Consider the following 136967-nt stretch of genomic DNA (forward strand, 5'->3'; position numbering starts at 1 on the left):
TCTGTGACTCATGGGAAGGTGTGTATCTGCAGGGCACAGGGTGAGCGGGGGATCTCTGTGACTCCTGGGAAGGTGTGCATCTGCAGGGCACAGGGTGAGCGGGGGATCTCTGTGACTCCTGGGAAGGTGTGTATCTGCAGGGCACAGGGTGAGCGGGGGATCTCTGTGACTCCTGGGAAGGTGTGCATCTGCAGGGCACAGGGTGAGCGGGGGATCTCTGTGACTCCTGGGTAGGTGTGCATCTGCAGGGCACAGGGTGAGCAGAGGATCTCTGTGACTCCTGGGAAGGTGTGCATCTGCAGGGCACAGGGTGAGCAGGGGATCTCTGTGACTCCTGGGAAGGTGTGCATCTGCAGGGCACAGGGTGAGCAGGGGATCTCTGTGACTCCTGGGAAGGTGTGCATCTGCAGGGCACAAGGTGAGCAGGGGATCTCTGTGACTCCTGGGAAGGTGTGCATCTGCAGGGCACAGGGTGAGCGGGGGATCTCTGTGACTCCTGGGAAGGTGTGCATCTGCAGGGCACAGGATGAGCGGGGGATCTCTGTGACTCCTGGGAAGGTGTGCATCTGCAGGGCACAGGGTGAGCAGGGGATCTCTGTGACTCCTGGGAAGGTGTGCATCTGCAGGGCACAGGGTGAGCAGGGGATCTCTGTGACTCCTGGGAAGGTGTGCATCTGCAGGGCACAGGGTGAGCAGGGGATCTCGGTGACTCCTGGGAAGGTGTGCATCTGCAGGGCACAGGGTGAGCGGGGGATCTCTGTGACTCCTGGGAAGGTGTGCATCTGCAGGACACAGGGTGAGCAGAGGATCTCTGTGACTCCTGGGAAGGTGTGCATCTGCAGGGCACAGGGTGAGCGGGGATCTCTGTGACTCCTGGGAAGGTGTGCATCTGCAGGGCACAGGGTGAGCAGGGGATCTCTGTGACTCCTGGGAAGGTGTGCATCTGCAGGGCACAGGGTGAGCAGGGGATCTCTGTGACTCCTGGGAAGGTGTGCATCTGCAGGGCACAGGGTGAGCGGGGGATCTCTGTGACTCCTGGGAAGGTGTGCATCTGCAGGGCACAGGGTGAGCAGGGGATCTCTGTGACTCCTGGGAAGGTGTGCATCTGCAGGGCACAGGGTGAGCAGGGGATCTCTGTGACTCCTGGGAAGGTGTGCATCTGCAGGGCACAGGGTGATCAGGGGATCTCTGTGACTCCTGGGAAGGTGTGCATCTGCAGGGCACAGGGTGAGCAGGGGATCTCTGTGACTCCTGGGAAGGTGTGCATCTGCAGGGCACAGGATGAGCGGGGGATCTCTGTGACTCCTGGGAAGGTGTGCATCTGCAGGGCACAGGGTGAGCAGGGGATCTCTGTGACTCCTGGGAAGGTGTGCATCTGCAGGGCACAGGGTGAGCGGGGGATCTCTGTGACTCATGGGAAGGTGTGTATCTGCAGGGCACAGGGTGAGCGGGGGATCTCTGTGACTCCTGGGAAGGTGTGCATCTGCAGGGCACAGGGTGAGCGGGGGATCTCTGTGACTCCTGGGAAGGTGTGTATCTGCAGGGCACAGGGTGAGCGGGGGATCTCTGTGACTCCTGGGAAGGTGTGCATCTGCAGGGCACAGGGTGAGCGGGGGATCTCTGTGACTCCTGGGTAGGTGTGCATCTGCAGGGCACAGGGTGAGCAGAGGATCTCTGTGACTCCTGGGAAGGTGTGCATCTGCAGGGCACAGGGTGAGCAGGGGATCTCTGTGACTCCTGGGAAGGTGTGCATCTGCAGGGCACAGGGTGAGCAGGGGATCTCTGTGACTCCTGGGAAGGTGTGCATCTGCAGGGCACAAGGTGAGCAGGGGATCTCTGTGACTCCTGGGAAGGTGTGCATCTGCAGGGCACAGGGTGAGCGGGGGATCTCTGTGACTCCTGGGAAGGTGTGCATCTGCAGGGCACAGGATGAGCGGGGGATCTCTGTGACTCCTGGGAAGGTGTACATCTGCAGGGCACAGGGTGAGCGGGGGATCTCTGTGACTCCTGGGAAGGTGTACATCTGCAGGGCACAGGGTGAGCGGGGGATCTCTGTGACTCCTGGGAAGGTGTACATCTGCAGGGCACAGGATGAGTAGGGGATCTCTGTGACTCCTGGGAAGGTGTGCATCTGCAGGGCACAAGGTGAGCGGGGATCTCTGTGACTCCTGGGAAGGTGTGCATCTGCAGGGCACAGGGTGAGCAGGGGATCTCTGTGACTCCTGGGAAGGTGTGCATCTGCAGGGCACAGGGTGAGCAGAGGATCTCTGTGACTCCTGGGAAGGTGTGCATCTGCAGGGCACAGGGTGAGCAGGGGATCTCTGTGACTCCTGGGAAGGTGTGCATCTGCAGGGCACAGGGTGAGCGGGGGATCTCTGTGACTCTTGGGAAGGTGTGCATCTGCAGGGCACAGGGTGAGCAGGGGATCTCTGTGACTCCTGGGAAGGTGTGCATCTGCAGGGCACAGGGTGAGCAGAGGATCTCTGTGACTCCTGGGAAGGTGTGCATCTGCAGGGCACAGGGTGAGCAGGGGATCTCTGTGACTCCTGGGAAGGTGTGCATCTGCAGGGCACAGGATGAGCGGGGGATCTCTGTGACTCCTGGGAAGGTGTGCATCTGCAGGGCACAGGGTGAGCGGGGGATCTCTGTGACTCCTGGGAAGGTGTGCATCTGCAGGGCACAGGGTGAGCAGGGGATCTCTGTGACTCCTGGGAAGGTGTGCATCTGCAGGGCACAGGGTGAGCGGGGGATCTCTGTGACTCCTGGGAAGGTGTGCATCTGCAGGGCACAGGGTGAGCGGGGGATCTCTGTGACTCCTGGGAAGGTGTGCATCTGCAGGGCACAGGGTGAGCGGGGATCTCTGTGACTCCTGGGAAGGTGTGCATCTGCAGGGCACAGGGTGAGCAGGGGATCTCTGTGACTTTGGGAAGGTGTGCATCTGCAGGGCACAGGGTGAGCGGGGGATCTCTGTGACTCCTGGGAAGGTGTGCATCTGCAGGGCACAGGGTGAGCAGGGGATCTCTGTGACTCCTGGGAAGGTGTGCATCTGCAGGGCACAGGATGAGCGGGGGATCTCTGTGACTCCTGGGAAGGTGTGCATCTGCAGGGCACAGGGTGAGCAGGGGATCTCTGTGACTCCTGGGAAGGTGTGCATCTGCAGGGCACAGGGTGAGCAGGGGATCTCGGTGACTCCTGGGAAGGTGTGCATCTGCAGGGCACAGGGTGAGCAGAGGATCTCTGTGACTCCTGGGAAGGTGTGCATCTGCAGGGCACAGGGTGAGCAGAGGATCTCTGTGACTCCTGGGAAGGTGTACATCTGCAGGGCACAGGGTGAGCAGAGGATCTCTGTGACTCCTGGGAAGGTGTGCATCTGCAGGGCACAGGGTGAGCGGGGGATCTCTGTGACTCCTGGGATGGTGTGCATCTGCAGGGCACAGGGTGAGCGGGGGATCTCTGTGACTCCTGGGAAGGTGTGCATCTGCAGGGCACAGGGTGAGCGGGGGATCTCTGTGACTCCTGGGAAGGTGTGCATCTGCAGGGCACAGGGTGAGCAGGGGATCTCTGTGACTCCTGGGAAGGTGTGCATCTGCAGGGCACAGGGTGAGCGGGGGATCTCTGTGACTCCTGGGAAGGTGTGCATCTGCAGGGCACAGGGTGAGCAGGGGATCTCTGTGACTTTGGGAAGGTGTACATCTGCAGGACACAGGGTGAGCAGGGGATCTCTGTGACTCCTGGGAAGGTGTGCATCTGCAGGGCACAGGGTGAGCAGGGGATCTCTGTGACTCCTGGGAAGGTGTGCATCTGCAGGGCACAGGGTGAGCAGGGGATCTCTGTGACTCCTGGGAAGGTGTACATCTGCAGGGCACAGGGTGAGCAGGGGATCTCTGTGACTCCTGGGAAGGTGTGCATCTGCAGGGCACAGGGTGAGCAGGGGATCTCTGTGACTCCTGGGAAGGTGTGCATCTGCAGGGCACAGGGTGAGCGGGGGATCTCTGTGACTCCTGGGAAGGTGTGCATCTGCAGGGCACAAGGTGAGCAGAGGATCTCTGTGACTCCTGGGAAGGTGTGCATCTGCAGGGCACAAGGTGAGCAGGGGATCTCTGTGACTTTGGGAAGGTGTACATCTGCAGGACACAGGGTGAGCAGGGGATCTCTGTGACTCCTGGGAAGGTGTGCATCTGCAGGGCACAGGGTGAGCGGGGAATCTCTGTGACTCCTGGGAAGGTGTGAATCTGCAGGGCACAGGGTGAGCAGGGGATCTCTGTGACTCCTGGGAAGGTGTGCATCTGCAGGGCACAGGGTGAGCGGGGGATCTCTGTGACTCCTGGGAAGGTGTGAATCTGCAGGGCACAGGGTGAGCAGGGGATCTCTGTGACTCCTGGGAAGGTGTGCATCTGCAGGGCACAAGGTGAGCGGGGGATCTCTGTGACTCCTGGGAAGGTGTGCATCTGCAGGGCACAGGGTGAGCAGGGGATCTCTGTGACTCCTGGGAAGGTGTGCATCTGCAGGGCACAGGATGAGCGGGGATCTCTGTGACTCCTGGGAAGGTGTGCATCTGCAGGGCACAGGGTGAGCGGGGGATCTCTGTGACTCCTGGGAAGGTGTGCATCTGCAGGGCACAGGGTGAGCAGAGGATCTCTGTGACTCCTGGGAAGGTGTGCATCTGCAGGGCACAGGGTGAGCAGGGGATCTCTGTGACTCCTGGGAAGGTGTACATCTGCAGGGCACAGGGTGAGCAGGGGATCTCTGTGACTCCTGGGAAGGTGTGCATCTGCAGGGCACAGGGTGAGCAGGGGATCTCTGTGACTCCTGGGAAGGTGTGCATCTGCAGGGCACAAGGTGAGCGGGGGATCTCTGTGACTCCTGGGAAGGTGTGCATCTGCAGGGCACAGGGTGAGCAGGGGATCTCTGTGACTCCTGGGAAGGTGTACATCTGCAGGGCACAGGGTGAGCGGGGGATCTCTGTGACTCCTGGGAAGGTGTGAATCTGCAGGGCACAGGGTGAGCAGGGGATCTCTGTGACTCCTGGGAAGGTGTGCATCTGCAGGGCACAGGGTGAGCGGGGGATCTCTGTGACTCCTGGGAAGGTGTGCATCTGCAGGGCACAGGGTGAGCAGGGGATCTCGGTGACTCCTGGGAAGGTGTGCACCTGCAGGGCACAGGGTGAGCAGAGGATCTCTGTGACTCCTGGGAAGGTGTGCATCTGCAGGGCACAGGGTGAGCAGGGGATCTCGGTGACTCCTGGGAAGGTGTGCACCTGCAGGGCACAGGGTGAGCAGGGGATCTCTGTGACTCCTGGGAAGGTGTGCATCTGCAGGACACAGGGTGAGCGGGGGATCTCTGTGACTCCTGGGAAGGTGTGCATCTGCAGGGCACAGGGTGAGCAGGGGATCTCTGTGACTCCTGGGAAGGTGTGCATCTGCAGGGCACAGGGTGAGCAGGGGATCTCTGTGACTCCTGGGAAGGTGTGCATCTGCAGGGCACAGGGTGAGCGGGGGATCTCTGTGACTCCTGGGAAGGTGTACATCTGCAGGGCACAGGGTGAGCAGGGGATCTCTGTGACTCCTGGGAAGGTGTGCATCTGCAGGGCACAGGGTGAGTGGGGGATCTCTGTGACTCCTGGGAAGGTGTGCATCTGCAGGGCACAGGGTGAGCGGGGGATCTCTGTGACTCCTGGGAAGGTGTGCATCTGCAGGGCACAGGGTGAGCAGGGGATCTCTGTGACTCCTGGGAAGGTGTGCATCTGCAGGGCACAGGGTGAGCAGGGGATCTCTGTGACTCCTGGGAAGGTGTGTATCTGCAGGGCACAGGATGAGCGGGGGATCTCTGTGACTCCTGGGAAGGTGTGCATCTGCAGGGCACAGGGTGAGCGGGGGATCTCTGTGACTCCTGGGAAGGTGTGCATCTGCAGTGCACAGGGTGAGCAGAGGATCTCTGTGACTCCTGGGAAGGTGTGCATCTGCAGGGCACAGGGTGAGCAGGGGATCTCTGTGACTCCTGGGAAGGTGTGCATCTGCAGGGCACAGGGTGAGCAGGGGATCTCTGTGACTCCTGGGAAGGTGTGCATCTGCAGGGCACAAGGTGAGCAGGGGATCTCTGTGACTCCTGGGAAGGTGTGCATCTGCAGGGCACAGGGTGAGCGGGGGATCTCTGTGACTCCTGGGAAGGTGTGCATCTGCAGGGCACAGGATGAGCGGGGGATCTCTGTGACTCCTGGGAAGGTGTACATCTGCAGGGCACAGGGTGAGCGGGGGATCTCTGTGACTCCTGGGAAGGTGTGCATCTGCAGGGCACAGGATGAGCGGGGGATCTCTGTGACTCCTGGGAAGGTGTACATCTGCAGGGCACAGGGTGAGCGGGGGATCTCTGTGACTCCTGGGAAGGTGTGCATCTGCAGGGCACAAGGTGAGCGGGGATCTCTGTGACTCCTGGGAAGGTGTGCATCTGCAGGGCACAGGGTGAGCAGAGGATCTCTGTGACTCCTGGGAAGGTGTGCATCTGCAGTGCACAGGGTGAGCAGGGGATCTCTGTGACTCCTGGGAAGGTGTGCATCTGCAGGGCACAGGGTGAGCGGGGGATCTCTGTGACTCCTGGGAAGGTGTGCATCTGCAGGGCACAGGGTGAGCAGGGGATCTCTGTGACTCCTGGGAAGGTGTGCATCTGCAGGGCACAGGGTGAGCGGGGGATCTCTGTGACTCTTGGGAAGGTGTGCATCTGCAGGGCACAGGGTGAGCAGGGGATCTCTGTGACTCCTGGGAAGGTGTGCATCTGCAGGGCACAGGGTGAGCAGGGGATCTCTGTGACTCCTGGGAAGGTGTGCATCTGCAGGGCACAGGGTGAGCAGGGGATCTCTGTGACTCCTGGGAAGGTGTGCATCTGCAGGGCACAGGGTGAGCGGGGGATCTCTGTGACTCTTGGGAAGGTGTGCATCTGCAGGGCACAGGGTGAGCAGGGGATCTCTGTGACTCCTGGGAAGGTGTGCATCTGCAGGGCACAGGGTGAGCAGAGGATCTCTGTGACTCCTGGGAAGGTGTGCATCTGCAGGGCACAGGGTGAGCAGGGGATCTCTGTGACTCCTGGGAAGGTGTGCATCTGCAGGGCACAGGGTGAGCGGGGGATCTCTGTGACTCCTGGGAAGGTGTGCATCTGCAGGGCACAGGGTGAGCAGGGGATCTCTGTGACTCCTGGGAAGGTGTGCATCTGCAGGGCACAGGATGAGCGGGGGATCTCTGTGACTCCTGGGAAGGTGTGCATCTGCAGGGCACAGGATGAGCGGGGGATCTCTGTGACTCCTGGGAAGGTGTGCATCTGCAGGGCACAGGGTGAGCGGGGGATCTCTGTGACTCCTGGGAAGGTGTGCATCTGCAGGGCACAGGGTGAGCAGGGGATCTCTGTGACTCCTGGGAAGGTGTGCATCTGCAGGGCACAGGGTGAGCAGGGGATCTCTGTGACTCCTGGGAAGGTGTGCATCTGCAGGGCACAGGGTGAGCAGGGGATCTCTGTGACTCCTGGGAAGGTGTGCATCTGCAGGGCACAGGGTGAGCAGGGGATCTCTGTGACTCCTGGGAAGGTGTGCATCTGCAGGGCACAGGGTGAGCAGGGGATCTCTGTGACTCCTGGGAAGGTGTGCATCTGCAGGGCACAGGGTGAGCGGGGGATCTCTGTGACTCCTGGGAAGGTGTGCATCTGCAGGGCACAAGGTGAGCAGAGGATCTCTGTGACTCCTGGGAAGGTGTGCATCTGCAGGACACAAGGTGAGCAGGGGATCTCTGTGACTTTGGGAAGGTGTACATCTGCAGGACACAGGGTGAGCAGGGGATCTCTGTGACTCCTGGGAAGGTGTGCATCTGCAGGGCACAGGGTGAGCGGGGGATCTCTGTGACTCCTGGGAAGGTGTGAATCTGCAGGGCACAGGGTGAGCAGGGGATCTCTGTGACTCCTGGGAAGGTGTGCATCTGCAGGGCACAGGGTGAGCGGGGGATCTCTGTGACTCCTGGGAAGGTGTGAATCTGCAGGGCACAGGGTGAGCAGGGGATCTCTGTGACTCCTGGGAAGGTGTGCATCTGCAGGGCACAAGGTGAGCGGGGGATCTCTGTGACTCCTGGGAAGGTGTGCATCTGCAGGGCACAGGGTGAGCAGGGGATCTCTGTGACTCCTGGGAAGGTGTGCATCTGCAGGGCACAGGATGAGCGGGGATCTCTGTGACTCCTGGGAAGGTGTGCATCTGCAGGGCACAGGGTGAGCGGGGGATCTCTGTGACTCCTGGGAAGGTGTGCATCTGCAGGGCACAGGGTGAGCGGGGGATCTCTGTGACTCCTGGGAAGGTGTGCATCTGCAGGGCACAGGGTGAGCAGGGGATCTCTATGACTCCTGGGAAGGTGTGCATCTGCAGGGCACAAGGTGAGCGGGGGATCTCTGTGACTCCTGGGAAGGTGTGCATCTGCAGGGCACAGGGTGAGCAGAGGATCTCTGTGACTCCTGGGAAGGTGTGCATCTGCAGGGCACAGGGTGAGCAGGGGATCTCTGTGACTCCTGGGAAGGTGTGCATCTGCAGGGCACAGGGTGAGTGGGGGATCTCTGTGACTCCTGGGAAGGTGTGCATCTGCAGGGCACAGGGTGAGCGGGGGATCTCTGTGACTCCTGGGAAGGTGTGCATCTGCAGGGCACAGGGTGAGCAGGGGATCTCTGTGACTCCTGGGAAGGTGTGCATCTGCAGGGCACAGGGTGAGCAGGGGATCTCTGTGACTCCTGGGAAGGTGTGCATCTGCAGGGCACAGGATGAGCGGGGGATCTCTGTGACTCCTGGGAAGGTGTGCATCTGCAGGGCACAGGGTGAGCGGGGGATCTCTGTGACTCCTGGGAAGGTGTGCATCTGCAGGGCACAGGGTGAGTGGGGGATCTCTGTGACTCCTGGGAAGGTGTGCATCTGCAGGGCACAGGGTGAGCGGGGGATCTCTGTGACTCCTGGGAAGGTGTGCATCTGCAGGGCACAGGGTGAGCGGGGGATCTCTGTGACTCCTGGGAAGGTGTGCATCTGCAGGGCACAGGGTGAGCAGGGGATCTCTGTGACTCCTGGGAAGGTGTGCATCTGCAGGGCACAGGGTGAGCAGGGGATCTCTGTGACTCCTGGGAAGGTGTGCATCTGCAGGGCACAGGGTGAGCAGGGGATCTCTGTGACTCCTGGGAAGGTGTGCATCTGCAGGGCACAGGGTGAGCAGGGGATCTCTGTGACTCCTGGGAAGGTGTGCATCTGCAGGGCACAGGATGAGCGGGGGATCTCTGTGACTCCTGGGAAGGTGTGCATCTGCAGGGCACAGGATGAGCGGGGGATCTCTGTGACTCCTGGGAAGGTGTGCATCTGCAGGGCACAGGGTGAGCAGGGGATCTCGGTGACTCCTGGGAAGGTGTGCACCTGCAGGGCACAGGGTGAGCAGGGGATCTCTGTGACTCCTGGGAAGGTGTGCATCTGCAGGGCACAGGGTGAGCGGGGATCTCTGTGACTCCTGGGAAGGTGTGCATCTGCAGGGCACAGGGTGAGCGGGGGATCTCTGTGACTCCTGGGAAGGTGTGCATCTGCAGGGCACAAGGTGAGCAGAGGATCTCTGTGACTCCTGGGAAGGTGTGCATCTGCAGGGCACAGGGTGAGCGGGGGATCTCTGTGACTCCTGGGAAGGTGTGCATCTGCAGGGCACAGGGTGAGCAGGGGATCTCTGTGACTCCTGTGAAGGTGTGCATCTGCAGGGCACAGGGTGAGCAGGGGATCTCTGTGACTCCTGGGAAGGTGTGCATCTGCAGGACACAAGGTGAGCGGGGATCTCTGTGACTCCTGGGAAGGTGTGCATCTGCAGGGCACAGGGTGAGCAGGGGATCTCTGTGACTCCTGGGAAGGTGTGCATCTGCAGGGCACAGGGTGAGCAGGGGATCTCTGTGACTCCTGGGAAGGTGTGCATCTGCAGGGCACAGGGTGAGCGGGGGATCTCTGTGACTCCTGGGAAGGTGTGAATCTGCAGGGCACAGGGTGAGCGGGGGATCTCTGTGACTTTGGGAAGGTGTGCATCTGCAGGGCACAGGGTGAGCGGGGGATCTCTGTGACTCCTGGGAAGGTGTACCTCTGCAGGGCACAGGATGAGCGGGGGATCTCTGTGACTCCTGGGAAGGTGTACATCTGCAGGGCACAGGGTGAGCGGGGGATCTCTGTGACTTTGGGAAGGTGTGCATCTGCAGGGCACAGGATGAGCGGGGGATCTCTGTGACTCCTGGGAAGGTGTGCATCTGCAGGGCACAGGGTGAGCGGGGGATCTCTGTGACTCCTGGGAAGGTGTGCATCTGCAGGGCACAGGATGAGCAGGGGATCTCTGTGACTCCTGGGAAGGTGTGCATCTGCAGGGCACAGGGTGAGCGGGGGATCTCTGTGACTCCTGGGAAGGTGTGCATCTGCAGGGCACAGGATGAGCGGGGGATCTCTGTGACTCCTGGGAAGGTGTGCATCTGCAGGGCACAGGGTGAGCGGGGGATCTCTATGACTCCTGGGAAGGTGTACATCTGCAGGGCACAGGGTGAGCGGGGGATCTCTGTGACTCCTGGGAAGGTGTACATCTGCAGGGCACAGGGTGAGCGGGGGATCTCTGTGACTTTGGGAAGGTGTGCATCTGCAGGGCACAGGGTGAGCAGGGGATCTCTGTGACTCCTGGGAAGGTGTGCATCTGCAGGGCACAGGGTGAGCAGGGGTTCTCTGTGACTCCTGGGAAGGTGTGCATCTGCAGGGCACAGGATGAGCGGGGGATCTCTGTGACTCCTGGGAAGGTGTGCATCTGCAGGGCACAGGGTGAGCAGGGGATCTCTGTGACTCCTGGGAAGGTGTGCATCTGCAGGGCACAGGGTGAGCGGGGGATCTCTGTGACTCCTGGGAAGGTGTGCATCTGCAGGGCACAGGGTGAGCGGGGGATCTCTGTGACTCCTGGGAAGGTGTACATCTGCAGGGCACAAGGTGAGCAGGGGATCTCTGTGACTCCTGGGAAGGTGTACATCTGCAGGGCACAAGGTGAGCGGGGATCTCTGTGACTCCTGGGAAGGTGTGCATCTGCAGGGCACAGGGTGAGTGGGGGATCTCTGTGACTCCTGGGAAGGTGTGCATCTGCAGGGCACAGGGTGAGCAGGGGATCTCTGTGACTCCTGGGAAGGTGTGCATCTGCAGGGCACAGGGTGAGCAGGGGATCTCTGTGACTCCTGGGAAGGTGTGCATCTGCAGGGCACAGGGTGAGCAGGGGATCTCTGTGACTCCTGGGAAGGTGTGCATCTGCAGGGCACAGGGTGAGCGGGGGATCTCTGTGACTCCTGGGAAGGTGTGCATCTGCAGGGCACAGGGTGAGCAGGGGATCTCTGTGACTCCTGGGAAGGTGTGCATCTGCAGGGCACAGGGTGAGCGGGGGATCTCTGTGACTCCTGGGAAGGTGTGCATCTGCAGGGCACAGGGTGAGCAGGGGATCTCTGTGACTCCTGGGAAGGTGTGAATCTGCAGGGCACAGGGTGATCAGGGGATCTCTGTGACCTCTTCTCAGTTTTGTTGTGAACCCAAAATACTCTGAATAATAATGTCCTTTAAAGCAAATAAATGCATGCTGGAGTCAGAAGAATGCATTTCTACAAAGTGTTGGGGAATGAAGGTGCCGGAGCAGCCCACTCAGATCCGGGGTCCGCTTTCCTGGTGGTCTTGCAGGGACCTTGGTGGTCCTCCTTTCTGTTGGGGCCCCATGTCCTGCTTGGTCTGTTGTTAGGGTCGCAGAGCTAGAGCTGTGCAGTGGGACCAGCAACAGGGGTCCAGGAGTGGCTAGGGGAAGTGCATAACCTGTGGCCAATCCAAAAGGAAGCCACCGCCCCTCTGCTCTGTTTGGAGACTCCAGCACTTTGGCAGAAGAGGAAGGAAGGTACTTAGGAGCTGGAGAGGATCTGAGTGCCACGCCCCCTTCCAGAGGGACAAGTGGCTTCTGCCTGGAAACAAAACATGACCCTTGTTCTAGGCAGCAAGGGTATTTCATGACTTCTTGTCAGACGAGATAATAAGGTTGGTATTTATTAATTATAATGCTGTGATATCTAACTCTAGATGAAAAATTGCATCCCATTAACGACTCCAAAGAGACCCAAAATAAGGCAGCTTCGTTAATCTGCCAGATGAGAGGAGGTCGAGGCTCCTCCATTGTCTGCCTCATTGTCATCTACCTGCCTGGGTTTTATCATCTCACAGCCAGGCTGAGTGGCCCTCACTGCCAGGCTGGTGCTGATCACTCTCTGTTTATCAGCTCAGGCTGCCTTCATCTCCCGTCCCACCCAGGAGCAGGAGTATTGTGAATTAGGGTTTCTGGTCACCCCTACAGAGGTGTTGTCTCCAGGTGGTTCTGCAGCGCTGCAGCCACAAGCCACGGGTGCAGGGACTGCTGTCCGCAGTGGGCTCGCTGGTCTTACTGCGGAAGGAACTGCTAAGGCCAAGCCAGAGAGCCTGCTCTCAGCTGCACGGCTGCCCGTGAGGCTGACCCCACATGTGCACTAACATTGCGGGGGGGGGGTTCGGGGTGCCCTTCCCTTTCTCGGGGACATTCTTACCACTCCCTGAGAACACGGGAAGTGTGAGCTCCAGGTCTTTCTCATGCTCATGTCACTATTAGTGGCTGACCCGCACCTGGCTCAGGGTTGGAGGAGATCCAAAGCCATGCCACGGCCAGGTGGGCACTGGGCCTGGTGTTCCTGCAGGACCCCTGCATCTCAAGACAAGAGGTTCTCCTTGCTCATTCCCCTGGTATCTTTCCACCAAGATGCCTGCAGAGTTCCTTGCTGGAAGAGTCTGTTCCCCGCCGCACGGCCCTGCCCTCACACCTGTCCCTCAGGGCTCTGGGGAATCTGAACAAAACAGCTCAATTTGAGCCTGATGTTCTCCACTGCTAAGGAGAGAGACTCCGGGAGCGGCCAACGCCAGGTCAGGCCCACAGGTCAGCAGTGGGAGACAGTGTCCCTCACCTGCACTCACCTCCCCTGGAGCCAGCCCAGGTGGGAATTAATTCACATTGGCAGTCCCTCTTCCCATGGGACTCTGGACAGGGTCCACCTAACATTGTAGAGTGGTGTGGCCCAGCAGTCTGCCTGGCGTGGCTCCGACCCCCGTCTGCCCTGTGAACCAGGATTCCCCAGATGATGAGATCGCATCGGGAACCCAGGCCAAGGACATTCTCTTGGGCCATCACTTGCCACATCGAGGGGCTCCAAGGACGTCTGCCTGTGTGTGACCCCCAAAGCTCATGTACCAGGCAGGTCACCGCAAGTCCACAGATGGCTGAACTTGGAGGCCAGGCCTTTGGGAGGTGGTGAGGTCAGGTGGGCCCTGAGGGTGGGCCCATGACAACTCTCACAGCTTTACAGGGAGGGGGACAGACATGAGCCAGCACACGGCGTACCAAAGTCCCAGGACCTGGCTGTGACTTGCTTTGCAGTCCCTTTAGGTCTTTGTACGCGGTGGTGGGCTTCCTGTGGCCAGCAAGTTCTGGACCCCAGGGAAGCCCCAAGTGAAGAAGAGCAGGGGACATCAGGTGAGAGCATGCGCCCTACTTGAACGCTGGCCAGGGCTGGGGGAGTGAAGCCACAAAGGGAGCCCAAGGCCACTGCACACTCTGCTGGGGTCCAGAGCAAACGGATCCGATTCTCCGCCCAGTGTCAAGTGCCATCTACGCTTTTCATACACTCCTCCAACGTCCTCCTCCAGTGTGCCTCTGTAAGATGCTCCCTTTGTTTATAAAATACGGTCATGTTTCCACGGGTAAGATCTAAATTAGACATTAAGCCAGTGAAAAATGAGACTATCATGAGTAAGCTTTCATCCCGTTCATCACTAACTAAACCTCACAGAGTCAATTAAAACAGAAAAGTAAAGATGGCAAAAGTTAATCATGTTTAGTCACCGTAAAATCCAACGCCTGCAGGCCCTGCTCTGCCCAGATGCCCAGGAGAGTCCTATAAAATCAAGAAGCAGAACAACGGCAGAGAAAATGTTGGAGGACGACAGGGACCGGGGTCCTGGTCAGGCCCTGCTGTGACAGCTCGCAGCCGTCCTGCGCTCGAGGGGGAATGTGAGTGCCCTGATTTATGGCTCTGACAAACGAGGGAACCTGCTGCCTTTCACACACTCCCTGACGGGGGTGCCAGAATCCACGCCCCACACCTGCTGTCCAGGTAGATCGCGCTTTCATGGCTGCACTGAGGCAGTCAGAGCCCTGCACCTCACCAGGTGTGTTTCCTCCTCCAGGTGCAAATCATGGGGCAATTCAGAAGCTCTATCTGCCTTCAAAATGGCCTGCTAGTTCCTGGAAACGGACATTGGCCAGCCCGTCCTTGTCACTGGGGTGAGCCTTCTGCCTTCGGCCCATCTTCACTCCCTAAGTGACGCCTTTGCACAAGGGACCAGCTGGCCTGTGCGTGGCCCCCGTGTCTGTTGCATGAGCGCCATCTAGTGGTCCCCCATGACCATGACCGCAGGCCAGGCCTTTAAAAACTTTAAAAGGCTGAAACTTCCAACTCCATGGGTCACATGCCAGGACAGAAAGAAACCAAGAGGACAGGTCCCAGGAAAGGACTGAGGCTGGGTCGGGGGCACACTGAGCCCTGGAGCGCCCCGGGGTGCACCAGGCTTACTGTGCTAGCTGCAGACCGCTGGGAGGCTCAGGCTGGAAGCCCTAAAGGAGAGCTTTTCTAACAAGCGAGCTGGGCATCGAGGCTGCACACAGGACGCAGATACTTGAAAAGACATTTCCTGGGCAGCCCCTCCTCTCAGCTTGACCGGCTCAGAAGTTCAGGGGTCCCCCACCTGTGACTGGCCGACATCCCGCTGACCCACCAAGGCCCACACGGTGCAGGGCGCAGCAACCAGGGGCCCATGGGCATTTCAGAGCTTGTGAGTCTGGCAGGCCAATGCACAGAGGGCGCCAGGCTGTGCAAAGCCACATGGCCGTGAGTGTGTCTGTGGGGACTCCTGCACCAAGTGCCAGGCTGGGTGTCACCGGCATTGGTGACTCTCTTCATACAGAACCCTGAGGGTTAACTGTGATTTGATTTGAACGGAGGTCATGTACTTATACATTTGACAAGTCTTATTGTAATTATTGCCTCTGATGTATCCAAAATTCCATTTTGAACTGCTGGGGGGGAAGCAATTTTGAAAGAAGTGAGACACAACCCCAACTTACCAACAGCCTTTTCTTTTTTCCCCCTGCCCTGGGGATAGAACCCAGGGCTTCGTGCACGCTGGGCCAGCACTGCACCACTGAGGGGCACCCAACTGCCCAGTGAACTGTAGAGACAGAAAGAGAATCTTCCTCGTGGCTCTAAGGCCACGTGCAAGTGGTGTGGGGGAGACCCTGACACCATGTGACACTTCACCAAGCTAGACAGGGACAGCCGCACAGGGCAGAGAGCAGACCTGGACCTGCGGTCACGGCCCTGACTTCTGACAAAGTTGCCAAAGACACAGGAGGAAGGCGGAATCGTCTCTTCCAAACGCGGCTGGAAACTGCGAGTGCACAGCCGAGGAGTGGAACTGGAGGCTCACCTCCACCGCAGGGAAAAGTGGCTCAACAGGGATCAGGGAGTGGGATGGAAGGCCCCACCTGGAAACACCAGGAGGCCTGCAGGGAGCGCCCCAGGACCTGTCTGCACAGATTTCGTGGATACACCCGAGACAGGCGGCAAACGTGAACAGGGATGGTGTCAGAAGAGGGGATGGAAAACCTAGTGAACCCCATGCAGGGCAAGAACTAATGCCCAGACACGCCAGGGCGCAACTCCACGGCACAATAGCTCAAAATGCCCCAGAATGGGCCCAGGGCCCAAATGAACACTTGTCAGAGAAACAGAGACGGCCCAAGGTCCTCACAGGGCTGCTCACTGCAACCGTCAGGGAAGGGCCAATCGACCCCAGGGGACTCACCCCACACCTGCTAGGAGGCGACTGTCACAAAGACACAGAGGGCAGGTAGAGGGCACGTGCCTAGTGGGGCCACCGAAGCTGCAGAGGCTCCTCAGAACACTGACGGGGGTCGCCACAGGATGCCGCGGCCCCACCACTGAGTATGATTCCCCAGGGCACGAAGCCCATGCAGCAGAGGCACCCGCACCCCCAGGGCACCCAGCACCACGCAGTGGCCACCCTGAGAGGACAGGCTGGTGTCACAAGGACAAGGTGGTGCCCACGATGGGAAGCCCAGCCTCCAAGGGGGGAGTGCTGCTCTTCGGGGTGACCTGGGGAACCTGCAGCCATCGTCCTCCGGAGCGAGCAGCTGAAGGACAAGGATGGGCGTCCCACGGTGGAGTGTCGAGCAGCGAGCCCCAGGAAGAGCGACCGTGTCCACCTGGGGCTGGCAGGGAGGGGCGGGGGCTGACCAAAGACAGGAGGCTACGACCCATGCAAGAGGAGCAACAGCCACACAAAAGTGCACCTTGCACTTCACGATACCAAGTCGAGTTTGCACTTCTCACCACTAAAGAGCAGCAAGTATGTGAAGCAACAGATACGTCGGTGGCTCCGGTGTGACAACTCCAGGTTGTAAACATGCATGAGAACATTGCACCATCCACATATGCAACTATTTTGTCAATTGAGATGAAATTTAAGAAATAAATTCGGTGGACAAAATGGGAGATTCCATAAAGAATGGCTTAAATTTAATGAAATCACAAAGAAGAATGATTAAAAGAAAGAAAGTGCTGGCGAAGAAAAGCTTTCTAAGCAATCAAGAGAGAAGTCGCCTGTGTTGACGTGGTGGGTGCTGCCTGAAGCCTGCCACATGGTGGGGCCATCTCGCCTGAGAGCACCGGGGGACGCTGGCCCCGGGGCCTGGTATCTGGGATTTAGGCTAAGAACTGAGCAGCGGGAGAAGTCCCTTTCCAGGCTCCTGGAGTGAGACGGCCCACGGCAGAGCTGCCTGGACCCGCACCTCCTGTGGCACTCATGGACCCTTCAGCAGGCAGCTGCTCGTGCACAAAGCCCCGGCGCCCCATTTCAAGGTCACAGGACCCAAGTTCACTCCAGCTACCACAGAGCCCTCCGAGGTGTCACCCTCCTCACAAGTGGCATCATTCACCCTGGGCTTCCGGGGGTAGGGATGGAGCCCAGGGCACTCTGCCACGCAGCTGTACCCAGCTCCTTTTGATTTTGATTTTGAGACAGGGTCTCTCTTACGTTGCTGAGGCTGGCCTTGAGTGGCCTTGAGTCGCTGTCTTCTCGCCTTCAAAATCATCAGTGGATTAAAGACAAACATCTTTTTGCAAAGTAAGGTGATGACATCACAGGGCTGATTCCCCTGGCCTGGACTCCCGCAGACGGGTGGTGAAGGACGATATTGACCACTGGCAAGACTGGGGTGTGGCCATGGTGCACAGCGCCAAGCCTGAGCTCCTTGGATTCGATGGCGGCACCACGGTGATGGGAGACCGCCCCACGTCCTCTGCTCTTAGGAAGCGTGGGCCACAGCGTTACCGACCAGAAGGCAGAGCACAGCTCGTGGGCAGAGAGCTCTCCTGGGGTCCTGGGAGAGCCGATTCTGTCCCGCCCAGAAGGGCTCTCTGCACTTCCCCAGCGGTTCCTTGCCTGGTGGCCCGTGCACAGCTCCTGGCTACCATGTGAGGCCCACAGAGAGGGAAACCAGAGAGGTCGGGCGGCCTGACCTCCCACCTCCTGACTCCAGCACCACTCTCGGCCACGGTCCCAGCCACACAGGAAGCTAGTGGACGGCCTAGACATCCTCCCCAGGTCCTTGGCTCTTCACACCGGCCTCTGAGGGGCAACTTGCCATGAGAGCAGTCTCCCCCCTCACATGTCCTCCTCTTACACCAGTGCAGTGGGGTGAAGGTGTGTGACAGACACCGGAGGACCCTCCACCTGTCTGGGTTTCTAACCCCACTCTCCAACCACAGGCCCTGGGAGAAGACTCCAGGGCTGGAGCAGAGACGGCACAAGATGACCCTGGTGTCGCATCGTACCAGAAGGTTGGGGCCACTCGGCAAACCAGGCCGGGGGCACACAGGCTACACTGAAAGGGCACGTGGCCGAGCTGGAGCAATGTGAAGGCAGGACAGAGGGTGGTGTGGACTCCGACCTGGCACACAGCACAGATCCCATGAATGAGCAAATGAGGGAGAGGAGGCGAGCCTTACTTGGGAGAGAATTTCAATTAGCACGTTCAGACACTCCCTCCAAGAAGGGGAGGGCTGGGCTCTCGGCCACAGTAGAGATGGGCAAGAGCAGAGGACACCACCTCAGCAAGTCGTGAAGGTTGACAGAGACGGGCGCCCGACAGGATGGAAGAACACCCCACACCCTGGAGTAGAGGACAAGCCACACCTGGCCCACTCCTCGGAAGAAGGGAAGAGAGGGGGTCACAGACCAGAGGAGGGAGGACAGGGGACAACCAAATGGAGCCGAGCCATGGGTGGGACTTGGGGACAAGAAGCAGTGGCACTCTTGGAGAAACAGAGGCATGCAGAGTTCCCTCTGGGGCTGAATGACAGCCACCACACTCCCAGCTCTCAGCTGTGCCAGAGCCTGGGAAAGCAGGAGGCGACCAGAGCCTGTCCCGGGGCTGCGGGGCCTCTGCCTTGTCTGTACAGCCTCAGGGTGGCTCGGGTCACTCAGAACAAAAGGCTGCTTCTTTAGGAAATGTTGAAGGTATAAGCCAAGGTGCTGGTGGAGAGATCAGTGGTCGGGGAAGCATGGGGGCTGACGGGTGCAGGCCCCAGGGCACTCATGCCATGGCACCTGCCCACCTGCTCCCGTGGGCTGGGTAGGTTAACGTGTCCCCAGGGTGCAGCACTGGAAGATGGAGCCCAGTGTGGCAGGGATGCGGCATTGAAGAGGCGGGGCTTAGCGGGAGGCACCAAGGCCACTGGTGTGCCCCCAAAGGGACCAGCACAGTCCTCGTAGGGCCCCAGCTCGTTCTCTCAAAGGAAGCTGTTAGGAAGGAGCCCCTCACTGGCTCTGGTTTCTGTTTGGTGGAGCGAGTCCCCTCTGTGCACCTCTGCTGCTGTGATGCCACCTACCGCGAGTCCTCACCACAGCCGGGATGACAGCCATCAGCAGATGCCCTGGAACCTCCAAAGTCAGCCAAGGCACCAGGCCTCAGGCACTGCATGACATTAACAGAAAACAGACCACCACCCCCCACAATGAACCAGGCGGAGAGTGACCCTAGTGAGCACGGTGGCCTGTGGTGACATGCATGTCTGTGCAAGCCCACACACGTGCACAACTCTGTGAAGGTTTAATTTGGCAGGAGGCTCTGCATGAATGGGTGCAGGGTGTAGGAAGAGTCTGTGTGCTTTCCTCTCAATTTTTCTGTGAACCTAAAACTGCTCCTGTAATTTTAAAGATGTGGTTTAAGGTACTCATTTCTTTATTCGCTTCTTTCCTAAAAACCACAATTGCTGAACAAAAAGACTACTGCAACTTGGAAAATAAGTGAAAGCTGGTCACAAAATAAAGGTCAAGTGCCGGACATTCTGCCTACGCCCACCCTCACCAAAGGTGCTCCCAGGACCGCTGGCCACCACTCAATGCAACAGCCACCCATCTGACAGAGAAGCAAAAATGACACCCCAAAATTCTTGCTGGCCCTGGTTCTGCAGCTATGGGACCTCCTGGCAGGCTGTGGCTTCCTGAGGACATGTGGGTTGCTAGTATCACCTTAGGGAAAGACAACCAAAACGGTGGTTCTGTGTTGGCCTGACACAGCGCGAGAGAAAAGACTCTTCATGTTGAAGCTTTCCTGCTATCAAGCAGACAGAAGGCCCGGCTGGGGCTCAGCGGGGGCTGGCACAGCACACGGCACCCCACACCTCTAGCCCCTCCCGCCCACCCCAGGCTGGGAACCCCTATTCAACGGTTGCCGAGGTGGATGCTGGGAGGAGCTTCCGTTTGGCCTGCAGGGGCGGCCAAAAGCACTTGCCTAGCACGCGTGAGGCTCTGGGTTCCACCCCCAGCACCACATAAAAAAAAACACCCCAAATAAAGCAAACAGAACTGAACCACTGGGTAGGGTCACTTCTGCCAGGGGATTTCAGCCTCTTTCCAAAAAAGAAAGGAAGTTTTCAAGGGAAGGAGAGCGCACACGTGAAGTCTTGGAACCTCTCAGGAGGCCCGAAGTCGGCTGGGTCTCTGCTCCCTCAGGGTGCCCTGGGTCTTTCCAGTGAGTGTCCTGTGGGTGGCCCTCCCTTCCCACTTAATGAGCTCTGAAACAGAGGGCAGGCAGCCGCCCAGGGTTGTGCTCTCCCGCGGAGGCATCTGGACCTGGTGCAACCAGGAAGCTTCTCCAGCCCCACACACAGGCTCACTCCTGGGGACCTGGGCGCTCAGGGCCCCTCTGCCCATGTCAGCGGTGGCTGCCCAGCCCCTCGGGAGGAGCTGTGAGATGGAGCCCTCCTGGAGGGGCGCCCACATACCTGGCTCTCCTCTGGACGAAGCCATGCCACTGCAGGGAAATCCTGACCTGGTCAAGTCAGGACATGGAGTCAGGAAGATTAGTTCAGAAACACAAGGTGACTTTTAAAGTTTTATTAGTCGAGAGCAAGAGAAAGCTGGCCAGGGAACAGTGGGACGTGAGAGCTCTGGGCCCAGCCGGCACCCACCTCCTGGGCCCCACCCACAACCAGGAGAACAGAGCTGTGTCTGTCCTCCACCAGCTCCCGGTCCTGGCCCCGCCAGCACAGAAGCCGTCCAGCCTTGGGAAAAGCCAATGAAGACAATCACCAAACGCCCAAACCAGAAACTAACGCGTGACCCGCTCTGGACGCACATGCAGCCCACTCAGGTGGCACTCGCTCGCACAGCACACAGCACCCCGCAACCTCTAGCCCCTCCGGCCCACCCCAGGCTGGGACCCTATTCAGCTGCTGCAGAGGTGGATGCTGGGATGAGCTTCGGTCTGGCCTGCTGGGGCGGCGGGACATCCGGGATCTTCTCCCCGTGCTTGTACACGCTGACGGTGACGTCGATCTTCTCTCCCCCATATTTGTTCTTGACGTTGATGCTGTACTTCCCTGAGTCCTCGGAGGTCACCCCCTTGATGGTCAGGCTGACGTACTTGGCCTGCTCCACCTTCACTGAGAAGTGTTCGCTGAGCTCCAGGCCCAGGTCGTTCTTGAACCAAACCACCTCAGGGTCCGGATTTCCAAACACCGTGCAGGTCAGATTCAGGGTCTTCAGGGGTCGCGGGGGGGGGGGAGGGGGAAAAGGGAGGTCAGGCCGTCTCCCGGTGCTCATGGTCATGGTCACAGTGACCAGTCTGCGAGCCTGTCCCACACCCGGGAGCAAGTCACCCTAGACCGCGTCAGAGAGCACCGCACCAGCCATGAGAGCCCTCCCTGCTCACTCAGAGAGCCCACTGGACACACTTCAGAGACCTCTCCCTGCTCACCTCAGAGACCTCTCCCTTCCCACAGCTCAGAGAGCCCCCCCTGCACGCCCTGGGATCCCCGCTACACGGCTCTGACAGCCCTTCCCGTTCTCAGTCCTGGAAGAGCAGGTAGGAGGAGGGCCCGCTTCATGGCAGCTCACCCAGAAACCAAAGGAGTGGTCTACTGAGCGCCAGCTGGGAGCCGGGCCTGGGTGGGTCAAGAATGTGTGGGCAGCCGAGCTCTGCATCTCATAGCAGGTGCCCCGACCGTTTCTCCAGGCCCTCTATTTCAGAAATGACTCCTTTACCAGTTCCTCTTCACACCCAGAGAGTACATGTTCTGACAGCTAGCAAGCTGGGGGCAGCACCTGCACTCTCAGTGCAGGTGTAAACACTCTCAGCCTCTGACAACGCAGCTGCTGACTTCTCCACTACATCTGTAGACAAGAGCCATTTCTATTCTGTCCCAGGGCTCTCTGGGCTTTCGTTAGCTGCTAAAGGGAAGGTCTGTAAATTTTTGCCTTTTGGCCTAATAAAATCCTCTCAAGTATCCATGTCCCTGTGACATTGAATTGGAATCACTGGAGCAACCAGAGAATTACCAATTAAATATCAATAATTCTACTGACAGGCAACAGATTAAATCTGCAATCAGAGGTTTTCATTACGTATTCCAGAATGAGAAGTGGAGTGGAGAACTTCTTTCGTGTGTTCATAAAAGCTGAGACTGCTGATGCAGAAGGGGCTTTCACCTTCATGGGGGGAGTGTGGGGGAGTGCCCACCTCCTCCTCGCTCAGCTACTCCTGAGTGGCCATGGACCAGGGGCGTCAGACTGCTGGGCCCTGAGGGATTAGGAAAGCTGGTGCCTGAGTGTCACCACCCTCTGTGTCTCAGAGGTGCCTCTGAGGATTCAGAATACTGAGCTTAGCTTTTGGTTTTGTTTTCAGTGCTGAGGATTGAACCCCGAGCCTCGCACACAGGGGGCAGGCACTGCACCCCTGAGTGGTGTTCAGGATCCAGGGCCACTCCATCCTCCTACACTGTAGGGATGGTCACAATGGCCAGAGAGAGACAGGATGGTGGGGGGAGATTGTGGTGACCTGCAGGCCTGGTGGTGACACGCCACACGCTCTCTGGAGCTCCCCTGCCTGCCCTGAGGATGGGGCCGTGCCCCCCTGCGTGGCCGCCCTCTGCCCTGATGGGGCCGCGCCCCCCTGCGTGGCCGCCCTCTGCCCCAGCTCTGCACGCTGCAGCCTGCTCTCACCTTGCCTTCCATTATGGTCACCACATCAGGCAGGCCTCCAATCACCTTGCCACGATCTGCAACAGGAAAGCCACTGTGTTGGGAAGGCACTGACAGCACGTCCCCTGGCACCACGTGGCACCCAGGTGGAAGTGAGAAGGGGCATGTGCTCCTCTGGGAGGGGACAGGGAAGAGAAGGGTACATGCACGGTGGAGAGGAACCACAGGCTACGGGCAGGCAGACCAGAATAGCAGACCCTGTTGAGGGGCAGGCGACAGGCTCCAGAGGAAATGTGGGATGTGTGTCCGAGGGTGACAGAAGAGTGCCAACCCATGACCCGGGAAGAGGAGAGGGGTTGTGGCATGGGGAGCAGGATTTTGCAAAGGCGGGTGGAAGACAGGAAGGAGAAAGGTCCAGGTTAAGAAAAGCGAATCTAGATGGAGGCTGGACATGCTTGAATGGGGGCAGGAACGCTGGCCGCTTATTGTCTGCACACCAAGTCAGTCACGGGAAACGTGCACCCTTTGCACCCAGGTCACGTGCTGCCCTGTTATCATCCCGCATGTACTTACTCTTCTCTGCAAAAGCCGCAGCCCTAACACCACGGGGAAGAGAGAGAGAAGAGACATGCTGCTGTCAAAACGCACCACACAGAAGCACAGGAAGAGAATGCCCCTGCTTCTCTGTGCAGTCTCCCTCAGGACCCCAAAGACACCAAACCCCACTGTGCGCAAGCCCTTCAGATGAAGAGGACTGGTGTCTGCATAGAACCTAGTGCATCTGGTTTCCTTTAAATCATCCCTAGACTGCCTGTAACTCCTAATGCCAAGTGGACCCTTGGTAAAGCGCACTTACGGTGAATTGTTTTAGGGATCATGATGAGAAAAAGTCTGTGCATGGTCGGCACACATGCAATCTCTTTCCAAGTGCTTTTTACCGCGGTTGGCTGAACCCAGGGATGTGGACCCTCTGCTCACGAAGGCCAGAGTTGACTTTTCTGATCTCTTCCTCTGCCTTTTCTGTGATGGGGAGCACCAGCCAGATACTGGGTCGCAGAGGGAAGGCCGCAGGCAGACCCACCAGATGGAGAAACATACTTTCTTTCACAAAATTCACCAGATCACATTGAAGACTTTTAAAGTGATTCTGAATTGGTGGGTTTGGGTTTATCTTACTTGTGCAGATGTGACACATCACTAGCAAGCGCTCATTTGAATCTCTAAGACTCAGACAGGCATGCGGAAACCCCCAATCATTTGTTTAAAGGTTGTTCTGTTTGATGTGTCACCATGATTTCAATGACTTCAGAAATTTTATCATTTAAAGTAAGCAGGGTCGTGACAACTCTGAAAAGCTAACTCATAATGTGTTTCTGGGTTAGAAGAATGCTGCCCTGCTACAGCGTGAACTACCTGAACAGCACATTCCCGGGGTCACCGGGGCGTCCATAGACCTTCCCTCACATAGCAAAATGCCCTGAGCCAGCCAGACCACGATCTGATATAAAAATAATCATGTATGAAGGTCTTACTTGAGTTGCTGGAACTCCGCAAAGGCTTCATCGAAGGCTGCAAGGAAACAGTGCACACGTGACTAACTGTGGAAGAGCTCACCTCCTGTCTGCAGATGTTCCACTACAGATTTGATCAGCAGAAATGATCAATGGCCAAACGAGTAATGCACTGCCCAGAAGAGATTTTCTCTGAATGAAGTCACACACTCAGGTGAAGGGTCAGCACATCTCCTCTGTTTATGATCTGAATGGATCACTGGGTACCAGGCATGGGTAGATAATGCACAGGTCTCTTACCTTGTCCAGAGAGGTCGAGTGAGCGATGATGGTTGTCTTTGCCATCAAAAATCTCAAAAGTGTATTTGCCTTTGTCCTTCTCCGTGGGCTCACAGATCTGCAGCCAGGCCATCTCCTCACTGCCTCCTATCCGCATGTGCTCGCTGGACGAGATCTTGGCATCTCTTTAAAGAAGCCACAGCAACACTTCGATTCAGTTTCCATGTCCGACGCAGAGTGCCGGGGGCAACACTATGTATGCTGGGGTGGGGTCTTGCTCACTGATGCCAATGGCCTGGAGATGTTCTGGCTACTACAGTTTCACCAAGAACATCAGTAACTCAAACCTGAGGCTTCCTGAAATTACACTGTACTTAATTTTAAAGATGCATTAGTATATAATATACACCTGTCACATGATAAACTTCAAAATACTTCATACAGCATGGCTGCTCCTCAGAAAGCTGCAAATGAAACTCTGATATGCCGCAGCAATTGCACTTATGGGAGTACACTCCAAAGACCTGGAAGGAGGGGTGCAGGCAGATACGTGTGCACCAAGCTCACAGCAGCACTGCACACACAGCCAGATGTGTGCAACCCATGTCCGCTGAGAGAAGGATAAGCCGAGGTGGTCTCTACAGATGGCGGGATTTACTCAGCCCTAAATGATTAAGGAGCTTCCGACCCTGGCACAGCCTGAGTGAACCCTGAGGACGCCAGCTGGGTGAAACGGCAGACACAGGGGACAGCCACATGGGGCCCCACTCAGAGGAGGCCCTGGGACAGAGGTAGGCTGGTGCATGCCAGGGGCTTGGGGAGGGCCAGGGAGCCGGTGTTCCGTGGGGACAGAGCTTCAGTCCACAAAGTGAAAGAGCTCCGAGGAGGAGAGCAGTGCCAGCTGGGCTCCGTGTCATCGTGCTGTCAGCTTACAAAGGGCCGAGGCGCTGAGCTCCCCTTTGTGGACCTACACAGGGTTTAACGCTTGACCAAGGACTAGGTGCCAGCCCTGCCTTCCAGCTTGACCCCTAGGCCACACTGTGAGGCCAGCCTGTTTGGACAGGCCTGCAGAGACCACCTCCCAGTCACTGGGAGTTAGGGGGTGAGGGAAAGATTCACAGAAGTCACAGTCCTGGGCACAGGGAAACAGACTCCAGGGCGACACACACACTAGGGCGCAGGTCTCTCTCCACCCACCAGCTTCAGGCAGAGGCCACAGTAACTTTGGCCAAGTAGGGGTTCTGCAGAGAGCCAGCCCTGGAGCTCATGGTGTGTCTTATCACCCTGGCGCAGCCCAGGATGGGGTTCAGGGGGCTGCAGGGGCCAGGCCCGGAGGCAGCTCCTGGGCTCCCACACTGATCTCAGGGAATGGGCTCCAGACAAGGAGGAGGCCTCTGACCTGTCACTTGCAGAAGTAACAGGGATGAGGTAGCACCAGCCTCACAGGGCTGATAGGAGCGCAGTGGACCAGGTCCACCGTCTGGCACAGAGTGGTCATTCAAGGCACAGTAGACATCTCCCCTTCTTTCATTAGTGCCCCATGCCAGGAAGGGTGGGAAAATCTCACGAGACAATCCCTGGGCAATCTCTCTGCAGATGGCAGGGTCTGCAGGTGGTCCACCAAAGCCTGACTAAGGACAGCCCAGGCCCCGTAGCCCTGCTCAGTGCTCTCTGTCTGCAGTTGTCACCTGATAGCTCTTTTAATAGCCAAGTAGAGCATCTACTTTTAATGGCCAAGCCTTGCATCTCAGTGATGGACTACAACCACAGAGCAGATGAACACACAGCTCAATGCTGTTTAACAGTCAAACGGTAAAATGTAGCTAAAAGCACATCCTTTCCAGTTTATATAACACCTTGAGGCCCAAAGGTTATACTTGGGTTATAAAACTGCTAAAGAAGTGCCAGTTTTATTGTACAACAAACCCTGTTTGGAGAAGAGCAAGCAGAAATAATGCCCCTTTAACAAGTCGGGAATACAGTGTCTCTGCCTCTCTGTGTATCTAGGGACTCTTCCCTGGATGCTGCACGGTGGTGGTCAGACCTGTGCACTGCGCCCGACTGTCTGGGATGAACACCCTCATGAGGGTCCCTGTCACTCTCAAATGCCTGGAGGAACTGCAGACTCCATTCAGTTCCCTGCTCCTCACTCACTAATTGTGTGGCCTTGAACAAGGGACATTTCTCTCACTAGGCCTGAACTTCCTCATCTCTAAAATGGGGCATCAATACCCAAGTCATCGGGCATCTGTGGGCACCACATGAAACCATGTGTCAGGTGTTGGGCACAAGTGCCACAAGCTAGGGCTGACATCGCACATCCACACGACTGTGTGTGCCCGTGCAGGTGTGTATGGGCGAGTGTGGTCTCCAAACCCCCAGACCCAGCACAGAGCATACCCCTCGGACAAGCCAGACAAGCTGAAGGGGCGTAGCCTCTCCAGGCTTGGACACCATGACCAGCCCCACCATGGCCAGATGCAGGGCACAGCTGCACCTGTGTACAGCTTTCCATGAATCACGCTGCCATAAAAGAGGAGGGCTGGGAGGCCGAGGCAGGAGGATTGCAAGTTCAAAGCCAGCCTCAGCAACTTAGCAAAGCCATAAGAAACTCAGCAAGACCCTGTCTCAAAATAAAAAATTTAAAAAAAAGGCTGGGAATGCAGCTCAGTGGTTAAGCACCTCTGGGTTCAATTTCTGATTAAAAAAAAAAAAAAACAGAAGGAAACAGAGAAGAGGTAATAGATCCTGGGTTCCAGGGGGTTTGATTCAGCTGGAGAGAGATTCATCGTCTTAACAAATAAGTCCCATAAACAAATACACCACAAAGCGTACCCGAGTGTTAGTCCCCTGCCTCCAATACACTTTTCTACCAAGATCCTCCACACGGATCTGTAAGGAGTCTGCCCGGTGCTGGCTGTCACGCCAGTTCCAAGCACGAGGCACCAAGCTCTGAGGGCCATGCTATTCCGTGTCTAAGCCCAGCATCCAATACAAGGCTGTAGCGTGCCAACTCTCAACAGAAAAACACAGGAACACGTAGCGCTTTAAAACTAGGAGTTGCTCATAGCTAGATCCACCTGGACAAAATAATACTGTTTAAAATTAATAATACTGTTTATGACCATGTTTGCCTTCTGAAATCCAAATTAGGCAAATGCAATGTCCAAAGGCACAGTATGGACACCCAGGACAGAGATGGGACACCCTGGAAGCACAGCCCATGGACCTTGCCCTCTGGCCTCTCTCGGGTTATGAGGGACAGCAAAGCAGCACTGGCTCCATCTGCCCCTCAGGTCCCCGCATCAGCAGCTGTGGGCTCTGGGGATGGTGATCCTGACACAGAAACCCTGGGACTTAGATGCCACCTGCCTGGTCTCGGGTACGAGCCTGCAGCTCAGATCTGAAGGGCCAGACCCCGGTGGCAGGGAGCCCTGTGCATGGCTGAGGGACAGCTCCAGGCAGTTGCTCTATCCGTGCCGGGCCCCGCCCAGGTAAGCGGGACAGAGGCCATGCTGCTCGTGTGGCGGGATAGCGGCCTCTGCATGATTTCAGTCTGGCATATTGGGCCCCGGGTTCCTAATGGAGCTGCTGGGGATGTGCACCCCGGCCTCCAGGTGCTGCTCCCTCTTCCCTCCCTGCTGGCTCCCAGTGAGGTGCCCCAGGAGCGGCCCGGTGCGTGGGGAGAATCTCACAACCGCGGGAGTCACTCCTTCTCCTTTGCAGGTCCTCCCCACAGCCAGACGGCCCCCACCCCAGCCCAGGGCTCCCGATGGCTCAGAACTGAAATCGGGAAGGTCCAGGCAACTCCATGGCACCCAGCCCCGTCCCGGCCGTGCGCCTGGGCTACGGCTGCTGCCTCGTACTCACTTGTGGTACCAGTTGACCTTCATTTCCTCTGTGAAGTACTTCATGAAGCACTGGAGCCGGATGCCCTCCGGGGTGCACAGGATCTTCAGTGGAGAGGCAGACGCCCCTGCAGACACAGAGCCACGCAGGTGTCGGGGAGCATCTACAGCGGCACACTGGATATTGTGTGTGGAATACTGTGGATATCTTAAAGATTCCACATATAAAGTCTCTCTGCTTGGCAGTGGTGAGAGAGGAGTAAGGCACTTGCCATAGGCTGTCACACACTGTTGTAACCACACTCTTTATCTTTGCTGATCACACAGCACACTTTTCTAGTGAGGGATGCCCTAAGTGTGTGCCAGCCCCCAGGTCCTATTCTCAGTGACACTCTCTACTTCAAACACACACCTCCCCAGGCACACCCGCTGCACTCGGCCGTGTCCATTCTGATCCTGACACTCCAGTGTGTCCACCAGCACCCCCATCCTCTCGTTGGAGTGTGGTGAACTATGCAGCCAAAGACTTTTGCTCCACATTCCCGTGTAATATTCATTCTCACATGAGCACTGGCCAGGCCAGGATGATTTGGAAAGCCCTTTGCTAAACACATTAGAGACTCGAGGCTTTGGAAGAGGATCGGCATCTGCCCCTAGCTGCTTCACTTCAGAGGACGAGCCAGAGGGCATAAACGTGCAGCGTGGAAAACACTCATTCATCGGCCTGCATCTTAGGTGTCGTGGAAGGTCAGCCAAGGAGTGACACTTGGCAGGAGTGACGGGGGTCAAGGAGATGGGGGCCTGGGGTCAGTCCTCCAGCACCAGGAGTTCCTGGGTGAGAGGACAGAAGAAAAATCTAAGCCTCACCCCTGGTGGCCCCCAGCTGCGTGCCCTACGTGCACGAGAAGCTTCCTGAGAGGGCGAGGAGAGGCTGCCTTCCACGGGCCTGGTCTACCTTCCCAGAGAGAAGAACACGGGTCCATGCACAACCAGGCAGGCTTGCTGGCAAAACTGGAGAGTCTCCTTACCCCACTGCCTGGGGAAAGCAGTGGGAACAGACAATCTCACAGGAATGCCAGAGACGGAGTGTGAGACTGCAGTGGACCCTGTGCTCAGCCGAGGGCTTCTGCTGGGGTCCTGACGGCAGCTGGCTGCCCACGCAGTTAGACCTTCTGACGCCTAGGTCTCAGTTACTCCATCAGAAGATACAGATTATGACCTCTCTAAAGAGCCTACAGTAGTGAAATCATATGATTGTCAGCATAAACCACTGTGTAAATATATTATTATTGAGTTATTAACCCATATTTTTCTCTCACAGTTTCCACGGGAAGGCAAATCAAGAGAGAGAATTTATTTGCAAATTTAAAATTAATCTAATGCCTGTGACACAAAGCCAGAGTTTTAAAATTTCATTATTGCTATTTATCATTCGAAATAAAGATGCTGATAACAAATTTGGATAAAGCAACTGTCCAGCTTAACCAAGGCATGTTGGAAGAGGTGATGAATTCTGATTTTAAAGCAAAACACAGACTCCAGAACCAACGTGGAAAAGCACTGAAGGGAGCATCATGGAGCTGCGTGCACTGTGGCCCACAAGCTCCGTCCCTGGAGGGGCGAATGCCACCTCAGGCAATAGACTTTAGCATGCAAAGTGACTGGAGAAGTAGAGGGCACTTGCTTACCACAGACCCGACTCATCGCCAGAATCATGTCCTCGTACACTGGAAGGGAGAAGGGAATGCACCGTGACCACGTGTCATCTCACAGAAAGCAGCCTTTCCAACATTGCATTAGACGCCAGAAACCAGGACGTTCATTTGAAAAATGAAGCATGAAAAAAGTAATATTCATCCGTAAAAGGCCCAAGTGGGCGATAAATCCTTCTAACCTAGTCTCTTTCAAAGTATGGGCAAGAACATTTCATTCAACACAAATCCAGCTGTAGGTTTAATGAACCTCTCCATCACAGCTGCCAGCATTTCAGCTCTGTTGGTGTTGGGATGAGCTGGCTTCCCGTGAAGGGTCCAGATGACATTTCCCCTAAGCTGCAGTAGAATCATACATTTCTCTAAAACACTTCAGCAGCTCTGAATGCAATGAATGTTTCCTTCTATGAGTTTCTGCTGCAGAAACAGTGTGTGTACCCGCTGAGAACACAGGACCATGCACATCTCAGCCAGCTCGTCCTGGGACAGGGCGATTCCTGGCAGGATGAAGGGTTCCTTTTACCTTTGCCAGCTATGTCAAGGGTGGACACGTCTTGACCTCTGTCATCTTTCAAGGTCGCCTTGTATTCACCATGGTCCTTCTTGGACAACTACAAATAGAGCACACCCCATATTTATGTACGATCAATATGTTTGGGGCACAAAATGTAGCAAATGCTAATCCATTTCCTTGCAAACTATGGAATTTCAGAACACACACTGGAAGACAATGCAGAATTCAGGAGTTACCAGAAAACCTAACTTGCTTGGGTTCTCTGATTTTACTGAGCATCAGTACCTTTGGTATGAGCAGCTCACAGATCCCCTTCTCCAGGTCAGGCATGGTCTCAGTCTCATACAGAACATCATCCTTGAGCCACTTGAAAACCGTTTCTCTCTTGGTGTTTGCAACCTACAAAACAGAAATCTTCAGTGTAGCACATGAATCACTCTGGCTTGTCGAAAGACTTTAGGAGTGTAAATTAAAGATCTTAAACACACACACACACACACACACACACACACCGTGCTCTCAGACAGAGGCCCATGGATAAACCTTCCCTCCTCTCAGGACCCTCAGGAGTGAGGCAAGTGCTCCACCACTGAGCTACACCCCGCCCTTATCACCTCTAATGACAATACTTTCCTAAATTCCCCCTTCACAGATGGGAAATCATTTTGGACCATGAAATCAGACCTTTTGGTTTATGTGAAGTGCCTCTAATCAGGACAAGTCATCAGTGGTGCATCTTATTTATAAACAGCTAGACTGTCCTTGGAGCGTGTGAAACTACCCAGTGGCTGCTCCCGGACAGTGTGACGCTCCAGGTGCTGCCGTGCAGAGTGGGATGCAGAAAGAGGACTCTCCCTCTCCTGAACGCCCCGCCGGCCTGTCTCTGGCTGAGAAGCTAGGCTGGGGGAGCCCAGGCAGGTGCTGTGCACACAGGCCCCAGGCTGCGGGCGGTGAAGAGCGCTCTCTGCACAGGGGAGCTGTGCTCTCCCACTCCAGGCTGGCCGTCTGCACCCCTAACCACGCGGACCAGGAGACAATAGCAGGGTTGGGAAGCACAGATACTTAGGACACATGCTTGGTGTGACCGAGCGGCCACGCAGCATGCTGAAGGCTTCCCACAGCAGCTGTGTGCACTGCCGTCACCAGCAGCAATGCCAAAATACAGTCCCCATAAAGCAGGGGTTCCGCCTGCCCAGTCACACTTGCCCCCAGTTTGGGAGCCTGCCTGGCACAGTGTCTGAGGAACACCTGGGGACAAGTACACAGGGGCCTGGGAGGCAGGACCTTCCTCTAAATCATCCTCCCCATATTTTGTCACATACATAAAGTTTAAAACAGCCATCTGCCACAGTATCGTTAGATGAAAACTCAGTGGAAGACTGGTCCACAGAATTTCAGAATTGACTTTACTCATGTAAAGTTGGTGCATTAAATTGCAAAAATACTCAAATCTCAAGCAATATTTATTTGGTTTCTCCGACATCTGAGTTTAAAGGTTGCTAAAGCCTTTAGTCAAGGATACAGAGTAATTTGAAATATCTGCAGAGAGTAATACACCACTTAGGTGACATCCGAGTCCCCAGGGAAGAACTCTTGTTTTTGCTGCTGCCCATGGGCTGTGCACGTCCCTGGGTTCCCAGTAGTCAGAAGAAAGAGAAGAGCCAGCATACAAGCACCTGCCCCCGTGTGTGCTAAGTGCTGACCACCTAGTGGACTGATGTCTAGAAGATGCACACCTTCCCACACATGGTGACCATTGAGAAAACTGCTGTTTACCAGCGTGAACAGCTTAGTGAATAGCTACCCTTGGCCATCCAGGGGCATCTTCCATTAACTACCTGAAACGCTTTCACTTGTTGAGGGAGCCCTGCTGAGGCAGCTCTCCTGCCACTTCTTTGCAAGTAAACTTCTTTCATAAGTGTTTCTGCACACCTGCAATCCCAGTGGCTCAGGAGGCAAGGCCCTGGGCAACTTAGTGAGACCCTGTCTCAAAATAAAAAGTAAAACTCTCTAGGGATGTGGCTCAGTGGTAAAACACCCCGAGTTCAATCCTGAGCACAAAAAGAAAAAGAAATATTTGTCTTTGAATATTCCTATTAAACATATTAGGGCAAGAAATTCACTACAAAATACTAAGTAATTTTTATAATAAATGTAGGATAACCTGAAGCATATTAAACGCCAAAGCTTTAGCCCTAGTTGTCACTAAGAAGAGATGTGTCAAGAGGACATTGAAAGTCAGTCACCAACACTAGTGATGGTCAGGAAATCGACAGTTAAATTTTCCCACAGATTTCAGGGAGCGCGTGGGTCCCGGGTGCGTCCAGCTCTCCCCCACTCTCCCCCCACTCTCCTCCCTCCTGGACAAGCCTCCAGGCGCCACCCTCCTGCTCTGCCCGTGTCCAGCCCTCCTGGCCCCCAGCCTCGTTCTGGATGTTGTATAGGACACTGGTACTGTACGGTACTCCCCTCCGGGGGCTTTGGGTACCTGGCAGCTCCTGCTCCTGGGCTTGCGGGCCACCTTCACCTACTGACCTGTGTCCTGGGCTGCCCTACTCGGCTCTGGAGTCCTCCCCTTGCTAAAACTCCCTGCTTGCTTGTGTCTCCCGTCCCCTCAGACTGCGACTACGTTGAGGAGAGAGACCGTGCATAACGGACCTCTTACCCCCACCCAGCCTAGTGGCAGTCACTGAATGGGCGAACATGTCACAGGTTTCCTGGGGAAAATGAATCTAACCAAAATTAAAGCTGATTAACCGCTGAGTTATTGAAACTTGAAAAACATCACGTTCCCAAATGTGCCCGGTGAAGTTCCGAGAGCAGTGCACCATGGGTGGACTTCGTCAGGGGCTCTCTCACAAACTCACCTGCCAAAACTTAAACAAGACCCACTTGAATATTGTCTTGCAGGTCACCATCCTGCCATCTTCTCACAAAGAAGGAAGGGCAAGCCCTGAATGCCACCAGAACAAAGCCGTCCCTCTGCACACACCTGAGCCAGACCACAGGGCCCAACCCTCAACCTCTGCCAAGACCAAGAGTGGCCCCTGCCTGCTCCACCTTGGAACGAGGTCCTCACCTTACAGATCAGCCGAACCTCACATTCTTCCGTGACATCCCAGTGCAGATACTCAGCAAAGTGAGGGCCTAGGGGGGAAAAGGGAAAGAGCTTATACCCATGAGTAAGTGTGTATTGTACAGATATTGAATACACATATGTGTGGTGTGTGCTTCTAGCTGTGTGTGGATATACACATGTGTGTACTGCTTACATACAGCACTTCCGTTCACTATGAAACTGAGTACTTTCACGGCCCTGAAGTCGACCTGGCTAACAGCTTGACCTAGAGGTTTTGTTATGCATGTTTGTGCGGCTTTTAAAATCAAAGATAGATTATGTACATTTGTTTAAAATCTCAATCACTTTTATTTAAAATAAACACAGAAGCAATATATTAACAATACGATTGTCCCATCAACACAAAAATGCAAAGCAGGGTTAGAAAGTAAGTGTCAACTCCTTTCATAAAATCACATTCTACACACTTGGCTCAGACGGAGACGGGCTAAGAGCCAGAAAATGCCAGGCCCCTGGTTCAGATGGAGACGGGGTAAGAAGGAGAAGCAGAGCCAGAAACTGACAGGCCCCTGGACCATGAAGGCCGTTGCAGACGTCCATGTGACTGCTGACTGGTCAGAGGTTGCACTGGGTGAGGTGGGAGACACGATGTGGTCACACCGGGGGTCACGGAGTGGGAGTGCGCCCACGTGTCTCACGCTGTGTGGAGTTGCCAACATGTGTTATAAAGCCAGGGAGTGTTTGGGAAGGACAGCGTGCAGAACACCAGTTAGTCAGCAAGTTGGCACAGAGACTGGCCAGATGGACACTTTCCCCATGGGCTGTGACAGGACACGGGAACAAGAGAGTCCTGGGGTTTCAAGTTAGACGAACAGGCAGGGTGCGCACAAAGCAGAGGACAGAGAAGCATCCAGGTTCCCTTGGCCACGAAAGGGCGTGGCTTTGCCACTGAAGACGCAGAGTCCTGAGAGGATGCGAGGGCTCAGACCCCGGTCCTGGCTCCCTGCTGTGCCTCGGGGAGGCAGCTTACCTTGCTTCCTGAGAAACTCCTTCCTTTGAAACTCAGCCTCTTCTAGGACGGTCCTGAAGGCTACGGTCAACATCCAAGAGAGAGACATAAACAGGTTGGCTTTCCCCTACTGAAGAATTTTCTTTGACACGTGAAAGTATGCAATACAGCGTACCATCTCCAATAAGAACCAGGGAAGACTGACTCTTGGCTTTTCCATCCTGAATCTGCACAGTGTAGGTGCCTTCATTCTCAATGGTGAACCGATCCATCACCATCTCAATGACGCCAGTTGATTTGTCACACTTGATTCTGTGTGTCTGCAAGTAAAGGGACAAGGAGTCACACCACAGAATCCCTCTGGCTCCCTCCCTCCACTTAGAAGTTGCATTGACTATTGTGACTTAGGGGCTGGTGCTGCAGAGTAACACACAGTGAAATGTCATCAACTCAATCTCTGGTGGACCACGGACCAAAGAGCAGGAGCCTGAATCCTGACAAAGCCCAGGTTCCCTGGGGACATCCCTGGAAGTGCCACCCCCACACACTCATGCCCAGCATGGAAGCCTTGTACCCAAAACAAGCATCTGTGCAAACAGTTAAAATCCAACAGAGAAAGAAGAAAGAAGAGACCCCATGCACAGAGCTACGATTGCGCGGCCCTCATCACGGTGGTCCTCACTCCCTGGGGTGCATAGCCACAGCCTCCGCAGTGCCGCCCACGTGGGTACAGCAGGCTCTGCTGAGCACAGATGCAGCACAGCAGGCTTGTGACCTTGCCCCCTGACGCCATCCAGCGCACTCAGGATACAGATAGGGGAGGACCTCCTCAGGGAGGTCTGGCCTCCCTGCCTCCTTTGCTCTGTGTGGGAGAGCTGGAGGGAGGCCTCACCTCACATTTTCCAGTGCAGCCTGTCCCCTAGCTCCTGAGCCTCAGTGTCTGTATCCCAATGACAATCGGGTGGCCCTCTGGCCCTTGACCTGCTCAAGCCCCACTTCTTGTGATAGTCCCGAGGGGAGACTCTCCAGTCACCTTTGGGTGAGGCTGGATGCCCTCCTGTGGGTCTCTGTATCCCCCCATCCAAATGTCTCCTTGCTGGCTCACTAGCAACGGGTCCTGGAGAAGCCGGCATCTCTTATCTGCAACCTCTCCCAGCACCCAGCACTGCACCTAGCCAGCAAAAATCACCAATAAAAGTAACATAATGAGTCAGTCCGCCCCCGTGGAGAGGCAGCAGGCCTCCCTGTGGCCTCCTGCAGCTGGGGTTTCCTTGGGGGTATCCTTAGTCCTTGAGCCTTCCTCTCTCTCCACCTGTGAGTTCTGAGCTGCCCGAGGCCCTGCAGAAGGAAGCAGCTCCCTCTAAGTGCCCGGCTGGGACAACCAAGCACATGAAGATGAGCCAGGCAGGACACTGGCCTCAGAGATCCGCACTAACAGGGAGACTAACAGGTGCCAAGTCACGCTGCATGGAGGGGAACAGGGACCAAGGGGGCAGGCTGTAGGAGACCAGGGCGAGTCTCCCGGATCAGGGTCAACTGGGAGGTTGCACCAGGACCTCCCTTCTCAGTCCCGCCCTATCCTTGACACTTCCCTTCCTTCAACAGCCACCCACTTCCCAACCCACCAGCCTGCCCTGAGCACACAGCCCATCTGGGTGGCCCTGGGTGGTGACCTTCAATGCCACCAGCCTAGCCACACCTCACATGCCCTGAGACTCTGCCCTCTCGCTGTGTGATGAGCCAGAGACACGGGAAGGTTTTATGGTTGCTCATGTGCTGTGTTTGATTCACCCCTAGATAATGCACCATCTGAAATGAAGCAGGGGTGGTGGAGGAAGAGCCACACCCACGTGAAGGAACAGCTCGTCCCAGATGCAGCAGGAACCTGGGGGAGCCCAGACTCAAAGGGCAGGGCCCAGGGCACCTCCTGTAAATCACAGCAGGACTGACTGCCTGACCTCCCCACACCCCGGGGCCTGAGCTAAAAGCAAGCCATATTTGTCAAGGATGTCCTGGTTTTAGGCATGAAAGTGGGAGGCCCTCAGGAAGCATGGCAGAATGAAAGCCCACACCTCCGCACCCTCCCCTCTGGGCTGCACAGGGAATTCCTACCTGCCCATCTATTCCCACAATGTCCCTTTCTCATTAAGGCTGCTTCTGGTTTTTATATCCAAACTCCAGTGGCAGAAGGAGATGCCACAGCAGAAAGCCACCAAGTGAGGAGCAGAACACTTCCAGCCACCCCTGGGTGCATACCGTCCTCTAGGCTAACTGCAATGCAGCGGTTCTGAATATCTGCAGTGCGACTTCGGGTTTTAAGAGAATAGAGCCTGCTCCCCCACCCCACGCTTCATCTCCATGAAACCTCAAATCACCTGTACAATGAGAGTCTCCAATACTCACTATTGAAAACCACAACATGTGGGAGAGAGCAGGACCTGTGTTCTAATGTGACCTGCAAGGGGAATCTACATGACAGAGGGTGGGGCAAAGGGGAAGGCGTGGTCCCGCCTGTTTGGGGAGGGAATGAATGACAGAAGCACAGCAGCAACACTGACCCTCGACCTTGGAGCTGGAGCAGTGTGAGACCACACCTGAGCCGGAGGAGGACCCCTGACCCTGCGAGGGGCCCACCCAGGCCTGGAGTCTCCAGCCTAGCAGACTCCTCAGCTCTGATGAGCGTGAAGGCAGGATTCTCACCCACCAGACCCTCAGCAGTGCCACAGTCTTTTCTGCACTGCAGTATCTGGGCAGATTTCAGAAAAATAATTAGGTTTCTTGCTACCGCCATTATGCAGCAGATAAAACTCCATGATTCTGTGAGTGCCAAACACACAGGATTTTATGTGACCTTCACAAAGCAGCACCAGTCTTCAAGTGTACAGGCTTCCTGTGGGTTGCTAATTAAGAAGTGAAATAGTGCACCACATTCCAAAGAGTAGCCAGGCAGCCAGGACACAATCTCTAAAGATTGTAGGAAAAGCAGGTCGGAAAAGCTAATTAAAAGATGTTCTGCAAATGAAGCACAATTACACTGAATTCCGCTTCATCTCTTGGCGTGATCTCTGCTCAGAGAGACACCTCTCCGGCCACCCTATCAGGCAGTGCCTCCCGATGATGGCACCTGTACAGCTGGCTCTCCTGCAGCCCAAAGAATCTACGTGCTCTCCACTAGCCAACTCTGCCACCCGGACAAGTCCTAAAGCCTGCTGTGATTCCCTCAGGACAGACTGAGCAGATCAGGTGATAAGTATGCGATCCTGGTCCATGTGAGATTTCTATCTGAAGGACTGCAGTTGACCCCTCTTGGCTTTGCAGAATAGCAGGACTGAAGACGAGGCAGCCACTCAGGAGAAGAGAACTGGGCTGCCCACATGGCCTGGTGACTCATGCACCTCGAGCGTGACCAGGGCATCAGGACTTGGTAGGCCAGCTGAGTGCTTCAATGACACTCACTCAGTGTCAAGAGAAGAGGGGTCAGAAGAGCTCACAAGGGTGGGATCCGAGAGGCACCAACCCCACCACCGAATAATACAGACCCCTTCAAATAGGTGGTCCCCTAACGGGGTACGCTGGCGTGCTGTATCAGCAAGAGGGAACGGATCCCACAGGACCAACACCTCAGAGAACACAGGAGGACTCCTAAGGGGCCTATGGTAATGGTGAGGTTCCTCTTACAATTAAGGCAGAACAGGGCAGAGGTCCACAGGGTAGCTTAGCCGCCCCCTTGCCAGATCAGATGTTCCACAGGAAGGCAGCAGTGTGAAGCTCCAGTGTGCTGCCTCTCCCATGGGAAGGCATCGGGGACGGGATGCAGGAAGGTTCTCAGGACAGAGACAGAATTCAAGCCCTCCAGGCCACCCTCAGAGGAGCTGCTCAGTGGGGACATTTCCCCAGGTCCAGAACCTCTTCATAAGGCTGAGCTCCGAGTCTCTAGAACCTAATTTGTCATTTTTGGATTCCAACAGGCTTGGATTTCAAAGACTACTGAGTCTCATCCAACCCAGAGCCATCACTGAGCACCTCAAGGACCCACCATCTTCACTCGTCTTGTCAACCGCCTACCCCCAGTTTCCAAAGCTCAAAAGGAAGGGGGACACACAGAATGCTGACCCGAAGCTGCAGACGGCCACCAAACCCGGCTCCACCAGGGCCGCAGCATGCTCCAGGAACTCACCTCGCTGTCTGAGACTTCTCTGTCATTAATGACGAATCGGAAGCTGGCGTCTGGCGATAATTGCTCAGCCTGGAGCCAGAAGCGGACCTGGCCCTTGTCGAAAATCTCATAAGCTAATTCTGATTTCAGAGGAATGGCTGCAGAAGGAAGGAAACCTGAAGTCAATGCCCTGTACTCGTGGGGAAGAGCGCAGCGTATTGCAGGAAAACATCAGCCCTGAAACACGGGACCACACAGCCCTGGAGAGCGGCACTGAGCACTGGAACCAGAACTCTAGGGTGAGTCGGCGAGGAGCTGTGCTTCACTGATGCCTCGCACTCTGTTCTGGGGCCCTTCAGGGTGCCGTCTACCACTGCAGCTGCCTGTGTTCCACCGTGCTCAGTGCGACTCGGGACTGAAGACAGCATTTGATAGACACGTGGTTGTACCTCTTGCAACTGTAGTTAGAGCCCACAGGCTGGGACCAGGGTGGGACTGCCCTGCTCTGGGGAGCTGCCCCGGGGGCTTACAAGTACGCACGCAGGGCAGCAGATTACTTACTGGGATTCTTTATCTCATTGCTCAGCGCCATCAAACGCTCAAGCTCTAGAATGAAGAAAACATTTTAATTAATTTTGACCAGTGCATTCAGAAGCCTATAAACAATAGCTAAACAAGAGCAGAGACGCTGTGTCACCACGATCTACTCTGAGGATATGGAAGAAATGTGAACTAACATTGAGAAGATGGAGAGGACAACGCTCACAGGCTGGGCTGGGATAGAGCTCAGTTGGTAGAGGACTTGCCTCCCATGCACAAGGCCCTGGGTTCAATCCCTAGCACCACTAAAAAATTAAAATAAGATAAAAAAGAACGCACTTGCTCAGGGGAAGCAGAGGGCAAGGTCGAGCTGCATCTTGGGAAGGAGGAGCTGGGCAGGCAGGCAGCTCCCAGGGAGCTAGAGGACCCCTCGGGGAGAAGACAGGGGGCCTAACTCCAAGGGAACTCTCTCCCTGACCTAACCTGGCTGGGAATATGCTCTTTCCTCCCCTTCAAAACTTCCTTCTTGGATCTATTAACAAGAAAGCGTATACGAGATCAGCCTTCCAGCCCTGACCTGTGCTTTACCATGAGCACAAGAGAGCAGACAGACACACTGCTCTCAGAAAGACCCGAGCAGAGTCGGGGCCACCAGAGCATGGAGCCATTTCTCTATTCCCCTCTACTTCCTTCCTTCCTAGAATCAGGAATCAGAAATGAGATGCTGGCCACCAATGTCTGAGCACGTGTATTTGAACTGGAAAATGCAATCAGACTTTTCCTGACGGAGAGCAAACTCCATCTGGCTGTTGGTCTGACTGTAGGACTGACTGGCTTTCCCATTCAGATTTCCTGGGAGAATGTTCCACAGACTGAATGAGGTACACCTGCAACTCCAAGGTCTCGCCTCAAGGGTAGTTGAAGTCTACATATAGTATAAAACAAGGTGGGAATTTCACCCTTTGCTGTGATTTAAAATTAAAATGGAAAATGTCATATGAAAACTCACAAGTGCAGAGGAATACGTCCACTTTTCAGAATGATTTAAGGGTGTTTTCTGCAGACAGAATTGTTTGAGCCAGGGCCGGCACAGGCAGCCTGTGTATGTATGTGCAGCAGCACACTAGGACCCAGAGCGCAAGGCCAGCCCCCTCTCCCCCATGGCTCTTGCTGCATCTGGCTCACTGTAGAAGTTCTCCTGGATTCGACCACTGCAGAGCCACACCTGACGTGTCTCCATCATGGTCTTCCCTGTCCTCCCTACTCATGGCTATGACTTGAAAGTGCCCCCAAGGTCCATGTGCTGGGGATTTAGTCCCATTGCAGTGGTGCTGAGAGGTGGGACTGTGTTAAAGCCATGTTCCCAGGGGTGGGCTTGATACCAAGAGAGTGGGGGCTGAATTAAGGAGGACCTGGGCTTCCCAAGTGACACCCCCCATCAGGGGGTGAGAGGCAGGAAGGTCCTCACAGACACAGCCCCCGATCTTGGGCTTCCAATCTCCAAAACCATAAGAAAATAAGGCTCTGTTCACTACGAATCACCAGTCTGTGGTGTCTGCTATGACCAGGGAGCCACCGACAACTCAAAGACTTGCCTGTGTGCCTCACAGTACCCGGGGGGAGCCTGCACCCTACAGAACTAGGCTGAGCCGCCTTGGCCTCCAAGGCCCTCAGAGGCCCTGTGATGCTACTGTGGGTGCTGCAGAGCACCCGCCCCACGGCTGACCTCTTCACAACACTCAGGGCTGAGGGAGCAGGGGAGGGGAGGGCTTGGGGATAAGGACAGCCCCCTGCCTCAGGCCTTTGCCTATGAACTCAGTGGACGGCGCCCCAGGCCGACTTCTCCCCCACCCTCAGCCCTCCTCCACCATCTGCACTCACACCAAGAACTGTGTGAAACCTGAACCCCCACGGCTCTGTGTGGCAGAGACCACCCACTCTGGATTTGCTTGATGGTAAATTTTGACTCCTTTGAATATGCCACCTTTTGCCTCCAACAAATACCCCTTCTCTAGTCAAACAGGTGGATACAGAAGTCTGTATCAGAATCGCTCTGTGAAAGCATGAAAAAAACAAAACAGCAAGCCTGCATCATTTAGATATTACCTTCCTCATCCAGAACAAAACTGGAGGACACGCCATCTGTGTCACTCACGGACACCGAATAGGTCCCCACGTCCACTTTATCTGGATTCTTAAAGTACAGCTTCGAGCTGGAAACAGAGACAGAGCTGGGGTGAGCTCCTGCTGCTGTCTGGGATGTCCAGGGTTCCCAGCACCCGCCCCCCGGGGGGCTCACTGGTCGCCTTCCGTGTGCACGCTGAACCGCTCCTCATCGGCTATCTCCTCGTAGGACTTGCACCAGGTGAACTGAGAGGCGTCCGTCGTTTCCTGGCAGTCAAAGCTCAGGTAGATGTTGCCTTCCTCGTCCACGCCAGCGCTGATTTCCTTCGTGCCTGCAGAGCAAGGGTGACTGAGCCTGGCAACAAGTGTCCTGTCTTCAGAGGGTGGTGCCACAGGTGAAGAGCGTATCTTATGTCTAATCAGCACTTTCACTTAATGTCCACTGACCCAGATGGCCGAGGGGGAGCAGAGCACCCAAGGGAGCTCTGGACTGTCCGCTTTCAGGTCACCACATTTCTGTCCACTTCCTTTCTGTGTCCAGTACTATCTAGAAGGCCAGGGGCTGCCTCTCAGGCCTGATCCCTTTCTCCCTGAGGCCTAACCTGCCCTCACCTATGCTGGCCAACTTCACCCACACAGGTGATTATCTTGGTTCTGGGGAGTACTGCTTGTTTGCTGAGTCCACCCAGGGGTGGAGCCATGGCCAACATGTGGCCAGCCAGAATTCAGCTCTTAAAAATCAGGATGGGATACTGTCCAGGGCACAGTGGTGCACATCTGTTATCCCAGTAGCTCGGGAGGCTGAGGCAGGAGGATCATGAGTTCAAAGCCAGCCTCTGCAATTTAGCAAGGCCCTAAGCAAGTCAGTGAGACCCTGTCTCTAAATAAAATACAAAATACAAAAATACAGTGATTAAGCTTCCCTGGGTTCAATCCCTGGTACCAAAACACAAAAGAAAGAAAGAAACTGGACGGGAGGGGCACAGCTCCACCTCTGCGGGAGAGCAGAACTGAGACCACAGGATACAGATGCTCTCAAGCTTCCAGAGGATGGAGAAGTCACAAAGAGACAGCAGAACTAAATGAACAAGAGTCTATAGGACAGTGAAGACCCCAGAGGACACAGCAGGGTCTCTGCGAGTGGCTCCATCACCTCCCACAATACAAGCTGTTAGGGTCTGTAAACAAGTCAGGATGGCGCCTGGCAAATGTTAGGGTCTGTAAACAAGTCAGGATGGCGCCTGGCATTTTGCAGAGGGAGTGGTTTGTGAAGTAACTCCAGCGAGCCATTAAGTGTGGAGATTCCTGATTGGTTGCCTGCTGTATCTAGTTTATGTTAATTAGATAAGCTGTGTGGAATGTATATGTACCCCTCCTGTCCTACAATAAACGGCTCCCACTCCTGCTGTATCAGTCTACACAAGTTGTTCGTCACCCCCCGGTTATTTTGCTGCAGCCGGACTGCAGCAACAAGCCACACACCTGTACACAGATCCCAGGAGCTGTCCTGCCCCAGGGGTCTCCTTTTTATAACTCCTGGGGTTTTGATTCATTGCAACCAAGAAAATACCAGACAGCTTTATAAATTTCTGTTCTAAACTCAGCAGCTACACAAGAAGCCACCTTCCTTCCTGAATGTCATGATGACCCAAAGCACTGTCCTCCTGCCCTGGGTCTCAGCACAGGCAGAGGCGGAGTGCGACTTTATTTCTTGTGCTAACGCCAATCTGCCCCAAAACTGCAGGGGCATCCTTTCCCTCACCCAGCCACCCGAGCAGCCCCCTGCACATGCCCCTACGGCTGCTCCATAGCCTTGGCAGCTCTCACCTGGCCTGGCCTCCACCAGCACCGGCTCTGACGTGTCGGAGGGCTTCCCCGGCCCACTGGCGTTCACTGCCCTCACTCGGAACACGTACGTCCTACCTCGGTGCAGGTCACAGACCTTGAGAAGACGGGCGTGTCAGTGTAGGTAGAGAACACTGACTTTGCCATCGTTCACGTCTTAAGGTGGGCACACCTTCCTTCCTTTAGAACGCTTTTCTGGTGGGAAAAGCTGCACTGACCGAGCAGCAGGGAGGGAAAGAGATGCACACCAGGCCCATCTCGCTTCAGGAAGACACACGTTAGGGTATCCATCGTTCTCTTCTGCACATTTTAAAGCACAACTAAATCATATTGCAACCTGCTGTTCAGATTTGACTATGTTAAACTATGTTTAACACAGTGCTATGGGGCGAAATAGTCTCTTAGGTGTGATCTGTGACTGCAAAACGGTCACTGGGACACATCGAAACGAAGTTAGCTACTTCCCACACACAGACATGCGGGCTGTCCTGGGTGGAGAGTGGGGTTCTCAGAGCCCATCTCTTCACTCACCAGCAGCTCTTCCCAAGGTGCAGAGGGCGCCGTGAGTGAGCACCCAGTGCCTGATGCAGGCGTGGCATCTAACCATATCCCAGGCCCACACCAGGAGGGACCACTGGGCAGCTGGCAAGCCTCCAGGCACAGGGGCCTGCAGGACCTAGGACAGCTGTCATAGCCACCCAGGAACATACGTCCCAAGTGCTAAAACAGGAATGTTTGGAGAGAGGACAGAGCCACGTTCACTGTGTGCACTCACATCAAGTGACGTCTATCCGTGTCACCTGAGCTATGTAGAGAGCTGTGGGGGGAAGGGGCATGACACAGCCCTGCTGAGAGCTCCTGGGTCCAGATGTCAACATGGACTGTGGCAGTGCTGGACTCTGTTAGACTGCGGCATGGCCAGGAAAAGGGCAGGCCACACAGCCCCTGCCACCACCTCCCGGGCTCTTCCTGCCCAGCCAGGTGCTCCTGCCCTCACTGTGCAGAGCCCAGAAGGGTCAGATCCAAGCCACCTGAACAAGTTCCTCAGGGGCTTGAGCAAAAACACCTTCAGGTAAAAGGAAACAATGACCGAATCACCTTCAAATAACGATTTGGAGTTGCCACCTCATTCACCGTCTTCCATTCCCCAGAATCTTCTTCCTTAAAATCCACCAAGTACCCAGACACAGGACTGCTGCCTGCATACACGGGGGCCTTCCACAGCATGACCAGCGAGGTGTCCCGGACCTCACAGAATGTCAAGTCATAGGCAGGACCTGCAGAGCCACATTGGACCTGTGCTCAGCCAGCTCGGCACACCCTGACCTCTGCCACAGGCAGACCGTCCAGGACACCCCCATGCCCTCCTCATGACACTGAGGGCTCGCCCTTCCTGGAAGGACTGTCCTGAGGCTGGACTGGGGCTGGGGAGAGCCCAGCTCTGTTCTGCAGCACCCCTGGCCTCAGGGAGATAGTGGGTGTGTAGCCACAGGCCCAGGCCAGCAGGTGGCATCAGAGAGAGGCGTGCAGAAATGGGCAGGTGCGTGCTGCAGCCACTGGCATGGAAACCCGAGGCCAGCGAGCGCATGGCCCCCCTGCTCTCTACCACACCAGGTAGGCCTAAAGCTGTCTGCTGCTGATTCCCAGCTCCAGACGGGCTGTGGACAGGAAGGGGAAAGCTGCCCAGCAGGCTCCATCTTAATTAGAACACACAGGGTCTAAGCAAGTCGGCAAGGTGCCCCCGTGACGGCCCTGGAAAGAAGAGGGTCTTCTCCTACGGACTTCCCTCAGGGTCCAAAGTCGGCTTCACTAGAACAGGTAGGGCAGAGAAGGAAGGAGGGCAGGGGAGGGGGCGCTAGAAAGGAGGAAGAGGGAGGAGGGAGGAGGGATGCCTGCTGTGTCCACTCCCGGGGGCCTGGCGGCTTCCCCCTGCCCGCCCTCTTCTCCTGCCTTGGGCTCCTCTCTGTTCCCAGGAAGCAGTGGCTGGGGCCACACCCTGGGAACATGGACCCTCCGGTGGCCTGGTCAGCCATCCGTCCCTCCCACTGCCTGCCCCTGAGCACCCTGCCTGCACTGCAACCCTGTGGCTGCTCGGCCACTCCCAGGCACGGCTCGTGGGTCCTGCCATCGTCGCCATGTCCGCTCGCTGGGAGAGGAGGGCGTCCACCACAGCTGCCCACCACACTCCTCCTGGAAAGCCCTCTGGCCAGCCCAGGTCTGGGTGGTGTGTTCAGGGACGCGTCTCACCGGGTTCTGGTGCTGTCCACGCCTCGCACTTGAAGAGCTCACTGGGGTCCGATGGCTGTCCGATCCCCGCCAGGTTGACGGCAGCGATTTTGAACTCATATAATGAGCCCTCCACCAAGCCCTCCACCTGTGCAGATTTGCCTCAGTTACTACAGGAAATAACGCGCATCCTGGTCCACTGAGGAGAGGGGCATTATGGTGGTCTGTCAATGAGTCCCGGGGAAGGGTCCTTGTGGGAAAACTAGACGAGATCACCTAAAGAGAGCTGTTGACAGACCCAGCAAGCTGCAGGCACAGGTCAGACCCATTCACCCCTTGACACTCCACAAGGATGACAGGACATGCCCTGGGGTGGCATGGAAACTGAGGCTGAGAGAGGTCCCACAAAGAGCACACACAGGTGAGCAGAGCAGGGGCCCCTGAACCCTGCCAGTCTCTGCAGACCCCAGACCTAGTCCTGGCATTGTGGGACGGAGCTGCGGCACCCGCAGGAAGCCCACCTCAGGCCTGGCCGAGCGCCACAGGCAGCCCGCCCCCGCCCCACCAGGCCACCTGCTCTGCAAGGTGAGGGCCTCGATGGCAGCTCCCGGGGCACTACAGCCATGTCCACGTGGGGCCTGCAGACTTGCCAGCTATGGGTGAGACCTGGGGAAGGCCTCAGCCAGGACACGGGCTTCGGCCACGTCCAGCACATGTTCTCTAGAACCCTAGAAAAGAGCTCTCAGAACAAGACGTGGCCGTTAAATGTTCCCACTTCCTGGAAAGCAGAGCCCATCCCCATTTAGGCTACTTGCACCTAAAAAAGAGGAGGGTATTTTTCTCAGGAACAAAGGACCCAATAGAGAACATCTAGAGGTTGTGGCTGAACACAGCAAATATAAACAGGGTCACATCAAACCTGGGTTTTGGCCACATGTATTATAACATGCATGTATCATGACCTGCTCCATATGAAGCACAGACCATAAAGATAAAACATCACAAAGCAGAATTTTCTGTAAGACAGAGAGTAGACTTTGCCCCAAAGCCCTTGTCTCCCAGAATATGTGGCCCCTGTGAGACGTCAGTCCAAGAAGCTAATGACAGCTCCGGTCGCTCGTCCCATGCCCATGAGGAGCCAGAGGCTCGGGCAAGTGGACTGTGAAGCCCAGGGCTGCCTGGCTTTGCCTGGCTTTGCCTGTGGCCCTCCCTCAGTCCCCCTCTCTCCATGCTGCGGACAACGTGCACTGTGGCAAGGGACCACACAGGATTTCTTAGGAAAGGTGCGGCACATTGCCGTACAAGCACTTGCTCAGTACCACTGGCCCAGCACTGAGATCTGCACCAGCTGAGCACCTGAGAGGGCGCCTGCCTTCCGGATGCTCAGAGCTCCAACAGGGACCGAGCTGGTCACCCACTGTTTGCAGATCCCTCAATTACTGCGTCTGTTCCTTTACTTCTTCTCAGGAAAAAAAAACAAAATGTTGCCTAAGATCTTTCCAGATCCAAAACTCCATGGCCTCACGATGCTAGGATTTTTACACTCACTTATTTCCTTATCAAACCACCTTAGGTCATCAAGCACTGGAACGCTGAACAGAGAGTGCCAACATTCCCAGGCCAAAAGAAAAGGGAAACCCACCGTTAAGATCCTCTGCTGCACAGGAGAGGAGTTGACCTCATGCCAGTTCTTGTGGTGAGCTTCACGCTTGTCTATATAATAACCCAGGATGGCTGAGCCGCCGCTGAACTTGGGCACCTTCCAGCCCAGGGTCATGGTGTGGCCATCACAGTTCAGAAGTGTGATCCCATATGGGTGGGATGGGACGGCTGCAGGAAAGCACAGTGTACAAGTGACCAGCCTGGCACCGTGCCCTCATCTCACCCCAGGGGTGTGGGGCAGGGCTGGACCCATGCCCCTCCAGCTCTCCCTCCTGCCTCTGACCCTGGCCCTTTAAAGGTGCTGAGTGGACGGGTAGACAGCTTCTCTCATGAACAGTGCTGCTCTTTCTAAGTGCATCTACCAGTGTTTGCAGGATGCAAGGCACCGCACCGTCTCAATCTGGTCTGGACAGTGGACCACAGAAGGTTCCCTTCGTGGCCCACTAAGGAGAACTCAGAAGGAAGAGCGACCACGGGGCGTGGCCCCGGGGGACCAGCACTGATCCCCGAGCCTTTTGGCTTCCTGCAACCGTGGAGGCTTGGATCGATGCAGATGCTCATGAGAGCCACGTCGGGAAAGGGCCACCTCATCCTAGGAAGTTGGCAAGAATCCAACAGCTTCCCTGGCTGAGCCACCTGGAGCCTCGACCCCCAGTACTGAGGGCCAGCTGCTGACTGGGAGCAATGGCCCACATTCCCTAGGGTGGGGTGAGAAGGCAGACAGGCAGGCTTGGACGTCCCTCCTGGGAAAGCTGGGAAGGACCAGGACCTTGAGCAAAAATGGGGCTAACTCCTCACCCTGGAGCCCTGCACCTGGTCAGATCTGACGTTCCTTGGAGATCCCAGCAGGGAAACCTGAACTTCCAAAAATGTTTGTAAATTTAATTGCAGATGAAAAACAATAAAACACCCACAACTGTCTCTCAGAAGTGAAAGGAAAATACTTGATTCAAAATGTGTGACAACTGTGTTTTGAAACATCACTGAATGTGACCAAAGATATGGTGTGTTCGATAGGAAAGATCCACAGCAGCTCTCACAGACACTGAGCTCACAGATCAGCCTCAGTTCAAAGGTTCAAAGGCAGCCTCAGCAACTTAGCAAGCCCTGGCTCAAAATAAAAAATAAAATGGGTTGAGGATGCAGCTCAGTGGTTAAGTGCCACTGGGTTCAGTCCCTGGAACCAAAAAAATTAATAAAATAATAGTTACAGGCCACTGATGGTTCTGTTTCCACACACTTTGAAAAGAGAAAGTCCTGCCCTGCGGCCTGCCTTTTAGTGTGAATGGGGGCTTTGGGAATCGAGCTGGCCTGTAGTGGTGTCTGTTTCCATTGGGGATTTAGGGGCACCCCCTTGCTTCCCCCCACACTGGCATTTCCACACAGCAGCCAGCTGACCAGAGGCTTCAGCAGAAGGCATGTGCTCCACCAGCCAGCCTCCACCCCTGTCCTCCGGTGCTCTGCAGTGGCACCCTGAGAGCTTATTCATGCAGAACTCATGGCACCCTCGAGGACCACCACAAGTTACGCACTGAGGGCTGCCTGGACCTTGATGACTTCCGACTCCTGGGAGTTCTCACTCATGCCCACAGCGTTGACAGCTTTAACACGGAAGATGTACTGCTCGCCCGTGGTCAAACCGTGCACCACAAACCTGGGAAGACGAACAGGGTCATGGCACAGGCTCATCTAGGTCCTTCTCCTGCAGCAGGCTCATCCCCAGCTCTTCAGACAAAACGCTCCCTTGGACTAAGACCCAGCCAGCTTTCTTACAAGAGCACCACAAGGCCTTCATTTTCAGTCTCCGTTAACTGATTCAACATCTGGCAGCACAGCATCAAACACACCAGGAGCGACCAACCTCACACCAGAGTCACTGATTCTGAGCCTCTGCCTTTACTTTTGATTTTCTGGGTCTTGTCCAAATCAAAGGCCTTTTGAAAATAAATATCCAGCTCCTGGCACTCAGGAACCACATGCATCTAGAACTGAAAGAGAAGCAACCAAACTGCAGACAGGACAGGCTGACAGTGCCTTGACCCTTGGCAGACAGTGTGTCCTCACCAGACCCGGCCCCACAGGGCTCTGTGCTCCTATCTGTACGGTGGGTGTGATGAGACCTGCTTGTGGTGGCATTATGAGCTTTCAAGGGGAAACTACAAGAAAGCACACAGCCAGCCAGCCTGCATGTGGCAAGCACCCAGCGAACCCCAGCGATGGCTATCTAGCTTACGTAGTGGACATGCATGTGAGGACACTGCTGATGCTCTTGTTCTGCTTGGTCTTTCTCCATTTGGGGCCAAGGACTCTTGGACCATCCAGCTTTGCTCTCCTCGATTCCTCCTGCCTTTGCTAACCATAGCTTTTTATAGCATGCTTTTTAAAAAGATTTTAAATTGAAAACTGCCACCCCATCATTACTAACCACCCACAGGGCAATTGTTTGGCTGCCTGTATTTTCCTACATAGAGGCCCACCCACCGCGGGCCCTCCCTGCACTCGGCCCGACCCAGGTGTAGTGAGTTCCAGGAGCCACGGTGCTAGCTTCAGCCCTGTGCTGCCTGCCACAGACTGACATGGCAGCCCCACTTTCCCAGTCGGGGCTGAGTGAAGCAGGGCTGCCTGAGGTCTGCATGCACAGAAGCCGCAGCAGACCACAGAAACATGCACCACTGCCTACGTAGGGTCATTGCACACTAGGGGTGTGAACCCAATTGTCCCACTGAACCCCATAAATTTGTACAACTACAATAATAACTGAAAAAATAGAGGCAAAGTTCAAAATGTCAGTATGGAAAAACAAAGCTCCTGGCACGTCGCAGTCACCGTCTTAACCCTCCTGCTTCCTGCAAAGTCCTCCGTGGCAGTAAGAAGAGCTCAGACGGGGGCAGTCAGTCTGATGGACAGACATCAACTCCATGGAGAGCAGCTGGCACAGTGCCAGCTCACGGTGTGGGCAGAGCTTTAAGTTACCCACCCCTTTCTGTGACCAGCCTAACAGACGGTGTCTAGGGGTGTCCCCGCCGTCTGCCCTGCTCTGGAGCTGGGGTGTGTGCTCTGCCTGCCCACGGAGGCAGTGTGTTGCTCGGGGGCAGCAGGGGGGGCACCTGTTGTATCCGATGGGCTTGTGGTTGCACGGCTCCCACTGGTTAGTCCCCGCCACGCAGCAGTCCACGTAGTAGCCCAGCAGGGCCTCCTCTTGCTTCGGCCTGTCCCACTGCACCACGACGGATGTCTTGGTGTTCCGCGAAGCAAGGACTCGGCCAGGGGCAGAAGGGGCCACTGCAGGGGACAGAGGGTCAGCACACAGGAGTTGAAGGGGCCACTGCAGGGGGACAGAGGGTCAGCACACAGGAGTTGAAGGGGCCACTGCAGGGGACAGAGGGTCAGGACACAGGAGTTGAAGGGGCCACTGCAGGGGACAGAGGGTCAGGACACAGGAGTTGAAGGGGCCACTGCAGGGGACAGAGGGTCAGCACACAGGAGTTGAAGGGACCACTGCAGGGGACAGAGGGTCAGGACACAGGAGTTGAAGGGGCCACTGCAGGGGGACAGAGGGTCAGCACACAGGAGTTGAAGGGGCCACTGCAGGGGGACAGAGGGTCAGGACACAGGAGTTGAAGGGACCACTGCAGGGGGACAGAGGGTCAGGACACAGGAGTTGAAGGGGCCACTGCAGGGGACAGAGGGTCAGGACACAGGAGTTGAAGGGGCCACTGCAGGGGACAGAGGGTCAGGACACAGGAGTTGAAGGGGCCACTGCAGGGGACAGAGGGTCAGCACACAGGAGTTGAAGGGACCACTGCAGGGGACAGAGGGTAGGACACAGGAGTTGAAGGGGCCACTGCAGGGGGACAGAGGGTCAGCACACAGGAGTTGAAGGGGCCACTGCAGGGGACAGAGGGTCAGGACACAGGAGTTGAAGGGACCACTGCAGGGGGACAGAGGGTCAGGACACAGGAGTTGAAGGGACCACTGCAGGGGACAGAGGGTCAGGACACAGGAGTTGAAGGGACCACTGCAGGGGACAGAGGGTCAGGACACAGGAGTTGAAGGGGACACTGCAGGGGGACAGAGGGTCAGGACACAGGAGTTGAAGGGGCCACTGCAGGGGGACAGAGGGTCAGGACACAGGAGTTGAAGGGGCCACTGCAGGGGACAGAGGGTCAGCACACAGGAGTTGAAGGGGCCACTGCAGGGGACAGAGGGTCAGGACACAGGAGTTGAAGGGGCCACTGCAGGGGACAGAAGGTCAGGACACAGGACTTGAAGGGGCCACTGCAGGGGACAGAGGGTCAGGACACAGGAGTTGAAGGGACCACTGCAGGGGGACAGAGGGTCAGGACACAGGAGTTGAAGGGGCCACTGCAGGGGACAGAGGGTCAGGACACAGGAGTTGAAGGGGCCACTGCAGGGGACAGAGGGTCAGGACACAGGAGTTGAAGGGACCACTGCAGGGGACAGAGGGTCAGCACACAGGAGTTGAAGGGCCACTGCAGGGGACAGAGTGTCAGGACACAGGAGTTGAAGGGCCACTGCAGGGGGACAGAGGGTCAGGACACAGGAGTTGAAGGGGACACTGCAGGGGACAGAGGGTCAGGACACAGGAGTTGAAGGGACCACTGCAGGGGACAGAGGGTCAGCACACAGGAGTTGAAGGGCCACTGCAGGGGACAGAGGGTCAGCACACAGGAGTTGAAGGGGCCACTGCAGGGGGACAGAGGGTCAGGACACAGGAGTTGAAGGGGCCACTGCAGGGGGACAGAGGGTCAGGACACAGGAGTTGAAGGGGCCACTGCAGGGGGACAGAGGGTCAGCACACAGGAGTTGAAGGGACCACTGCAGGGGGACAGAGGGTCAGGACACAGGAGTTGAAGGGGACACTGCAGGGGACAGAGGGTCAAGACACAGGAGTTGAAGGGGCCACTGCAGGGGGACAGAGGGTCAGGACACAGGAGTTGAAGGGGCCACTGCAGGGGACAGAGGGTCAGGACACAGGAGTTGAAGGGGCCACTGCAGGGGGACAGAGGGTCAGGACACAGGAGTTGAAGGGGCCACTGCAGGGGGACAGAGGGTCAGGACACAGGAGTTGAAGGGGCCACTGCAGGGGGACAGAGGGTCAGGACACAGGAGTTGAAGGGGCCACTGCAGGGGGACAGAGGGTCAGGACACAGGAGTTGAAGGGTCACTGCAGGGAGACAGAGGGTCAGGACACAGGAGTTGAAGGGGCCACTGCAGGGGGACAGAGGGTCAGCACACAGGAGTTGAAGGGGCCACTGCAGGGGACAGAGGGTCAGGACACAGGAGTTGAAGGGGCCACTGCAGGGGACAGAGGGTCAGGACACAGGAGTTGAAGGGGCCACTGCAGGGGGACAGAGGGTCAGGACACAGGAGTTGAAGGGGCCACTGCAGGGGGACAGAGGGTCAGGACACAGGAGTTGAAGGGGACACTGCAGGGGACAGAGGGTCAGGACACAGGAGTTGAAGGGGCCACTGCAGGGGGACAGAGGGTCAGGACACAGGAGTTGAAGGGGCCACTGCAGGGGACAGAGGGTCAGGACACAGGAGTTGAAGGGGCCACTGCAGGGGGACAGAGGGTCAGGACACAGGAGTTGAAGGGGCCACTGCAGGGGGACAGAGGGTCAGGACACAGGAGTTGAAGGGGCCACTGCAGGGGACAGAGGGTCAGGACACAGGAGTTGAAGGGGCCACTGCAGGGGACAGAGGGTCAGGACACAGGAGTTGAAGGGGCCACTGCAGGGGACAGAAGGTCAGGACACAGGAGTTGAAGGGGCCACTGCAGGGGACAGAGGGTCAGGACACAGGAGTTGAAGGGGCCACTGCAGGGGACAGAAGGTCAGGACACAGGAGTTGAAGGGGCCACTGCAGGGGACAGAGGGTCAGGACACAGGAGTTGAAGGGGCCACTGCAGGGGACAGAGGGTCAGGACACAGGAGTTGAAGGGGCCACTGCAGGGGACAGAGGGTCAGGACACAGGAGTTGAAGGGGCCACTGCAGGGGACAGAGGGTCAGGACACAGGAGTTGAAGGGGCCACTGCAGGGGACAGAGGGTCAGGACACAGGAGTTGAAGGGGCCACTGCAGGGGGACAGAGGGTCAGGACACAGGAGTTGAAGGGGCCACTGCAGGGGGACAGAGGGTCAGGACACAGGAGTTGAAGGGGCCACTGCAGGGGACAGAGGGTCAGGACACAGGAGTTGAAGGGGCCACTGCAGGGGACAGAGGGTCAGGACACAGGAGTTGAAGGGGCCACTGCAGGGGGACAGAGGGTCAGGACACAGGAGTTGAAGGGGACACTGCAGGGGGACAGAGGGTCAGGACACAGGAGTTGAAGGGGCCACTGCAGGGGACAGAGGGTCAGGACACAGGAGTTGAAGGGGCCACTGCAGGGGACAGAGGGTCAGGACACAGGAGTTGAAGGGGACACTGCAGGGGGACAGAGGGTCAGGACACAGGAGTTGAAGGGGACACTGCAGGGGGACAGAGGGTCAGGACACAGGAGTTGAAGGGGACACTGCAGGGGGACAGAGGGTCAGGACACAGGAGTTGAAGGGGACACTGCAGGGGGACAGAGGGTCAGGACACAGGAGTTGAAGGGGTCACTGCAGGGGGACAGAGGGTCAGCACACAGGAGTTGAAGGGGCCACTGCAGGGGACAGAGGGTCAGGACACAGGAGTTGAAGGGGCCACTGCAGGGGACAGAGGGTCAGGACACAGGAGTTGAAGGGGCCACTGCAGGGGACAGAGGGTCAGGACACAGGAGTTGAAGGGGCCACTGCAGGGGACAGAGGGTCAGGACACAGGAGTTGAAGGGGACACTGCAGGGGGACAGAGGGTCAGGACACAGGAGTTGAAGGGGCCACTGCAGGGGGACAGAAGGTCAGGACACAGGAGTTGAAGGGGCCACTGCAGGGGACAGAGGGTCAGGACACAGGAGTTGAAGGGGCCACTGCAGGGGACAGAGGGTCAGGACACAGGAGTTGAAGGGGACACTGCAGGGGGACAGAGGGTCAGGACACAGGAGTTGAAGGGGCCACTGCAGGGGGACAGAGGGTCAGCACACAGGAGTTGAAGGGGCCACTGCAGGGGACAGAGGGTCAGGACACAGGAGTTGAAGGGGCCACTGCAGGGGACAGAGGGTCAGGACATAGGAGTTGAAGGGGCCACTGCAGGGGGACAGAGGGTCAGCACACAGGAGATGAAGGGGCCACTGCAGGGGGACAGAGGGTCAGCACACAGGAGTTGAAGGGGCCACTGCAGGGGACAGAGGGTCAGGACACAGGAGTTGAAGGGGCCACTGCAGGGGACAGAGGGTCAGGACACAGGAGTTGAAGGGGCCACTGCAGGGGACAGAGGGTCAGGACACAGGAGTTGAAGGGGCCACTGCAGGGGGACAGAGGGTCAGCACACAGGAGTTGAAGGGGCCACTGCAGGGGACAGAGGGTCAGGACACAGGAGTTGAAGGGGCCACTGCAGGGGACAGAGGGTCAGGACACAGGAGTTGAAGGGGCCACTGCAGGGGGACAGAGGGTCAGCACACAGGAGTTGAAGGGGCCACTGCAGGGGACAGAGGGTCAGGACACAGGAGTTGAAGGGGCCACTGCAGGGGACAGAGGGTCAGGACACAGGAGTTGAAGGGGCCACTGCAGGGGACAGAGGGTCAGGACACAGGAGTTGAAGGGGCCACTGCAGGGGGACAGAGGGTCAGCACACAGGAGTTGAAGGGGCCACTGCAGGGGACAGAGGGTCAGGACACAGGAGTTGAAGGGGCCACTGCAGGGGGACAGAGGGTCAGCACACAGGAGTTGAAGGGGCCACTGCAGGGGGACAGAGGGTCAGGACACAGGAGTTGAAGGGTCACTGCAGGGGGACAGAGGGTCAGGACACAGGAGTTGAAGGGGCCACTGCAGGGGACAGAGGGTCAGGACACAGGAGTTGAAGGGGCCACTGCAGGGGGACAGAGGGTCAGCACACAGGAGTTGAAGGGGACACTGCAGGGGAACAGAGGGTCAGGACACAGGAGTTGAAGGGGCCACTGCAGGGGACAGAGGGTCAGCACACAGGAGTTGAAGGGGACACTGCAGGGGGACAGAGGGTCAGCACACAGGAGTTGAAGGGGCCACTGCAGGGACAGAGGGTCAGGACACAGGAGTTGAAGGGGCCACTGCAGGGGACAGAGGGTCAGCACACAGGAGTTGAAGGGGCCACTGCAGGGGACAGAGGGTCAGGACACAGGAGTTGAAGGGGCCACTGCAGGGGACAGAGGGTCAGCACACAGGAGTTGAAGGGGCCACTGCAGGGGACAGAGGGTCAGGACACAGGAGTTGAAGGGGCCACTACAGGGAACAGAGGGTCAGCACACAGGAGTTGAAGGGGCCACTGCAGGGGACAGAGGGTCAGGACACAGGAGTTGAAGGGGCCACTGCAGGGGGACAGAGGGTCAGCACACAGGAGTTGAAGGGGACACTGCAGGGAACAGAGGGTCAGCACACAGGAGTTGAAGGGGCCACTGCAGGGGACAGAGGGTCAGGACACAGGAGTTGAAGGGGCCACTGCAGGGGACAGAGGGTCAGGACACAGGAGTTGAAGGGGACACTGCAGGGGGACAGAGGGTCAGGACACAGGAGTTGAAGGGGCCACTGCAGGGGAACAGAGGGTCAGGACACAGGAGTTGAAGGGGCCACTGCAGGGGACAGAGGGTCAGGACACAGGAGTTGAAGGGGCCACTGCAGGGGGACAGAGGGTCAGGACACAGGAGTTGAAGGGGCCACTGCAGGGGGACAGAGGGTCAGGACACAGGAGTTGAAGGGGCCACTGCAGGGGACAGAGGGTCAGGACACAGGAGTTGAAGGGGCCACTGCAGAGGACAGAGGGTCAGGACACAGGAGTTGAAGGGGCCACTGCAGGGGACAGAGGGTCAGGACACAGGAGTTGAAGGGGCCACTGCAGGGGACAGAGGGTCAGGACACAGGAGTTGAAGGGGCCACTGCAGGGGGACAGAGGGTCAGGACACAGGAGTTGAAGGGGCCACTGCAGGGGACAGAGGGTCAGGACACAGGAGTTGAAGGGGCCACTGCAGGGGACAGAGGGTCAGGACACAGGAGTTGAAGGGGCCACTGCAGGGGGACAGAGGGTCAGGACACAGGAGTTGAAGGGGCCACTGCAGGGACAGAGGGTCAGGACACAGGAGTTGAAGGGGCCACTGCAGGGGACAGAGGGTCAGGACACAGGAGTTGAAGGGGCCACTGCAGGGGACAGAGGGTCAGGACACAGGAGTTGAAGGGGCCACTGCAGGGGGACAGAGGGTCAGGACACAGGAGTTGAAGGGGCCACTGCAGGGACAGAGGGTCAGGACACAGGAGTTGAAGGGGCCACTGCAGGGGACAGAGGGTCAGCACACAGGAGTTGAAGGGACCACTGCAGGGGACAGAGGGTCAGGACACAGGAGTTGAAGGGGACACTGCAGGGGACAGAGGGTCAGCACACAGGAGTTGAAGGGGATCACTGCAGGGGACAGAGGGTCAGGACACAGGAGTTGAAGGGGCCACTGCAGGGACAGAGGGTCAGGACACAGGAGTTGAAGGGGCCACTGCAGGGGGACAGAGGGTCAGGACACAGGAGTTGAAGGGGCCACTGCAGGGGACAGAGGGTCAGGACACAGGAGTTGAAGGGGACACTGCAGGGGACAGAGGGTCAGGACACAGGAGTTGAAGGGGCCACTGCAGGGGGACAGAGGGTCAGGACACAGGAGTTGAAGGGGCCACTGCAGGGGGACAGAGGGTCAGGACACAGGAGTTGAAGGGGCCACTGCAGGGGACAGAGGGTCAGGACACAGGAGTTGAAGGGGCCACTGCAGGGGGACAGAGGGTCAGGACACAGGAGTTGAAGGGGCCACTGCAGGGGGACAGAGGGTCAGGACACAGGAGTTGAAGGGGCCACTGCAGGGGGACAGAGGGTCAGGACACAGGAGTTGAAGGGGCCACTGCAGGGGGACAGAGGGTCAGGACACAGGAGTTGAAGGGGCCACTGCAGGGGACAGAGGGTCAGGACACAGGAGTTGAAGGGGCCACTGCAGGGGAACAGAGGGTCAGGACACAGGAGTTGAAGGGGCCACTGCAGGGGACAGAGGGTCAGGACACAGGAGTTGAAGGGACCACTGCAGGGGACAGAGGGTCAGCACACAGGAGTTGAAGGGACCACTGCAGGGGACAGAGGGTCAGCACACAGGAGTTGAAGGGACCACTGCAGGGGACAGAGGGTCAGCACACAGGAGTTGAAGGGCCACTGCAGGGGGACAGAGGGTCAGGACACAGGAGTTGAAGGGACCACTGCAGGGGACAGAGGGTCAGCACACAGGAGTTGAAGGGACCACTGCAGGGGACAGAGGGTCAGGACACAGGAGTTGAAGGGCCACTGCAGGGGGACAGAGGGTCAGGACACAGGAGTTGAAGGGACCACTGCAGGGGACAGAGGGTCAGCACACAGGAGTTGAAGGGACCACTGCAGGGGACAGAGGGTCAGCACACAGGAGTTGAAGGGGCCACTGCAGGGGACAGAGGGTCAGGACACAGGAGTTGAAGGGACCACTGCAGGGGACAGAGGGTCAGCACACAGGAGTTGAAGGGACCACTGCAGGGGACAGAGGGTCAGCACACAGGAGTTGAAGGGCCACTGCAGGGGGACAGAGGGTCAGGACACAGGAGTTGAAGGGTCACTGCAGGGGGACAGAGGGTCAGGACACAGGAGTTGAAGGGGCCACTGCAGGGGACAGAGGGTCAGCACACAGGAGTTGAAGGGACCACTGCAGAGGACAGAGGGTCAGGACACAGGAGTTGAAGGGCCACTGCAGGGGACAGAGGGTCAGCACACAGGAGTTGAAGGGCCACTGCAGGGGGACAGAGGGTCAGCACACAGGAGTTGAAGGGCCACTGCTGGGGGACAGAGGGTCAGGACACAGGAGTTGAAGGGACCACTGCAGAGGACAGAGGGTCAGGACACAGGAGTTGAAGGGGCCACTGCAGGTGGACAGAGGGTCAGCACACAGGAGTTGAAGGGGCCACTGCAGGGGGACAGAGGGTCAGCACACAGGAGTTGAAGGGGCCACTGCAGGGGGACAGAGGGTCAGCACACAGGTGTTGCCGCAGAGAGCTGGGCTTTTCCCCAGGGAATGGGGAGCTGGTGGGAGCTGCAGGTGGAACGTGGACAAGGAGCCAGGGAGATGGGGCTGCAGGGTGCTCTCCCCACACCCCACATGATCCCCCAAAAGGAACTGTCATCACAAGTCCACAGATAGATCACGGGAAGGACAGATTCGCCTGGCTGGGCAAGGCTGCTTTCCAAACGCAAGTCACACCGTCTAAGCAAATCGGGTGCCTGGAGGAAAGGCAGCCAGAATCAAATCAGTCTGACCCTCTGACCTTCTCCCCCCTGCCAGGCCCCCGTGGGCCACGGCCACTAGCATTTCAGCCCTTGGTGTCACCAACATCCCTAGAACCAGTTAGCTCACCACCTCAGCCACACGCCCCCGTGTTGCCACTTACTGTCACTTTCTGTGTGTGCCAATAAGCCAAACAGGCTGGGCTGCTTCTGCAAGGTGGCAGGAGTGTCAAGCCTGTGGGTCTGGACTTGAGCCCTAGAAGCCTGAGTAACTGAACCAGGGCATCCAAGACCTGGGGCAGCTGCGACCCCACTCCCCACACAGCCTCCCCGCCTTGTTCATTTAGTATCTGCCTTCCCACAAAATATGGCTTGAAGCGGGGAGGAGACACCTGGGCCAGAGTGGGAATCCTAAGCCAGCTCTCGTGGGAGGCCCAGGGGTAGGGAGGCCTCCTGCTAGCTGCTGGGCTTCAGCGTGGTCTTCGAGTCAAACGTCCCAAGGTTCACATTTGAAAGCTTCCAAGAGGGTCTTCCAAGCCACACGGTCAAGAGGCTGAACCATGCTGAGGGCTGGACCCTGGCCTGAACCCACTGTCGGCCCCTTTGCTGATTTCATGGAGACAAGACAGAACTTTGGAGGACTGTTGAGAACTGACCAGAACCTGGTGAGTTGAGTTGAGGATGCAGCTCAGTGGTTCAGTGCCACTGGGTTCAGTCCCTGCCCTACTGGTAAAATGTGCCCGCCCTGTGGTGCACACGACACTAGGGACTTCTTCCACTGGTCTCCAAGGTCACCTTGCTGCTGGCCTGTCCCCTAGCCTGGCTGCTCACCATGACCACTTACCAATGGCATCCTGTGCTTGGATGGGGGGCGTTATTTCCGATGGATCGCTCAGGCCATGCTTGTTGGCTGACAGAACGCGGAACACATACGACTTTCCCTCTGCAAGGTCAAAGACCGCGTACCGAGGGGACCTCACGGCCGTCTGGGCATTGACACGCTGCCAGCTGCCACTCCCAACCACAGACTGCAGAGGGAAGGGCAGAATTAAACCAGAGACCCCGGGAGGGCAAAGGAAGACAGCATCCAGCTGCCACAGCATGGCATCCCGCACAGAGGACCACAAGAGGTGCCCGTCCTGCACAGAGGACATTGGGAGCCTCTGTCCCACACAGGGGACAACAGGACTCGTTTGCTAATTATATGAAAGGGGTGCCAATTTGGAGAAGTGGGTAAGAAATTGCCCAGGTTGGAAATTTTATTAATAAACATTATTCTGTTAAAGTGAAGGAATTTTAGGAGCATAAAGGAATCAATACGCAGGTTGCAATTCCCATAAAACGGAAGGGCCTGTATATAATTAAAGGTACGTTAGGAGAATATTCACGGAACCCCACTGTCGCTTGGTGGCTCACACTGCAGTTAAGGTTCTTACCCTGATGCAGCTGCCTAGAGGGTGCTGGTGTGATGGGCCTGAGACCCGAGCTGTGAGCGCAGCCAGGTGTGTGTGTACGAAGAGCCTGTGGCCACCTGCATGGTGGTGTGAAGGTCTCTAACCGATGACAGGGTCCTGCCATCTTGTATAGCACCAGAGGCCTGTGTGTGACGTGCCACACATAAAAGGCCGTGAGGCAGGCTGCCAACACGACCCTCGGGTGATACCACTGTTTCACCTCTTGGAACCATGGTGAGGGAACGTCACCAGGGCTCCCGAGTCTCCACATTTCTGTACTGCATAGGTAATGTGTCTCCTTGGTCACGGCTTCCAAATCTCTATTAAATGTCCTGCGATTTTTCCCTCCAGCGGGAAACTGCCTTCTGAAGGTAGGGTGCCCGGGATGGGGTGCATGTGGGCCTGCTGAAGCCTGTAGGAAGAGCAGGTGTTTCGGGAGCAGCCACCGCCCTGGGAGTGACATTCACCTGAAAAGGGGAAATCGCCTCTCGGTTTGGCAGAAGTAAAAGTCATTTTTTGAAATCTTGCCGTCCTGGGGATGGAACCCGGGCGTGCTCTACCACTTACTCATCTCCAGTCCTTTTTTATTTTGAGTCAGGGTCTCCCTAAATCGCACAGGTGGCCTTGAACCTGCAATCTGCCTGCCTCAGCCTTCAAGTCCCTGGGATTACAGGTGTGCACTGCCACAGCTTTCAGGAAGGTTTTGTGGAGCCAGCTGCTTGAGGGAGGCCCCCTGAGGCCCTGAGGACTGCCCCGTGGCTCTCGCCGGATGGTGGAGGGAGGCACCTCTCCTGTCGGAGGAGGTGAACGCGGGGAGGCAGGGGCCTGGGAGCTCCCACCCATCACTCCTAGTCTGCACGTCCTTGCCTCTGCCAGTAAGAACCAAGGCCCCGACTCCCTGGCCCAAAGGTGGACCCTCCTCCTAAAACGTGTCCGCAGGTTCTTGGTACTGCACGGGCAGAAGGAGAGCAGGGCCGTGTGGGGAGGAGGTGCCTCCACCAGGGATAGGCCACGAGTGGGTGCCCTGTGTGCTTCTGTGGTGCCAACAGCACCTGCTCATGCAGAGTAAGTAGCACTGCCCAGGCGGCTGGCCTGCTGGCCAGTGGGGGCCGGGTGTCGCCAGGCACAGTCTGATACTTCGCTCCTCTCCATCCACCTCCTCACGGAGCTGTGTGGTGTGCCACATGCTCACACTGAGAGTTACGCCCACATTGCTTGTGCACACCATGCACTGAGCTCTACGTTGAGCAAATCACAAAACCTTAGCTGCAGGGTTTGTAGGACTTGACAGTGTTGTTCAACCATAGCCCACAACCCAACAGTGGGTCTCCAGATCAGTCAAGTGCCGCAGCCTGAGTTGCCAATGCAACAGAAGAGGCTGATTGAGAAGGCCTACTGCATCCAGGGCACCTGTGCCTGTGTACCGCGGCCCCCGCATGTGGGCATCCTGGGCTGCAGTGCACTCTGCCTTCTCTAAGTGTGTCCCCGTAATCAAAGCCTCAGTCACTGGCCTGATCCTTAGCCTAAGCCTGCTCCACCAGGTGGTTCCCTCTAAGACCACCACCCAGTGGGCACAGGCTGGTGCACAGGCCTGAGCAGGGCCATCTGCATTTCTCAGGACCTGCAGCACTGGGGGCTGGAGGAAGTCTGCAGATCCCTCGGGCTCAGCTGGGCACGGAAACCAGAGAGGAGAGCCGCAGCTCTGCTTGCACTGGGTGGCAAAGCCCAGGCAGGACCCCTTCCCCTGGAGCCAGGTCCCACTCCAAGACACTCCGCACAGTCACAACTCTGCCCCCCATTATCCCTGTGAGTATCTGTGGAGACCAGTGGGACCCAGCCCTTCTGTCAAGCACAGCAAAGGGACAGCATGAGGTCTGCTGGCCGGGGTCTGAAGAGATTACCTTCTCAATGAAATACATTAAGGGCTCCTTGCCCCGGGGAGTGGGCGGGTCCCAGCTGAGGACCACGTAAGTTCTGCTGATCTCGGAGGCGTGCACATTGGAGGGAGGGCCTGGGATCTGAACGTCACCTGCAGGAGAAAGGAACTGCATGAACCTTGTGAACACCAACCCCAGGCTTCCTGGGCACAGCCCGGTGGTGCAGCCTGGGCCCTGCTGCTGTCACAGAGCCATCGGGAAGGCCAACAACCCAGGGCTACAGTTTCAGAGCCGGAGCATGAGGCACCTTAGAGATAGTCCAGCTACTTTTCTCTCTGATTTACAAGAGTATCATCCGAAAGCTGGAAGGGGAAAGGATTTGCGAGAAAGGAATCAGTGTTTCCCCAGCACCAGCTCCCCCACCCCACTGGAACGTGTGCAGGAAGACCGCCACCTGCATCTGCCCCGGGCAGCTGTGGACACCGTGCTGGAGCTAACAACCCTCCCCGATGCTTTCCTCCCCTGTGCCCTCCAAGCACTCGACTCACAAGTCAGCTCCTGACACACCTGCTTCTCCCCTCACCCACGGGGTCTGTGCACATTCGCAAGGACCCTGAGCCACGCCTGTGTGCTTGAGCTTCTACAGGGACATTAACAAGCAGATGACCAGGACAGAGTATCTGCAGCCAGAGACATCCGGCACGCCTCCCTTCTGATCTCATTTTTTAAAAACGAGGTGAGGTGTTAGAGATCTATACTGGAATTTATAAGAGATTCTTGAAGGGCGGAGGCTTTCCAGACTTGTGGCCCCTTTAATTGTGAAATAAAATCTTGTGAGCTTCCAGTTAGATTAGCACATAATTAGAATGGTTGAACTGTCCCCAGGACCTCTCTGTGCCCTTCACAATATCCAATTGCTCCCCTGGGACCCGGCTGCAGGCGAGGAATTGAACAGCCACATGGAAACAGCACAAAACAAGATTGGGTTTCATTTCATGAGCACAGTGCCCTTTAGACGAGTGCAGGTCCGATCTAGGATCATTCTGGTGAGTGGGTTGAATTACAAATAGGAGTCAGCGTGTCCCAGGAGAGTGCAGCAGCAGAGGCAGAGGAGTGGAGTGGGGGACCCTGGCTGGCCTCCCTAAGCCCACACATGTCCACACTCAGAGATCCCAGCTAGGGGGGAGACACGGGAACCCCACGCTGAGCTCCCAAAGATGAATCTTGGAAATTTTAGTAGCTCCCAAGAAGAGAGGGGAAGACAAAGCTGACCAGCAGGTGTGGGGGCAGAGGCAGAGGCACAGCCAGAGAAAGTGGAATGAGAAATGCCTTGTCTGACTCCAAGGCAAGGAAAAAGAACCAGGTCCTGGTGAGAGGAGGCCCCCGCGGGGTGAGACTCCTGAGTCACCCAGGAGGCAAAAGCACATGCCTCCCAGCAGCTAGTCAGCAACGCTGCCCTTGGCCTCTGCTTCCTATCAGAAGGCCTCCCTGGAGCCCGGTCCTGGCACCAGGGCAGTACAGGAGACACTGGGAGAAGATATAGATTGCTTAGCTCCTCCCACACGCTGGGATTGTGCTTTCAGGAGAAAGTGGTTTTGCAAACTAAAAAAAAAAAAAAATGTATACACATACATATTTAAACACTTATTTACACACATACATATCTACCACTATGTGTGCATTACTACACGTGTGTGTATACGCACTGCATACTTTATATGTGTGTGTATGCGTAGAGGTTTCATCCGGGTGCTGCTTAGAAAAGCCTCCACAGCCATCATCTTAGACATGGAGCAAGATTACAGTGGATTTCAGACAGGAGTCAGCGTGTTCCACGTCAGAATGCAAAAATGGAGCCCGGATCTTTCCAGAGCCCACAACCATCATAGCTGAACTGAACTCCAAGCCTGGGTCTTCGGAGTCCAAATCCCAAGTTTTGTTCCATCAACCTGAGCACACCATGACCACCCAGGAGACATTTCTCAGCTACAGAAACCTGAGGTTGAACTGGAATCTGTAGAACCCAGAATTCAAGAGGACGCCCAGCCAGGAAGGCCCATGGCAGAACCCAGAGTGAACTGCTGCCAGGCACTTGAGCTTCACACAGCCGAGTCCAGGGCAGTTCACTTGACGCTGGGAAGCCCATTAGTAGAACATAGACAATCTGACTTCCTTCTGCAGGAGCCAGCCCTGGCCTTCCCAAAGGGTAGTTGCAGACATACTGGACAAGGTGGACGATATCAAGGAAGGAGCGTTCATTCTCACCTCGGGCCTGAAGGGGATACCGACCAACTGAGACCAAAATGATCAGGGAGCAGCCCACAGCAGCCAGGCAGCCGTTCTCCGCGAACAGAGGGACCTCACTAAAGGGAATGGCTACAGCCATGTTTTAAAATCAGCTTATGTGAAGGAAAGACAAGAGTAGAAAAGGAGCTCCCAGGCAGCAAATGCTCGGACCCAGGTGAGTTGCTTAGAAACACTGTAGAGCTTCCTCGCTGAGGACCTTTTAGTTAGGGGAGGTACCCTTGTTTAGGTGACCACAGGGAGCAGACAAGTGGTCCAGCTCCTATGGCCAAGCCAGAGCCTTCCACCTGGCTGGCTTCAGACCACGGCAGCCGCCTGTTCCCTGTCCTGGGCTGGCAAAGCCCCTTCCCTGTGAGGCTGAACTGTGGCCAGTGTCAATGTCCCAGGAGGTCAGCCCTCATCTAAGGGTCCTGGCCTCTGCCTCCATGGCCAGCTGTGTAAACAGAGCCTTGGAAATGTCCCCAGGGCATGGACAAAGCACTACCCCACCCACGAGTTCGCAGAGGAGGAGGGCAGCCCAGGAGCTGCCCACCCACTGCACAGGAGAAGCTGTCCTTGAAGCTTTGCTCCAGGCACACGGGCCTCTGAGGGCTGGCCCCGCCTTGCACACCAGCACTTAGCGTCCACAGATAAGAGTTGTTCCACCAAGAGGCATAGCTAGAAAGGTCCCTGCCCCCAAAAGACTCGTCAGTCTGTGTCACTTCCTGTCTCCACTGCTCATCACAAGGACCTTTACGCAGAGAGGATCTCATCGTGTTAGTGACGTGTATGAAGCCAGTCACACCTTCCCCCTGTGCTGTGTTGTCTGAATTCCTAGGTGTCCGCCCTGGAGGGCAGACTGCATCTCTCCCCTGACCCCATCTCCCCTGAGGTAGAACTGCCCTTCCTTGGGCACCCCAGAACCCCTCATCCTTCAGGGCTGGCCTGCGGCCAGGAAATCTCTCCAGTGTAGCCCGGAGTCGTTTCTCCATCGCGCAAGCCTCTGTATTCTAACCACCAAAGCAAGGTAGAGCGTGACTGTGCACTGGGCGCGGTGCTGGCTGGGGGAAGGAGACTGGGAGTCGGGAGTCAGCCTGCACAGGACACTGCCTTCTGTTCCTATTTATGGAGCACCCCTGCTGGTGTCTAAGGTCCTGGAGTGGAGGTGTCCCAGGGCTCGGGTGCTGCCTCGGCACCTGTGCACAGCCTCGAGGGCATTCCTCAGCACCTGACTTCCCTTGTGGGCAGCCGAGACACACCTTCACCCTGGGCCCTAGAAAGGAATCTTTCCAGGGCATAAGAAACAAAGCAGGCACACTGGGGAGGCTGCACACGTCAAACACGGAAGCAAATCAGCAAAACCCAGATGTGCGGCTGTCTCAGGGAAGAAGCTCTTCCAACATTGCCCTGTGGGAGTTGATGAAGAAGAGATAAGAAGTACCTCTCTGGGCCAGTGGCTCCAGGTTGATCCGGAACCTCACCTCCTGCGCTCTGTGGTGTGATTACTAACACTGGAACCTCTTTAGCTACTCTTTCTAGCTGCCTCTGAGAGGGTATCGATGAGAAGTGTTCACAATATTAAACATAAGGAGAAGCCTCAGGGTCATACACAATTACATATAAGAGGAAAGGAGGGGTAAGAGAAAAATAATACAAGTGAAGAAATGATTTACAGTAGAGGGGGTAGAGAGAGAAAAGGGGAGGGGAGGGGAGGGGAGGGGAAGGGGGATAGTAGAGAATAGGATAGACAGCAGAATACATCAGTCACTAGAATGGCAATATGTAAATCAATGGAAGTGTAACTGATGTGACACAGCAATCTGTATACCGGGTAAAAATGGGAGTTCATAACCCACTTGAATCAAATTGTGAAATATGATATATTAAGAACTTTGTAATGTTTTGAACGACCAACAATAAATTTAAAAAAAATAATAAAAATAAATAAAGAAAGAAATATAAGGAGAGACAGGAACTTTCCAACCGAACATCATTCCACGGAAAAGACGCAGTCCATTTGAGTTTAAATGTTAGGAGTGAAATTTTTGCTTTAAAAAAAGGTAAATAAGAAACTTCTATTAACAGAGTTCTAAGACAGGACCCAGTTCTAAGACTGACCCAGGCCAGTGCCATCGAATCTCAGGCTTAGTTTGCTCTCCCTTCGTGGTCCCCAGAAGCATGCTCTGAGAGCCCAGCTGAACAGGCCACCGCAGCCCTCACCTCTTGCTCCTCAAACTGCCTCACTTGCCTGTTTTAACATCTGTGGTTCTTAAGCCTGGAGACTCAACCTGCAGTTTCCTTCCCACTTGGAAAGACTGTGCCCATCGTGCGAACGTCTTGACCTCCATGTCTCTAAGCAGCATCCTAAACCACGGGGCAGGCACAGCGAAACCAAGTGCCCCGGAGTTGCTCACCTTCAAGGTCGTCCTTGTAGATCACGATCTCTTTCTCTCCCTCCAGGTGAATTGCTGCAGAGAGAAACGGTGATGCTGAGCTGGCACCCAAGGGTGCCTAAAAGAGTTGGCAGCCCTGATGCAGAGCAAGGTTTGAGCCACTCTGCATCTGCCTGCAACACAGCCAGTCCCCGGGAACAGGCGGAGACGGTGTTCTGGAAGGTTCCTGGCCATTTTAGCACCTCTCAGCTCCTCACAGTGGACCCAAAGAACCTGGCAGGTAAGGAAAGTACCCTGGCTTGATTAAAGCCACAATTAAGGGTCCAAGGCCGTTAAGGAGAGGAAACTGTATCCCATGAAGCGAAGACTCAGATACAGGGCAGTTTGGCTTCAAGGCCCTGCGCCCCATTATGTGCTGTGATATGTCATCTGTGGACTGAGAAGGGATTCCAGGGCAGAGCTCCATGACAGGAAGCACTGGTTGGAAAGTGTAGATGTCAGCCTGGCTGCCCACATTCTGCAGGACCCTGACAGAGACATGGGGACCGGAGTACATCCCGGAACGCTCGGCTCTTAGCAGCATTCCCGAGGCTCACACATGGAGGGTCCAAGGGAAAGGACAAATCACCCAGTCGTCCTTTAACTTAAATGTCCCCAGCCTACCTTGTAACCTTCTGAGGTCAGCAGGGTCAAGAGCAGCCACAGCGTCGGAGACCCGGGAAGGTCTGCTGACGCCTGCGCTGTTGACGGCCCTCACGCGGAACACGTAAGACCGTCCTTCGAAAAGTCCCGTCACGGGGTACTTGCAGATCTTCACTGGGGCGTCATTGCACTGAACCCAGTTGTTAGTTCCCACTTCACATCTTCAAATAAAAACAGGGGGAAAGTAGAAAACAACACTCACAGACAACTACCAAATATTCACAGGCGAATCCTCACATTTCAGTTGTTCCTGGAGAGTCCCACAGGGCAAAATCCATGCCGTGAAAATACAGATTTCCACAAACAGAAGAATAACAAACTGGAAGACAGCGCTACTCAGGAAATGCAGTATCTTTCTCTACGTCTTTATAAATACCTCCTACAGCAGATAGGTATCATATCCAGATAGACAGAAGATAGAAAAGTTACTGAGTCTTCACACTTTACAGCTTCAGATCATCCTGCCTTCAAACACATTTGCATACAATAGCCGCAAGCAGTTATTGCAGCTCTAACCTCCATAGTTCTTTTCCCAATTTGTGTGCCAAAGCAGCCCCTTTCCCTCAGTGCCCCCACATGCACCTTCTCCAGCTGAGCCAGGGGACAGATTCTCCTAGGACGCTGACTTGCAGTACACTGAATAACATTAAGATATCTCTGTCCAGAAATACCTGGAAATAAGTTCTGACCAGAGCCTGGAATGCAGGAAAGGTTAGCCCCCATTTCTCAGTGGTCAAGAAATCTAAGTATAAAAGCTTCGTGTTAAATGCCCATGAGAACGTCAGCCTGAGGGTGCATTCATGTCAGGAGAAACCGACTCCCTTCCCCGCTACCCAGGTCAGACAGAAGGTTCTCCGATCCATGCACCCTGGCCTGTGCCAGCCAGAGTCCTGCATGGTCAGCCCTGGGGTCTGCAGGAGACTGACTCAGCACACAACCAGCAGGCCCATGGTGGAGGCCGCGGAAGGACGTGCCTTCTGTGGCTCTGGATAGGTGTCAGTGGGAGAGGAGCGTGGATTGTTGACTGAAAGGTGCGTGAAGGAAAGTGACGGCATGGGTAGACACACAGACATCCCAGGGGTGGCAGGCCTGTTGATTCAGGGAAGCCCTGAACACGGTACTCTTCAGGTCTGCTGCCTGCTCCCAGGTCTCTGGATGGCAGATGCCTAGCTAAACAGGGGGGCTCCCCTGGGCTGGAGAAGAGAAGCCCATCTGCCTAAGCCAAAAAGTCACACCAACTGATTTCTTTCCCGAAATAACCACCAACTTACTGTCATATCCATAGTATCTTAAATCTTAAATCTCTGCCAGAACCCCCCTCGTAACCCAAGAGTTTGCCCCTTCTGTGTAATAGCCATCTCTTCCCATGGCTGAAATGTCTGACCAAGGACTCCACATCTAACAAACGCACTGGGCCAGCTCAGTACTCCTCCCAGGCTCTGAGGATTAAACCCAATAAAGGAAAATCAAAGAGCTAAACCCAGGGGATCTAACGATGGCCTAAATTTAAGTTATTAATACAAAGACAAATCCAGTATTTATCCTTTGAGCTAAACCTGGAAAGCAGAGAAACCTTCTTACTCAATAGAACAAGAGACCAGAGCTGTGGGGACTGTGACCTGGCGTGGCTCCTGCCGCGCTGACACTCAGGGTGGGGGCCGAGCATCGCCTGCCACATGGGCGCCCCTTCTGCTGTAGGCCCAGGGGGACACTCAGCACATGGACTGCCGGGGTGGAGCATGCCCGGATTTGTTACTGGGGGCCACTGGCCAACAAGGCTCCAATATCAACACAAAGTAGCCTCGGGCTTACCCTGGGCTCAGACCAGGAGGCGATATTTCCCAACCACTTAGTCAAGAGCGTTCGATACCCAAGGAGTGAGGTTCCTGAGCCAGTCAGGAAGAGCAACAGAGGCTTGCCTCTGTAAAGGTACCCGAATTTGCTGTCTGTGCTGACGTTAATTTCAGGAGCTTCCGTCACAGGAAGAAAGCCGAGCCCACTCACCGGTCAATGAAGTAGCCGAGGACAGGGCTTTCGGTGGTGGTGTTGGGTGGCTTCCACGTGACGATGACATAGTCTCGGTTTGCATCATGACACTGCAAGTCCATGGGTGCTCCTGGAGCCCCTGTGACCAGCGGGTCAGCGTCTGAGTGGGAAGACATGATCACTGTCACTTAAAGTGAGGGTCACTGCCAGCCTGGTCCGTGCTTCTGCAAACTCAGATCTGCCTGCTGGGCTAGACCACCGCCACCTCCGCCTCGCTCGCTCAGACCCGTCCATCCTCTGGACACACCTAGGAGTTGTTTTAAAACTCGGAACACTGAGCCCTCTGCAAGACTCTCAAGTCTGTGACTTTTTAATTGGATCTGAGATTAAGGTTCACCTTTTCTTAGTCTCATGTGGTCACGTGATGGCACGGTGTCAAAGATTGATGAGTCGGCACTTTAATGCCTGAGAAATATTGCCTTAGACGCGTTCGTATTTCAAAATCCCTAAAATTGGGAGGGATTTTTTTTTCTGGAAGTTGTAAGCAAAAGTTTGGGTCACTACTCGACCTGTTCTTTTTACAGACTCATGACAACCGTAATGCAGTTAGGTCGTGTGTTCAGGTCTTAACTCTGCTGTGCTGAGGGAGCAGAGGTGTCTGCAGCTGACACTCTGAGCATCTCGTTTCCTTGTCTAGAGGTGGGCTTAAGGCAGGCCTGGCTGGAGCACGTGCAGCAGTGTAAGCTCACGGCTTCCCACACGATCTCCCCAGCATCTGAAGAGCTGAGGGCTTCTGGACATTGGCCCATACTTTCCCTCACATTTGTCTCCACATGTCACCAGCGGGTGAAGTGCCCACGTGCCGGATAAGCAAGGCAGTCCCAGCTGGGTTGCATCATCACACTGTAACGGGGTGAAATATCTTTCCAGAAGAATGCAAGAGAATGAAGGTACATTTAATGCCATCCTAATAAAGCCTGCCAAACCTTGAAGGGTCTAAGGTCGCTGCCTGGCCAACTCTCACGGTCTGGGGGACATGTGGAAGGTGAGGTTGGTGTCCTGGTGTTGAGCTGATCTCTAATGAAGGAGCCCTCCCTGAAACACTGGCCCAAAGGCCGCCACATGGACAAACAGCACACTGACTGCATCTCAGGTCCCCCACACCTGGGCTGCAGCCCTGCTCATGTGCCGTGACGATGACGTCACATGATGGGATGAACCCTGAGCCCAGATAAGGCCTGCCCATCAGGATGGATCACCGGACAGTCGGACCAGGGCAGCAGCCAACCAGCTACAACTGGGCAGCATCCACTGTGTCTCTCAGGAGCCTGCAGAGGGCAACAGGGTGGTGCAGGGGAGGCCACGGGCAGACGCTGAGGAAGGACACAGCCCCTTCCCAGTTCAGAGCCTGTGGCTTCACAGAGGGAACTTGTCTCCAGCTGCATGATTAAGGCTGGTCCCCGTGCCTCGAGCCTTGGAGGAGTGTGATCTGTCCTGCGCACACTTTATGCCTGTGTTATGATGTCACGTACTACGTGTTGTGAGTGCTGCTACCCGACACACGCTCCCGTCACACATTGTGTCATAAATGCATGGGGGTAACACATGTATAATGCTGATACTGAGCCTGGCACATCCTGAATCTTGTTTTTCTTTCCACAAACAGGATTCAGAGCCCTGCCCTGACCCACCATGGGACCCTGCCTGACCTGGAGCTTCAGAAATTCCTGGTCATTGTGCTGGGATGTCCTAGACACGGGTCCAGCTGAGGTTGAGCCATGGGAACTGCAGTGCTGCCTTGTCCCTGTCTCTGTGAGCTGGCAGGGATGGGGGGGGGGGGGCTGACTGGCTTCCCCAGGCTGGACACGCCTCTCGCTCCAAACTAACTCCGAGGGTCCCTCCACCCCTGGTGAAGGTGGGGATGGGTGGGAGGCCACGCCACATCTCTTCTGACTTATGTGGCCTCCTCTCTCAGGGCAGCTGACCAGCGGGCCCGGGCAGTGCCTGCCTTGCGTCAGGGAGGTCTGCAAGGACAGCGGCCTCCTGGCCCCTCCCACACCCCTGCTTGGACCCTCTCGCTGTGGGCCCGCCTTCTCTGCAGGCTCAGGCCGTGCCCCAGCCCCACCTCTGACAAACAGGAAGGCGCTGTGGTCGCTGACTCCGCCTCGGGACACAATTCTCAGGGTGTACAGGCCCTCGTCGTCCTTGTTCAGGTGGCTGAAGGACAGCGACGCCTGGCCTTCTCCAAAGAACATCTTGGTCCACTTTGACTCTTTCAGCAGCACATCTGAAAGAGCATCCAGTTCAGGTTGGCTCAGAAGCCTCCCAGCGACGCACAGGAACACCAAGTGGCTGCTGGAGACATCTCCCAGAGGCAGGACAGTCCAGTCACACGCACAGCACATGCGCAGAGAAGCGCAGTGGGAAGAGCTGCCGGGGGGAGCAGAGGCCCCCACAGCCGAGCCCTGAGCACGCCCTCTCCAGCCAGGCTCCCTGTGGGTCCCGCTTCTCAGCACACAGCCTGCTCCCACCCGCATCCTCCGGCACCCACCCAGCAGGTACTCAGGAGCACCTACTGGATGGTGCTCCGGTGGGCAGGAGCCCGCCCCAGGGCTGGCCTTGGGAAGGTCCTAACCACTGTGGCTGAGAAAGGACAAGATGCCAACCAACCCACGCATCAAAAGGCAGTGACCAGGCTGGCTGGGCTCAGTGGTAGAGCTGGCCTGGCGTGAGTGTGGCGCTGGGCTTGATTCTCAGTACCACATATAAATAAGTAAAATGAAGATCCATCAACACTACAAAGAATGTTTTAAAAGGAAGGCAAGGATGTGAAAATGCAGATTGTAAAAGAGGAGATGCAGATGTCACGTCAGCTAATGGGGAAATGCTCAGTACTGGGACTTCAGGAAACAAAGGAAAAAAATGAGAAATGTTTCACACCCACAGAATTTGACCAAGAAGGGCAACATCGGCCATGAGAGGAGCAGAAGGTGCTTTCTCTTGTGGTGCAGAAAGGGGGCACGCGTCAAGAACCCTAACACGGGTGCAGATTACAGCACCAAACACGGACCTCAGGCTTTGTTCCAAGGAAAGAAAAAGGGGGTGTGGTGAGCATTTTGTCCCTCAAAGACTCACAACAGGAAAGCCACAAACCAGCTCAGATGTGCACACGGGCGAGGAGGCAAGCACCCACAGGGCGCCCAGTTGCCCACAGCAGGAGACTTCTCCGTGAGCAGTGTCCCCTTTCAAGGAGTCCACAGGGACAGGACCACGTCATGCAGCCAACCGATCCCGGTCAGCTTGGGGGTGGAGAGATTACCATGTGGGGGATGATGGCTTGCAATAAACATATATTGTATCTTTCACAAGAAAAAGGAAGTCTTTACATTTTTTAATTTTAAAAACTGATCGTATCAAACTTGAACGAGAGCTCAGCAATACCCTGACCCATAGTGAAGAGAATCTAACCTCTGCTCCACGGTGCCTAAGAGGCCAAAGCCTCTGAATCACCACAGCAAATATGTAATAGAAATGGACACGCTGGGCTGTACTATCCACCCTTATTTTCCTATGTGGCTGATTTAGGAATTAGTATAGCAGCTGACACACGGCAGGTAAAATACAGATACGGTGGGATGCACTGTGATAAAACTCCACCCTGCAGGAGAGGAGCGCGTGACGGAGAGATGCCTCCCCTTCCTCCTTGTGTCACCGAGTGGCTCATACCTACCCACACAACCAGGGGACAGCAACCACGGTCAAAGTCAGAGCAACATGCACAGGAGGTGAGCTTGGGGCTGCAGTGACACGCACCCCACAGTCAAGGGACGCATTTCCAGAGAGCCTGGCTCAAGCCCTGAGAACACATCACCCTTCACAGAGGGACACAAGGGGAGAGAGTCTAGCAGTCTAGTGCGGCAGAGTTCTCCATCTTGATCATACCAGCAAAGGCCTTCCTGCGGTGGTGTGCACCGAAACAAACCTGATCGGCGAGAGGCGCTCCTCCCGTGAGTTCTCTCCTCGCCTTGACGGGGTGCTGCCCTTGCATGGCATCTGGCATGAGCATCCTCACAGGTCCATCTTGGCAACCCTTGACCTCCCCAGGCATCAGGTGGTATGCCCTCCCACCCACGCAACCTCCCCTGGGGACCAACGGGGCCACTCTGCATCACCCACCTCTCACTGCCCCAGCACATCTCTCTCAGGCCCCAGGAGAACGAGACCATGTCCCCCAGGCTGCTCCCTGCCTGGAAAGCTCTGCTGACCTTCACTGCGGCGCCCTGGCTTCGTCCAGTCCTCCTGCCACCTCCCCTCCCTGACCGGCTCCCCAGCCCTCTGCCCCCTCTGTTCAGAACTCAGCCCCACAGCAGGGGCCCTCTCTGGTCTGCCCTCTCCTGTCCCCACACCCAGGGCCACTTGCCGCTAGAGTTGGGGCTCAGGGTGGAGCTGGCGGCCGGGAAGACACTGTGGGGCCAGAGCGCAGACGGGGCATGTGAGCCCCGCAGCTGGCCACACCCCGGCCTGCATGCAGAGCACCCTCCGCCGCCCTGTACTGCCTCGCCTAGCCTGGGGCAGACCTGGAGGATGCGGCAATTGAGTGGCATTGCCTGACAGTCACAGGGAGGTCCACCAAAGTGCTAGACCTAGCAGGGGTGTCCGTGCTCCAGAGAACCCAGGCCGCCTGGCCAGCAGCCCAGGAGGGCCCTACTAAGCCCAGAATCCCACTGTCTAAGCAGGGATTCCCTCTAAGGCCATGAGCAGTGGCTGTGTGTGTCCAACAGATGACAGGCCAGAAAACACCAGCGGAGAACCAGCCTTGATACGGATTTCTGAACTAAGACCAGATTTAGGATATCAATGTTTATAGCAGCTCAATTCACAATAACGAAGCTATGGACCCCACCTAGGTGCCCTTTAATAGATGAATGGACAAAGAACATGTGGCTCATAGACACAATGGAATATTACTCAGCCATAAAGATGAATGAAATTATGGCATTTGCCAGTAAATGGATGGAACTAGAAACTATCATGCTAATGAAATAAGCCAATCCAAAAAAACCAAAGGCCAAATTGGGGTGGGGGAAGTGTTGGTTCATGGATTGGACAGGGGGGTGTGGAGGGAAGGAAGGAGGATGTGAATGGGAAACACAGTAGAATGAATTGGACATAACTTTCCTATGTTTATATATGAATACCTGAGTGGTGTAACTCCACATCCTACAACCACAAGAACGGGAAGTCATGCTCCATGTATGTATAGTATGTCAAAACATTCTAGTATCATGTATAACTAAAAAGAGCAAATAAATAAATAAATAAAATGGGGGAGGAAAAAGGGCTGGCTTAGGGACTGACCTAGGTCCGCCCAAAACTCAAGTTGAGATCCTACCCCAGGTGGTGGTGTTAGGGGGCGGCCTTTGGGTAAGTAGCCTGGTGAGACCATGCAGTGGGGGCCTGTGACAGTGCCCAAGAGAAGAGCCAGAACCCCCAGGAGGGCTTGGCGGGAAGGCACCCTCTAGTCAGGGCAAGGGCCTGCCAGACACTGAGCATGTGGGCAGGGTCCTGCCCCAGACTGCAGCACGGCCTGAAACGGGCTCCCGGGGCTCCTCCCCACGGGCCTCCTGGAGCCTGCTTCTGTCGGGGAAGGCCTTCCCACGGTCACAGGCACGCAGCAACCGTAAGACACTGGATAGACCTGGCTGGATCCGGGCCTTGAACAGAGCTGTTCCACCTTGGAACAGCCTTAGTGTCTCCATGGATGGCCACAGCCCCCCAGGCTGGTCACACTGGATGGTCTTGGGTGTCTCACCAGTGAGGAAGCTGGCCAGGTGTCACGGCAGCCCCTCCTCTACAAACAGAGCCACCTGGCTGTCCCTCGACACACAGAGAGCCATGCCAGCTCACAGTTCGCCCTGACAGTGGCAGCCACGGCTGGGCGGGGCATGTGTGGACGACTCCTCTGGGTTCAGTGTGGGCACCCTGGCATGGGGCTGTGGACACCACACCGACACATCTGGATTCAGGAAGCTCCTCACTACCTCTCCAGGGTTCTCCCAGATGGAGTTCAAGGTCAGTGTCAGCTGCCAACCCCCCCCCCAGTCCCCAGTGTGGCTTTGCCACCACAGCAAGCCCAGGGGCAAGGCCGACTCATGCCAGCATCAAGGATCATTGCTGCCCAGCACTCTCAGCGAGGGCAGCCAGACACTCACCGTCCCTGTACCACTCGGCCCGGGGCTGCACCCTCTTCAGGTCTGGAGTCACCAGCAGTGTGCACTTGAGCGTGAGCGTCTCACCCTCTCTTCGGAAGGTGACTCCAAATTTCTCCAAGAACTGAACATCGAAGTGTGTGTACGGGATCACGGAGGACAGGGGCACTGCAGGAACAAGTGGGACAGTCAGTACCGTGGTGGCTTCTGTTCACAGGTGCCCTGACCACAGCAGAGTGCTCCACCTCAAACTGCGCCCCCTCTCGGGAGCCCTGCCGGCCCAAACGTGTGTCCACCACATTCGTAGCTGCAGCCCAGCCCCACAGGCTAGCAGGCAGGGGCTCTGGAGGAGAGCAGGGCTGAGTGAGGTCCTGAGGACTGGTCCCTGCAGGTGTGGGCACAGCAAGGACGTGCCATCTGCAAACCAAGGGGTGCACCTTGCCAGAACCCATCCTGCCAGTACCCTGGTCTTGGGCTCGCTGCCTCCAAAACCCTGAGAAATTAGACCCGTTGTTCAGTCACAGAAGCCACAGGACTCTTAGAGCCGCCGAGCTGAGCCAGGTGGGAGGCAGACGAGCATCCCAGAGTCAGATCCGGTCACTCAGGCACAGCTCGGACCCCAGCCTTGGGCTTAAGCAAAGGGCCGACTCCCCACCTCATACCCAACTGAGGCCTCAGAAGTCAGTTTCAAAATGAACAGTGGTCATTCATCAATAGTGTCATTTTTAGTGCATCAAACAAATTAACTAGACCCAGTAGTGTCGGCAGACCAGATCTCAAAGGTACGTTTGGCAGGGGTGTCAGGGGTGCGTGTCAGAGGAAAACCAACTGTATATGTTTTAAACCTAGGAGTCTAACAAAGTATAACTTCAAAACTAAGAGTGGACCTTACTTAGCAACAAGCTCTCCCTTGGATGCTGTCTGCACACGTGTTCCCAGCCCCAGCCCCACTCACGTCCGATTGGGAGTCCCACGGAGTAGAGTGGCTCCTCCTCGCCTCGGAACCCTGCAGGACAATCAGGTAAACATGGCAAAGAAAGAGACCAGCAGGGCCCAGGCTGGCCACCCCCCGGGTGGGTGGGCACGCACTTCTCACCACCACCGCAGCGTTGGTTGACACCTGTCCATGCCCATTGGTGGCCACTGCCGAGTATGTCGCAGTGTCATCAAAGTCCGCCCTTGAATAGAAAAAGCGAGTCTGTGGAGCTGCTCTGGAAAAGCCGGTGACCTGAACTTGAACAAAGACATCCCTCGAAAGCCAACCCCGTGACCTAGATGGGCTGCTCCTGAGCGTGTGTTCAAGAACAATGCCAGCGCTACCGGGGAGCGGCGGACGGCAGCAGAATTAATTATAGACAGAAGAACATCTGATCCCAGACCACAGCTGGGCTTTGACCAGAAAGAAAAGACGCAGGTGTTGAAAGCCTTCGTTTCATCCTGGGAAGCCTCTTCCACCTGGGCCTACGACTCTCCTCCACGGCATTCAAGCTCCTGGACCTCCACCTCCAGCAGAATCACTGGACGGGGAACGTACAGGGGCAAGACGGGGGCCGACACCCGCTCTGCCGAGAGCAAGGACTCCGGCAGGGAAAGCCAGGCCCCTGGTCAGCATGGCCTGGGGCCACCTGCCTGGGAGCCATGACAAGAGGGTCCAGGGAGCCTAGGAACTTGCACCGGGGGCCCCATCTCCAGGTCCTGATGACCTCCACCGTGACAGACAGTGCCTGCACTTGGCACCGTCCCTCACCCTCCAGGAGGACAGCCAGCATAGGTGCACGAGAACTCAGGGAGGCCCAGCAGGGACCAGAGTTTTGTCTGGCACAAGCAAGGGGGTTCCAGACGTGTGCAGAGACCCACTCACCTCCCAAGTGAACCACGCCCTGCTAGACAGCAAAACACACTCTGTAACCCAACCTCGCCCCTCAACAGGATTTCCAGTTCCTAGGAGGTCATGCCCAGGACCTCGAACAAAGCGGTCCCCCAAATGCAAATTCCTCATCAGGACATATTAAAAAGCCTGCGCTGGAGGGCTGGGCTGGGGCTCAGTGGTGGAGCGCCTCCCTGGCATGTGCGAGGCCCTGGGGTTGATCCTCAGCACCTCATATAAATAAATAGAATAAAGGTCCATCAACAACTAAAACAAAAAGCCTGAGCTGGACCCTACCTGAGGCATGGGTGCATGTCCATCCCTGGGAACCTGGGAAGACCATGACCTGAAAATCGCAGAGCCCCAGGCCTCGGGCCGGCACTTCCACACAACCCCAGCTGTCCTGCAGAGGCCCAGCTCAGTCCTGCTGAGACCGCCCCCCACCCGAGGCTCAGCAGGGGGGTGTGAGTAGCAGTTCTACCTGGGGTTTCCCTGTCCAGGCTCTCTGCCAGTGACTCACAGTGACCCTCTCAGGGACCCTGGAAAACAGGTGCTGCTCTCCCATTCCTGTGGGAGAAGGAAACTTTCCCCAAATCTTTGGAAGACTTGGGGAAATGAGGTCCACAGACCCCAGACATGGCACTCTTGGAACAGTTTCCCTACCAGACCCGTGGTAAGATCTTCATCTAGAAAGGAAAACACACCCCAAAAATCACACTGTTGAAAAAAGAAGAATTTACCAGAGTCTGATTTTAAAGTGCATTAAGAAGCAGATGCCCACATGACAACCCATCCCTGGGTCATTAATGATTCTATTTTCTTCTCTCTTCATTGAGGAGCTAGAAATATTTTCTTTGAACAGACAATACACCACCTCCCATGAAGGGGAGGGATGGTTCGGAGGCCTGGGCCCTGCCGGTACTCCCTCCCTTCCTCCTGAGGTTCGGTGCAGTCTGCTGTGCCCCCTGGCTCCCTTAAGTGCCATTGCTCAAGGGAGAAATCAAGCTGAGACTGAGTGCATGTTTCTGGCTCCCCCTGTAGCCACAGCCCACTGCAGAGCCATGCTCAACCAGGGTTCTGGTGTCTGCTCCTTAGGAACCACTCTCCCTTGTACCTCCTCACGTGCTGCCCGGCACACAGCTACAGGGTGGTGCCAGCACACAAGTCCCGTCCCCGTGTGGATGCCTTTCCCACGTCCTAGGTGGCTCTGCCTGGGGAGCGCACATGCTCACGCCCACCAGGACCGCCCGAGCACACCTGGGCTGGGCCGGGGGTCACTACTCTCCTTGTCCACATTCACTCACTGTTTGTGTACTTCTTTCAAACAGCACGGTAATTTCCTACGTGCATTCTCCAAATAGAAATACGCCCTTCTGGGATAAGCCCTAAGCCTTTCTCCAATCCCACCCCTGCTAGCAATAACCCGACAGAGAAAAAGCACAGACCCATCCACAGACCTGGCTGGAAGTGTTCGGGTCAGAGCACCTGGCCAAGAGGCAAAGCGTCCTGTGCCAACAGCCCACTCAAAACCCCCTAACCTGGAGCCCATGTGGGGGTCACACAGGGACAGGCCAAGCCTTGGAAAGGGGGAGCCAGAAGCCCAATGCAACCACCCAGCACATAGCGGAGCCAACGGGGCAGCCCCACGCAAGATGTCCAGGAGTGGCCAGTCAACAGGGCAAACCCTGGCTCCCGACTGCCAAGGGAAGAGAGGATCTGTCTGGACCTCAGGGAGCAGGCAGATGATGGCCCAGAGACTGGAACAGTCACCAGAAATCTCACCAGCCTCTCTACCTGTCGACACCCTTGGGCAACGGTCAGTAAGGTGGTTTCCAAATTGCACTCCAGGGTTTTCAAATTGAATCTTGTGCTGAAAACATACTGTTCATTATGTATTTTAGCAATTCTTAAGCCTGTGCTCAGGCCCATCCTATGCTCAGTACATGACAAAGGGCAATAACATGGATTTTGCATGACAGTCAAATCTGATGTGCTTGGGCCTTGGGGAGAGTTCCTACTACCTGAATCATGTCCTGAGACTGCCGGGTAAATCTTGCTTCCTTTTGCAACCATCTATCCTTGTGAATCAGGGTTTTATTCTATGTTGGGCCATCAGATCCCACAGGGAGGTGAAGGATGAGACTTGAGTTCATCAGCCACAAGTTGTGCTCCAACTCTGTGCTTAATGGAAGGGTAATGACCCTGACTGATGATTCTCGTCGGTTCACTTTATCATGAAAAACCGTGCATACTATAAACCCTTAGAATGCATGTATCCAGCACCTACGCTTCCGAGGGGAACTCTGATGACTGGATAAACAACGTACTTGGAAAACCTTGTGATTTGGGATCAATATTGCCTACATGTCATCAATTAAGATGTCTTAGCTGAGGTCCGCTGCACGCTCTGCACCACACGGGCCCTGCTGGCCCTCACCTTCCTACAGAACACACAGCCTTTCCATGTTCTGAATCTGGATGATGGCTGCCTCCTTTTCCTGAGCAGGGAGGAGCTCAAGGAACGGGGGGGGGGGGGACATAGAACACATGGAGTCCAGCGGAGCCTGAGGGAAGGAGGGGAGCAGCAGGCTGAGCACAAGAGGCCGAGGCAGCAGCCTGACCCTGGGCTCCCAGTTTGTCCCCGCAGACAGACTGGAGCACAGGGTGGCCAGAGCCACCTAGCGCATTAGCACCAATTAGCTGTCAAGTAACCCATTAGCACTTCGTGCTCACACCCAGGGCAGGACACAGGAAGCGGAGAGAGCCGTGTGCCCAGAGCTTGCACCTTCCAGGCTGGGGCACGCCCAGGCCAGGTCCACGGGCTTCCGTCTGGTTTTTAGGAGAGCCTGAGGGCTGTAAAGTGACCAAGACCCACTGACTTATGGCAGTGGTCCCCAGAGCTGGGGACTCCCAGGAAGGGCTCCATAGGCGAGGACCTCCACCTGCTCCTGTTCCTCTCACTCTTTCCACAGGTCTCTCTAGTGAGAGCAGAAAACATACTGCAGTAGAAGTGGACATGTCCCAGACAAGCGCACACGTACGAGGAGAGGGCACAAAGGGGTCTGTCCACGGCTGGTACTGTTCAGGGCTGCGGAAGCACAGTGCCTGGGGCAGAGGCAGGAGGCAGGAGGGAGGCCAGGAGGCCAGGAGGGGGAGGTGTCCAGCCAGACTCTGTCTGCAGCTAAACTGAAGAGGCAGGAGCTGATCCCACCCATTACCTCAGCAGGAGCCAGCCTTCTGCTCCTTCCCAGTCCACACCAGAGACAGAGCTCAGCAAGCCTGGGGTCTAATTCCAGCCCTGACTTCATGAAGCAGGAACTCGCAAGAGTTTTATTTTCTACTTGGACAGAGTCCCAGAATAGAGAGTTTTCTTTGGTCTCAAATTTTAGAAACTTCCACAGGGCACTTTGCCTCCCAGGGTCTCAGTTCAAAGCGTCCCCAACACAACAGCAATTAAGAAACTAAGGCTACTCCATGTTTCCAGATGGGCAGTAAATCCCTTGTGGGTAGACAAGGCCCAGTGCCCTCAGGTGCTAAGAGGCACGGACACTGGACTTAAAATTTAACTCAAATCACAATCTAAATGCCAAAGTCCAAAAATCAAGTACAAGAAAATTTCAGTTCTAAAAACATTCTGCGAGGAGTGGGCCATGGTGGCGCTGCCAATGGAAAGGGAGGTTCTCCTAAACACCCACAAAATGTAAGAACCACATGTGCCCTGTGAAGAAGTGGGTCTCCGTCCAAGCCAGTGTGGGTCCTCAGAGAACACTGACGAGCACATAAAACAGTGTCAATCACAAGTTCAGATCCGAAGAGTACCAAAGGGCGAGCTGCTTCGGCACTTTAAAAATTCAGCTGCAGTAGCCAAAGACTATTCATAGGAGCAAATGTCATCCTGGGCAGAGGGGAGCTCCGTGCCAGCCCAGGGAGGGGTGGAGAACACGTCCACACCCTGCGGTCAGCTCAGATCAGATGGCGTGTGCTCAGCACTTCGGAATGAACAACTGAGATGAGTTATAATTTGTGGGCTTCCCTGTTGCTCTTTTCCTGAAGAACATTAGTATTTCATCTTCTAAAAACGTAATGATGGGGATAAGAAGACTGAGAGAGAAGCCAGTCTCAGAAGTTTCCTTTCCCCAAATTTCCCAAATATTTGCAGGTTTGTTCAAAATGCAGGGCGTGGAGGACCCCTGGGCATGTGGATGACTGAGCTGTGATCTCCCGTCAGCCATCAGCCAGCTTTATCTGAACTCTACTCCACTCTGCTCCACGTTGTGCCCAGTGTCCACTGTGAATGCTGCAAACATCCCTGGGTGACTTTTCTCCTGCTTGAGAAGGGACGTCACTTTTCTGCTTAAAGCAGTGATTAAATACAGCTTGGTACGTGCCCCCGCCAGTCACAGCAGACACCCCTAAAGGTCAGGGCCCCCCGCAGAGGCACAGGCTCTCTTCCCAGCCTGAGTGGGAAGGCAGGAGTCAGCAGAAACAGGAAGCAAGAGAGCTGGTGAGGGGAAGGCAAGGGAGTGCTGGACAGGAGTGAACCAGGTGCACTGGCCTCTGCACACAGAGAGGGACTGGCAGAGAAGCCCCTGAACCCAGCTCCAGCCAGGCTCCACCAGCCTTTCCACCAGTATCAGCCCTCAACAGGTCCCCAAGACCTGACACGATGCTTAGCTCTGGCAGCTGCCTCCATCGTGGTCTCCCTCCATCCTGGTCCCCCTCCATCCTGGTCCCCCTCCACCCTGGTCCCCCTCCACCCTGGTCCCCTCCATCCTGGTCCCCCTCCATCCTGGTCCCCCTCCATCCTGGTCCCCCTCCATCCTGGTCCCCCTCCATCCTGGCCCATCTCCTGCTGACTCCCAATGATCACTTTCAGAAGAGAATGTGCTCTGGTCCATCTCTATCCTGGTCCCCTCCATCCTGGTCTCCCTCCATCCTGGTCCCCTCCATCCTGGTCCCCCTCCATCCTGGTCTCCCTCCATCCTGGTCCCCTCCATCCTGGTCCCCCTCCATCCTGGTCCCCCTCCATCCTTGTCCCTCTCCATCCTGGTCTCCCTCCACTCTGGTCCTCCTCCATCATGGTTCCCCTCAATGCACCATCCATTCATACCTGACCTCCTCCATATCTGATTCCCCCACACCTTATCCCCTCCGTACCTGTCCTTCCTTCATACCTGATCTTGCTCCTCACGCCTCCCCACCACATGGGGCCTTGTAACACTGGCATGCCTCTGCTAGAGCCCTCTAGGTGGCTTAGCCGGGTCCCCTCACCCCCAGTGCCTTCCTCACTCCTGCTCGGGCTCTGCCCCATCCTGCTTCCCGCCTGCTCGGGCTCCGGCTGTCCTACAGTGCACACCACAGATCATGCACATGTGTGACACTCACACACTTGTGATGTGTGACCTTGGACCTGAGTTCCACAGTCACTGCTGGGCTGTGGGGAAGTTCAAAGCTCTGCTGCCTCCTGACGATCACCTTCAGAAGAGAATGTGCTCAGGAAGGGCTAAGGATTCATCCAAGTCATGGGGAACCTGAGGTCTTTCACCTCCAGGGCAAGTGTGCACTGTGGTTACAGTAATGAAGCCGTCTCATTGGTTTAAAAAGTGACAGTTGCACCATCAGATGGTGTCCGAGAGGGCTGTGGGTGGAAGAAGAGGCATGTGACATTCTGATGCTGTGTGAAAGGTCAAGCCTGGAGGATGGGCTTTGGTGGCCAGCATACCCCAGCATCTAGCATAGCACAGGGCACACCATAGGTTCTCAGTGAGTAGCACAGGGACGGCACAGCTCGCCGCTGGAACAACAAAGTGTCATGAGCTTCCGTGTGCACATGCCATCTGTTGCTGTGTGTGTGTGTGTCTCTGAGTCTGTGTGTCTCTGTGTCTGTGTGTGCTGTGTCTGTGTGTGCTATGTCATGTGAGAAAAGACACAGCTAGATGCACAGCGAAACACTGACTGAACGGTGGCTGTGGGCACAGTTTTAACATAATCGTCTGCACCTTCTACAATTGTTTAGTACGTTGCGAGGGAAGGCGACCAAGGCCAGTCCACTGGGCAAGGCCTGAGCTGAGGGTCGTGTCTCAGGCCTGGCAGTGAGGCAATCTGCTGAGCAGGGGTCCTCAGGATCGCCCTGCATTTTGGTGCAGCTAGGAGACTAGGTTCTGCTCGTTTTCCGTAAACCACTTCTGTCTTTGCTTCCAGAATCTGTGTGCTCAGTCCTGGCACCAGGGCCAAGGTGAGGCCCTGCCTTCTCTTAAGTTTGAACAGATTCCAGAATGCAGTCCCAGCGTACACCACCACCCACAGGTCCTTACCTGTTGATCTCCAGAGTGTGCACGCCATACTTGCTCTCAATCCGGTACTTCCCTGGCTCACCTGCCTGGCAGATCAGGCTGCCATCTTTGTACCTGGTCAAGGAAACCTCTATTTTATTTAAAGGCAGACTTGTCTGCAACCTTTCTCAGACCCCACACTGCCCTCTAACGCAGATCTGCTCTGCCAATGCCTGGCCCCTTCCTCAGCACCACACAGGGGATCCAGAAGGCACGAGGTCCATTTTTAGTTTGCTTTTTATATATTTTATATTTTTATTTTTATTTATTTATTTTGCAGTACTGGGATTGAACCCAGGTGCACTCTGCCATTGAGTTACCCCCCTTTTTATTCTTAACTGTGAGACAGGGTCTCACTAATTTGCACAGGCTGGCCTTGAACTTGAGATCCTCCTGCCTCAGCCTCCCAAGTAGCTGGAACACAGGCATGCACCACTGAGCCTGGCTCTGTTTGGGGTTTTCTTACAGGCTGTGTTGCATCATTAGGGCTGTCCAGGCAACCTCTGACCTGCAGAAGGCCACCTCCAAACATCTGCTTGAGCCTTGTTAGGAGTTCAGAAGTTCATTTCATTAAAAAAACAAAACAAAAAACTGTAGCTTGTGCTAGCTAGGTTGCAGCCTGGCCTATCAGGCTGTGTCCCTGGAGCCCATGGGGTGAACCCACAGCACTGACCCATGGCCAAGGAGGGCCTCCCCTGAAGGGCAGAACTCCCTGGGCCTCTGCCTGCCACCTGACGGTACTGACCCACCAGGGAACGCACACACAGATACTTGGTTTTGCAGCAGATGTTGAAGCAAGTAGGGTCTGTAGGGGGTGAAAATTCAGCTCTTCAGTTCTCAAGCTGATTCCTACCATAGGGCAGACCCGTGGGCTTGGCGCCCAGAACCGGCAGTGGTGCTGAGGCCAACTGGGTAAGAGTGGGGCTTGCACACACAGGGCGTTATAGGGAACTGCCTTCAAAATGCTCTGGAAGATGGGCTGAGTCAATGTCACTAAACGCCAGCACATTATTAAATGGAGACTTTGTGAGTTCCTGTTAACCTGTCTCCACCTCGTGCTTCTCCAAGCACCCTTCCTGGAAGGAGACACAGTGGGACCTTGTCCCTCCACAGCAGAGCCCCTCACCATTGTACCACGGGCGTGGGGAAGCCCTGCACAGTGAAGCAGAGCCTCACGGACATCTTCTCCCAGACGGTGTGGGACCTCAGCCGCACCAGGATCTCAGGGGCCCTGCTCACACGCTCCTCAAACGCGTGTCTCTCCCACGCCATCTGGTCCTCCACCTGCCACACAGGAGCAAGAGTGGTCAGGGGCAGCGCCGCATGGTTAGGCGCCAGGCACTCACCACCTGGAAGGAGGCGAACCGCGTCCACCCCGCTTCCCAGACCGCGGCTCCTCCTACCATGTGCTGCAGGGCGTATTTGTCCAGCTTGTCCCGGGCCTGGGACCTCGCCAGGTGCACGTTCTCCTCCAGCTGGGCCAGCTCACTGAGGAAGCGCTCCCGCTTGGCCTCTCCATAGGCAGCCACCAGCGACTGGTACCTGCAGGTCCAAGAGGCTGTGTTAACGTCAAGTGCAGAGAAGACCCGGTGGGCTGACCGGCCACAGGCCCTCCTGGACGCCCAGAGTGGGACGCGCCACCTGCACTCATTCTACCTCTTTCTTTAAGAGTGTATTTTGGGGAAGAAGTTGTGAAGAAGAGCATGTATGTGATTTATGAAGAGAACCAGGCAGGAGGGACAGGCGCAGGTCTTCTTGGGCCATGACAGGCCCGACTGTAACAGCTGGCTATGTTCTAGAGACCTGGAGCAGCTGTGGCAAACGCCACACTCACACCTGGCCGCCTTTGGCACTGGGGAGCTGCGTGTGCTGGTTGGAGACTCCAGAGATCAAGGACTGCTGCAGGGCCAGAGGGTGGGGGGACCGTCCTTCAGGGAGGGCCGGCCCCTGTTCTCATGTCCACGGAACTCGTGCCCAGCAGGCACTTAATAAAGACGCTGCCACTGAAGCCAAGAGGTGGCCTCTTCCTTTGACGAAGCAGAGGGCTCGGCTGTCTTCTGGGGAGATCAGCAGCTGCTGGACGAGAGCCGCTTCTGTGCTGGCTCTGACATGACTGACGCCTGGGAGTGCAGACCAGTGTGGGGGCCTGGTCTCCTGCGCAGGCTGCGGTTTCTGGACCCATGTGAGACTCAGCCTTTAAACAAACAGTTAAGAAAAAGTCTGTGTTCCAGAGAGGATAAAGCAAAAGATGTAGAGCCTCCGGTTCATGAGGATGGAGAAGTGGCTGAGTGCTCACAGCCGGCCTTTGTGAGCCCCTCCGCTCCACCTGACCCCACGGCGCCAGGGATGTCCTCAGAACCAGGCCCTGCGTCCCGACCTCATCCCCGTCTTCATCGGGCACCCCCCTGGCCCCACCGGAATCGGCCGCTCTCGTCACCCCTGGGGACTGCATCCCACTCACAGAAGTCTCCCCACTGTACCCTCCTGTTGAAACTCAGTCCTCCCAGGAAGCCCCTCCTCACCCCAGCACTGCCCACGGGCCCCAGAGCTCTGCCAGTTCCTCTGTGGGCTTTATGAAGACAGCCTGTGTCCTTTGTCCTCCTCCGGAGGGACCTCTCCTGCTACTGTCCCCGGTGAATGCCCGCACTAGGACTGGGGGGACTCTGGTGCCCGTGGGGGGGGGGGGCGGGTTGTGTGGGAACCTGGGAAGGAGAAGCTGTGGAAGTCAGAGTTGGTGCTTTGCCATCAGAGGTGGCACCAGGCCCCAGAGCCAGGCCACCAGAGCTGAGGAGCCCTGTGCCCAGGGATCAGGAAAGTCACCCAGATCAGAGGCGACCATGGGTGTCCTGCACCCAGGCGCAGGCTCCCGTCCAAGGCCCTTCCCACCAACCCATGGGCCTGACGCAGGTTGGCAGCTGCCCAAACCCCAAATAAAACTCAGACTGAGTGCTACGCACTTGAGATCAGGATTCCAGAAAATTCCACAGCTTCTTCACACGGAGCGGGACACACAGCCAGCCTCACTCGGCCCATGTTGACAGGCCTTCCTCGTCGCTCCTGACACAGGCCCCAGTCCCCCGCCCAACTCCGTCTCGCCCAGACGTGCTGGGCCCCTGTTGGCCCGTCAGAGGACACCTCCTCACACCAGGCGGGCTACTCCTGGATCCTGAACGCTGACTCCTGCTTCTCCTGGGGCTCCCAGGGCCTCTCCCGGCTCATCACTGCCTGCTTCCTTCCGCGCCTCTCTCCCTGCAGAGCGCGGCCTTGGTCCTGAGCGTCCACGGTGTAGGTCAGAGGCACTGGCTTCACAGGTGCCTGAGACCCACCCAGGCAGGAGGATGCTCCTGCTCCCCCCTCCTGGGGCCAGCTCTAGAATGTGGGTCTGCAGAGCAGGGAGCATGCGCCTTTCCAGTCCCAGTGAGTCCCTGCCTGCCTCCAGGGTCAGGGCAGGCCCGGGGTCAGGCTCCAAGCGGTGTGAGCCCTGCCCCTGCTCTTCAGACTAAGCACAGAGCCCAGGCTTGCTCTCCACCGAGGGCACCGCCCTGACAGTTGTGGTTCAGGACGAACGTGGGTCTGGAAGTTCCTCCCCCATCCACCCCCGCTGGGCATGTAGAGAAAGTCTCTGCCCATCTGCCACCAGCTGAGCTGGACTCTGGCCTGTGGGAAGAATTAACCAGACATTGCCTGTGCGTTCACTCTAGAGGTGAGCCCCGTAACAGCCAGAACTCGGGGGCCGTCCTTCACCAGCACAGAAGCGAAGGCATCTGAGGGCACTTCTGGTCTGCCATATCCCTAGGACTCCTGAGCGCCACACAGAGCACAGTGCCCCTTCGGCATCTGGCTTGGTTTGGGGGAACCCGGGGCCTCAGGCACCCTGGGCTGCCGCCCCGTCACTGGGCTACTTCCCCAGCTCTGTTCTGAAGTTCAAGACAGTCTCTTGCTAAGTCTCTGAGGCTGGCCTCAAACTCGCAGCCCTCCTCCCTCAGCTGGGACCAGAGGCCACCGCGGGACCCAGTATTTGTTTCACATGAGCAGCAGCATGACCTGAGGGTCCCTGGCTCCGCCTTTGTCCAGGTTGGTGAACTGTCACCTGCGCGTAGGTAAGGAATTCAGTGCTGGGATAACACCTGGGCTAGTGTGTGAGGTGAAGTGTGAAAACAGGGCACAGTTCACTTCACCTCTCAGCCCCCCTCACACAGGAGCACAGCGAGCATCCGAAGGCCCCGGCAGCTCATCAAACCCCTGCCACACACACTTGCCTCCTAAGGAGGCGGGATCACTGTCCAGGTGCCTCACATGGAAAAGTGCATGTGGAATCTGAGAGTGGAAGGCTACACGGCCAGGAAGAAGGACAGCAGGATGGGGGTCAGTACAGGGCCAGCTCCACCATGTCCACATGGACAGCAGCCATGGCCATATGCTCACCATGGCCCTTCCCGTGGTGAGCTACCAGTGGGAAACCTGAGGAACAGGAGCTCATGCCCTAGGTTCAAGGTCACACGGAAGAGCAACGGATGAAATAACATGGTACAGCTCATGTCTTCTCTCTCCAGTTCCGAGAACTTAAATATAGATAGAAGAACCCTTTTATTTTTTTTTTAGAGAGAGAATTTTTTAATCTTTATTTTTTAGTTTTCAGCGGGCACAACATCTTTGTTGGTATGTGGTGCTGAGGATCAAACCCGAGCCTCAGGCATTCCAGGCGAGCGCGCTACCACTTGAGCCACATCCCCAGCCCCAGAAGAACCCTTTTAAAAACAAACCAAGCAAGTTTAAGTTTTAAATACTTAAAAATGCAGATTGTTTTTGTGTCTACATTTTGAAGTGATTCCTTAATAAAAGAAGTTTTCATTTGGCAATAAAATCCATCTATAGGGCAAATTTGCCAAAGACGCTTAAAAGGTAACTCCAAGCTTTGAAAATAGGAGCTTGTCTTACAGCTACCTATTGGCTGATTGAACAAGTCACTCCATCACAAAACAATTTTCAGAAGGAGCCACGTTAACCCAGTCTCGTTTTTCCTTCAGGCTCGGTGTTGTCCACAGACATAGAGAAAATCCTTAAGCAAGAATAGGGAGCTGGAGGGAAATATCACGGTGTAAAGTATCCATCTGTTTATTTTGTTCTTTAAAGACCAAAGCAATGCCACCAGCCATTTTTCCACACCTGGGATTAGTTTTAGGACTGACATTGTACTCTGTCCTCTCTTTCCTATGACACTCTGTCCGCTGAGCCAACTCCACAGAAATGCAAAGTACGACGATTTATAGACCCTCTGGCCTCCAGTTTCCACTGGGACAACTGCTCAAGCCCTGGCTCCCTCTTTGGAAGATGACCTTGCTGGGATCAGCCACTGTTCCTTACTAGCAGAGAGGCTGGGAGTGGAAATTCAGACTCCATCTCCAGCGGTCGGCTTGGCCGCCCCAGAGTGAGCAGACAGCTCCTGCAGAGGCCCTCCAGCCCCCCTGGACCTGAGCTGCAGCCTCCAGGCTATAGAGCAGGAGACTCCCCCAAGCAGCCCCTGCTGGGATTCACAGAGTTCACGCAGCAAAGGCTCCCAGGCCAGTCCCCTACGGTGCCCTCTCTGCACGCCGCCCTGGGCGTCCAGCCTACAGCTCACTGAGTCTGCTCTGACCACACTCTGAGCAGCCGCGGGGCCGCTGGGCAGTTACCTTCTTTCATTCTTATGCTCCTCCTCCGAGGCGCTCAGCCGCTTGGCACAGAGCTGACAGGTTGTCCCCCCGGCCAAGGTCTGGCCAGACGTGCTCTGTGCGGATGACTGCTGCTTAAGGGACTTCTGGGATGACCCGGAGGACGCCCTCCTGAAGAGACATTGGTAACAATTACCTGTCCCGGAGATGGTTGACATGCATCTCAGCAGACACCACTGGCTTTTCATACACCCCAACCGTCCTGGCAACGCACACATGTGCACACAGAGCGCACTCCCACACATGCACGCACTCACATGCACAGACTCATACACAAGTGCACACCTGGGGCACACCCGCATGCACACGTATGCTCTCCCACATGCCTACACATGAGTACTTGCACACATGCACAAACCCTAACCTGTATCACGTCCTCTCTCCCTCCACATCCCCCAAGTCAGGTTCCCCCATCTCCCTGGGTCCAGGGCCAGTCACTGCCTCACACACACCCTCACACACTTGCCTGAGCCCCTCTGGGTCTGAGGCCATTCCCTGCAAGCTAGTCACTGCCTCCCAGGGTCCCTCCTGGATCAAAGTCCTGAGTATGTACACCTCAAGGATCCGAATCTCCCTGAGGCCCTTAGGAGGGGCTGCAAATGTTTGACTCCTTTTGTTACAGGGGATGGCAACTCAACAGGAGTGCCACAAGTGATCTAAATATAGGGTGTTGGTGACATGTGGCAGGACCCACAGCTCAGTGCCAGGCCAGAGGTCTCTTCCTCCCTTCTAGCCAGCCCATTAAAATCACAGAGGTGCTGCCATCAAACAGCATGGGACAGGCGTGTGCCACTGCCCAGAGATGTCCTAGAGGCTGCGGCCAGCTGCATCTGCAGGAGTACAGTCTCCTGCCGCAGGACTATCTCGATGTAGAGAACCTTTGGCATTGGCTGCACCTGCCAGTATTGTTCCATTGATCTCAGTCTCTCTGCTCTGTAGTTGGCAGACTTTCTAGATCCTACTTCTAGAAGACACAGAGGAAGAGCAAAACTGATGAGCTGGTACCAAGAGTCCCTGGGGTCATGGTCTCCACCAGGGGCTTAGCACCAGGCCCAAGGAACCTCCAGGATACCGTGCAGTCACACAGAGGACATGTGCACCAGGGGACACTGCCACCCCTGCTCTCCCACAAGGCAGACATCACTGGGGGTGGGGGATGAATGCTTCCTACCCCGACACGCGGGCCCCGCAGGCAGAAGCGGGCACGTCTAGCGGGCGGCGACTGACCTTTTGGAGGCATACTCGTGCAGCAGGTGCCTGGTCTGAATGTCACGGTAGGACTGGTCAAAGTGCCTGTGTCTCTTCTGGTAGAAGGGCAGTGCCACCAGCGACATGGTGCGTGCTCCTGGGGAGGAGAGCAAAGTCAGCCCAGCTCTGTCTCCTGGGGAGTCGGCCTGCTGAGACCTCTGCATTCACATCTGCATCATGGGACATGCACTCTAGGCACAGCCCACGGGGGAGCGAAGCAGACCTCACAGGTGCAATCATGGGGGCCTGGCATCAGGAACCTGACGCACCGCCCTGGGCCCCATCTCCTCTCTTGCTTTCCTCCACCAGCACTGGAGGATGGGGCTGTCTGCCTCGTCCGACTGTGAACTCCAGGTTTATAGAGCACCTAGTGTGTTCATGGCCCTGTGAAGAGCAGCGTGAGTGCTAAGGAGAAAAGCAATTGAAACAGGGGCTGGGCTGGGGCTCGGGTAGAGCGCTCACCTAGCCTGACGAGGCCCTGGGCTCGATCCTCAGCACCCCGCACAGATAAATAAATAAAATAAAGGTACTGTGTCCACCTACAACTAAAATAATTAAAATATTAAAATAATTAAAACACAGATCGAGAAGTCAACACATTCTTGGAACACAAAAGGAGAAGAGGCGGAGGCCGAGGAGGTGGACATACCCTGGGAAGCGAGAGGAGAGGGCAGCCGAGAGGCCGGGCAGCAGGGAGCACAGAGGCCAGGTGGGATAAGGGGTGGCTGGCCGGACAGCGGGGGGATCTGGGGAAGGAGGGAGCCACACACAGATAGGACAGCAGTGCAGAGGGCCTCTGTGGGGAAGCTGTGGTGTCCACTCAGGGCAGGCTGGAAGAGGCGTCCTGGTGCCTCTTGTGTTTACACCGACATTGAGTCAACCTTCCAGTGTGTTTGCCCAAATGTGGCCCACATCACAGGACAGGAGGTGCTGTCCCCAACAGGGAGTGCCCACTGGCTCCACCACGCTCTGAGGAGGAAGACGCCCATGTCTTTAGGGCGAGGACCGGCACCCTCTCACTGTTGGAACGCCTGTCCATCTCCTGCACCATCAGCACTCGACCTTGCTGACTCCACCTGACGTGTGCTCCGGTGACCTAGAAGTCCCCAAAGGCTCCGTGAGTACAAGTGGGGCACAGCTGGGGCTGAGCTTGCTCACTTCACTTCACAGTGAGGCACAGACTCGCTACAGGTGTCCCCCAGACACCGAGAAAGGTGAGGCATACTTCGCCGCATCTGTTCCCAGATTTGTCCTTCTCCTCATCAGGACATCAAAATCAGGAGCCACCAAGTGCTCTCCACATGCTGTCACCTCCCTGTACAAGTTCACCCCGGCCACTGGGAGCACCTGCCACGTGCTGTCCAAGCCCAGGTCCTGGAACCACTGGACCTGAAGGGGGACCTCTCAGAGCTTCTGGCCCTGCAGCAACCCTGACCCAGGCACTGACCCCTGAGCCAAGCTGCCCTGGACTCCACTCCTCCTCAAGCTTCTGCCAGCCAGATATGGCAGCAGGACATCAAGCCATGTCCAGGCCTGAGCACTTCCCTGCTGCCGAGGCTCATTCCTCAGCCACCTCCTAACTCAGAGCTTCCCTGGCTGGGGTACCTCCCCTCCCGGCACTGTGTGTGGCGAGACCCGGAAGCACCTTCCTTGAGCTCCGTGTGGGCTCCGTGGTGCAGCCTGGGCAGGTGTGCGTAAAGCAGAGGGTCCTCAAGAGAACGTGCCCAGTGCCACTGTGCTGCCAGGCTGGGAAGGGGCCCTCCGCCCCTGCCACCCTACAGAGAACCCGGCCTTCCTGCAGAAGAGGTCTCAGCTGTGCTACGTGTCGCACATGTGCCCCCCAAGGCCAGGAGAAGCCTCTCCTCAAAGGACAGGTCTTGGTGGAGCCCATGGTGCAGGGCTGTTGAGAAGCCCGACTCCCCAGGGACCTGGGAGCGGAGCCCTCTGTCACTCCGGGGCCCTGCTCCGTTCCCTGTAAAGCCAGAGAGCTGCACTAGGTGGCAACTAGATCCCTGAAGCCCCAGCCATGTGTGTGTCCTCCGCCATGTTAAATAACACTGGTGGAACCCTGCCCTGTGTGAGCTGAAGGTCCCCAGGAACACCACCCACCCAGGTCCCGCAGAGCCCAGGCGTCAGCTGGTCTTCTGACCACTCCCGGCCACTGTCCGACTCGGCCTAGCTCTGGGGCCACGCACAAGTGCTCCCACACGACTGGGGACTTTGACATCACCAAGCCTGTGCTGGAGCCTGGGACTGAGGTCTGGGGATGCCTGGTCCTAAGCCCTTCCTGGGAAGAGCCCTCTTGAACTCCTCTTTCATGCAGCCAGGCACCGCTTCAATTTGCAAAGACATTTCAAGTTCAGAGCCGTTTATTTCCATTTGGTGAAAGAAAGTATTGATTCTGCAGCTGAAGATGTGGAAGTCCAGAGTCACACCCAGAGGGAAGGCCACTCAGGGGGGAGAAAGGCAGGGGTGTGGCACTCGGAGAGGCCCTGGTGACTAAGCCCTGGGGTCCTGTGACGGGCGTTCTCCTGTGCCTCCACCCCGGGAGTTACGTGGGCCAGTGATCTTTCCAAACTGGTTATCAAAAATCATGACAGCACAAAAAGTCCTTAAAAACATAGGGGTCAATCAAATATAGCTTGATGTCTGATCTCTGGCAGCTAAATTTTCCAGAACTCCTCCAGGAACCTGCCAGAGCCAGAACGTGAGCTCCAGGAGTCCAGCCTCAGAGCTACAAAGTCCTCCTGCTACTGAGAAGTCTGACTAATCTCACCCTAATGCTTGAATAGGGCAGAGTCAGAGAAACTGGATCCCACACTGCCTCCTGCACCAGCTGGCTCTTCAGCAACCAGGGAGCCACCGTGTTGTCACGGGCATGAGAATTAAATCAACAGTTCTCAAAATTCCACAGTTCCACCTGCAGAGTCCCCTTGCTGGGACCAAGAACGGCATGTGCATCCCACAGATCCACTGCTGACCTGCTGACAGTGATACTCTATGCCCCTCCAGAGCACTCGCATCTTACCAGTCTCTGCCCACTCTGCCACTTGGACAGCTCAAGAGGTCAAGGTCTGGGCGCCCGGGACTGAAAGCCCCTCCAGAGGGAGGAAGGGGCCGGTTGGTGCAGGGAGTGGGCAGCCACCAGCAAGTCAGTGCCAGGCTCTATCTGAGGACCCTGTTTACGAAGACACCTCTGAAGATGTGTACGCCACGTGCTCCAGGCTCCTATCTTCCTTGTACTCAGTCAGGAAAGAATGTGAGGCAGGGAGATAGGGAATGTCAGCTGCCTCTCTCCTGCTGGCTGTCCTGCCTGGCCTCAGGCACAGCTGCCAGCCCTCTCCTTTCCTGGAAGCCTATCTGCCAGCCCTGCAGAATGCACAGCTCCTCACAGGGCTGAGCAGGCAGCCGAGAGGACCTGGAGAAAACCTTCATCCGGAGCCAGCCTCTCGAGTCCCTCCGGGAAGCGGCCACCCCTGGGTCTAAGCCAAGTGACCCTCCTCTCCCTTCTTCCTGAGAACACCTCCCCTTTGCTTCATACCTTCTGCAACTCTGCCCTCTCCTCATTTTCATTTCTGAGACCCTCGTGACAACCAAAGGTGTTGGTCAACAGAGGGACATCCGTGCAATGCTGCAGATTGCAGAAGAGACCCCGCTTCTCGGAGGGGTGGAGAACAGCATGGCAACACAGGCCAGCACTGGGGAGCGAAGAGGATTCGTGGAGCACAAAGCCTCGCCACAAAACCCAGACCCCCGAGTTGATGCTCTGCTTCCCTGAAGGGAGTCTTGGACAGAGCAGCCTGGGAGACCTCACCCGGCACTAGGTCCACCCCAGTGTGGCTCTTCCCCCAAAGCCACCACCAAGCAAAGGTGAGACGACGGGACACTTACCCAACTACAGGAGGTGACAGAGGAGAGAGGCTCTTGCCGCCCAGGCACCTAGCTTCCCAGGCTCTGGCTCTGGAGCCCTGTCCTTCCTCCTATTTATGGCCTGAGGAGGCGCTATATTTAGGCACATGGGCCTGCCTCTCCCAGATGATAGCCGCATCATAAATCACTGGCCTGGTCTCAAGAGGGAAACGTCCGGCTGCAGGGGGAATCAAATTAGAAAGTGTGAAGTGTCCATCCTGCGCCCCAGCATGCACTCTCATTCCCAGGAAGCAGGGGGACTATCCGGCTGCTGACCACAAAGGATAGCCACTGACTTCCCTCCAGGTGGCTGTCCACACTCACCTGTCTCTGATTAAGTGCTCAGTCCTCTTGTGCTGCGGGGTCCCTGGCACGTGCACCCTAACCCAGGGTGAGTCTGTACAGGCCTGATGAGCTCTCCCACTGTCCACTGGCACCTCCCCCCAGGGGCTGATGAGCTCCCACTGTCTACTGGCACCTCCCCCCAGGACTGATGATCTCCCACCGTCCACTGGCACTTCACCCCAGGGGCTGATGAGCTCCCACCGTCCACTGGCACCTCCCCCCAGGGGCTGATGAGATCTCCCACCATCCACTGGCACCTCCCCCCAGGGGCTGATGAGCTCCCACTGTCCACTGGCACCTCCCCCCAGGGGCTGATGAGCTCCCACTGTCTACTGGCACCTCCCCCCAGGACTGATGATCTCCCACCGTCCACTGGCACTTCACCCCAGGGGCTGATGAGCTCCCACCGTCCACTGGCACCTCCCCCCAGGGGCTGATGAGCTCCCACTGTCCACTGGCACCTCCCCCCAAGGCTGAAGAACTCCCACCATCCACTGGCACCTCTCCCCAGGGGCTGATGAGCTCCCACTGTCCACTGGCACCTCCCCCCAGGGCTGGTGAGATCTCCCACTGTCCACTGGCACCTCCCCCCAGGGGCTGATGAGCTCCCACTGTCCACTGGCACCTCCCCCCAGGGGCTGATGAGATCTCCCACTGTCCACTGGCACCTCCCCCCAGGGCTGGTGAGATCTCCCACTGTCCACTGGCACCTCCCCCCAGGGCTGATGATCTCCCACTGTCCACTGGCACCTCCCCCCAGGGGCTGATGAGATCTCCCACTGTCCACTGGCACCTCTCCCCAGGGCTGGTGAGATCTCCCACTGTCCACTGGCACCTCCCCCCAGGGGCTGATGAGCTCCCACCGTCCACTGGCACCTCCCCCCAGGGGCTGATGAGCTCCCACTGTCCACTGGCACCTCCCCCCAGGGCTGAAGAACTCCCACTGTCCACTGGCACCTCCCCCCAGGGCTGAAGAACTCCCACTGTCCACTGGCACCTCCCCCCAGGGGCTGATGAGCTCCCACTGTCCACTGGCACCTCCCCCCAGGGGCTGATGAGCTCCCACTGTCCACTGGCACCTCCCCCCAGGGCTGAAGAACTCCCACTGTCCACTGGCACCTCTCCCCAGGGGCTGATGAGCTCCCACTGTCCACTGGCACCTCCCCCCAGGGGCTGATGAGCTCCCACTGTCCACTGGCACCTCCCCCCAGGGGCTGATGAGCTCCCACTGTCCACTGGCACCTCCCCCCAGGGCTGAAGAACTCCCACTGTCCACTGGCACCTCTCCCCAGGGGCTGATGAGATCTCCCACTGTCCACTGGCACCTCCCCCCAGGGGCTGATGAGCTCCCACTGTCCACTGGCACCTCCCCCCAGGGCTGAAGAACTCCCACTGTCCACTGGCACCTCCCCCCAGGGGCTGATGAGCTCCCACTGTCCACTGGCACCTCCCCCCAGGGCTGAAGAACTCCCACTGTCCACTGGCACCTCCCCCCAGGGGCTGATGAGCTCCCACTGTCCACTGGCACCTCCCCCCAGGGCTGAAGAACTCCCACTGTCCACTGGCACCTCCCCCCAGGGGCTGATGAGCTCCCACTGTCCACTGGCACCTCCCCCCAAGGCTGAAGAACTCCCACTGTCCACTGGCACCTCCCCCCAGGGGCTGATGAGCTCCCACTGTCCACTGGCACCTCCCCCCAGGGGCTGATGAGATCTCCCACTGTCCACTGGCACCTCCCCCCAGGGCTGAAGAACTCCCACTGTCCACTGGCACCTCCCCCCAGGGGCTGATGAGATCTCCCACTGTCCACTGGCACCTCCCCCAGGGTGGACAAGGGAAGCTGGCAGCCCTTGTATGTAGTGCATGTGTTTTAATTTCAGAAACGACCTCGCTTTGCACTGGATCTACCTCAGGCTACTCAGCAGGATCTGCCTTGCCATTGCAAGGGGCAGGCCTTCTCCACAGACCAGGTCTTGATCAGAGTCACCGTCATAGACGTGTGCTGCCGCTGAGCTGCACCATGATCACTGGTGTCCGTCACTTTGCACAGTGTGTGTCCAAATATAAATAGCGCACACCTGGCACAGTGCTGTGGCCAAGAAGAGGGGCCTCCTGAGGATCTGCGAGCTGCATCCAGACTGGTTTGTGAGCTTCAGCCAGCAGCCTCACAGAGCTGGCTCCCCATCTGAAAACGTGTGCAGTAGCAACTCTCCTGTGAGTTTGTTGAGAAAATAACACACGAGAAGTGTCTAGAACCTTAAAAACATGCCTCCATGCTCCACCTCTGGTGTGCCAGGAGCACCAGGAACCAGCCAGGCCAGGGGATGAACCAGGAGAGGCAGCCTCAGAGAAGGAAGGCTGTCCACATCCTCTCCCCAGGTCCCTGACCCGGGGCTCTTGTGTTCTGCGCCTTGCTCCCCTCAGTATCCCAGGGGCCTCATGTATGGACCCCGCCTCACACAAAACAGCTGTCTTCAGCCATGCCCCAGGTGGCCCGTTGGTCTTTCCTGCAGTTTCCCAGCAAACTGTAAATGCACAACCCACCTGCGCTTCAGCCCTGCACCTGCACCAGGAGTGTGCCTGACTCAGGTTAGGGGAGATGCACCGGGAGTACCCTGGAGAGGACAAAGTCCTTCTTGTCCCAGTGCATTTGCCCCCCTGGCCCCAATCCACTTGGTCTTGCTGCCACCAGGACCACATTCCTCCGGTTCTGGATGGGCCTACCTCTGTCTTTGGCCTCACAGCAGCAACAGGACTGGGGTTTCCCAACACCTGACCTTCAGTTCAGCTAGTGTCTGCTGAGCGCCTCCTGTGACTTCAGGAGGGTGCCCGGAGGACCTCGGTGGGGTGGCTGACGGACGAGATAGCAGCTGTTCACAGTTCTGGGGCTGGATGTCCAGGACCAAGATCCCGGCGGAGCCAGTGTCCACGCAGGTCCTGCTTCCCGGACCACATGGTGGAGGCCCAGAGAGCCCTCCTCGGTGCCTCCTATAAGGGCACCAGCCCCACTCCCCAAGGTTCCTCCAGCCTCATGACCTCTTCCCCCCCCAAAACCCTCTCCTGAGGCCATCACCTTGGGTTTGAGGATTTGAACATATGAATGGAGACCGGGGACAGAGCATCCAGACTCTGACAGCAATCAGACATGCTGTTCCTGTTAATCAGTCCCTTCGTTGGAAAACCCAAACCTGCTCTCCTCCTTGAGGTTCAGTCCTGACCCATGGCTACCCCACCCACAGGGGGGCTGCTCAGTGTTGTGAATCCCAGTCATGTGGGTCCAGCTCTGGTCTCTCACAGGGACTCCTCCTGAGAGAACCCAGGGCTGTGCACCCCTTGTCACTGGGAGCTCAGAGCCACGTGCTCTTCTGTGACGTGGGAAGCCAATTTTCTGGAAGCCTGATTCTAAAGAAATCCTGACCTTTCCAGCCACCACCCTCAGGGCAGGGCCCTGAAGGACAGAGGCCAGCTCCCGACAGGAGAGGCTGTGCCTTCCCCTCTATGAAGGTAACAGATCTGTGAGCCCAAACTTTGACTCCCCAGGACCCCACTGTCAGCCCTGGGTGGAGTGGCCCTGAACTCTGACTGGAACCCAGAAGCAGGACAGTGAGAGACCAACCCAGAGATGACGCTCCGCCGAGATGCGGCCCTCTCACTAGGTCTGCACCAGCAGGGTGGACAAGCTGTCTCTGCTGAAGCTACTTGGGTGGGCTCCTGTGTGTCCAAAGAATCCCACCTGCAAGATGTGGCGGAGCACAGTGGGAAAGGGAGGTGGCTGCTCCCAGGCCTCTGGGTCCTCCACCCAGGCCAGAGGGTGGGCTGCAGGGCCAGGGTTGGGCCAGAGGGTGGGCTGCAGCTGGCACAGGCCAGAGGGTGAGCTGTGGGGCAGAGGTTGTGCTAAAATTCCTAGAAAGGAAACCTTCTGAAAAGGCTTTTTGGAATTATGACATCACATCAGAGTGACACATTGCCTACGGCACATGTGACACAGAGTGGAAGAAAGGCGTATTCTAGGCCAGAATGTTCCTTTCAGATATAACCACGGTTACATGTATGTAGTTGATCCAGCACTACTAGGTACACAGTGGACAAACTTGAGTCCTATTTGGAACATCCGATATTTATAAGTGCACGAATTATGTTAAAAGTGAGGTAGTAAATAAAACAGTTTGTAGATTTAAAAAAAGAAGAATCCTGACTGCTACAAAGGACTAGTCAGTAAGGTGCATCCTGATCCACAGCTGGAATTTCCAACTTGCTAAATGGTCAGTGAGAAATGTCATGTGACCTAGAAAAGGGGACCACAAAGCAGGATTGGAGGTGTCTTCATCCTGCAGGACTCTGGGGTCCTATGGTTGTTGGCCAAGTGGAGTCCTGAGAATTATGCTCTTAAAGCACAAGGCCAAAACTGATGTTCAAATCAGGAGAATCACTTTCAATATTTGCAAGAAATAAAATTATTCTTGAAGATATTTTGACAACTTCCACACATTGGCCTCAGAAAACAAAACGTGGTCCTATGGGTTTTAGAAGATAGGCAACTGCCCAGCGCTCAGAGCTCTTCCCAACGCAAGGATGAAGCCTCTTGGTGCAGAAGAGCGGGAGTGGGGCCATCATGGTGGAGACGTGTTGGGGCTGCAGAAATGTCCCAAGAGCTCAGAGTGAGACCGTCACCTGTTATTGGGGCAGTTTCAGGGACACCTAGCAGCCTGTTTCCTCATCTCTGGAATGAGCTTCCCAGGGGAGACTGCTGGGGAAAGAGATGAAATCAGAGGGAATGGGCAGAATTCACCAGGAGCTGATGGGGTTGTGGTGACCAGGGAGCTCCATGGCACCCGGGCACCGTGGCACGGTGGGACCACAGTGTCCACAGCCTGCCTCTCCCTCCACACGGGCAGGGACACACCCCAGGGGTCCCTGAGACAGAACACCAGTAGCCCTCGTGTGGGGCTTGCACGTGCCCACCCCATTCTTGCTTACGAGTGGCATGGCACTCTGCACCGTCCTGCCCAGAGTCCAGTGGCCCTGCCAGGCAGGGCCATCAGAGAGTGCTGCTGAATGGCACACCAGGAGGCACAGGTGATTTGTAGCCACTGCTCCCAGCTCTGTCCCTCTCTGTCAGTGAGAAGCGTCTGTCGATGCAGGACATCCCACCCCTAGGTGTGCTCCAGCTCCCTGTCTCCTCCAGGACAATGCAGGCCAGGGCAAGTCCCCCCACACTTCTAAAGCCACTTGTGACCAGAACAGTGCTTGAGGATCAGTGCTGGAGGCCCTGCACGGCCTGCCCCCACCATGCTGCAGAACTGTCTCCCCCACCCCAGGGTCTTCTCCGCCCGTTTCCCCTCCACTCAAACTTCAGCACAGGCACCAGGTTTGGGGTGCCTCAGCTGAGCCTGGCTTAGGCTCCCCGGTTACCCACGGGCCGAGTTCCTTCCCTTCGGGCCCACGTCTGGATGCCAAGCATTGTCCGTCACAGTGGCTGTCCCAGCCCACCTCGAACCGGGATGCTGTGGAGTCCCAGGACCTTCCTTAAACCTGGCACACAAAACCCGCTCAGCAAATCCTTGTTGAGTAAAACAACAAAACACTTAAACTAGCCGAGTCTCCCCCGCCCACGGCAGCCAGAAATTCCATGTGACATGGTCATGCTCTTCCCGACTTTGCTGCCACTAGATGGCTCGTTGTTTGGCGTTACTCTGTGATATAGTGCAAAGGTTTTTCCATATTTTGTAAATCAAAACATATCCTAGGAAACCTGTCAGCAGGGCTTAGCTCTGCGCCCTTCAGGCACCATGTGTGCGGACTCTGGCACGGCCTCCCTTGTGGTCACTGTGTGCTACGTGCCCAGGCCTTGGCGGCACGAAGCCCAGAACCCGGCAGAGCAGGGGAGTTTCCCCCAAACAGCACAGTCCCTCTGGACTAGGAAGAGGATAAAGATGTTCTCAACAGACAGGAAACCAAAGAGGACATGCTGGCCTGGTGCGTGATGAGGCGGGGGTGGGGGCGGAAGGCGTAGATCATCTGCAGGCTGGGCAGACACACGTTTCTACATTTGGAGATGCAGGGCTGTCATCTGATCGGCGGTGCATTCTTTGCTGCTTCTGAAGCCTTGAGAGCTGCCCATCTGGCCAGGTCAAGGCTGAAGGGTAAAGACTCCCTCCTAAAATCCATGCCACTTGGCCAAAGACTCGTTTGGAGATGATGGTTGGTCCAGATCTGCACCTTAGCTGGGGCTGAATGCCTCGCCCGCTGTGCAAGCCAAGTAGGAGCGTCTTCACCAAGCGTGGAAGCCCGTTTCTGCCCTGCGGATTCTCCTGGGGGCTCCGCACACAGGGCTCCTGGGGACTTGGTCTCTACAGTGCCATTAATAACCACACCACGCAGGAGGCTGTGCTGGCCACAGGGCCTGAGCTGGTGGTCAAGGGCAGGGCTCTGTATCTGTCAGTCTGTCCTTGGAGTCCCATGCCCTTTCCAGAGCTCTTCCACCGCCCAGAGTCTTGTGATTTTAGACAGATGCTGCTGGTTTAAGCCCCAACAGGCTCTCAGTTCAGTGCTGAGTGATCATGCCCAGGGACAGAGCCTATCACACAGGAACAAGTGGCCAGCAGCAAGGTCCCAAAGAAGATCCAGGAAATGGGATCCAGGGCACAGACCAACATGCTAAGGAGAATTCCGTTCCGAAAGGGCCCAGAGGCTTAAAGATTCCACGTAGCACATCAGGCCAGTCCTTACAAGGAGAGTGGCTACAAAGGGGGGTGGACGGACTCTGGCAAGTGGGCATTCACGCAGCAGGCTCAGCCTGACCTGCATAGAGCCTGAGGCAAGCTGTGTGCCCTGGGTTCCAGAAGAGGGAGGGGTGGGCAAGGCCAAGAGAGGCGGCACCCAGACCGGCACGGGGCAGTGGAGCTCACCCTCAACACCCTGGCTGCACCCCAGGAGGGCGGAAGCTGGGGCCCAGAGGGGCCAGGGCCTGAGCCCCACAGGTCTGAACTAAGATTCCTACACCTGGATTTCCAGGCCTTTGTGAGTCGGCCTCCTGGAGGGCTGACCTGCCACCAAGGGAAGGGGACAACAAAGCCAGGTCAGGGTCCTGGAGAGGGCCCCCATGCAGTCCAGCACATGACTCAGATCAAACCCCGACTCAGGGAGTCTGACCCGGTCAGACAGCACACCACTGTGTGGCCCTGGACGAGGCCTGAGTGACTTTCTGACGGGGAGGAAGGCAGAGGTTGGACAGAGAGCTGAGCTCTCTCTCTGCCCCAGATGCCCACAGTTCCGCCATGATGGGAGGCTGCACGGCTTACCATCCAAACTGGGGCCACTCTGGAGTGAAAGGGGGAGCTGCCGAGAACTAGTGGACAGCAGGCACAGAGCAACGTCCCGAGTCACAGCACATGATCGACAGAGGCAAGCACTGAGCAGCCCAGGTCGCCGGGATTCTCCACTAGGGACCGGTGCCCACACTCAGGGACCAGTGTGTTGACATCCTCAGCCCAGGGGAGGGCACCAGGAGGTGGGCGCTGGGGGTGCTGAGGGCAGGGGGCAACCTCATGGTGGGATTGGCAGCCTCATAAAAAGGTCTCAGGGGCCACAGCCCACCCCCAACCTGAGAACCCCAGCTCCACCCTAGGATCCTGCCTTGGGCTGACAGGGCTCTGTCTCACCTCAACCCTGGACTGCCAGCCTCGCGTGGTGAGAGCGAGCCTCTGCTGCTCAGGGGCCTCTGTGTGCATTTTGTTCTATCCGCCCAAACAGGCGGGGGCCTTTGCACCTGGAGAACCGTAGATATTTAAAAGTCTGGACACATTTGAAAAAGGAAGCTCTTGAGAGGCCTCTCTCTCCCTCTCTCTGTGGTCGGCTTTTTCCCTAAGACCATTCTTCTTCCTCCCGTAAACACACAAAGTCCCTGTTTACGGAGCTTTTACTCATGTTTATGAAGCCATCATATACACTGAAAATAAATATTTTGTAAACAGAAATAAACAAAAAGAAAGATGGGCACGGTGGTGACAACGTGAAAACGTCCATCCTGGACAGATGCATGCTTCCCCGGGTGACAGTGCATTGACCTCACCAACAATAGGAGCGAGCGTGTCTGAAGGAGGAGCTCTGCCTGCAGGCCCAGCACACCAGTGACCTTCCTATACTTGGTCACATTAAAATCCTTCACTCTCATGCATTTTGCATTTTTTCCCATTGGCAATTTTGTGATGTGGGACACTGGTCATGTGGGAAATGGTAGTGTCCATCCTTCACTGGACAGTAGCATGAACTCGGGAAGTCACATTGTCAACACAGTCACCGACCCCTGGGTGTCACTGCACTCATTTCCACCCCTGCTGGTCCTGAGCCCTGTCTACACCTTGAGGAGCCCTGCCAACCTTGCCTCGGTGGATAGTCACTGTGTCCACGAGAGGGAGCTCCAAACCAAAACTCGAAAGCCTGGTTCTGAAGCCAGGGAAAAAAATTAAATAATGTGATTATCGAAAATACTTTGTGATTTTGAAAAAATGATCATGTGATGGTAACTCGGCTGTAGATAGTCACAACGATTGCCAACAATATGGCAATGTTGAAAAAATTCAGTTGAGCTGGGAAGGGGACAGGACAGGAAGTAGGAGAAGTGGGCAATGGGTACAGAACGGCAGGAGCCTGTCTGGGCCAAGACTGTCCCTCTCAGGTGGCAGCCCCACCATAGGATTGTTTGGTGTCAGGGCCCACAGGAAGGAAAAGAGGAAAGTCATAGGTGGGCCTGTAGGTAGGACTAGTATCCTCAGAGGAAGACACTGCGCTTCCTCCCAGCGGTCACACCCGGGAGGTGCCCTCTAAAAGCCAGACGGGCCAGGCACAGAACCTGCAGGCACCATGTCCCTGGGCTTGCAGCCTCCAGAGCTGTGGGACAAGCACTAGGGCCATGGTGCTTTGTCGTGACTCAAACCACCACTGTGCCAGGCAGGCCAGTGCTGGGCCGCTGTCTTGGGAGGAAATCCGATTGGCAGGCAGGAGGGAGAGAAGGAGCCTTTGTCTGCAGCTGCCTCCTGCAGCCTGTCCCTCCCCGCACCCAGCAGGACAATGGGCACTTCTCTGCCCTGTTTTTCTGCTTCTGCGTTTGGACAGAGGGTAATCTGTGACCAGCAAGATGCAGGAAAGAAAGCATCTTGTGTCGGAATGCAGCCCAGGAAACCATCGACGCTGTCCGTGAGACCTTAGAAGGGAAGGGGGCTGGGAGGCAGGAAAAGTGCAGCAGGAAACAGATGGGAATTTCCAAGGCAGATTTCTGCAGAAAACCTGGGGTGCTTTTATGCAGTTGGAGTCCTGGGCCAGCTGCCCCTGGGTGTCCAAATCCTTACCCCTGGTGCCACTGGGGGAACCTGGTCACACGGTTCACTGGGACCAGCCCAGGTTGCTGGGCTTGGGACAGGGCTCTCTGCACCGAGGGGTTTCCGAGAAGGCGCAGCTCTGCTGTTCGTGGTCTCCTTCATACTGCAGGGAGGTGAGGTGGAAGCCGGCCTCAGAAAGTCCTTGTGCATCGGCCCAACCACTCCCACTTGAACCCCAGAGCCAGTCAGTCTCTAAGTGTAAACACATCTAACTAGCCCCAGCTATGGGGAAGCAAGTCGGCTGGAAGGGGGACCCAGTGCTTGACCTCCTAGTTCCCAGGAGATCCTCCAACTGGAAGAGCATTTTTAATTCCACAGACCTGTACCAGGGCACTCACATGAATCCAGGGGGTCTGAAACCCAAGAGGAAACATGACTGTGCATTTGCCACCAGCAAGGCCCCTAAATGATGATAGGACGCTGGAAGACTGCTGGTGGGCACGAGCCATGTTCTTGTTATATTTTTGCTTATAATGCATAGGTAAGACCAGCTATGCCAGTCCTCTTCCACTCTTTAGAGGTTCCAAATTAAACCATGGAAGCAGAAGCAGACCGTGTAAGACTGTTGCAAAGGACAATGTCAAATTTGTAGGTCAAAGGACAGATTTAAATTTCAACCCCTTTGTCTCCAAGCCTCCCTCCAAATGAGCTGCTCAGTCTGCTCTGAAGTTCAGAAACTCACCTGCTCACCCAGGCCCTCGACCGGGGAGCGGGGGGGATGGTTGGGACCCCTTGACAAGGAGGCAGGGGCCCAGTGAGGGGACCTCGTGGAAGGGCTGGTGCCTGCCCTCAGGCAGGCTGCTCCTGGGCCTGGCAATCACACTGGCACTGGCTCTGCCGGAGGATGCACCCATTGCCAGTCAGTCACCACCCAGAAGCCATCTAGTCTTTCAATGTTTCCTCGGTGGCTTGTGCTTCACCCAGGTATAATTAGAACACTTGGCTCTAAGCTTGAAAACTGAGCTCACCTTGCAGCTTGGGGGGTTGTAGGACCTCCATCTTGGCTCTGTGCTCACCATGATTGCTGCACCTTCTGTGGCCCCTGGTGCTCACCGTGTCTGTGTGAACGGCATGGTCCACCCCTGCTGCTTCTCAGTCAAATCCACAATGCACGCCTTGTCCACTCTCCCTTAGATCTCGGGGATTCTGCTCATCCAAACCCGACTCCTCCTCCTGGTATCTGTTTGGTTCTGTTTTCTTAAGTCCATGTCAGTGTAAGGAGACATGCTGTATGGTAGGATTCCACGGCTCCGTGTGTTACGAGAACATGTTTAGAAAAGAGTTTCTTAAGAAAAATACACTATTTCCTTTTATAGGAAATCCTGACAATAAATTAAGAGTTAGACAGCTTACATATTACACAATTCTGTTAACAAACATTAAACATTTTCATTGTTCTTCTATTAAAGATTAATCCCCAAATAAGAAGCCTTCTGGGGAAGTTAATAGATTCGACATTCATTCAAGTTAAGGATTGCTATTCAGTAAAAGGTCCCCACCAAAAGTGCCCACTGGTAGGTGGGAGAATATATCTAAAAATATCCAGAATAAAGTGATCTCTCTAAAGTCTACCAGGAGCTCGACAAATCAACAAGAAACACTTAATGAAAAGATCAAAGAAGTTAAATCGGCAGGTCCCAGAGTGAGTGGTTTCTTGGCTTAGAGGAGGCAGGAAAAGGCACGTGAAGCTAATGACCTCCTGTCCAGGGGAAGGACAGGCTGACTAAAATAAGGCACGTAACGATGGGGGTGCAGTGTGCGAGGGGGGCTCCTGGATGCTGGCAGGTGGGCACACCCATGCCACGCAGGTGCTACAGGTGGGGGAGGGCACGGCCACCCAGACATGTGGAGGTGTTCCACGGTGGCTAAGTGGAAGTCCCAGAACCTCGCCCTGGTCCCGTACCTGACTTGAGAGGAAACTTAGAGTGTGGAGGGGACTGGCATAGCGGGTCTTACCTATGCAGTGTGAGCAAAATACAACAGAAACGTGGCTCGTGCCCAACAGTATTCCAGCTCATACCATCAAGAGACTGCCACTCTGTTGGCAGCTTGGAGGCATCTGGGGGATCTCCCCAGGGACAGATACCCGAGGACCACGCCTGCCAGGGGAGGAGGTGCCCTGTGAGTCTCACACAGGACCTGCTGGAAAAGGTGAAACTGTGGGCCCAGTGAGAGCCCGGTGGTCAGCAGGGTGGCGGAGGAGGAGAACAAGGCCACAGAGGCCTTTAGGGCAGAGAGGTACTCTTGGTGCTGCAGGGGACACGAGTCAGCATACATGTGCCCACACCCAGGGCATCTCCAGCACCACGTGCCCCCCCCCCCCCCCCCCGTTGGCTGTGGGCCTTGGGGGAGGGGGTCTCACAAGCCCACCAGCTCCAACAAACACTCGGCTCTAAGGGGTGCTGCTTTGGAGGCTGGGCTCAGCTGGGGGACAGGGGAATCTCTGCACCTTCCACTCATTTTTGGTGCTGTCTCCAAATCACTATTTTTAAGAACCTTTGGTTCGTGCCTCACAGCGAGCTGAGGAGCCTCTGCCGTCTCCTCCTTCTGCAGTTCCTCTTCAGAGCCTCGCCTGACTCTACCGGTTCTGTGGCCGCCTGCTGCAGGGACCTTCCCTCTGTCCTCCCTCTCCTTGGTGGGCTCCTCTCAAGTCAGCCCGCAGTGTCCCTAGGCCACCATGCCTGTTCTCAACTGTCTGCTCTGAGTGCAGAAGGATGGTGTCAATGTCACACGGGGGAGAGGGAGGGCGCAGCCAGCCCTGGGCCTCCGCTCTCACATCCCAGGACTCGCCATTCTGTTTCCTGGCAGGCTCCTGGCTGCATCTGTGCCACCCAGACAGACTTTCTCCCTGCCTCACGTTGCTGTCACCCATGTGCTATCCTGGCTCTGACACTCACCAGAAGCTTCCTAAGGGAGGTGTCCCATCTGGGAGCCACAGTTCCTTTCACAGTGGTAGACACCGTGACCTTGACCCCAGACTGTGGACTGGAGAGGTCAATGGTAACAGCAAAGCCACAGGAGTTGTCAGCCAGACATTGCCTTGAACATGAGTGTGCAGCCCAGAAAGGAGAACAGGAGGTGAGTGTGGCGTGCGGCTGCTCTGGACTTCCAGCCTTGCCACGTGCAAACACAGTGCTGGAGCAGGCGTGGCCTGTCGGCACCCCAGGACGCCTGCTGGCACTGAGCAAGCAGCTGAGCTTGAGCTCCTTTGAGCAAAGCAAGTCTCATCTGCCCACTGCGTCCCAGTGCCATGCAGAAGCGGGGTAGTGGCACTCACTGGATGTTGGCAGGACTGTCACTTCTGCTTCATTTCAAGACCTATGCCTCATACACTACCGGCCTTGCAGAGCTGCTTCAAGGGGTGCTGTGCCCTCTGCCATGCCACCCAGCATCAGGAACCGGGTATCTAGGACATAAGCAGCCAGGATTGTCCCTCTCACTCCAAGGGCCATGAGCCTGTGCCCTCCCTGAGAACTGGAGACCAAGCCTGTCCACAAGTCGATGGCTTGATCTCTGCCACTGCAGTGTGTGGAGACACTGTCACCGTGTGATAGCTCTAAGGTATTTGCCACACAATTGCGATTGGCACAGCCTCAGTGCCCACAGGCCGCATTAGCGCCTCGGTCAGCACAACACAACACACAGGGTGCACCTCTTTGCACAAATAGCTTTTATTTCATTTGTCTAAAGAGGTTTAAAATCCTTCTTCTCACTGAGCAAGACTATTAGAGTTACGTGAATGGTTCTCCTGGATCTCGTTCACCCGACTTCTGTTAGATGATTCATCACCTCAATCTGAAAAGCCTGTATGTTTTTTGTCATTACATCTAGTTTCAAAGGCTGCAAAGAAAACCACTCTGATTTATTATCCAAATCCTAAAACTTGGCAAGGAAAACACTGAGGCTCAGGGAAGTTCAAGTTGAATAATATTTTTGCAGAAGAAAATGCAGGAGAGAGACAGACAGCAGTTGGGGTACTGAGCACATCTCCGCCCTTCAGCAACGGTCCTGTCCCCTCTGAGTAAAGAAAGATCCACGAGGGAAACTGCCTGGACCGACTGCCACCAATCAGCAGTGGCTCTGGGGTCCTCCAGGGCCCACTGAGCAGCGAGGTCTGGTCTGCAAGTGCTCACTCCCGTTCACAGGGTGGAGACAGGGCTGGGGCTGAGGAGGGGCTGTGGGCCCCGACTGGGAGGGGAGCTGGGGGTGACAGGATGGCTGTCACTCAGACCAGGGTGCAGACTGGACCAGGAGACACTTACCTCATGGTGCAGGCACTGTGTGGCCGACCCCAGCGTGTGCATCAGCATCGACACGTCTCCAGACACCAGGCAGTGCTGTGCCTTGTCACGGAGCCCTCTCCTCCTGGGCATGGCCAGCCTGGTCCACACGTCCTGCTGAGCTGGGCTGGAGCCGCACCTCCCCTTCTGTGGGGATCTGTGGGTGGCGCAGGCTGGGGCCAAGGGCTCTGGGCCTAGCAAACGCAGAGCCTCGTTTTCAGGGACCCCAGACATAACCTCATGACCTACCATCCAGCTCTGGAATTAAGTACCAAGTGTGCGGTGACCTGAGAGCTCAGAGGGCTCTGGGCCACAGAGGTCACTTCCTGTCACACACAGGAAAAGCTGCTGCTCCCAAGGAGAGGCGAGGCTTCTGAAGGGCCACTCCTGGAACTGTTCCAAAATGTCGGGAGTCTGTCACGTTTTGGCCTGGCTGTGACTCGCTCGCCTTGCCCCTTCTCCCTGGGAAAATATTGGGACTGCCCCTTCCTCACATGCAGCTGTCCTGAGGACCTGCCTGCGAGCTGGGCCCACCTCAGGCACCTGAGGCTCTGCATCCCAGTGCGCTGGGGCCCACTGATGGGGCTTCGCAGCCCATCTGCAGAGGCCAGTGCTGCTCTTCCGCTGGGGGTGCACATGCAGCTGGTCTCCTCTGCTCCCCACTGAGCCCGTTTCTCAGTCTGTTCTGAAGAGCTGGGATGCACAGGGGCAGGGAGGCACCTTGGCTCCAGCCCCAGGCCCTCTGGGATTCCAGTGGGATGAGGGGGTGCTCCTGGGGGGAAGGGGACGCCACTGGGGAGATACGGCCACCTTCAGCATCAGCCGGTTCCTCCAGCCAGCGCAGGCCTGCCCAGGGCATGCCCCTCACACACCCCACCTCCGTACCCCGACACTCAGACACCAACCAAGGTGCTCCCTGCCTAAAACCCCCGAGCCAGGGACCAGGCAACCAGAGACACCCATGGCTCACCCACTGAAATTAGCCAATCCTGAGCTGACGGCTCTGCCCGGCTGTTTCTCACAGAAGCACAGGTAAGGGCCAGCCTGGCTTTGTCCTCTCCCCTGTTCTGACCACCTGGCGCTTCTCCCCTTGACCCTGCCTGGATGAAGTGACCCTCCATGAGATCCCCGCAGGTGATCAACTTCTTCCTCCCAAGCCTCAACTGATCTCCCCCTGTAACCGGCTGACCCCACCACACAACAGGCCGGGGACAGGTCCTCAGATCAGTGGGCCTCTCTGGAAGGAGAGGAAGGGGGTCAAAGGAGCAGGAAGCCGTGAGGACCTGTGAGGGGCAACTTGGCCTCGGGCACTCTGAGCTGGACAGCTTGCTTCACAGATGGGGGATGCCAGCCTGGTGTCCTGCTGCCGAGAGGGGGAGAAGCAAGCACACACAGACTTGTGGGGCACTGGCATTCCACACAGTTTATTTCACCTCTGCATAGATCGACACACACAAAGGGTTTTACAGCATTGATGCTCAAGCGCTGATAAGCGCATAATAGACACAGTAACAGCTGCTCTGAACTTGCCTCACACAGGTACAGCTAGCTGGTCATTAGTACAGGGCAGCATGTGAGTACTGGTTAGTGGGACTACGTAGGCTCTGCCAAGCACTGGGGTGTGCAACTCACAATACAACTGTGGGCTTTCACTCAAGCCCAATCCACGCACCAGCCACCCAGACCACCTGTCACACTGGCCCTGTGCAGGGCCCGCTGCTCCCCAGTCCGGTCGTCTTTGTAGACGTGAAGAAAGCACAAAGGTGGTGGCTGCTGGAAGGAACCCTGACACAGCTCCGACCTCTTGTTCCACTTGGAGCCCCTGACACTGCCTCCTCGCGGATAATGACACTGCAGAAGAAGGGGGTCAAAACAGTGACACTGAACCGCCAAGGAAAGCCCCCGTCAGCCAGGGAGGCATTGACTAAGCACAAACAAGCACCCTGCCCAGAGGTGACGGCAACTGTGCACCGACTGTCCCAACTTCAGCAGAGAGCCCAGAGCTGCGGACATCAACAGCAACAGCAATAGGAAGTTTCCTAAGAGACCCAGAGAGCACACAGCTGCAGCAGAATCACTGAAGGCCCAGAATTAACCAAGTGGAGCAGATGGCTCATTTCTTGCCTAAGTACTTGCAGCAAGACCAATACAGGTCAGAGATTTAACTGAGGGCAACTCAATCCCCACAGGGTTTTCTTAAGAGGAAAAGAAACAGGAGTCACCACAGCCTCGAAAATCAAATCACCATGACCCAGATCCAGAGAGCTGTCAAGAGTTAGAGTTGGGGTGCTCCCACCCAGAACACGAAACAGAAGGGAGACAGGGCTGCGCTGAGCACGTGCCCGCGACAGACCACCCAGAGTCAATGCTGCCAGCTACCCAGAGAACAGAGCCCTCGCGTGCACACTTCCTGAGAGCAGCACTGTCCTCCCAGCAGGAGAGGCCAGCGTGCGAAGGCTGACCTTAGGAGGACATGGGTGTCCTAAACCTAGAAACCTCTTCCCACGCCCCAGTGACCAGCAATTGTTCACCCCAACTACCTTCCTCAACTGCGTGGGACGCAGACTTAGACACCTGACGGAAGGCAACCGGACCCTCCTCAGGCCTCAGGCCTGGGGGCAAGTCTCAGCGATGTCCTCAAAGGGCGTGGCTTTGGGGTCTTTGATGGGTGCTAGCCTTGCTGCACACCGAAGGGCCCGGCCCCACAAAGGCAAGCAGCCTGGTGCTCTCCAGGTGTCAGGGCCTCCGGCCTTTGTTCTCATGTGATGGTCCAACATGGGTTGGCCAGGGTCCGTTTACTACTAAGGAAGTAGTCGTTCCCTCCACCTCGGGGACCTGCCACCAGTTCCCACAGGCACTCTGCCACTAAGCCAAACAAGAACAGCTCACTCCCCGGGGCACCGGGGGATGCCACTCGACACCCAGCACTCCTACCCTCTCTCTGGAGCGCCGTCACTCCGGAGGTCCAACTCAAGACTGGACGTCCCAGGAGTGACTTGTCAAGCAGAATCACAATGCTGGTTGTTTTATGAATTTGATATTTAAGGGATGAAAGTATTAGCCTGGACCCTTTTCATATTAAAACTTTTAGCATTAGTAATAACATTCTAGAGAGTATGTACTACCATATACAATGTACATTTCTTCAAAAAACACTACCTGTTCCTTTTTGCTGTTAAGTATTTCTCGAGTATACTCCTATAAAAGGCCAATAAAATCAGGCAATAGTAAGTCTCTCTTTCTTTCCCAAAATGATTGGCCAAGTTTCCAAGACATATTCTTGGTTCATGCACACTCAGAAGCCAGCATGCACACCACCAGAACACACTCCAACTGCCACTGTGAATCCCACTCCCCTCATGCATGAGTTTCATGCTGACCATTTCTAAACACACTTAACCAAGACTTTCACAACCAAAGACTCTAAAAAGCACCGCCTACGTCCCACTATCCCACCACTGGTTAATAAGGAAGTCATGTCAAGGTCTTCGTGGTTTCATCTAGGTATGTTCCAGAAAGTTGTGCACTTGTCCTATTACAGTAAGATGAATTGGATTTGCAATCCAAACCAGTTTGCCTGTTCATGAGCGTGAATTCTACCCTTGAACTACTAATGGACAGGAAGTCCTGGCCAGCATTTCTGAAAAGTAAACTGACCTAACAAATGAGGGGAAATCAACTGATTTCTTTTATATCTTTGTACGTTCTCAAAGTAGTGAGTTTCACTTCCATTCTATTCAGGTATTTTGGAATTCACAATGAGATAAACGTCACTTGCTGAACTACATTAAAAATACATGACATTTTCCCTTGTTATATTCCTTATGACATGTCACTCTGCCTTGTTTTCTTAGAATGATGTTGGTAAAAATTAATATCCCTCATCAGAATTACATGATACACATTTAAAACATTAGGTAATGGGTTTAAAATGTGCCTGTATCATTCATTTTTAGAACTGTCAAAAATGATTCTAACCCTCTTTTTTAGGAAGTGTCCCTCTTGGCTCCTTCTAGAAGGTGACAGGAATGAGAAGACTGGCTGTCACAGGGTCCTTTCAAAACAGACAAGTACCTTCTCAGTGAACTTTCCTGATTCCATGTGCTGCCAGGTGACATTTCATCACCAAAGATCAAAAATCAAGTCACAGTGAATCGTCACCATGCCACCAAGGACTCCAGGCCCCTCCACTCAATGGCCTCACTGCTCTGGCTTGTGGGGACCCCAGGGATGTGTCCATGATTGGCAGAGGAAACACTTGCAGTGCCCCAGGGCCTAGAAATCCCATTGGTAATTAAAGGTTAAGTCACTCTACAGCTGAGCCCACCACCACTGCAGCACATGGTGACACGAGCTTTTTAACTAAATCACAGAAAGCTTTACTTATCAGCTATGGCTTTAACCTCAGGCCCAAAACAAAACAGAAGGGTGACTTCTCTCTTCAGCTGCACTAAGAGCTGGCGCCGGCCTACTTTAGGACTCCCTCTGTGGCCTGGCCAGGAGGGAACCCTTTCCAGCACCTCTAATCGCCTCCTCTGTGCTCAGCTCCCCGAGAGAGCTGCACCTTATATTCACCCTCCTGCACCCCCAGGGCGGCAGCTGCACCTGAGGACCCATCTGTTGACCCCCCTCTCTTCCCCTAGGTATCCTGCATCTCATCTTAAAGCCATCTGCGCACGTCTTACATCTTATGCCATCCACCCACTAAGCAAAATGAAGCAAAAAAGAATCCAGAACTGAGAAGCGCTGAGAATGGCACCGGAAAAACGCCTCAGGGCCCCAAAGCCTCTATCCTCAAAGCGTATACCTGGTGCAGTGAGCAGCAACCCACCCCACCGCTCTCTTCCTCCTCTCCTCTGCCCCCTACCCACTGGGAACTGCAGCCCTTGGGGCCACCCCTTTGGTCCCACAGCTGCCCAAGGGAGATGCCCAGTGATCCCGGCCTGCCCTAGGCCGCGCCCTGCTCCCCCCGGTCCGGCTTCTCAGGCAGGTTGAGCACAAATGGGAAGAGTGTGCCCCGGATGTCCAGGGGGGCTCCCAGTGGCTCTGGCTCGAAGCTGCCGCCGGCGCCTGCGTCGCCGCCGGGCTCACCATCCTGCGAGGGCACGAAGCGCCAGGTGCCCGCTCGGCTCACGCAGTAGATTGTGCCGTCCAGGGCGGCGCAGCGGAAGGGCTGCAGGCCAGCTGGGGCGCCCGGAGGCCGCAGGTGCGGGGCGCACTGGCTCCACTGTTTGGCTAGACAGTGGTAGCGGAAGACGCTCACCCCGCCGCCGGGAACGGCCGCCGCCTGAGCTTCACCTCGAGCCCCGCATAGGTCGAAGCGGTAGATGAAGCCATTCAGGGCCACCATGTCGGCTGAGCGCTCGCGGCTGCTGCTGCACGGGCACTCCTGCCACTCGTCGCGTCGAGGGTCGTACTTGAGCAGGCGGTAGAAGAGGGAGCCCCCCGACACGTAGATCTCGCCATTGCAGGTGGTGGCCTCATGCGCCACGGCGAAGGCGCCCCGTGGCAGCGGGGCCACCGCGGTCCAGCGGTCGGCACGCGGGTCATAGCGCTCCACGCTGAGCAGGCACTCGCCGCCCACGGCGTACAGGTGGCCGTCCAGCGCCAGCAGCTGCAGCTGCGAGCGCGCCTGACGCAGCGGCCGCACGGTGCTCCAGCTGTTGGTGGCCGGGTTGTAGCAGAAGACCTGGTCGGACGGGCGCGCGCGACCGTCAGGGCCCGCGGGCGCCACGCCGCCGGCCACGAAGAGGTAGTTGTAGAGCACGCACAGGCCGCAGCCGCGCGCCGGCGCGCCCTCGGGTAGCCGCGTCAGCTCGCGCCACTCGCCGGCCGCCTCCTGGTAGCAGTAGACGGCCGCGTCGCCGCGCGCGTCCGCGTCCCCTGACGGGCTCTGCGGGCGGCTGCCCGAGCGCTCCCCGGCTGGCCCGAGCGCGGCGGCCAGCAGGCGGGCGCGGCCGGCGCGTAGACGGCGGCGCAGCAGCAAGTCGCGCTCGGCGCCCGACAGGCGCCCGAACACAGCGGGCTCGCGCAGCACTTCCAGGTAGTGGTCGCTCATGAAGCGGTAGACGGCGTCGCGCAGCTCCGAGAGCCGCTGCCGCTTGGCGGTGCTCAGCACTTCGTAGCAGTTCGCCAAGTTCAGCTGCGGCCCTACGGCGTCGGTGGCGCGCTGCGCGGCGCCAGGCAGCTGCAGGCGGCGCGCGCCAGCCACCACTTCAGCCACGTTGTCGGGCCGCACGCCCGCCATCCGGCCGCTGTAGGCGTCGGCCAGCAGCAGCTGCAGCGCCGCGAAGCTCACGCCCTGCACCCGCAGCACGTCCCGAGACGCGCGCGCGCGAAAGTAGTCGCTGCGCGCCGCCAGCACCGTCTTGTGCGCCCGCAGCCGCCGGCCGGACACCTCGATAACCAGGTCGGGCTCTCCGTGCGCGGTCCCGACCCCGGGGGGCACAGGCGCGGGTTCTCGGAGCTCTTCCTGGGACTCAGACTCCACCAGGGACAGAGACTCCGCAGGGCGCGCGCGCTCCTGGCGGGACGAGGGCTCTTCCGGGGACACGGGATCCTCGGGGCGCGCGCGCTCCTCCGGAGACACGGGCTCTTCCGGGGACACTAGCTCCTCCGGCGACGCGGCGCCCGCGCTGCTGACCTCCCACTGCGTCTCCACCACGCGCTGGCCGCTGCGGTGCGAGGGCGAGGAAGCCGCCGCGCCCTCCGCGGCGGCAGCGCGAGACTGCGGCGGAGAGTCGTCCCCGGAGCTGAAGCACAGGGACGCGCGGAGACTGCAGGGTGTCTGCGTGGGGGACGCCGCGCCCTCGCCGGTGGCTGGCGGCTGCAGGCTGCCCTCTCCCGGAGCCCCAGGCTCCGTCCCGCTGACGCCGCGGTCCCCTGGGTAAAGGACGCAGGGGGCCACAGAATTCTCCATGGCGGTCTGTGCTTTGCCGCTGCCCGCACGCTCAGTGGCCGCACATGCCTGGTCGTGGCCAGGCGTTGTTCAGGGGTCACTAGCTTCACACGCTTTTCTGGCACGCGATCAGATTTCACTATGTCCACAGTTTTCCCCCTGTGCACACTGCTCCCTTCCTGCCCTTCCCCTCTCCTCCCCTGCAAGGAGGGCGTGCCCAGCACTCGCTGAACTTTTGAACGGGGCGGGGGGGGGGGGGGGGGTCAGCGCTGGCCGGGGATTTGCTCAGGTGGAGAGGAACCGGCCAGCAGCGTGGCCGGGACTGTGATGCTTTAGTCCACGCACCGGACAGACCTGAGGCTGCAGCGCTGGCTGATGTGGCTTTGTCTGTGGGACTGGTCTGTCACGTGTGTCTGACCCCCAGTGTCCCCACAGGAGCACTGTATCACAAAGCTGCTGCCTCAGACAGAAGGGCCCCGACCTTAAGGACCTTGTTTTTAGTCCCACTGTAGGTACAGACCGGATCCTTCTTTTTGACTCCCACTTGTCGTTACACCCAAAGGTCAGCTGGAGGGTGCGGTCTATGTCCTGGCCTCAAGGCTCTGTCAAGTCCACATCCGCACCTGCCAGGTGGGTGTCAGGAAAGGTTACTGTGCACGTGGGAGACCTTGCTTTCAGCTTCCCTTGTCTGTCATCCGGTGCTTCCAGACCATTCACACTCTGTTCCTGTTGACGGGAGAAAAAGGAGATTTGAATTTGCATCGTGGGGTGAGCCTGTTCTGTCACTGGGCTCTACCGCAGTCCCTCCCCAGGTTTCTGATTACAGCTTTGGTTGTGGTGCTCCGGACATGTGACTTCTCACTGCTGGAACTTGGTGAATGGGATGTGCAGAATATTATCTAGGAATGAAGAAGAGGCATCATGTTGGGGAACCAGCTCAAGAACGGCATTACCAGACCTGGTCTTAGGTCTAATGGGTCCAGCTGAATGAAGCTGTTGGTTCCATAGGTCAAAAGCAGCCCCGTGTGAACCATCCCACCTTTTCATCCTGACTGAATGTATGCAGAGTCATGGAGTCTTTCACTGAGAGAGCACGGCCGGGCTGTCATTTTATCAGTGTCGACAGCCTCTCTCATTCCTTTTCAGTCACCTATTCCGACTCAGTGACAACAAATACTTGTTGAAAGTGTTAGGGAACCTTTCTGAGGTCGGCCACACTGAGGACCCCAGGGAGTCCAGTGCCTACATCTGCTTGCACTCATCACTCTTTTTGTTTTCTCATTTTTTTTAGTTGTAGAGGGACACAATACCTTTATTTATGTATTCAGTGTTGAGGATCCACCCTGTGCCTCACACATGCCAGGCAAGTGCTCTACCACTGAGCCCCAGCCCCAGCCTGACCTGGTCATTCTTGGAATCTCATCTCTGAAAACCCTCAGAGGAGCCATGGCACAGACGGCTAACGGAAGCAAAGACCAGCATGGGAGGGCCCATGTGCCCTGCAGAGGGGTGTAGGATAGTGTCACACAGTGTCTCCCCCAAACTGGAAGAGCCTTGGGGAGTCTCCCACCTGCCCGGAGGCGGCTTGACCTAGGGGAGAGGCAAGTGGGACGGTAGCTTCCTCAAGGATGTGCACAAGGAAAGCGTACACAGCGAGCCTGGCATCTCTCCATGATACAGAATGCTTACTGACCTCTCAAATGGGAGAGCAATTAGAAGTCACCTTCCCTCAGCAGGTCCTGATGTTTGCTTATCACACAGAAGGCCACTGCCAGTCCCCGTAAACCCTGGGGGAAGGGTGCACACCTGCAGGCCCGCTCCTCCTGCTAGTTGTCCCTGGAACGGCCTTCTCCTTATTCTCAGAAATGGAAGGTCTTCCCGCTGGGAATTCATGCCGTCCCCCTCCCTCTGCCAGATAGCTTTCCCAATCACCTTCTGGCACGCTGCACACACTGTTGTGGAATTCCTGGGAAATACAGTGTTGGGGAAGTCCAGGAGTAACCTCAAGCCCTGTCCCGCTGTGTGGTCACAGGGGATGCTGAGGGACAGGCTGCTGTGTTGGTTGGGCCATGACTCAGCCCAGCCCAGCCCAGCCTCCCACCCACCATCCAGCAGTGCTCTGTCCAGGGGGTGAAGAGATCGCTGGCCACAGCAATAAGCATGAGGTCAAGCTGCAGACCGTGAAGATCAGGAGCATGTGAGGCCCCCAACGGCTCCAGGGGGACTCCAGCTGAGTCATCCAAGGTGACACAGGTCAAAATGAGGACACAATTGCCTGCCCCGCTCAGAAGTGGATGTGAACATCAGTGTCTGACACAGAATCCGAGCTGGCTGTACTCACTGGCTTTTTAAACACTGCTTCTGCAAATACAGAAGACCACAGACTTTGGAAAATGAATGTCATTTTTTTCTAGGAATGGAAGTGGCTCTTACTCCCACTCACCCAGAAAGGCAGAGCTCAGGTGTCTGGAAGGCAGGACTGCTGGGCTTGCCACAGCTGCTTGCATGTCCTCCAACCCAGTGTCACTAAATGGCCTCCTGAACTGTGCTCACTCCACTGGACCTCCCCTGTCCCACAGCAGGGCTGGCAGTGTGAGCTGGCCCAGGCAAGGGTGGGCAGTCCCACTGTGGCCCACAGAGGCATGGCACAGCCACCCAGCCGATGGGGCCCGCCTCCACCCTCCATGAAGCTGGTGCTGGACACACCACTGTAGACACCTTGAGGCCTGTGCTGATTGTCCTGAGGGCTGAGATGCTGGCCTCTGCTGCCCCTGTACCAGGGCCAGAGCTGCACTACCGAAAGCCGCTTCCCCAGCGTGGGGGGCACCTGACTGACGTGGTCTCCCAGAGCCTTGCAAAGAGCCAGCGGCATCCGGCATCCTGCCCCACACGAAGGGACGAAGAAGGCAGAGGCTGTTAAACAATCCTTCTTTTTTGGGGGGTGACCCAATGCTGGGATTTTCCCTTGAGGTAGATGGGCAGAGTCAGCTCACTTACCAGCCCTGGGAGGAGGTGATGAGCTCCACAGGCTTCTCCCAGGGAAGGTGGCCTGAGCTGTCTGACCTGCACACTGCTCTTCCTGCTTGGCCACGCACAGGAAGCCGGCTAGTCCTGCAATTCTAAGCTGTGCTTCATCCTTGAAATTCACCATGTTTCTTATTTAACTTAAGGGGCAATGTAAGATTTCAAGCCTTTTACAACAGAGATGTTTAAAAAAAAAAAAAAAGTCCTCTGAGACCTCAGCAGCAACCCTGCTAAGACCCTTAGCATCAAATCTCTCTGGACTAGAGGCTGGGACCCTCCTCCCCCAACACACACACACACACACAGGCTGGCTCTGAATCAGTCCCTCCGGGAGGCTTCTGTGCACAGGACAGGAACCCCAGCTGCTCCTGTGGAGGGTGGAACTGCAGGAAAGTCCCTGAGCACCACTCCTAGAATGTGTCACAATCCTGGGGCCAGACTCTCACACGGGCTCTGGCTGAGAGGGCTTCCAGGGATGGGGATGAGGAACAAAAGTTTCCTTCTGCATTGGAAGTAGGAGGTCGTACGAGTCTCAACTAGACATGATTTACACAGCATTCTCCCCTGGAGAACATGACTTTCTCTGGACCTTGTACATGCCTGAACAAAAATATTTTGAAGTTTCTTCACTATTCATAGGAATTAAAAATACAAAATTACTTCCCTATGTGCACATTTAATGTGGATGTTAGCTTATTCAAAATTAAATATAAAATTTCATTATGCCAGTTGCTATGAAGAAGCTTCCTCTCAGTCACAGGGAATTAATTCTTTGGTTATAAGGGACATAGGAAGCTCATGTGAACTTCTGTGGCCTGGGCTGCTGACATCTTCCACACCGTGCCCGCCTCTGCCACCCCAGGCTCCTGAGGAATACCACCTTGCCACGCCCACCGTAGGCCTTCCCCAACACCAGAATTTACCCAGTTAAAAGCCAGCAAATTGAAAGGTTAATTAAGAGAGAAAATACAAGAAGTAAAGAAAACCTGGTCTCAGAGACTCACCAGGGACTCGGGATCTCAGTACAGAATGTACCGATTTGCCTGCAGCTGTTCATGCAATTATCGTTCTTCAGGGTCATGGCCTCCTTAGGCCAAATTAAATGGGGGCAGAGTCTCTGGCACACCTGACCACGGTGGGAGGGGGCCTGCCCAGCAGTGCTGAGGGAGACCCAAGTGAGTCCTCACTCCCGCCCAGTTCCCACCTGCTCAGGCCACAGCACAGTTTGGGAGGACCTTGAAACGTGCACTGGCTGCACATTCCAGAGCTGCCGGGGAGCACTCCCCACGGAGCCTGTTTTCACTGAGGAGTGCACACCACTTGCTCTAAAAGTAAGGCAGCCTGCTGACTCTGAGGACCTGAGACCTGACCCACTGCCCTGAGGGTCTGTGGGACATCCAACAGCCCAGCAGCGAGGATCCACCCAGGAAAGAAAACCCAGCCCCACCCTGGGCAGGTTTCTCTGTGCAGCACAGAAATGGCACCACCACAGGTCAGCAGTAAGTCCCTGACGTCAGGTGGCAGGGGTTGGGTCTCTTCCACCAGAGTGGACTGACATCCTGTAAGTTGTTTTTATGAAGGACACTTTAAGACTGCACGGACAGTGATCTTCCTGACCGTGCATGGGCACTAATAAGTAACCGATGCTCCCCTTGCCCGGCACAGGCCTCCTGAGTGGCACAGAGCCACGTCCTAACCCTCCCAACACGCTACCCGGCAGCGGCTTGCCAGCCCCCATGCAGAGGGGAATGGCTCAGGTGATGCCTGCTGCAGCAGTGCCTGAGCCCTGTGGCACGCCTCCAGTGTGTCTCCGAAGGGTTTCTGGGGTGACGGGGTCAAGTCTGGCGGGACTTCACTGGGAGGAGTACATTATTGAGAACTCCCTGGAGAAACGCTTCAGTGTGGACGGTGCTCTTAAAGCCCCCCTGCTCAGGCTGGAAGGTGAGGTCCGGGGCACCTGCTCCTCTCACTTGCCAGTCTCGCCTGCTGCAGGCGCTCAGGGCGGGGACCACGTGGTGGCAGGCTGTGCATGGGGCGTCGGTGTTGGCAGTGAGAGCCTTCTGCCTGGTGACTCCTGCAGCCAGGAGAAGGTGGTTCTCTGAGCCCACGCTCCTCCCTGCAGCCTACCAGTGCTGACGGGGTCGCCCTTCACCTGAGAGGGAGATCACACAGGGAGGGCTGCCGTAAGGCTCATCCCTAGCAGAGTGGGATCTGAGAGGCATCGAGGAGGGGAGGGGAGAGGGAAGAGCAGGGAGAGGAAACCCAGCTCAGGCGGCAGCCAGACAGGCATGAAGAGGGTTCTGAGGCACCGCGTGCGCAGAGACGGCTTCTGAAATACATCTCACCAAAAGTGGTTCCAAGGTGGGAGTCTCTGGATGCGGGGTCAAGGCAGGTGCCATCATCTGCGTCACTGAGTTTTGGTGTCTTCTCAAGCAAATGCACACTGCTGCCATGTTCAAAAATGTATATTTTCAGGCACAGACCGTCTTTAAAATGAGGGATGCTGGCCAATGAGACTGCTATGTTGTGTGCACGTCTGAACACGTCAGAACAGATCCCATCATGCCTACAACCACACTGCACCCATAAAAGATGGGGGAGTCGAAATGCATGACGGACTGAAAACCTGGCGATAGGGATGAGGACTGGACAGGGGCTCTTTCTCTTGCTTCTGTTCTCACACGAACCTGTGAGTCCTAGGTCCTGCTCCTGAGGCACACGCCATCACCAGCCTGAGAACCGTCATGGCTCCCACCTCTGGCTGCCAAGTGTGTCCCTCCCCCGGGGAGTCCTACCTTCATCTCACCTGTCCTGTGTGCACCTGTGGGCGGCACTGGCGACAGGTCAGTGACGCTCCTTTTCAACTGGGCAGTCGCCGTTCTCTCTAGGGCAGGGGTCACTTCCCCTGCAGGTGCTGAGGTGGTCTTCCCCAGGTCCTCCTTCAGTGCAAGCCGAGGGCTCACCTGGTGTGGAGAACAGACCAAGAACTCAGGTGTCTGGAAAAACACGCTGCTCCCAGCATCTCTGAGAACACAGGCATTAAAGTGAGACGCTCCTCAACTAAAGCACCCACCGTGCGTGTCCCTCGTCTGGAACATCTGGCCTCCTCGAGGTGTGATGAGGACCGAGTCAGCCCACAGCCACAGAGCTCCAGAAGTCTCTGTGTGTCTAGTGTCCCCTGGGCACCGCAAGCCCAGGTCCCAAGGTCCCTCAGCCTACAGCTGAGACCTGAGGCAATCACCACGACCAGTGGTCACCTCGACTCCAATGTGGAAACGGAAGCTCCCAGTTCTGCTCCCTGAGGGAAAAGCCCCATCCTAGTAAATACCCAGGGGCCCAGCCAGTCCCAGTAGCCTGTGCACAGACACGGTAGTGGACACGCACTCCTCCGGGCCAGAGCCAGCGGCCGGACTCCCAGGAAAGCCCATCACCAGCAGAAGAGAAGGAGCTCAACAGAGCACAACATCTGAGAGAGGAGCCGGAATGGGTCCTGCCCAAAGGCAGCTCCACGCAGCTTCTGGGTCTGAGCTGGTGGCTCCGTGGCTGGCTGCAGTGAGCATGAGAGGATCCCTGTCCCTGGAAACCTGAACAATTCTGAGCTCAAAACCCTCCTCAGGCTGGGGCCTGGCACTTGCTACAGTAGCAGGGCGCTTGCTGAGCTTGTGTGAGGCAAGGCTCCATCCTTAGCACCACATAAAAATAAACAAAGGCATCTGTCCATCTACAACTACCAAAAAAAAAAAATTAGATCCCTCCCTTGCCCAGTGTTTAGGATTGAATGGGGTGTTGATAAGGAGCCCCATACAGGCTGGCTTCTGCTCCGTGAACCTTCACAAGCACAAAGAAGCGTCCCCACCAAGAACCACAAATCCCCAAATCACAAAGGCTCCCTCTGGCAGGGTGAGAGCACCGGTGGCCCCTGGACTCTGCCGGCACTCACAGCAGTGGCCCACCCAGCCCCACAACCACACACACAGCACAGGAGGAAGAATCACTGCTGATTCAACAGATGAGAAAATGCTCAAGGATCACTATCAAGTACCTGTCCCTAAAAGACCCAAGCACCATTAGCAAGACAACAGGAACAGAGCTGATACTGGCCCCTTGCTCCTCCTCTGGTATGTGCAGCAGGTGGCTTCAGAGACACCTGAGACTGCTGGCCCAGGGGAGCTAGCAGGGCTCCCTCCTGCAGGCCAGAAGAAGCCTGGTCTCAGCCTTGGGGACGGGAGCTCTGACCTGGGTTCACAGGGATGGTGGTCTAGGGCATAGCTATTTGCAGGGATTGAAGCACTCCTAGAGATGTTAAATTTACTCCCGTCTAGTTGGACACCCAGGTCATGGAAGTTGCTGGACAGACTTGGCCATCTGCCACTTCCATCCATCAGGAATGTTTTGAGCTGGAGAGTTCTGAGATAGAGTGCTGGGCTTCCCAACTGGAAAGACAACCTTTACAGTGGGTGGGACCCACCCACGGGACCCACCCTCGCAGGCAGGGGAGTGGGCACCCAGACTCCACTTATAGCAAGACTTAAGAGAACAACTCTGCCAACCTGCTTCTGCTACGGCATGGCTGAATCCCTTGAGTCAGACTGAAGTACTGAAAGAAGGACGGACTCATTCAAGAGTCTCCACATCAGATGAATGCAAATCGTGCTCTGGGTTTCTGCAAGTGAGATCAGGACCCAAACTGTGAAACTGTTTTGTGAAACTGGAAGCACTTGCTGTTCCTGGAGGCCCAGATTACAGAATTATCTATTCAGCTGGACGTGCAGCATGAATATGAAGATCACCCCCAGAACCACTGAGACCCTGGAGAAAGGTGTACCATTGTAAACCTGTCAGGTTTCTAGCTGAGATCCAGTTCCAAGCAATGTCTAGGTCAGCTTGACTTCAGCGTGCTGCAAATCCCCTGCCATCAGGCTCAGGATCCTGGAGCTAGTCCAATCGTCTACTCAGATACCCACCCACTCCTCAACCCTGGTAAATGACCAGTACTCACTGCAGAGAGGTGGGGAGCAGCTGCAGTTTGCAGACAGGGCTGGGTGCCTGCACAGTGGCAAGGAGTCCCAGCCCCATGGAGCTCAGCCTAATTCTAATGGATTTCAAACCAGGTGAGGGCCTTGGCAGGACACAAGCAAGGGCTTGTGTCCCTGGCTCCTGCTCAGGGCCCGTGAGTCTCCTCTGGGATGTGAAACACATGGAAAACTGAGAGAAGAGCAAGACAGACAGTGTGGAAAGAAGCCTGGGTCCACGCTGAGTCTGGCTGGGAGGACTGGGGGCTGGCTGGAGTCATGGGGAGCCGGACTCTGTCATTTAAACATGGGAAGTCAGCCATGGCTTGGAGACATGAATCTAGGACAGTGGGGCTGGGATCCGAGGGCTCAGCCAGGTTTTACCAAGATTCCTCCGAGTCCTTTGGTACAAACACAGAGGACTGCTTGACTACTGAGTACACATCATCACTAAACTCTGAAAATGTAAAACTGGATCTCCCTGTGTCCATCCAAGTCCATCTCAAAAGCATGAATCTTAATTTCTGAAGGTTTATTTGCAGAAAGTTACCATACAATGCCATTTACATGCATTCTAAACACAGAAAATACCAGTGTCTTTTAAGGAAGTGAAAACCAGGAAAGAAGGAGAGGCAGGCAGGAGTCTAGGGTCGGATACGAAGAGGAAGGGGGCAGGAAGGTGCTTCCTGCATCCTGGGGTTTCTAAGAGTAAGAGTTAGCTCTCATGACAAATGACAGCCAGCTGACAGCTGTCTGGGGTCTGCCACACCTGAACAGTCAGCACCAGTTCTTTTTGACAATTGTGCTGCCCGTTTGTGAGAATACTGAATGAGGGACTCTCAAATCCTAACCAAACAGATCAAAGAGGTGGGAGAGGGCATCCTACCCCGTTTTCAATTTGTACCCAGTGGCCATAAACTTAGAAGAGGCACTGATCAGGACCCGTGGCATTCTAGTTGAACCCAACCCAACGGTGGCTGTGATCTTGCACGTCTCTCCTCTCTAGAATCTCAGCAGCTGCGAGTTCTGATTTTCAGGTGCTGGAACACTGATTCCATGTGGGTGAAGCTAGAGCTGCACTTGCCGCCTGGATGCTGGGGCCTGGGGCCTGGGGCCTGGGGCCTGGCGGAGGAGAAACGGGAGGCGCCTCGCCCAGGCCTGGTGGTCTGCCCTCTCCAGGGAGGAGTGAGGAGGCTGATGACTGAGGGTGATCTGTCACTGTGGATACTTCTGCCACTACTTCTGAACCAGAATCAAGACCTGTGAACTAGAAGTGTCCTGCCCCGTGTTCCTGCTGGGCGGGCTCCAGGGTGGAAGCCCATTTGTCTCCAGTCATGCCCCAGACTGAACCGGAGCAAGCTGGGCCACCATTTCCTGTTCTGCAAACTCTTTTAACATCTGTGACATCTGGATAAATATGGTTTATAGGTAAAACTTGCCAACAGTGATTTTGATTCCACGTTTCCCCTTAAAATGAAAGTTTGGAGTCAATAGCTTCAATATACATAGGGGGAGAGAACAGTTCAGGCTCAGAGACGCTCTTTTGCAAAACAAGGGTCCAACTTTGGCAAATATGTCATTTAAGACATCAATGCCAAACAGCAAGGGTGGAGCTGCAGCCTCAGGTGAGAAGTGCAGGGCCTAGAGAGAGGTGTCACGGGCAGCATGTCCCTCCTGAGGTCCCTCCAGGGCCGAAACTTCAGCCCTGTGACTGGGACAGTTGTGAGACAGCAAGACCAGGAGGGGCTCTGACTCTGCACAGCTGGCTCTCCAGTCCTGACCAGCTCCCGAGGGCCCATGCTGGGGGGAGGGTTGGAAGTGGCTCCAGCCTTAGGACCACCCCCACCAGAAGAGCATTCCTGATGCTCTGCACCTGGCCAATGGCCACCTTCTCCCTAGGGGTCACGGACTGGCCCTAGCTAGGAGGCTTTCCTACAAAGGGACTTCCACAGACCTGTGAATGTCCTGAGAGGACGAGAGGCCTGCCCAGAGGACGAGAGCACCACACTTTGTCAAACCACAGCAGAGGGGTGGCAAGATGGCAGGAAGGAGCAAGCCGAGCCTCAAGAATACAGGTCCCAACGCGGCTCTGCTTTGAATGGGGCACAGGAAAGAACCCCAGCAAGGCATGGCCTCCGGTCCCTGCTGCCTTAGCCTGCGCAGGGCCCCCATGCCCAGCCCACCCAGGGGGGGCCTGCCCAGCCACCCGCAGGGAAGCTGCACTGCTAAGGAGCTGACCCTTTGCTCCCGCACCACCCAGAGCTGCATGTGGGCTTGCAGCCTCTCTCTAGTCTGCTCTGATATTACAGCCACCCCCTCTGTGGCTTCTACTGCACGGAGACCCCTCTTGTCCCTTCACCTCAGGCTGTCTTCAAAGGCTCACTGTGTCTCCCCGAGGCAGCAGATACAGCCATTCCACGCCCCCACGGGGAAGTGAACCCAGGGTTGTTTTACCACTGAGCCACATCCCCAGCCCTTTTGGAGGTAGAACTCTAAGTTACCCAGGCTGGCCTCTAACTTGCAATCCTCCTGCCTCAGACTCGTGAGTCTACAGGTGTGAGTCACCATCTCTGCACCCGTCTGACCTCAGTTCTTCACAGGTAAGGACTCAGTCCTACCATTGCTCAGTATCTGCATGGTCTTTGTTCCTTTCTTCCTGTCTTGCTACCCTCCTTGTGCTCAGCTGACTCTCCAGCTGTCCGCTTTGATCCTGGTTCTCCGTCTTTGCTCTCTATACCGTTGGGTTTTGCTTTGGGTTGCCCAGGAAGCCACATGAGCTCCTTAGAGTTAGAGGGAACCAGGCTGTACTGGGTTTGAAAATAAAACTCTCTTCCCAGCCTCTCCACCTTGGTCAAGGAGCAGCCTGCAGGCAAAACCTAAGTCCAACAGGGCAGTGAGGTCCTTTGCCACGATGCCATAAACACCTGAAGCAGTCCCTCAGGAATGGTCAGAAAAAGGACCCTGGACTCTGCTCTCCTCCAGTGCACAAGGCTTCCAGGACTTTCTCACAGTGGACTTGGAGCATGTCCCAGCAAAGACAGCCAGCCAGCTTGGTGCTGCTGTGTCCAGCTCACGGACCCCAGCAGGTCCACAGAAACCCTGGTGCTGTCACGCTGCCAGACCAAACAGGACACGAGGATCACAAGGTGCCGGGCAGGAGGCAGCCAAGAAACCACTTGGCTGCCAACACCAGGCATCTCCTGGGAGAGGGAGGGCCCCCTCAGGTCAGGGGAGAGCAAAGAGGGTCTCCCAAAGATCAGGCAAGCCCCTCACCTGGCTACCCGCCACACCAGCTGTGTCCAGGTCTGGGAGGGCCAGGTGCCCCACCTGTTTCTCTCCCCAGAACAGAAGGGTGATGTGGTCAGTTTCCTGTGGTCAGTGTCAGGCAGGCCACCGTATCCAGGTCAAACACGGTCCACATATCACTGTGGAGAGCTTTTTTTCTTGTTCTTGTTCCTTCCATTTAAATCAGTGGACTCTGAGTAAAGCAGGTGGCCTCCCTGAGGGTGGGCCTCCTCCAGTCAACTGAAGGCCTCAGACAAGGAGAGACCTCTGCGTCCTCTGCTCTTCCCGGATTATTAGCTTTCTGATGCTGTGACCCAGCACCCAAGATGGGGTAAGCTATAAAGGAAAGGGGTCCCCCTGGCTCAGTGCAGGAGGCCGGGAGTCCAAGGACACGGTACTGATACCTTCTGGGCATCTGAGGGGTGTCGAGCTGCTCCAACCCATGGTGGGACGTGAAGGGTGAGTGGCACACCCAGGAGAGGCAGAGACAAGGGCAGTCTTCCAGCAACAGGACTGCGAGGTGAGGCAGTCATCCTGAGTGGCTTCAGGCCACACCAACCCAGCACTGCTTCACTGGGGACTGAGGTGGAACCTGAGTTTAGGTGGAAACACGTCACCTTCAAACCACAGCACCTGGGTCTCCTGCCTGCTGGCCTACACCTCCACAGTTCCACGAGTCAATTCCTTCAACCGGCTACTCAGTGAATCTACACACACACACACACACACACACACACACACACACACTCTCCTGGCTGTTTCTCAGGGAACCCCGACTAGTTTGAGGGTAGGCAGAAGTGACCCAAGCCTGCCCCACATGGCATCCCAGGGCCTCCTACATGCTAGGCCAGCACTGCACTGACTTTGCTGGCAGCTCTGCGGCAGACATCTCACCTCTCCCACCACAGGCCTTCACGTGGAGAGGAACCAGCCAGACTTGAGGGCCTAGACGCAGAGTCTGAGTCTGACCTGTTTCACGGGAGGGACGTGACCTTAGCAGTGGAGGCAGGCCATGGCAGGTCACACTTTGCAGACAGCTCTGAGGACGTACCCACTAGTTGTGTTCTCTCTACTGGGTGCAAGGACCCGACTCCTCTGTGCACAGTAGAAGAGACACACTGTGACTTATTCCTGGAAAAAATGACCCCACTTCCACTGATGGCTCTCTCAGGACACAGTCCTTGGTGACCATGAGTCATCACAGAAGGTGGCCTTCTCTAACATGCCATTCCCTGCAGCAGGGTCTTTGCCACGCCATCTCATCCCAAGACCTCAACTCATGGCCCTCCGTCAAACACACTCATGGAACGCACCCCTTCCTTCGGAGCACTGATGTGTTTATTATAGGAGAACTGACAGGACTGCACCGTCTGTCCTCCGCTGTATCAAGAGTAAGCTGCAAAGGGTTGGGCCGAGGGCTGTGCCGGGCCCTCAGCAGGCACCACAGTCATGAGGGCAGGAAACACGATGGCACAGGACTTGCAGGGATGCGGGCTTCCCTTCACGCGGCACTGTTTAACCGTCATGTCTAGCCTGAGAAGGGTTGGTGGGTAAGCTCCTGGAAGTTGTGGATTTTTTTAAAGTTATTCATTGTTAAATATTTTTACAAATATATTCTGAGTTCCAACATAACCACAATAATTTCAGGAGAAAAGACAAAATCGAGGCCACTTTTGAGAGAAGAACCCTGAACTCCAGGGAAGGGCCAGCATGGTCCTGCTGGTTTGGGTTGGGTAACTAGCTGCTCAGAGGGCAGCTCTGAAGCCCACTCTGCAGCAGACCTCCTTGACCAGGGCTCTAGGAGCAAGGAGGCTCAGAGGCAAACAGCTGCCTAAGCAATTCCAGATCTGCAGCAAGCTATTATTAAGGAGCGATTGATGCTCTTGGTATTTAGGAACAACTGAAATAGGATCCCAGATGGAGGCACTTACAACTGGCGTGCCTCTTGGATCCAGTTCAGGGAAAGACCCAGAAAGCAAACGTACAGAGACAGAAACCTTCTACTTGCCATTGCTGATGTGTGACTTCTGCCGGAACATGAGGAAATCCCATCAAACTTGCACTATCTGGGGAAATGTGCAGAGTGATGTGACAATCCCCAAAGCACACTTCCAGAGCCCTCCAGCCTTCCATGGAAAAGTGCCCCAGGGGCCACGACAGGGCCTGGACACAAGAACACCAAAGGACGCACACAAACCCTGCTGCCTGGGAAGGCCGTAGGTCCAGCAATCCACTATCCATAACATTTAGGAGCTTTCTCGCCTGCCGCTGAGCCCAAGGTTGCCTTAAACCCTGAGAGCAAAACACTTTAACTGTTTTCTTTCTGTGCTTTCTGATGATGTGATCACACATGTCCAGGCAACGGGCACGGAAACCTGCAGAACATACCCAGAAGGGAGCCCTGAAATGCCAAGTTCCTAACACACAGCGCCCTGGGAGTCCGCAGCTAAGCAGGGGGGCTTCCTCCTGTGACAGCAGGGCGCGGGAGGATTATTCTAATAATAGGAGCCATGAGCTCAGGAGAAAAGGCTCAAGGCCTCCATTGACATCCGCTGGGTTCCTAATTAGAGAAGAGTAACTGCCATTTAGTTGGAAACACGGGGGGGGGGGGGGGGGTGCTGAGAACCGCAGGGAATAGGGCGAACTCTTACTGGGGCTGAGAGGGAGCGCAGGAACTCGGAAACCTCATCATAAAGTGCCTTAGTGGGTTGAGTAGCAATAAAGGTCAGTGCGCCGTTTCTATTCCTTTGAATAGACGTGAGGGGGGCGAAGAGAACTCGGCTGGTAGGAATCTAAGCAGTGGTGGAATTTTAAAAAAGCCCTCCTTAATGTCACCGGCGCGGTCGCCCAGCAGGAGGGTCTCCTGTCCGCAGAGGGGGCGAGGGCTGCAAGGGAAACCCGCGAACTGCAGCCCCGGCGTCTTCCAGGGGCCTGGCCCGGAGCGGGCTGCAGGCAGGGCTCATGGAGATGCGGCGGGCTCCTTCCCCCCAACCCTCCCCCCCGTGCTGCCAGGCACGTACCCACCGGGCACCCCGCGCCCGGGCGTCGGCTCCGGGAAGACCGCGGCGTGTGGGCGCCCACGCCCCGCAGGCCGCGCGGCCGGGGCAGAGGCGGCCGGGGCGGCGGGCGTGGGCCGCGCTCCGGCCTGGACCGGGCAGCGGGTCGCCAGGCCGTCCGGGGCCGGTCAGCGCGGGAGGGGGCGCCGGCGGCCCGGGCCCTCTCGGCCGGGAGGCCAGCGCGGGCGGCGCCTGGTCTCGGGCGGGCGCCGCAGACCCCCACGCCCGCCGCCGCCCGCAGGGACACCGGCGCCCGCCCACGCACCGCCGCCGACTCCCGCGCCGCCCCCGCCCGCCCGCCCACCCGCTCTGCGCCCCAGCCCCTCCCGGGCTTGGCGCCGTGCTCGCCCGCGGGCGGCCGCAGCCCCGCCGGCCCTACCTCGCCGCTCCGCGCTCTCCCTCCACCCCGACGCCCACCCGAGCCGGGGGTCTGCACGCGCATGCGCACAGGCCTCTTCCCGCGCACCTGTGCGAGCGCGGCGGAGGCGGGGGTGGAGGGCCCTCGGGCACCTGTGCGAGCGCCACGGTCCGCGAGTCCTTCCTGCCGCCTGAAGCGCGGCTCCCGGGCTCTGCCAGGCCGGCCTCCGGGGCTGGGCAGCGGGCCGCGCACCCCGCGTGCGCCGGGCGCTCGGAGAACCGCGCCGGGGAGCTGGGGCGGGGGCGGCCGGCGCGCGTGCGCCTCGGGCCGGGGTCCGCGGAGGCGCCCGGGCTGCGAGCCGCCTCCCGAGGGCCGCGCGCCGCGCCGGAGCCTCGCGGTTAACCCTTCCCGGGCTCGGCATCCGACAGCCCCGGCTCCCGCGGGGGCCGGCAGCAGGCCTGCCCGCCACCCGGTCGCCGCCACCGCGAGGCAGGGGTCGAGTGTGCCTCTCCTACACGGGCAGCGTGCGTCGCTGACGCGGTTGGAGGACGGCAGCCCCCTGCCGACGACCCCGTGGGTTCCGTCCGGACTTTTGAGAAAGTTGGGGACACCGAGCAGGACGACTTTTTCTCGTGTCCCCAACCCGCCTTGGCCACCCGGGTCCCGGAGTCCCTGCTGCGCGCTGACACTGCCCAGGCCTCCAGACCTAGCTGGGCCTAGATTCCACCCAGGTGGACGGGTGGAATGCTGGTTTTGATGGTTTGTGCGATGATGGCACTCCTGTGAGCAGAGAGAGCAGAGCGGGAGCCTTGATTTTCGCTGCTTCCTTTCTTTGGCTTTTGGCAGTCTCCGCCAGATGAATATGAATGTCCTGCCCTGCAGCCTCCAGCACCCAAGCACCAAGTGTCCTCGGAGAATATCCTTAACCTTCCATTCCATTGCCACACCAAACCCCACCTTGCCTCAAGAGCTGGATTACACGAGGCAGAAACTGGCAAAGTGTTGGGGTAAGATATTTTGTCAGTTAACTCCTGTTTGGGACATGTTACCCAAATAAAAAATGTATATATATATATATATATATTTTTTTTTCAGTTAACTATAGCAGCAACAGTCTTTTGGGCTGGAAGAATTCCCATCATGCTCCATTGTTAGTTTTTTCAATTTACTCCAAAACACTTGAGTCTCCTGCTGTCTTTAGGTGCTTCTCTGCTTTCCTTCTGGTGGAGAATACATTTAACTTCACACCTACTTCAAGAGAAGCTTGAGAAGGCTGACCTGACCTGGGGATGAGCCCGTGCCCACCCGCTGGCCTACCGTGGTGCTGACTTGTCCGCCTTCTGCAGAAGTGGGGCCTCCCTCAGCCCCACTGGGTTTACCATGCTTGGCCTACACGGGGCTTTCCATGGATTCTTACTGAATGAAAAATAAAACATCAATTCAACCCTGTACCCCACACCCGCTTTCATACATTAAATGTTTTATTTAGAAAATGGGCTATAGCCCCAATAAGGTCAGGGAAGATTGCCTTACCGGGAGTTTTGTATCGACAGGGATCTCTCAGGTCCTAAAGCGGAACCTGGGGTATGATGACAGGAAGAAGGGGTGCATCTTAAATGATGAAGCTCTTTCAAGGGTCATGATATGGCTCAGGAAGGACCAAGAGCGGGCAGACTTAAGGAAGCATGCACCCTGATGCAGGGTCCCCAGACTCTCCAGGTGCAGCGGTTCATGGCCTCTGGAGGCTGGCCCCAATCACTGGAGTCCCAGCTGGAGGACTCTGAACCACATGTGAAAGCTGCTCTGGCAGTGCAGAGAGCCAGCACTGGAATATGACAAGTGACAGCAGACACACTAGCCCCTCACAGGCCTCCTCATCTGGGCAAGGTTCTTGACCTCCCTCTGCTTGGGTTTCCTCTTCTGTAGAGGAGGAGTGAATGACCCTACCTGAGGATTAACACTGGATGGGTGTGCTTCCCAGGCAGCAAACTCACACTTAACCTTTCTTTCCTTTTTGCTGTCCTGGGGATTGAATCCAGGAACACTCCGCCACTGGTCCACACCCCAGCCCTTTTTACTCTAGACAGGATCTCACTAGGTTGCCCTTGCTCACCGTGAACTTGCAATCCTTCTGCCTCAGCCACCCAAGTCACTGGGATTACAGGTGTGGCCACTGTGCCTGGCTCACACTTGTCACTTCTGATTCCACCATGACTCCAGGGTGATTCTCAGCAAATGGGTTGTACCTCTCGGTTCTCATGTCCCCTGTGTAGATGTCCTCACATACACAGCACTGGTGATGCACAAGAGGCAGCTGGTCTGTAGGTCCCCTTGCTTATTCTGGGCTTCCTCACCCCCCTACGGAGGCTTGGATCCTGCCGGGACACAGTGTTGTTTTCCTACATGTACAGGGACCTCACCACAGACAACTTCCCCAGGGCTTTTAGCAGCCATAAGACTCCATGCACTTCTTTTTCCCCACCCCCAAAGCAATTAAGTTCCAATAACTGTCAGGAATAGAGCCAATTGCTATAAGTGCTTCCAGCTCTTGGCACTAAAGAATAATTAGAAAATGTGTTTGGGTTTGAAACAGTATTCATTGGTTTGTTTGAAATTGCATCCATATTGTGTAAAAGTCAAGCCATCTCCGCCGACTCCCCTACGCCAACCTTACCATGACCGGACCACTCCCTGCAGCTCTGACCAATTCTGCACCTACATCCCTGGGAAACTGATGAATGTTGTGACCTCTCTTCCCTGGGCCCTGGTTCCTCCGGCATGCCCCAGCAAGCGCCTGAAGGCCTTGTTTGCAGGGAGCAATATGCTAAGCACCCAAGACACTGCAGACCGCTGTGGCGGACACTCAAATGCTGGCCACACTGGTTTGTCATTCCAGGGATTCAGCTCCAGACAGCTCTGTTCTGAGATGAAGCTTCTGAGGTAATCGGAGAGTCTGTGTTCAGCTTTGCACCCCAGGGCCTAGCACTGTGCAGTCATGCTTGGTCGATGCTGGATAAAGGAAGAGGGATGCCATTATATGAATGTCTGACACTCTCTGTCCTTGCTCTTCTACTGTGATGGGTCACTGGCTTTGCTTCAGCAACGTGCAGGCTCCGCAGAGGCAATGAATCCTTGTTGAGCGAGTTTCACAATCACTAACTTAACCATTAAGGTGCTCGTGTTGATCTTGTTAAACCTTTTTTGGAAAATAAATTTAAAAGGAAATAAAATGTTAATAGTTAGAGCAAGTTATCTGAGCTGAACATGATTTCATGTAAATCTACAAGGTATATCTCTAGTATCTCTGCAGTTCTGCAAAATAACAGGAAGTAGGCATCATTTTGGTTTTGGAGTGGAGTTTGGAGAGTTTAATGTAAATCATCAAGGTCACATGCTTTACATGGGTAAGGCAGCGATTCTTATCCTGCAGAGCCCAAAGCCCTTGTTGACATTCATGATGTAAAGCTGCCTTTCCAAATGAACGAGTCGACCCGCGCTGCAGACACAAACCAAGGAGGCTTGTGATCACGGCACCCACATGTCCAGACATCATGTATGGGAATCAGTGTGCTAACAATCAATTGGCATCTCTGGAACATCTCCCAGCTTCATTTCACCGATTGATTTCTTCCCAAATATGAAAATATTTTGTTCTATGAGTTAAAAATTAACTGTGGAGCTTACATGTGCCAGTGAGCCATGTCTCTTCAGGCTGTTTGAATTGCTGAAGATGGCAGGACCCCCTGAGTATGTGGTCCGAGGCTGGGTGAGCTCCAGATGGACAGCCCAAAGTCCAGGAAAGGCACTCGCCGACCACCATGCCAGCCCCTCGGCAGCCAAGAGGCACAAATCTGTTCACATAAATCTGTTCTAAATTGCATTGCTGTCACCAGAAGAGCAGTAAAGGCTTTGATGCCATACAAAGTGTAGGAGGACAAAGATCCAGATAAAACTAAGCGACTGATCTCATTGGTGATGATAAAATGATGGCAAAACATCTAATTTTTCAAGTCATCTTTAATTAGTGTGTGGACTGAAGTAGTGAATCCTGAAAGGTACAAACAAACCCTTTGTCTGATAACATATTCCTGTGACCCCCAACTCAAAGATAGCGATGGGTTGAACTGTGTCCTGTAAAAGAGACGAGCCGAAGCCCTGAACCCTGTATCTCAAAACACAAGTGTATTTGGAAAAAGGGATTTTACGGAGCCTGATTGGTGTCCACACAGGAAGAGGAGACGCAGGCCCAGGCCCAGTCCAGAGGACCCCAGGTGCACGGGGAGAAGGCGGCATGGAGGGAGGCAAAGCCAGGCTGGTGGGGTCCAGGCTGCTGTGACACTGGCAGCTGGGCCAGGGAGGAGGACTCCTCCCTGGGACCTCAGAGGGCAGCAGGGAGCTCCAGGCTGAAAGGGGAAGGACTGGCCCCCGAGAGGGGCAGAGTCTCCAGAAGCCTGGGCCTGTCCCCTGTGCAGCTGGGTGCTCCAGCCAGGGTCTGTCTTCCTGGAGAGTGCCTGCCCTGGTCACCCTCACTCACAGGGCCTTTCTAGCTGGCCCCAACCCTGCTCAGGATACTGGTCAAGCCTTGGTGCAGAGGGCCTGCGTGGGCAGTGGCCAGCCCTGAGCTGCACATCTGCTCGGCCCTCCTTGTTAGGTCAGGTGGGCATCCCTCTGCCTCCACCCCAAGAACACCTCCACCCACCTTTTATCTTTCTCTACCTCTGCTGCAATCCCCTCCCCCACCCAGAGCTCCTTAGTCCTCTGAAGTGACAAATGAGACCACATGCCCAAGTGCCAACGGAACTTTATGCCCCAGGAGGGTAGCTGTGAACAGCTTTTGGTCAGCAACTCTGACACCCAGATGAGGGGAGTGCCTTTCCCCGGGGGAAATGAGGTGGCCCAAACATGGTGGCAGCAGAGCCTGCTGGGAGTGAGTGGCCCCAACGAGCAGCCTGGACCTAGGGACCGAGGTGGTCTGGGCCAGCAGCCTCAAGCTGTTGTTTGAAGGGCCCCCCCACCACTGAAGTCCAAGTTTAACCCCTGTGAGACGGAGAGGGTGAAAGGTCATCCTAAGGAGTGTTAGGAAGTAGGACAGTGGTCAGCACTGAGGGTAAATGAGGCCACAGTGCAGGGCCTAGGAGGAGGAGGTGCTCAGTCCCTCTCACCACACGGTCCCCTGTACCCCAGGACTCTGCAGAGCACCCAGCAAGAAGGCCCCAACTGGTGGGGCTGCCTGACCTCAGAACCAAGAACCAAAGACACTTCCCTCCGAGCCTCTCAGTCCGTGGCATTCAGCTGTCATGACAGGAACAGACTCCTTATCTAGAGAGACCCTGTCCTTCAGTAAGGAGCTCCAGTGCGATCCCCCGTGAAACTGACAGACCAACTTCAAAGCGCCATTTGTGTAAATCGGCACGTGCCTACGTTGAATTTGCTTTAAATAAGGTGTGCTAGATGCCTCCCGCAACTAGGAATCATGCTTTCTTTCTCTGCTGAATATGAATCCAAGTCCCCTTTATTCTGAGTTTACCATAGAACCTTGCTTAGTGATAAGTGAGGGTATTCAAGGTGGAGGGACAGACCACGTAGTTTTCAGCAATGTGCACATACACTGACATTGATTTTTTATCTAAATTTTATAAAAATACAAAGACAATTTTACCTTTGATTTTACATTTGATGTTTTAGTAGATTAAGAAGTTCTCTCCTTTATCTTTTTCTACCTTTTGTGGTATAACAGTCAATCAAAAAATATATAGTATGTTCTTGACCCAATGGCATAACTTTTCTTTTGAAAAAAATTCTAAGAATATTATGAGTCTTCATTCAAATTCTGCCAGAAGTTACAAGAGATTTTAAAATTCAAACTAGAACACAGTGCTGCCTGAGGTAGGCACAGCAAGCCCTGAGGACCGGGAGAAGGAGCTGTTGTCCCTTGTGCTCACAACAAAAGCAAACCCAGGGACTGGGATTGTGGCTCAGGGGTAGAGCACTTGCCTAGCCCAGGCGGGGCCGGGTTCGATCCTCAGCACCACATAAAATAAAAATAGAGATATTGTGTCCATCTACACCTAAAAATAAATACTAAAAAAAAAAGCAAACCAAGGCTCACTGTGACAGGGCAGTGACAGGAGGGGGAACCCAGGGGACCCGCCTCAGCCTGTAGGCACTGTGGGCTACCAGGCACGGCGGGATGTCCCGGAAGTGCCTCCCTGCACTCGCCGTCCTGACACCCGAAGGCCTCCTGAAGGCCTCCTGCACTGCCGCTTGTCCCCTGTGGTGGTGACTCGCGCCTGAGAGACCCACAGAACTAGACATAGAACAGGAATCCCCTTTGATGATCCTGGAGGAGACAAAAAGCAATCATTCTCTTCATAAATGGAAGGAAATAAAAACAACCCCCCTTATTACCTAAAGAGAAAAATACCCTTCATCCTCTGCTTCCCTTCCTGGGTCACCACTGCGTTCTCCTGGGCCAGCCTGTGGGGTCCCCTGCCCTGGCCAGGAAGAGCCCTTTCCAGGTGGCTCCTGAGGGTGTCCTCCATCCCCTCCCAGCCCTCCCGGTGCTGGGTCCTCAGCCCTGACTCTGGGGGCCTCAGGCAGGGTGGGCCCGGCCCATCCAGGCCACACTGCATCCCACCCCCTGGCCCTGGTGTCCTGGGGAAAGCCCCGCCCACACCCCCACCTTGGTTTGCCTAGGACCAGGGGTGGGGTCCCACGGCCCGCCGCTCTGCATTCCTTCTGGTCCACTGAGGCAGCAGCTCTGTTAGCCCTGCAGAGCCCACTCAGCAGAG

General features: G+C 56.2%; 2 protein-coding genes across 3 annotated transcripts; both read right to left on the reverse strand.

Moving 5' to 3' along the window:
* Positions 1 to 20569: 20569 nt before the first annotated feature.
* MYOM2 (myomesin 2) lies at positions 20570 to 94619 on the reverse strand. Its single transcript, XM_081268988.1, has 37 exons — positions 94524 to 94619; positions 90612 to 90729; positions 89346 to 89495; positions 85077 to 85215; positions 84800 to 84957; positions 83656 to 83748; positions 76564 to 76652; positions 76430 to 76480; positions 75478 to 75642; positions 71391 to 71552; positions 69284 to 69425; positions 67241 to 67440; positions 66599 to 66652; positions 61926 to 62053; positions 59415 to 59598; positions 50282 to 50456; positions 48707 to 48828; positions 47155 to 47342; positions 45534 to 45660; positions 44385 to 44563; positions 43269 to 43383; positions 41617 to 41773; positions 41424 to 41530; positions 39339 to 39383; positions 38799 to 38935; positions 34797 to 34941; positions 34643 to 34702; positions 33613 to 33680; positions 30819 to 30932; positions 30543 to 30630; positions 29996 to 30034; positions 28330 to 28435; positions 24481 to 24644; positions 24202 to 24238; positions 23243 to 23265; positions 22691 to 22746; positions 20570 to 21229 (listed from the first exon to the last, which is right to left on the reverse strand). Exons 2-37 carry the CDS (start codon positions 90716 to 90718, stop codon positions 20912 to 20914), a joined length of 4392 nt encoding a protein of 1463 aa, XP_081125114.1. The 5' UTR covers positions 90719 to 90729; positions 94524 to 94619; the 3' UTR covers positions 20570 to 20911.
* Positions 94620 to 113162: 18543 nt separating this feature from the next.
* On the reverse strand, positions 113163 to 120886 carry KBTBD11 (kelch repeat and BTB domain containing 11). Of its 2 annotated transcripts, none has more exons than XM_081268989.1 (2): positions 120811 to 120886; positions 113163 to 116167 (listed from the first exon to the last, which is right to left on the reverse strand). In XM_081268989.1, the coding sequence occupies exon 2, from the start codon at positions 115460 to 115462 to the stop codon at positions 113492 to 113494; it is 1971 nt and encodes a 656-aa protein (XP_081125115.1). In that variant the 5' UTR covers positions 115463 to 116167; positions 120811 to 120886; the 3' UTR covers positions 113163 to 113491. The 2 variants fall into 2 exon arrangements, with proteins under 2 accessions (XP_081125115.1, XP_081125116.1); XM_081268990.1 differs by lacking the exon at positions 120811 to 120886 and adding an exon at positions 119470 to 120248.
* Between the last annotated feature and the right edge of the window lie 16081 nt (positions 120887 to 136967).

The sequence above is a fragment of the Spermophilus citellus genome (assembly GCF_964194105.1).
Source record: "Spermophilus citellus genome assembly, chromosome: 16".
Taxonomy (NCBI): domain Eukaryota; kingdom Metazoa; phylum Chordata; class Mammalia; order Rodentia; family Sciuridae; genus Spermophilus; species Spermophilus citellus.

Excerpts from the sequence above, each read along its gene's own strand:
- KBTBD11 (XM_081268989.1), bottom strand. The coding sequence starts at position 115,462 with ATGGAGAATTCTGTGGCCCCCTGCGTCCTTTACCCAGGGGACCGCGGC.
- MYOM2 (XM_081268988.1), bottom strand. The coding sequence starts at position 90,718 with ATGTCGCTGGTGGCACTGCCCTTCTACCAGAAGAGACACAGGCACTTT. Across the intron at positions 67,441-69,283 it reads CTCGGCTACTTCATTGACCG|ATGTGAAGTGGGAACTAACA; the intron begins GTGAGTGGGCTC and ends TTTTATTTGAAG. Across the intron at positions 47,343-48,706 it reads CAAGGTCCAGGCAGCCCTCA|CCGTCCCATCCCACCCATAT; the intron begins GTGCGTAACTTG and ends GCTTTCCTGCAG.